General features: G+C 40.0%; 1 pseudogene; it reads left to right on the top strand.

Moving 5' to 3' along the window:
• The first annotated feature begins 55,993 nt into the window (after nt 1-55,993).
• Nucleotides 55,994-139,618, top strand: LOC137501296 (ATP-dependent RNA helicase p62-like; annotated as a pseudogene).
• Nucleotides 139,619-144,179: the final 4,561 nt, after the last annotated feature.

The raw sequence follows: 144,179 nt of genomic DNA, 5'->3' as shown, positions 1-144,179 counted from the left end.
CAAATCTTGATTAGATATCCTGAAACAATTTTAAAATACTGATACACGTGTTGGATATTGTATGCCATCCACTGGCACGCTACTTAACTTACCAATTTGTCCATTGAAGTGAGCGGTAAGTGTCAATACGGCACTGAATTTTATTCAAGCATGAAAATGTAAGAGATAACGTGATATTATTATCAACTTTTCATGAGATTCATTTAATTTTGCAGTTACACCAAAAATATGGCAATGATAATTGTTACGGGGGTACCCGTGGAGCAGATTGAGGTTAAAGAAGGTGCCGGGGTGAAAGGGTCTATCTACAATATCAAAATTAATTTAAAACTTGAACTGAAGGTTATATTTCTTTTAAAACAACAACTCAACAAATAACAACATGTCAGGTACAAATGCAATCTTGAAACAAGACTAAGGTAGTCCAAGATTAGTGAATTTTACAGATTCTGGGCTTCAAGCACCTAGTTTTACAATTTTACAAATGGAAGAGGTATTACTTAGTTAAGGGCAGAAATCCCCTAGTTCAAGAACACGTGTTTCCACAATAGAATATCTAGCCTTCCAGAGGCACTCGTTACCATTACAAAACTTAGCTAACAGGCTCTCAGTTTCTTACTGCCCACTCAAGGCAACGTTACACACAACTCTTACACTCCCTGGCCTCTCTAGGCACAATTTAAAATTGACATTACTTTTACAGGGGTATTCATAACCCAACCTACTGGGCCTTCATGGAAAAAGAACAGGTTAGATAACTGGCCCAAACACAAAATGAATGGAGGCACTTGGCCCAGAGATACAGGGGCTCATCCCAAGCTACTGAGGTGACACGAATAAAGATTGAATAAATGCATTGCGGAAAGGGAGAAAACAGTTACAAAACGTAGTCACCCCAAACCAAGATGAAGGGGAGCTCTAGAGGGTGGCTCACTCTCTAACACCGATTTACTGTTAAAGCTTTATGAAGTTTTACATTAGCCAAAAGAAAATTTACATTTTAGAATAGTAGGTTACATAGTTAAGGACTCGGATCTTTCACCTCGGATTAAGCTGCGGAGGTAGCTACAACAAGAAAGATGCAATTTATGTGGCCATTACCTTACAGATGTTCTGCTGCCGACGAAAGAGGCCGACCGCCTCCTGCTTAAACACACACACTCAGAAAGACGACGATCGATTGGCCAGGAAACGTGAAAAGCCGCAGTTTATAAACCCTCGGGGAAGGTTCGAGAGCATTCAAGATTAATCAGGACACACCCTCTTAAATTTTATTGGTTAACACAAAGTGAACAAGAAATGTGGAATTGGTTGAAAATTAAATACAAAAATTAGTGATTGGATAGATTGAAAACTGGCGGAAAGAAAATGAAGTATTGTCAAACCCAAAAGTAAATGAACATAGATCAGTTACAAAAACCTAGAATTACAAAACTTCTTTAAATTATAAGTTCTTCCACCTTGAACCAGTGTGCATGATCATAGTTTTTAGTAGTGTCATCTGTAGAAAAATGTCCAAACTTCTTGATGAAGGGCGATCAAAACCGGGAGAAATTCAGTCAGTTTTTTTGTGGGTTACTGTAATCGCGTCGTAGTTCGTGAACCATGGGCAACGGCTGAGTGGCCTAGTAGGTGGTCCTGAGAGTCGGGATACCAGTTGCTATGCAATGGGAGTGAGCATCTCGGACATATTCTGAGTCATGGCCCTCCTTGTGCTCAGGCGGCTAGGACTATACAATACACCATTGGTCCATAACCGTAAGAGGAGAGATCCTCACTTGGACTATGTGCAAGTAGGGTAGCATCCTGCTTCATGAAGTTACCGAGCTCAGAACATTTTAAGCAGGCCTCGGACTTATGGGAGTAAAGGAGTCCCACTCCCATTTGACAGGCGAGGAACTCCTTGAAAACAACTTGGCGAACGAAATGGAATTCCATGGGGAGCTATGAATATTAATGGAGCTTATGGAAGAAAGAAAGTAGAACTGGCTGAGTCAGCAAAGAAGATGCATCTGGATATGCTAGGAGTAAGTGATATTCGGGTAAGGGGAGATAACGAGGAAGAGATATGAGATTATAAAATGTACTTGACGGGTGTTAGAAAGGGAAGGGCAGAGTCTGGGGTAGGGCTCTTTATCAGGAATACTATTGCATGCAACATAGTTTCTGTTAGGCACGTAAATGAGCGAATGATGTGAGTAGATTTGTCAGTTGGAGGAATTAGGACTAGAACTGTATCCGTGTATTCACCACGTGAGGGTGCAGATGAGGATAAAGTTGACAAGTTTTATGAAGTATTGAGTGACATCGTGGTCAGGATAAACAGCAAGGATAGAATAGTGCTAATGGGCGATTTCAATGCGAGAGTTGGAAATAGAACTGAAGGATACGAAAGGGTGATCGGTAAATGTGGGGAAGATATGGAAGCTAATGGGAATGGGAATGGGAAGCGTTTGCTGGACTTCTGTGCTAGTAAGGGTTTAGCAGTTACGAATACACTCTTCAAGCATAAGGCTGTACACCGCTACACATGGGAGGCTACGGGTACCAGATCCATAATAGACTATATCTTAACCGACTTCGAATTCAGCAAAACTGTTAGGAATGTACGAGTTTTCCGGAGATTTTTCGATGATACAGACCACTATCTGATCTGTAGTAAACTAAGTATCTCTAGGTCTAGGGTAGAGAAAGTGAAATCTGTCTGCAACGAATAAGGGTAGAAAATCTCCAGGACGAGGAAATTAGACAGAAACACATGGATATGATTAGTGAGAAGTTTCGAACAGTAGACAGTAAGCGGGTTCAGGATATAGAAAGTGAATGGGTGGCATACAGGGATGCTGTAGTAGAAACAGCAAGGGAATGCCTAGGAACAACTGTGTGTAAAGATGGGAAAAGGCGAACATCTTGGTGGAATGATGAAGTGAGAGCAGCTTGTAAACGTAAAAATAAGACTTATCACAAATGGCTCCAAACGAGGGCAAAGGCAGACAGGGATTTGTACGCAGCTGAAAGAAACAGAGCGAAACAAATAGTTGTTGAATCCTACAAGAAGTCGTGGGAAGATTTTGGTAATAATCTGGAAAGGCTAGGTCAAGCGGCAGGGAAACCTTTCTGGACAGTAATAAAGAATCTTAGGAAGGGAGGGAAAATGGGAATGAACAGTGTTTTGAGTAATTCAGGTGAAGTCATAATAGATAACAGGGAATCACTGAAGAAGTGGAGAAAATATTTTGAACATCTTCTCAACGTAAAAGGAAATCTTCCCGATGGTGTTGCGAACAGCCAAGCTCATTGAGAGGAGGAAAATGATGTTGGTGAAATTGCGCTTGAGGAAGTGGAAAGGATGGTAAATAAACTCCATTGTCATAAAGCAGCAGGCATAGATGAAATTAAACCTGAAATGGTGAAGTATAGCGGGAAGGCAGGGACGAAATTGCTTCATAGAGTAGTAAAATTAGCATGGAGTGTTGGGAAGGTACCTTCAGATTGGAGAAAAGCAGTAATTGCACCTATCTATAAGCAAGGGAACAGGAAGTATTGCAACAACCATCGAGGTATCTCATTGATTAATATACCAGACAAAGTATTCACTGGTATGTTGGAAGGGAGGGTGCGATCAGTCGTTGAGAGGAAGTTGGATGAAAATCAGTGTGGTTTCAGACCACAAAGAGGCTGTCAGGATCATATTTTCTGTATGCGCCAGGTAATTCAAAAATGCTACGAGAGGATTAGGCAGTTGTGTTTATGTTTAGTAGATGCAGAGAAAGCATATGACAGGGTACCGTGGGAAAAGATGTTCGCTATACTGGGGGACTGTGGAATTAAAGGTAGATTATTAAAAGCAATCAAAGGCATTTATGTTGACAATTGGGCTTCAGTGAGAATTGATGGTAGAATGAGTTCTTGGTTCAGGGTACTTACAGGGGTTAGACAAGGCTGTAATCTTTCACCTTTGTTGTTCGTAATTTACATGGATCATCTGCTGAAGGGTATACAATGGCAGGGAGGGATTCAGTTAGGTGGAAATGTAGTTAGCAGTCTGGCCTATGCTGACGACTTGGTCTTAATGGTAGATAGTGCCGAAAGCCTGCAGTGTAATATCTTGGAACTTGAAAATAGGTGCAATGAGTATGGTATGAAAATTAGACCCTCGAAGACTAAATTGATGTCAGTAGGTAAGAAATTCAACAGAATTGAATGTCAGATTGGTGATACAAAGCTAGAACAGGTCGATAATTTCAAGTATTTAGGGTGTGTGTTCTCCCAGGATGGTAATATAGTAAGTGAGATTGAATCAAAGCTAATGCAGCGAGCTCGCAGTTGCGATCAACAGTATTCTGTAAGAAGGAAGTGAGCTCCCAGACGAAACTATCCTTACATCGGTTTGTTTTCAGACCAACTTTGCTTTACGAGAGCGAAAGCTGGGTGGACTCTGGATATCTTATTCATAAGTTAGAAGTAACAGACATGAAAGTAGCAAGAATGATTGCTGGTACAAACAGGTGGTAACAATGACAGGAGGGTACTCGGAATGCGGAGATAAAGGCTAATTTAGTAACGAACTTGATGGATGAAGCTGTACGCATAAACCGGCTTCGGTGGTGGGGTCATGTGAGGCGAATGGAGGAGGATAGGTTACCTAGGATAATAATGGACTCTGCTATGGGGGGTAAGAGAAGTAGAGGTAGACCAAGACGGTGATGGTTAGACTCGGTTTCTAACGGTTTAAAGATAAGAGGTGTAGAACTAAATGAGGCCACAACACTAGTTGCAAATCGAGGATTGTGGTGACGTTTGGTAAATTCACAGAGGCTTGCAGACTGAACGCTGAAAGGCATAACAGTCTATAATGATAATGTATATATGTATGTACGTAGGAAACTTCACAACAAAACAATTACTTAGTATTTCAGTGGTGACATCTTCTGAGTAAAGTTCCAACTTGTTGTGTTATCAGTTTCACTGTTTGACCAATAGAGGAGTTCATTTAGGCGCTAATCTTGAATGCCCAGCGTTGAAGTGTACCTTCCGGTACAATAATAATAATAATAATAATAATAATAATAATAATAATAATAATAATAATAATACATGTTCGTTATTAGAGCACTGTACTATTCCCGAAGCACACGAAATATTAATCCCTAGGCTGTTTCATAATATTCAGGCGCACTATTTTACTAAATGCTGGTATATTATTTTTATTATTATTATTATTATTATTATTATGATTAAAATTCACTGATTGACCCACTAACATGAAAGTACCTTGGACGTACGCATTAAGTACCATTCAAGTAGAGAGCACTGTTTTATTAACTATTACTTGAAAGGGTTTATATCTCGCTACTAGTTCCGCTGTGTTTATTAGTACTGGCGGATAAAAATATTCTGGTAGCGAGAGAAAAGGGTCTGTCGATCAGGTGATAGACTGGTCTTCACAAATTTAAATCGTGAGTTCGCTGCTACTAAAGCAATATCTGACAATCGTCCCGTGTCGATGCAACTGTCTCCGCTCTTTATTAAACGTATTTGCATATGGGCGTAGAGTATACTTATGTATAACAATACAAATAGCAATAACTAAGCGAGTTGGCTGTGCGGTTAGGGGCACGCAGTTGTGAGCTTGCATTCGGGAGATACTGGGTTCGAATCCCACTGTCGACAGCCTTGAAGATAGTTTTCCTTGATTTCCAGTTTTCACACCAGACAAATGCTGAGATTGTATCTTAATTAAGGCCACGGCCACCTTCTTCCCATTCTTATCCCTTTCCTATCCCATCGTCGCCATAAGACCTATCTGTGTCTGTGCGACATAAAGGAACTGGTAAAACAAATATAATTGTGAACTATTTTGTTTCGAGTTAAGTCAATGGCTGCAGGGTTTGGGTTACATAGCTGTTAGCTTTCATTCGGGAGATAGTGGGTTCGAGCCCCACTGTCGGCCGACCTGAAGATGGTTTTTTGTGGCATCTCATTTTCACACCAGGAGCTGGAGCTGTATTTTAATTAAGGCCACGGATGTTTCCTTTCCACTTCTAGCTATTTCCTCTCCCATCGTCGCCATAAGACTTATCTTTGTCTGTGCAACATAAAGCATATTGTAAAAAAGGAATAGATATCTTTATACTCCCTGTTAAACACACAAACACCTTCAAAACACACCATAGAATATACCGTAGGAAACAAAGGATTTTATGGTTCCGTGATTTGGGAGCTACACGTCTATCAGTGCATTGGACGTTTTAGTGGAATTGTCTGACAAAAAACAAGGAATTCGGATTCAAATACCAAGGTAGATCCCATTTTCAACTAAGAATCGCGACTGTAATTAAATAATCTATTCCCCAAATGCCGTTCTAAGTTTGTAAAACATGTTATTTTGTGTATGTTATACTCATGAAGACTCAACACTTACCAAGTGTATAAAGGAAATGATCAACGCTTGTAACAGCCTTTAATCAAGCACATTTCGATACCGTGTTGTTTGACAAGGGGATGAATGGTTTCCTGCTGGTTCTAATTGTGTTGGAATACCATTTTGTAAACGAACAGTTTGTTTGATTACCGCTTAGTGGAACGAGAACGTGGGCTTACTGCAGTGTCACGCAATCAATTATACTGGCTAGTGACCACTGTTACGCACTGTATGTGAAACAGGAACACATGCGTGATGTTTATTGTGACCAAAAGGTGCGTTTCCGCTATCAGGGCGTTGAATAGCGTTAAACAAACTTTGTTTATATTTATTCCCTGCCACATTCGTACTCGAGTGCATTAACTCAATCTCTATGGAAGGTAACTCTAATGATAACCAGTGTTCTGTCTCGTTTTAATACGCACTGCAAAAAATGCCTCATGTTTCAGTACTGGAGCTAGTGGGTTTTGATACCGGTAGCATGTAAATGAGGTAGACTATCTTGATGTCTGTGAATTCTGACCCTTTTTAAGAGATCCTGCAATAAAAGTATTCGAAAATCTGGCATCTCTTTGGACAAAATGAACGATAACCTTTTGTGGAGCAAAGATAGGCATTAGATTACGAAATTCTCAAAGTAATTTTGTTGAATTTGCCCATAATGCCCAATAAATAATATGAATATCGTCTATCTTGATTTGCGAGGTGATAAAATTATATTGCTTGGTCCAGAAATTGTTATTATTAAATGGACCTTATTATCGGAAGTTACTGACATCCTAGCCAGCAACTAATTAATTAAATTCTCTTAACTATTGGTATAACATCTATATATATATGTATACAATAGATTCTTGTTTCACCGCAGTAATAGGGAGTATAGAAACCATGGACAATACGCAAATGAGGTGGAACAGATATTGAAGAAGCAATTGGCTACATGAAAATGCTATAGAGTTAAATGTAGCTAAATGAGTTTGTATACAGAATCTAAAGGTCTTTTTTAAATGTGGTTAAGGAACCAAACGATGCATTATATTTGTCTTCAATCTGCAAGACTTTGAAAACGTATAGATTCATTTTGATGCATATTATTCCAGGCAATTGGATGCCTTCTGTTCGTTTAAACTGGAACAGAATGGCTTTATCCAATTCTGTGTAAGTGGATACGTTCATTGTGTTCCGCTTTGACAAACATCTGGATGAGTGACAGCTGCACACAAAAGTTATTCTTTCTTGATTTTCCGGATACCGAGAATAATCGTTGTGTAATCTACGTCGTAAGTCAAAGAGTGGTCCTGTGTTCGTGCATTATTTCCAGTTTCCGCTGTATCATTAACACTGCACATTTATGTTTCCGGGACATTGTTCGGAACCTACAGAAACAAATGAATAGTACTGTGTACTCTAGACACTCACATATTAAACTGAACTGAAATCCAACTGGTTAATGCCATTTCTCTGTACGTCAACTGTTCGAGAGGTAAGAGGCTTTGAGTTAGTGTTATGCAATACGTTTTAGTGCTTGGAACTTGTCTTGATTAGTGTTTACAGTTCTTTAGGCTATAACGGTTAATCCGCCCGCAGATAATTGAGTATCTGACGTATATAGAAGTAAAATAACCTCTGTCTCCATGTTTACTAGTGTCGTGCATTGTTCGAACTTGAGACGGGTAACCAAGGCAGAACATTATGTGCCTTGCTGCATATGCAACCAGTACCACACATGACAGGAGCGTGTAATCTAAAATGTCCGAGTATGCTCCGATTCGTTCGACACGTCATGCTCGAAGCGAAGCTTGCTGACTAGAGAGGATGGCCTTGCTTGCTCTACTGACGTTGCAAGCAATGTGATTTTTCCAGATATAGGGAATCCCTTGTTTACATAGAGCAAAGCCCGGGAATTCGGAGGTATAAAAGGGTGAAGGAATGTTTGAGTTACCCGTTAGTTTTGAGCTGCAGTTCACCATATCACGCGAATGGACGGACAGCGTTGTAACTAAAATTCAAAGCAGTGAATATAAACTAATCAAGAGAGATGTGCTCAACTCTGATGTTTGGAAGAGGTTCCTGCTTGTGGTCACTGCAGATAGTCAGTAGACAGGGTATGCTTTCAGTGAAATGTGCAATGCACTGTTAACATATAAATCAGGTACAACTCATTTTAAAAGAACACGTTTGCAAATTTAATGCTTGATTTTCTCGACAAATATTTCCCGGCATTTCAAAGAAAAAAACATAACTAACGCGTGTGTTTTCATGTGTGCCAAAGATTTCCGACAGTAGAACACACTGTTGCCGGAGAAGGCTTTAAAGAATTAGGGCAAGAACTGACTAATATCGGTGCTAATGCAGATGAAATACGAAGCGAAATAATGACGCTGATTATTTCTGGCATGCACGACAAATGTTGCTCGGCTACTGTTGATATGTGAATTGACCAATGCAACCGAACCCATTATCTGACGCTGACTACGCAGCATATAGACATACATTGGAAGCTGATCAGTAATGTGCATTTTACTACAAAATTTCCAAATACAAAGGAAACAAGTACAAGTACAATTGAGGAAGTTTACGAAAGAATGTCCGAGTTAAACATTTCTCAATGTGATTATCAAGACATGATTTTTGTAACAGATCAGGGTTCAAACATAAAGCAAGCTTTCGAAGAACATAGACGTCTGCCTTGTGCTGCTGACAGCATAAATACAGCAATTGCGCACGTATTCGATGAAACGAGATTTCTTGTGGAAGATGCTCCAGTATCTGCAAACACAGTAAATGCCGCAAAGGCAGTAATGAGGTATCTGAAAAAAAAGTGGTCTTGCTGCCCAGCTTCAAACAACGGTACAGCAAGAAGTAATGACGAGGTGGCATAGCCTCTAGACGATGTTACAGTCTGTTTTTAAGCAGTATGATCAAATTGTTGCGCTGTTGCGAAATCATAATGCCTTCCAAAAGGTAGATGGCTTCAGTTATGAGGTTGCAGAAGAGATGGTAGCCTTTCTTGAACCATTCAAAGAAGCTATTTGCTTTACGTCGCACCGACACAGATATGTCTTACGGTGACGATGGGAGAGGAAAGGCCTATGAATTGGAAGGAAGCGGCCGTGGCCTTAATTAAGGTAGAGCCCCGGCATTTGCTTGGTGTGAAAATGGGAAACCACGGAAAACCATCTTCAGGGCTGCCGACAGTGGGGCTCGAACCCGCTATCTCCCGATTACTGGATCCTGGCCGCACTTAAGCGACTGCAGCTATCGAGCTCGGTATTCAAAGAAGCAACCGATGATCTGGAACATGACACAACACCAACAATTCACTTAGTACCCTTGTGGTTTTATAAACTGCGGCAGCACTGCTCATTCAGTGAATCAGACAGTGAGGTACTTGCTAATGATTGACTTCTTCATTTTCTGTCACTTAAATAATATGCATATAGTCATTACATTAATATTATGTTGAACCTTGATTTTACTTTCAGGAAATCCGTAAAATAAACATCGGAGCTCACAAGCTATTCCTAGTTCGGAGCTAGAGTTTGTGCACTAGCCATAGAAAACCTTGAACAAAGAGGACTGTTTAAATTACTTTTGAGGTTTATATTGCACCCATAAGCGAATTTACGTAATTAATTTATGAATTAAAAATTGAATAATTCGCATATCGAATACTACAGTAGGCTGTGAGAGCTAGCAGTCACAAAGGAACATTCTGGCGCCAGTCAGTCGGCAAGGAAATCCTCGAAACTCTTCTTAGAGCACGAGCAACTTGTAAACCGCCCTGAGTACTGCATCCAATAAATTTTATGGTACCGCCTAGGAGTGGCAACTTTCTACTTGGTTCTCACGAGAAAATCACGCGTTGAGGCTTGACCTACTTAGCAGGACAAGGGAGACAACGATAACACCCACCAACCCTTGGGAGAAAATGGAAGCGTCCATGCTGCGAAGAGCGCGAAAGTCTCAGCCAATCACAAAATTCCAAATTTGAATGTCCTGTCATAGCGGGAATCTACAGTCAGTATTTCGCTATTTGAAGCCCGGTGTAGTGGTGAAAAACAGTGTCCTGACTTCCTAATAATATTTGAAAATTTATCGGTGCGAAGGTGTGTTTAATTATTGGCTAATTAATAAAATTTTAACTTCACACGGAAGAGTAGTATCGCCCAGGAAATGAACTGTCATGGCGGGAAGAAGCCATTCGCAGAAAGAAAATAACGCCGGTGACGCGCGCCGTCATGTGGATTATCCTGTGATCGTTTCCCACGGCGCAATATAACAAGTAAGTCAGACCGAAATTAGGAAGATTTTGTACATAATTTTTGAAGTTTTAACCTACGGATGTATGATAAAGCGCTCCTAAGTGCTAGATCACTACGCCACATCCCTTCCACAGAACTATTTTCAAGGTGGGGGGAGAACTCATTACAAAACCAGCGAGCAGGGTGGTGAATCTTCAGTGACTGTGTGTTCAGTGAGTGTTCGTGGGTTAGTTGAATCTTCAGTGTGTTTAGAGTGTGTCAGCTAATTCAGTTAGTCAGCTTTGAACTTTACTTTTGTCTGGTAAGAAAGCGATCAGAGACACTTGTTGGCATTGCGACTGAGCCATGAATTTTACTTGGGAGAGTAATATTTCATGAGAAATGAACACTTTAACAAACTTTTACTTTACTTTGAATTTATGCAGAGATAACAGGCAATAGCTACACTTTCCAACACTTGCCTTAAATGAACTCACATTACCAACAGAGAGGGACAATGGAACATGTTGCGACACGTAACTACATAAAACCTTTCTAATCCACGTGTAGTTTGACATTTGTTGGAAAGCTATTTTATTCTTCATTTTTTTGGAGGACGATCAGCATAAATTTCTCCACATCATTGGAGACTGTACTTTAGCTTGCTTTTACCACTTACAATAAACTGTTTTGGCAAGCGAGATGTTTTCGGGGAGAAACTAGTTAAAGCAGACAGGGAGGAGAATGTCTTTTCATTAATGGAAGGCCGCAATGTTAAAGACCTTGAGTAAACTGTTATGTTCCGAAGAGGTGAACAACCGGTAAGCTGTAAGTAAACAAAACTGAAAGAGCGGTGTGCAGACCAGCAGGTGTCTTCAGGCAGGTAGCGGAGAGGAAACTTTCGACTTCACATCAGGAGTCTATGCAGTGCGATTGTATAATCTTCACTGGAGTGCGAGAAAATGCGAGTGTTTATGTTAATGTAAACGTGTGTAACGCCATGATAAAAATGTATCAAGTTCGCGTGTGTGAAAATTCGGAATACCACATCAGCTTCAAGATGGAATTCTAATTCACCATGACGGAGCCCGGAGGGTGATCCAACATGCCTCCAGCACCCAGGTATGAGCATCAACAAAAATAATATGTAAATAAATATGTAGGACTGTGAACTAATCAATGATCAAATGTAGCTTAGACTGTTAGGTAGGATTGTAAATAATTCACATTTAATAATAATAATAATAATAATAATAATAATAATCATAATTTTTGCACTTTTAGCTAGGGTTATTTGCGCATTTCCTTTATGTAGATGTGTTGTACATAATTACTATGGATCATTTGTTGTATGTCACTTTGACAGTTTAGGATGCTATATTACGAGATCTCAATGAGTGTAATGCCGATTTTTATAATAATAATAATAATAATAATAATAATAATAATAATAATAATAATCACTTTGTGATAACGTTGGTTTTTGAGCGATATTTCTGTTGGAGTTATAATTTTGTAGACGCCGCCTTGTTGTTATTTTAATGCTTATTTTGCTATTTTGCGCATTTAGCTTGTCTTATGTTGTGGAATCATCATTCAGAGGACCGTTTCCGGTAGTCCTTATACCGTGTATTTTTGCGACGATTTGGTGGACGCGAGTATTTTATTTCTATGTGTAGTTGCGGTTACACATTTTCAATAGCCGTGTTTTTGAGAGGCAATCTCGTCATTTTAAGAAACAGTTAGTGCCAGGAAGCCATTGATGAGTCAGCTCAGATATTTTGTGATATGTGAAGCAGAGAATGATCTAGAGATCGAGCTAAGTGAATGATATCCCTGATGATCTACGTTGATAATGGAAATGTGATATTTGGACCATGTCATGAACTGTCGTAAGAAATAGTGATGTGCACGACAGATATTTCGCCCGCCGGATACGAGCGAGGCCGTATTATGAGGTACTACGTCGAGATTAATGATGAGTAAATAGAATTGAGAGATGAATAATTTAACCAAGAGTGTTAAATATGTTACGACATGGGTTAAGATTGTAGGCAGAAGCCTGTATTTTGTTTTAAATAATTCCAGGGAGTAGATGCTCGGCAAATATGCTAGCCGTAGTACATGTGAGCAGAGCGACGAATCAATGTGCATTTTGATAGTCATGTAGAATCATGGATGACATGGCATAACAGTAATTATTGTCCATAAAGGTTAAATAGTGTCATGGCCAGACATTTGTCGTCTGAGGTTAGAGATTGCCGTCAAATTCACAATATTTTTGCTACTCGTAGCGGGGATAATTTCTTTAAGCTCAGATATTTTGCGCATTTCATTCTTATTATTTTCAGCAGGCAGCGATTTTAGGATCTAGATTTGTTTGTTTATTATTCTTTCCTTGTGTACCTGTTATTACCTTTTATTTGTAGGATCATACGTGAATTATTTGCATTTGATTTGATGTAAATAGATAGGTGTAGTTAGGCTAGTTTTGATTTCTGTATTTCTTTTGTTGGAGCAGTGTTTCTCCATTAACAAGTTTAATTATGTAAATAAGATTTCATGTGTTAGGATAAGAGATCATCGATTAGTTCATAGTAGTAGTGGTATGCTCATACCAGGCATTCAGTAATTACCAAACCTTTTAAAATCCACTACATTTTAAATTAGGAAATGAAGCGATCTTTAATGAACCAGTTGTATAATAACTGCCGCAATGAATGAGGTAAATAAGATGGGGTCTGCCTCCATCTAGTGGTGGTACCACAAATTGTGAGTTCGTAATGAAATACAGTCAGCGGCAAATTAAGTAAATTTTAATGTACAAGGATCGCTTTCATTTGAAATGTAAAAATGAGGCACTTGGCCTAATCATTATTTATATTTTAAAGAGGTCCAGGCTATCACAGTCATGCAGGTGAAGTTTAAATAATTAAATGAGTGATTGTAACACTCAGGTTCATGTGTCAGTAATTTCCTTTTCAACCACGAGTAGTTTTGAATGTGGCAGTGGTTACGTGGTAAATGAAGTACGATGTCCATGGCTGTTTCTTTAAATTATTCTTTATTTGTTACACATGGTTAGTGCAGCCCATGATTATTTTTAAAGTTGGGTGTTTCCCAACTGAGTCACACATGTTAAAGATTTGATAAACACCTCTGAGTTAGTGTTGATTTGATGACGTAATTAATTAATTAATTAATTATTCAACTACATTAATTTATTTTGAGTGACATTTCTACGTAATACAATTCAGTACTTCAAATGAGGTGGTATTTCTGACCAGAGTTTTGAATTTATTCACGTCATCGTCTTGAGACAGTGTCAACATAACCTGGAATATTATTAATTTGATTGAAATTCAGTCAGTTTTATTAGGCAGATATTTGAGTTGTTGTAAGGCAGATCTTCAATCTTTTTTTTAAATTTCTATTTCATTACACTTTGTTTACATTTTTTTTCACCAGTTTAGTTTACTTTCATTTTTGGCACTTTGCACTTTATTCAATAAATCAGTTTGTTATTTAAATTTTAATTCAGTCTTTGGGTACCGTCATTTATAGTTAGTTTACCCCAACTTTTCATTTCCTCACTCCCTGATCGACGTGTGGCCTATCTTCGGGGATATACGGACGCACCGCGCCTGAGGAAGAAGAGTCTACATGCAGCGGTGAGTATCATTTAAATGTCATTTATTACAGGAGCAGCCGGCGCACAGAAGAAGGAAGAAGTTCACCGCAGTTGTTGCCTTGAAAAGGGCACAATATTTAACTTTATATGTTATAATGACTTAACTTGAACAGTTGATATAAAATGTCTTTGGTATAGTTAGTAGTGAAATATATAGCTTATGTATTAATAATGTGTGTTTAGTTTCCGTATAAAAGCAGTAATGTATGCTAGCCAGGAGGAATACACCTGGCAGCACGTGAATTAACCATTCCTCCGAAAGGAGCGATATTTACTACAGTATTTTCCAGTATTGCTTACCTATATATACGAGGCCGCCCGAGTTCAGTACAATGTAGAATCACAGTCTAAAAATACGAGTTTTAACTATTGCCAGTTACATGCCCAGTCATAAGTCCACCATGGAGGGAAAAGCGAATGTTTCGATAGATAGAGGTGCGCGAGACAAACAGCAGAGTACGGCTAACAAGAACGAGGGGAAGCGAGCTCGTCTACCTGTGCCTGAGACAGCGCGTGAAGGAGCGAGTATGAGGGGGCAAGTTCGAACGAACATAGCTCGCCTCGCCTGTGAGAAGCGATGTTCGATCATAGCCATACTCGCCAAATATGAACCGAGCATACAGCGTGTTTTGCACGACACTAATGTTTACCCTCCGAAACGGCATCATGTGTAAACTACTGAATGGAATTTCATGATATTTTGGATAAATATTCTAAATGGGACTATCAGGTGGCTATGATTTATCTCAAACATCGAAATGACAATACAAAATTAATCGCTAAAAGCGAGATAGTTACTGTTTATTTCTCAATCAAACACGCATAAAGTACTGGATCAACTGAACTAAAATTTGGTATGGATATACCATATGTGATTCAAATAAAAACCTATTCTAATTTTTTAATAATTAAACTTTTCAGAATGGTACTATTAATATGCGGACATTTACTAAACTTGCCCACGTTTTATTCGCAAAGTACAAATTAAAGTACAAATTGCCAGTCGTAGCACAAAAATGAATGCCAGCATGTGCACCAAAAAATCATTTTTCTAGAGGAAGGTTCATGTAATTTTCTTTTTAACTCCAATTATTGCCCAACAAATTATACTTTCATGTGTTAAAGCACGCCTTCTAGTGCCTCTAAAACTAATACGAAAACAACACATTTTCACGGAGTGACTATTGTTTTTTTAAATATGAGAGTACTGTTGCAATATTGTTCTAAACGTCAAAGTCGGTTACAACAGCCAGCTTGAAATAAAGTAGTAAGTTAGTACTGAAATCAATGGACACATTTCCAAAGTTCTTCCATCAGATTGTCATAAACAATAAATTATATCTACGTAGATATAGACCATATACGTAGTATGTTTTGAATACATATTATTTGAATTTACTCTATCATCATTGATGGGAAGTTCTGTCTATTTTTGTAGGACTCGTCGTCTTTAATTGGTACAATGTCTTATTTTGATTTTGAATTCGTCTGAGTCGTAATCATGTTAAACAATTAAGGGTTTAGAGGGTAATAAATTATTGAACCAGTAATTTATACAGGGTTGAAAGTAATATTTTGAAATGTCATAGTTTGAGGATCAGCTACGTCAAATTCTTCAAAACCATAGAAAACACATTTATAGAACTGTAAGTTAACTGAAACTATATAGCCAAGGATCATATAAGAATCAGTTACTAAATTCATCTCTACCATTTATTGTGGAGAAAATGGAGTTATGTTATTTAAGTGTTATTTGTATAGATGATGTTTCAAACGCTTGAAAACTGATTACATTTATTCGGAAATGTTTCCACATGGCATAAAATTTTCAATGTCTGGCGAGCAGTGTTGAAATGGTTTACTTACCTTGAGTTCAGTACTGGCACATGTTGACTGTGTTCATATATGAAGCGGAACGATGAATTAACATTATTGATGTTTGAAGTTACGAAATATGTTCACTGAAGTACGATAATTGTTGCAATTGAGGCTTTTGTTGCTGAATATGTGAGAACTTGTACCCTCTTACCAACTTAACAGTTCTTACCAAGAAATAGGGTGACAATCCTTATCAACCACCAATGTTTGTTTTATCTGCCCCTACATAAGTTTTTTAAATTTCGCTGCTTAAACATAGCATGCAACGTAAATAATTTCACAGTGAGCTCTGTATTAAACTGCTTATTATAAAGAAAGACAAGAATCACACTTACGTCACTGGAAAGCAGTTTCATACCTGATTAAGTTCACTTCAACAGCGCTGAAATGGGTGCTTGTCAATTTTGCCTAATTATTGAACACGTAGTTATGTAAGTATATACGTGGCATTCTTTCTTGCCGTTTGTAATTTCTTTACGCACTTTACCCTCTTTCTGGTCAGGTCACGGATACGATATGTACCTGGTCTAGTTTTCTACCGGATGCTCTTCCTGACTCCAACTCTGTGTGGAGGGATATATTCACTATGGAATGAGTCGATGACCTAGATGTTAGGTCCCCTTAAAAACAAGGAACAAGCACCGTGGCATTATTCTATTGTGTTTGACAGTTTTATGTGAATGGGGAAGTCGATAACGAAATCCTTATCAGAGCCAAAATGTTACCCAGACGCGGCTATAGTTTATACCGCGAAAAGTAAAGCATTTTTCTATGAATTTCTATTTTATGACACTGTACGATATGGTTGTAAATAGGCATGTCTGTAATTGGTCATAATCAGTCACGTGTTCTGTGACAACACTCCACCCTTTTATCTCAGATTAATAATTTGGCACAATCAGATACGCAGTTCTCCAGTGTTGGCTAAGGGTGTGGCTACCATGTTTACAGTACAGTAATATTTCATAAACGTAGTTGAAATGGACTCCTCACTGCATAAAGCTGGGTGAGTGGCTCAAAGGGTTAAGCCGTTGGCTTTCTGAGCCCAGAATGACAGGTTCGATACTGTATCAGTTCGGTGGTATTTGAAGGTGCTCAGATACGTCAGCCCTGTGCCAGTTGATTTACAGGGATACAACTGAATTCTTATGGGACAAAATTACGGCACTTCGGCATCTACAAGAAACCGTAAATGTAGTTAGTGGAACGTAAAACCAATAACAAAGTTTTAGCACTGCATACAAGGGCACAGTGTTTTCAAGATAGGTCTCATTCACTGCCTATTGTACGATTTTTGCATTGTCGGCTTGATGTAGGAGGTGGTTCAGATACACACTCCGTACAAGCTCGTTGTGTGAGATTTCTTGTCACGCACGAAACGGCTACATACAATGACGTAATATTGGAAAAGTTGCCGAGCTGCAGGAGCAGCGGAATGAAGGAAAGCTCAAATTACAATGATAAGGGTATGAATGAAGAACTTGTGGATACGATGCTGATATTTGGACAACGTTAACCTAATAAACGAAAATCAGCTCGTTGCTTATCCAACATCCTGGTGAGGTCTTGGTTTTGGCCCTATTTTAGGCCAGATGCCTTCCTTGCACAAGCCTATGTGGAGGGGTGTATTCACTATTGCGTGTGGTAGTGTGGTGTGTTTTGTGTATAGGAGGAGGAGTGTATTGGCACAAGCACAAACACCTAGTCCTCGAGTTAGAAGAATTAACCAAAAACGGTTTAAATATAGACGCGGCGAGGAATCGAACCCGAGAACTTCAGATCCGAAAGCCTCGATTCTGCCCATTCACCAAGGCGCTGTATTTTTAGAAGAATGTGATTATTCATCGTTAAATGGACTTTCAGCAGCTCGGTCTTTGCATTGGATGATCGCTCAAACAGTCGTAGTTTAATTTTCTGTTGTGTTCACCCTGAAAAAATAATAGGTTTCGGAAAGTTAGCGGTTATATGGTTTTTGTTGCTCATTTTGAATTTGTTTCCATAAAATGAGTTTACTTCAAGTTGTTTTGAATACATGTGCCTTCCTGGATTTATAGTATATTATACCGGACTTCTTTTGGACCATATGGGATATTTCTTAAGGTACAGTCAGCTTTAAGATAAGTACACAACACATTCTCAAATTTACTAATCAATTACGGACTTCTAATTTCATATATTTGTCTCACTTGTTCATAATATCACCACTTCACAATCATTGACAGGTTAACGCAACATAAAGAGTATTGTACATATATATTGTGGTCCCTCCTACCACTACTGTTACTATAAATTATATTCACACAATTACTCTTTAAATTAGTTGAGCACCAGTCACTGTAATAAGTGACGAATTCGGAGAGAATATCTCTTATATTTATTGTTCTCAAGGTGCGGGGTGATAAACTCATACACCTGGTAATGTACAGGAATATGGATCAGGACAGATGCAGATTGTGGTTGTATTTCCACAATTGAGGATTGCACTTTGAAATTGAATCAGTTACTATTATTACAAGAAAACTAAACTCATAACTAGAGTCCGGATTGTTAGATACTCATAGGTTAGAATGCAAACTTACTTAAGCCTGTAATAAGTGTACCCTACACTGTACAACGGTTATGCTATGAGATTTGCATAGATATTATGGGTGCAGCCTATAGAATTCCATGAATGTATTCTACTCTTCCTACACTATGGTACAGCGGATTGCATGACACTTCCTACAAACCAAGTTACTTTGCAGTCTAACCTATTACCACCTACAAATCCGAGGTATACTCATGACTATACTTTACATCACACTTAACTTGCATTACTTCAATTGAATAATATAAAAATACCCTGTGAGATTTGTTGTCACATACAAGGAAATATGATACACGGTAAATTTAAGAAGCTATTTGTATTAAATATGATATCGCCGCTGATTAATTTATTCTTCATGTTATTTACGCATAAAATGTCTGATCCTGTAATTACCTTATTTCTGCAACCACCGCTGTTGAACTTCGTACTCTTGGAACTACCCCGTCCGGTTTGTAGTTGGAAGCTGTAGCCCGTTATCTCATCTTCTTACGTACCTGGAGTTGACCTACTTCCCCTGTCCGAGTTTAATGACCTCCATATTGTCACATCCACTCATATTCATTGTCAGAAATTGGAAGACTTTACTGGAGAACCTGTAGTATTCAGGCATGCTATCTACTCTACTTTCACACGTCCTGATAGCTACTATAGAGACTGTTGATATATTTACAACAGTTTTATGTGATGTTAGATGTATCTACGTATGATTCAATTCTCGAACAAAGTTCACGAATTACGTAATAGAATTCAGTAAAAATTTCGAAGTACACTGACGACTGTTAACTGCATATATTTATTAAGTTCGATATATACTGCCTATACATCTACAGATAACGGCACCAAGCTTCAGGTGAATATACTGAAGTAAACTTGCTTTCAGAGGTTCCACCTCGCAATTGGATGATGCTGGTTCTCCATCAGATCAGTACAATTTACCACTCACATTAGACGACTCTACTATCCCTACATTAACTTTAATAAACTCGTCTAGTCCACGTGTCTCCCTTCCACAGCGTCATCCCTTCCACACCGATACACGGTAGCTAGCGAATATATATAGTGTGAAGGAAGATACAAAATGAAGCAAAGGGGACATAATCTACTCTGTGCCAAAATTTAATGTCAAGTTAAAGTCGATCGTGATCATGCTTTTGTAAGGAATAAGTTGCTCTCATAGTGAGCTGCTATTACAGTTCAGCCCTTCTGCTTTTATCCCCCTCCTACGCAATGTTCGCAATATTTACCACAGCTTTCTTTCGGTTTATGATCCGCCAGTTTCATCAACGCTGGTTGTACAACGCGAAAGGACACGTTCAGGCGATTTCATTGTTAGCACACTATTTCATAAATCTAACAACATTCTGTTATCCTGATCAATGTTTAACTCTGATGTTACGCCTCGGAAAGGCAATTGAGGGCGAGAACATAAACAAAGCCACTTTATATCAAACTTTTTGTTTGAGTCTAATGATTTTTACACCTCTGTAGGCCTTCTGGCTTATACTTAAACACTTGGTAGTTTCACAAGGAAAAGGCTTGCTTTTATTAGATTTGATGTAGCTGCAAAGAGATCGATGAGGCGATGGATGGTGAGTGTTTATACTATTGGAAGCCGAGGAGAGTAATCGCAACACATCAGCTCCATAAAACCCCAGAGCAAAAACAAGGAACAAAGTGAAAGAAAGAAAATGAGGGGATAGGAAAGCAAGAGTGAAAAAGAAAGACGAAAAGAATCATTACTTCGGCTGAGTGAGTAGACGCAAGGGAACCAAGAAGTGAAGTAATGCCATTCGTAACATCAAGCGTAATTCTTTTCAACATTTGAGAGCAATTATCAGAAGTGGTATTATTTAAAGAATTCAATTACCCTATCTCGTCAATGTTGTTTTTTCTCAAATTAATGCTCCAGTATCTCTAAGACTTCTGCAGCTAGAACTCCTAAATATGCCAAGCTATTTATGTTGTAGAATGAAAGTTTGAACCTAAATCAGGTACATGACTCTTCATATTTCTTTTATAATAATAATAATAATAATAATAATAATAATAATAATAATAATAATAATAATAATAATAATAATAATAATAATAATAATAATGACGATAAAAATATATATTAGATTTCCTCCTTAAGCTGACCCCAAAGTCTAGGGGTAGCGAGATTGCTTCTTACCTCGACGCATCGTGTTCAATTACCGTCGAGGGCAGGGATTTTTACCAGGATCTGAGGGCTAGTTCAAGGTTCATTCAGCCTACGTGAGAAAAATTGAGGAGCTTTCTGACGGTGAGATAGCTGTCTTGGTCTAGAAAGTAAAGAATAACGGTGGGAGGATTTATAGCGCTGATCGTATTATACAGTCCCCGTCTGAAATACAGTCTACCGGCGTCAATCGGAGAGCTGCGTGTTCGGTTCTTAAAAATTTGATCGGGCTAAAATAAATTAAAAATCTCAGGATAAAATAAATACCATGGGTATATGAACGGGAAACAGTATAAATTTCCGAAATAAAATTCAAAATAAGGGGTAAGATGGATTTATTGACTAATAAACATTATTGAAATTCAAAATAAACAAAAATGTGAAAAAACGATTAGAATCTGGCTCAAATAAATGCCAAAAATTTAATATGCGCCGAGCACATGAATATCATTAATTATTAGAAGTCACAAAAGACGAGCAATGTCCCGTTTCAAAATGAAAATATTAACAAAATAAACACAACGACCTGGGGAAGAAATTCACACTTCGCTTCGACTTACGCAGTTAAATTCATTTTAACGCATCCTGACGGATATCATTCAAATTATAATTACAGGACATACCGCGACAGAATAAAATTATGCTAAATCCGATCCATAATAAAACTATATGTACATCACTTATCATCAAATCAATATTTAAGGGACCTTAGCTTACATCTACACTGAATTTACTTAACAGACTGTTCTGTTATAAATTGGATGGCTTAAAAGCCTACTTCCCAATAACATGAGTTCCGGATTCATATTTTAAAGCAAGTATATATCAACGCTGGCAATGACATAATCAACAACAATCCAAGTAACACAAATTAATACAAAATACACTCTCGGAGAAACCTGTAAAGACATGCAATAAAAAATATCATCTGTGTATTCAATATCTGAAATATAAACAATAAGATACTAGACTCCTTCATATAAAAAGAACACCGAACTCCAGGCTCAGCTATCCGTCTGTTGATCTTTCACTTCGCACGCTGTAATATAAATCACGGAACACTTCTAATGCTCCAGCTATGAAACATCTTACTTCGCCAGAGAAGACTCTAAAGTAATTGGTTTGGTAATTCTTGCCTGAGAAATTCTAATATATTTGGGAACATAAATTACGCTGCCATTCACTTCTCTGTTCATTTAATTAACACAAGGCCTCGAACTCAAACTAAGGCACCAATACACATTCCTATGGCCTTAACTACATATTCCAATATAACACGGCTTGCAGATATGATACTCAACACATCTGGCCTAACACTTTGGGGTCTGTGAGTTCGATTCTCACAATCATAATGAACACTTGAGGCAAATCAAATCTCTCTCTTTTCATGCAGCTAACACCATTGTGTCTTTCCCAATATTCATTTTTAGGCACTTCCGTCCTGTGTAACACACATTGCAATCTCAGTGTCAGGCTAATCTTGCCTTTTTCTCGTAAATACATAACTCAATACCAATTAGCTAGTTCTATCTGCGGATCTAGAAGATATTAGTTCGACGGTGCACTTTTACGTTGGTCATCACTGCCATGCACTCCTATAAACGTGCTACATGCAGGAAAAAATACCTTGCTAAATTTTATTCCCAGACCAAACTTTAGGCTGTGTAGCCTTCATACTAAAAGAGTCTACATCTTGTACCAAAATGGAATACCCAGTTACCTTTAGACATACATATCCTCATCTACACCTAATCATTTCCTTCTTTCCCATCTTATAAAAAGGAAATAAAATAATATATAAAATCAGGGTTCCAAACATGCATTTCCCTGAAACATGATATTAATCTAGAAAAATACAACATAGCTCAGTCACAACAAGACAGACATTTACATTACACTGGGATCGAATTAGCCTAATTCCTTCTATCTAAGCATGCCTATAATTAAAATGAACTCAACTGGTAGCGTCTCAGCTTCTTCATGATTCCAGGCCACAGCGTCCAGCAAATTACGCCATTAATGCACCAAACTGCATGGCGTTATCACATACTCTGCAAGTCTTTTCTTCTCTCTTCATCATGTAGTAATAGTGCTTCGCACTCACCATTTAATTGTACCGATACGATGACGTCGGTTCGCAGAAGTTCTTCGCGAAACCGAACGCGTACCGAACACGGTATTTGCACAAACCGTATGCAAATTACGTATACACGGGTACGGAAATATCGACAGTAACTATCGTTTTTATTGTTATTATCCCGTGTCACCACCGCACTTTGACATACGTGATAAGTGATATTATTTATATAGCAAAGGTAATTGCTCTGTTAATATACTATGCACACTCGTAACTACAATCTATCACTTGCATTCATGTAATGCATGTTTTCATAAAAGAAACGTTTCAGTTTCACAAATTGACTACTTATATGTTCAAAACTGGTCACTAAAAAAAAGTCACTTTCCTATACCACTGGCTTAATATCAAAAACGCCGACCCGCGCCGTTTGACACTTCAAAGAAGAGTGACTTTCCATTTCCAGAGGCTGCTATATACACCAAACTTCCGGTATTAGTCATATCTTAGGGGATTCCACTGGTACGATGACGCTATTGCTCACCCACTACTCTGCAAAAGCGCTGATTCAATAGAAATATGTTAATTACTTTATTAATTCAAATTAAGTATTGCAACTGTCTACAGGTAGTTCTTTTAATGCTGGCATCTATTTCATATTAAAACCGTGGAGTATAGCTTTATAACAAATTGCCTAATTAAATAAAGAGTAGTGCAGCACTGTATATTTAGAAGTTGGTAAGACTGAATTAATTTGTTTTGTAAATCCCTTCATTCTGCCATATCGCTTCCAGGGCTGTGATTGGTCCTTTTATAATCGGCCGCTCTCAAACACTCTCGTACATTCCCGATTGACTCATACGGAGTACCCGAGATATACGCTGTCACTATGAAAGATAAGAAGTTATTACTGATGTCACGCGATGACGGAATACTGCATTACGCAACTTCTAGGTTGCATCTTGACTCCTGCTTGTATTAGATGCACAATGTTACACCATATTATATAATTAATATTTGGGGCATATATGATATGGCACAGTATATCCCCCTGTAATCTGCAGAAATTCGGGCTCAAGACCCAGCGGAAGGTTTTGTTTCTTTCTTCATGTTTAGGTGAACCGTATTTGAAGGAAAATTTTTACTGTTAAGGCTGAGTAAGTTTGGAAATGATTTGCCTTCAGGATTAACTTGTAATTCCTACGTAGCATTCGTGGCCTAGGGAGTCTTTTATATAGAGGCTGGTTACCTAGTTGTACTTCTTCTTAAAACAATAATTACTACCAACACCTCCTACAGATAAATATCGTATATATTACAGAATATCATACACTTTGTTTTACATTCATTAATCCAGGATCAGGCTCAGAGGACCCTGTTTACGACTCTGGTAGCTTAGTGGACTGTTCAGTGCTTCAAGTATATTTCTTAATGATTTTTTACCATACAACTCCGTGTACACACCTGTCATATCATTATTAGCAATATAATTACAACAAAGCAATTGAACGTCATTGTATGAGTCAAACGTTAAAATTTTAAAAAACTTCAAAATCCTGACGAACATGTATTTAACTTGATGCCGGTATCTGATCTGACAGAATATGAGCTTGAAGCAGAAATAAAGACAAGAGGTGATTATACTCCAGGTATTTTAAGGTTAATATTTCATTTAAGAAGGTGAGTTAAAGCATATGACGTACCGTGTGAAAATATCAATCGGAAAAGGAAATTTAAGGTTCTGAAGATTGAGTTTAAGGAATTATGGAGAAAATACTCGGAATTGAAAACTTATAATAGCAGATTATGCACGAAAAAAATATAGTATCGAGCCACCCCTCTTGCGAACAGCACGACTCCAGCTGTTCGAAATCTGCGAATAAAATTAGATGTGTTATTCACGAAGAAGACCCCATCGATCGTACCGAGTAGTTAGGTATTTGAGTGTGGGAGATCGCATCCAAGCTAGGTGGTGAACGCGCAACAAGAACACCTGGAAATTTGGTGTGGTTGGGAGGAAGTTTGGACAACTGCTTTACGAAGTTAAACTGGACGACGGGTACGTTCTGAAGAAGCACATTGAGCTACTGCCGTCTCAAGGCCTAACGAGGACTTGAACCCTCAAGATTTTCAAAGTATCGAGGTACCTTACGAATCTTCAGACTCCGAGAGAGCCAAGACTCAAACCTTTCTACCTACGGAAGTCCGAAAAGAACTTCAACCTTGCGGGCCCTCTGCTGAAGTACAGTAAGAATATCCAGCCAATGCTTATGGTGGTCAGGAGGAACCTGGCGGACCTTTGCGTGTTCGAAGACCACCGCGCTACCTCGAAGATTATGACTGTACTTCATGAGTGGGGGAGGTTTTAATGACGACATGAACTATTTTCTTTTAATATTCGATCTCTTTGCACCTATACTATCGATATATTATTCTTACTTTACGCCTAATCTATACAAAATCCAAAATCAAAACACATCTAATACGGCAGTATAACTACCTCTGGACATTAAGTACAAAAGCGTCTGTCACAAGAGAATTTTTCTTTCCTGATAAATACGGTATCCATTGCAAATCATTAGTAGCCGAATTCATTCTCACTCAGTTTCTCTACGGCTATAAAAAGTTTAAGTGCTACTTTTAATGCTTTAAAGTTATCATTGCGAGCGATTACTTGTGCTTTTGTGGATCTTCTCAAACAGTGGACCATTTACTGTCCGAACTTGAGTGTCACGTAAACAACTGAAATGTGGAACTTTCAAAGCCATTATACCATCTGTTTAGGAAATCGTGCTGCTACACATAGTTCCTCAAGTTCATTCACTATAACTTCAATATTTTAGTTTCCAAATTTTGTGTCAAGGGCCAGTTATTAACTGATTAAAACTATAACCCTAATATACTCATGCACAATACGGTTCAAACTGTTAGGATATTCAATAAATAAATACAATTCTAATTACTTTCTTTGTGTAAAAGTTATTATATTACAAGTCCTACATTCTATATATTAAAAGAGTTTGCTAAAAACAGCTTGGGCAAATCCGTCCACCCGTTTTACTGGACAGATTTACTTTATTTTTGTTTTATTATCCCCGGAATTACCTGCCGGTGAATCAGGAGACATTGACAGGTCTCTAAGTTCAGCCAACGTTGAGAAATCTTGAAATCAAATCATAAAATGATCACTCCAATATTTTCAGGCGAAGGCTTGCCCTAACCCGCAATACATTCTGCACTTAGCTGGTTGCTAAGCGAAAAAGACTTTCATTAATATTCTGATTTATGTGATTTTTATCCTTACTAATATCATTGCATGCAGCCATGTTTGATTACTACTTGTCAAGCCAGAGAGTATACACTTCCTCTGATCACGGAAGAATACTTTTCCCTGCTAGATACTCTTTGATTCGCTAACCTTTCCCAGTTTCCTAATATATTCAACAGATGGCAGAGCGTTCTTAATATCTTACATGCTGCTAAGAGAAAAACGACCGAGCTCGACAGCTGCAGTCGCGTAAGTGCGACCAGTATCCAGTATTCGGGAGATAGTGAGTTAGAACCCCACTGTCAGCATCTCTGAAGATGGTTTTCCGTGGTTTCCCATTTTCACACCAGGCAAATGCTGGGGATGTACCTTAATTAAGGCCATGGACGCTTCCTTCCCACTTGTAGCCCTTTCCTGTCCCATCGTCGCGATAAGACCTATCTGTGTCGGTGCGACGTAAAGCAACTAGCAAAAAAATAGAAAGAAAAAAAAGAGAAAAGCGTCTACGTACAAACACACCCCATCATGACATACACCTTAGACATTATCTGGGAACACTTGTCGAAGGATATCTTAGCTACTCTAGAAAGAGTGAAGGCCCTGCATCTAAATAAAGTTCTCTATCCGGCAAAAAACCCTCCTTCGAGACTAACCTATGAGTTTACAAGACAACCGTTCTATATAGAAAAAAGCAAAGTCTTCTCCGTACAGGCCATGAAGGCCCTTGGAGGGGTGGAATGTAAAGGCGTCCACTATCCGTAACCTCGGCACTTGCTAGGGTAGAGTGGTTAGCTCTACGCCAGGCCGCCTTTGCCCCCAGGATTTAACCCGGTACTCATTTTTGGTGTAAGCTGAATGATCCTCAGGGCCATATGCACCTCCGGAAGTGGAAACCTAATTTCCTAATTTTTACCACTTCCTGACGGGGATTCTAACCCACGTCCTTCCGGGCGAACCGAGCACGTCTTTACCGCCTCGGCCAGGCAGCCCCTTCTATATAGAATAAGTCCGATTAAAAATGCCATTGCCTCCCAAGCTTTACATGAATAACTGTTGAATGAAGAATTAGAGAAAGGCGAATATACAGGTAGATTTTTACCTTAGGCATGAGGACGTCAGAATGGTTGAATTCTGACTACGAACTGCGCATATTACAACGCGCTTCTTATTAAATGTTCATGAAATCAATGAAAAGGGCAGAGAAAGCAATATGACTAGGACAGGCATATCAAAACGAGTTATCTGAACTTTTTATATCGAATGTTGCAGAGCAGCATGGGTCCTCTAGTTATATTATTAATTGAGTAACTCAGTAACTCTACAGTGATCATCTGACATTATATACTGACTGAGGATATTAACATACCCCACGTGGGTATGCGCATGGTTCATAATGGTTTCAGAATTTCACGTCAACGGTGAAATGTATGTGCTTCTATATATCACATATTTTCTCGACATAGCCCCATGCGACATTTACCTCTATACAAGGATTAAAAGACATCTGAAAGGATGCCATTTCGCATCTACGTACGAATGAATTAAAAGCAGCAATTCAGGAGACATTGCGTGAGGTTACGAAATACGGCTTCAAGCAGTGCTTCAAGAAGATTTACCGGTGATGGCAGAGGTGTATAGTCGCCAATGGTGGTTTAATTGTTTCGACTGATGATTGCAAACCATGGAATAATATACGCATGGTATCGTTTCTGTTTTAGCCTAGTGAAAGAGACAACTCCAAGGAACTTGTACGGCACAGTCCGTACGTCTTGGAAGATGATATCATGACACGACGTGCTCTGCTACTGCCAGTTTTCCTTGTTGAGAGGGACATTTCTTTTGAATTCCTTACGTTGGACTCGATGGACCGGAATATTTGGCCTTTATACACCTTGCCATGAGTACAATGGACGTAGAGAAAAGATTCGTTTATAAGAAAAGGAACTAGGGATTGGAATAATATACCAAAAGAAATGTTTGATAAATTTCCAACGTGTTTGAAATCATTTGAGAAAAAGCAATTGACGGAGAATTTGCCATCTTTGTGGCAGCGCTAAGTTCATATCAGTGGTAAATGAACGAATAATATCATACACTTATATAAAGGAGAACTTCATACATTCGAGAATATGTCCAACATCATGAGAGACGCTGTGGAAATAGGAAAATATCAGTCATTCAAATAAGCTCACTGCTATCAATTAAGCAATACCTACTTACCAGCCACTTCAGGAACTCGGTAGATGATTCACTTCCAGGCCTTACTTCTCTCTTTTTCAATTTCCATAATTCGTACTTTCTTTATTACCAGGTGATTGACTCAATGTTTCGGCATATACCTTGCTATATGAAAGAGAACCGAATATCATATATAATTCAAGCAATCAGATGCATTTGTATGTACCCTAGTAGTTTCTCTCACTCTCACTTTTCCTATCATCTCTTTAAATTCTATCTCCCCAGATGCCCTGCTTTATTCGTCCTCTCTTCATTATCACCTTGATTATATTCTTGTCTGCTTTCCTAACCTGTATTCCATTGATCATGATTATATTTTTCATCAATACTCCACGTTTTATTGGTCTGATGACCTTATTTTATGTTTACTAGCTCACTGCCAAGGAATCAACAGACGCGGAGCAATATAATAGCGCACAGTGAGAGGTATCTGGTCGTGAGGGAGAGTACCGTTTCTTCAACAGAATAATTGTGGTTGTTTGAAGTTTATTTCTGAGGAAGCATAGAAAAGTCGTCGCGAATCGTAACGTTTCCTCTCCGCTTTGTCCCTTTTCCACGATATAAATGCACGAGATATCATGCCTATTTCAAAAGTGATGTGAAGTCTTCATAGTATGAAACTATACTTCCAGATGTTGGAATCTCGTCTCCAGCCAGTGTTAAAAAGGGTGCATTGTTTCTCCTAGAACCACAATAATTTAATTACTCTTCAATCAATCAATCAATCAATCAATCAATCAATCAATCAATCAATCAATCAATCAATCAATCAATCAATCAATCAATCAATCAATCAATCAATCAATCAATCAATCAATCAATCAATCAATCAATCAATCAATCAATCAATCAATCAATCAATCAATCAATCAATCAATCAATCAATCAATCAATCAATCAATCAATCAATCAATCAATCAATCAATCAATCAATCAATCAATCAATCAATCAATCAATCAATCAATCAATACTGATCTGCATTTAGGGCAGTCACCCAGGTGGCAAATTCCCTATGTGTTGTTTTCCTAGCCTTGCAGCCGCTCACAATCTTGTAAATTATTGAACATTTCGCTTGGTAAGTTATTCCAATCCTAACTCCCCTTCCTATAAAAGAATATTTGCCCCAATTTGTCCTCTTGAATTCCAACTTTATCTTCATATTGTGATCTTTCCTACTTTTAAAGACACCACTCAAACTTATTCGTCTACTGATGTCCTCCCATGCCATCTCTCCACTGACAGCTCGGAACATACCACTTCATCGAGCAGCTCGTTTCCTTTCTCCCAAGTCTTCCCAGCCCAATCTGTGCAACATTTTTGTAACGCTACTCTTTTGTCGGAAATCACCCAGAACAAATCGAGCTGCTTTTCTTTGGATTTTTTCCAGTTCTTGAATCAAGTAATCCTGGTGAGGGTCCCATACACTGGAACCATACTCTAGTTGGGTTCTTACCAGATACTTATATGCCCTCTCATTTACATCCTTACTACAACCCCTAAATACCCTCATAACCATGTGCAGAGATCTGTGCCCTTTATTAACAATCATATTTATGTGATTACCCCAATGAAGGTTTTTTCTTATATTAACACCTAGGTACTTACAATGATTCCCAAAGGGAACTTTCACCCCATCAACGCAGTAATTAAAACTGAGAGGACTTTTCCTATTTGTGAAACTCACAACCTGACTTCTAAACCCGTTTATCATCATACCATTGCCCACCGTCCATCTCACAACACTATCGAGGTCACCCTGCAGCCGCTCACAATCTTGTAACTTATTTATTACTCTGTACAGAACAACATCATCTGCAAACAGCCTTATCTCTGATTCCACTTCTTTACACATATTATTGATATATATATATATAAGAAAACATAAAGGTCTAATAATACTGCCTTGAGGAATTCCCCTCTTAAATATCACAGGGTCAGATAAAGCTTCGCCTACTCTAATTCTCTGAGTTCTATTTTCTAGAAATATAGCCACCCATTCAGTCACTCTTTGCTAGTCGAATAGCACTCATTTTTGCCAGTAGTCTTCCATGATCTACTCCAACAAACGCCTTAGATAAGTCAATCGCAATGCAGTCACTTTGGCCTCCTGAATCCAGGATATCTGCTGTATCTTGCTGAAATCCTACAAGCTGAGCTTGAGTGGAATAACCTTTCCTAAAAGCGAACTGCCTTGTATCGAACCACTTTTTAATTTCGCAAACATGTCTAATATAATCAGAAAGAATGCTTTCCCAAAGCTTACATGGAATGCATGTCAAACTGACTGGCCTGTAATATTCAGCTTTATTTCTGTCACCCTTTCCTTTATGCACAGGGGCTACTACATAAACTCTCCATTCATTTGGAATAGCTCCTTCAACCAAACAATAATCAAATAAATGTTTCAGATATGGTACTATATCCCAACCCATTGCCTTTAGTATATCACCAGAAATCTTACGAATTCCAGCTGCTTTTCTAGTTTTCAACTTTTGTATCTTACTGTAAATGTCATTGTCATCATTGTTAAATTTTAATACTTCTTTAGTATTACTCATCTCCCCTATCTGGACATTGTCCTTGTAACCAACAATCTTTACATACTGCTGACTGAACACTTCTGCCTTTTGAAGATCCTCGCATACACACTCCCCTTGTTTATTAATGATTCCTGGAATGTCCTTCCTTGAACCTGTTTCTGCCTTAAAATTCCTATACATACCCTTCCATTTTTCACTAAAATTTGTATGACCACCAACACAAGCTCATCATTCTGTCGGAACGTTACGACAATTAAAAATAGTTGTCTTAAGACAACACTATAAAATAATTGAATAAATGCCTGTAAACGTCACACATATTCCAGCTTGTTATGGTGAGCTGTTGATGAAGATACCTCTAAGTAGTTATCGTAGTATCCACCCGTAGCAGCACAGTGCCATACGCATGGAGCTTATAGGCTACCCATTCTTAACAGCAATAACTGCAAAATTAAGGCATAATGAAACAGACATTGTCACAAACAGCTGTGGATTAGGTATACAAAAATCCTCATCAGTACTGTACTAAAATTACTGAACACAATTACAACACTGTAGGCATCCACTAACGGTTTAAATGTGGAATACTGGTATGTGTATTTATTTGTGAGGAACATTTCTACAGCAATTTTCATTCTTAGTTTGCTTTACAGTACATACCAATAATCTTCTCCAAATTCTTCACAGCCAGGCTGCGTCTTTTGCCTGTTAAAATAATTTTGAAAGCAGATGTTGGAGGGCATAGCAAAATTTACCTACATTTTTCAGTTCAATTACACTAGGTAGGTCTACTTTTTTTCCCCATCCATTACCTTTTCTACCCTAATTACATGGATGCTTCTGCAGTACACTGGCCAACCTGTATTTTATTTTATCCCCTAATTTACTCCTAGTACTTTGTATATTACTCTCAGCTTCCAATTTCACTAGGTAGGTCTACTTTTTCCCCATCCATTACCTGATGCACCCTAATTACATAGATTCTTCTGCAGTACACTAGCCCACCTGTCTTTTATTTTATCCCCTGCTTTACCCCTAGTATTTTGTATATTATTCTCAGCTTCCTCAATTACAAAAAAAATAGCTGTTTGAGACTGGTCAATATTTTTCTATTTTTTTTTAATGGTTACTGGAAGAAGTGAAAAATTTGCCTGAATATATGCAATGTCTCTCTGTACACTGGAATAATCATTTAGCAGATCTTTGCCCATACGACACACATGCAGAGTTGTCTGTTAAAGGCATATTGTCTATCATAGATGTTCCATATAATACAGGACAGCTTCCATTGAGGAGTCCCAACGGCTGATGATTGGCTGTGGTGGAAAGGGAATAGAGGGGAATGTGTCTCGGAAGACGGCTATTCTTGATGGAGCATAACAGAACACTTTCTTCAGATTACTTACTTCTGTAAGCTTGGCCCTAACTGTTTCTGTGAGTCTATGCAAGGCATGGGCCATGCAAGTAACATGAATATTAAAGAAGTGTAGAAAGTTTTGAGGAGTGGTGGAGTAGCAGTCATGTAGGAAGCAGCATCGGAGACAAAGGGAAGGACTTTATAATCATCAACACTCCCAGGATACAACAATTGCAACCCCTTATTGATGATGAACACAATCCTTTGCTCTACTTTCTGAAGCTGCTTAGAGCAAAGAAAGAGAGCAGTAGATGCCAATTGGGTTCCACGTTTCCTACTATAAGATTAGCACTGTACCTGCCCACAGAGTTGGTGGTTTTGTCTACACACAACCAAATGCAAGACTCCCAAATATCCTCCCTGACTGACAAAATTACCTCTTTGTAACAAATATCTAAGTAGTTTTTCTTTAATGTAGATGTTGACGATATGTGCTGTTGGTGTATTTCTGTAAACAAATCTCTGAAAACAGGACTATGCACAGCATTCAGGGGATATTTTCAGCAAGTACGGTTCTGCACATATCAGCATAGAAACCACTATGTGTTGTAGGGGTATACATTGTGTGAGCTGAGTCCGTCCAATGTTATTTTTCATGGCTGACTTTGCTTTGTGACTGGCACTATCAGCATGCTGCCGAAGGTGGGATTTTTTCTCTTGTGAAATCTAAAACACAATATTGTGATGAAAATTACAGACTAAGATAAGGAATAGTTAATGAATAAAATTTGTAATTTTGAATTATTTCATTGAAACCCCTATTACTCTAAAGTTAGTTAAGAACAAGAACACTCCAGGCCTCGAAAGGCCTTGGCTTTCAATAACAGCTGCTGCCCAGCTCTAGACTTGCAAATATTGGATAGGCATGTGGTCAGCACGCTACATCCCTCAATTGTATTGCCTTGCCTCTGTGACCGCTGCTCACTGTAGCTTCCCAATTGCCCTCACGCAGCTGGTTCAACCCCTTTCCAGACCTCACATCTTTCCGAATTACTGCCGGTACTGGTATCTAGGGAAAGGTGCAGTGGTATCCTTAACCTTACATTTAGGTGGCTGAAAATAGTCATTCATCATTATATTTTTCACTTGTGCCAGATAAATGTGTAGAATTTCTCTTCCTAGCACATACCAAATAAATGGTTACGGTATAAAACACACCTGTTGCCAATATTTATCCTATTTTTTCTTGACATATTGGTTGAACTTCAGCATGTCCACAAAAAACTGTAAATAATAAAATGATTACCGGTATGTTTGCACGCCTAGAAGTAAATTGGCAACGGTCGTGTCCGTAATGCAACCAAAATGTAGACTGTTTATTAAATACTAGCAGAAGTACCCGTTCTTCGTACGGGTTATCAGAAACTGGCTTCTGTTACTCATACTATCGGTGTGACTGACTTCATTAGATATTTATATCACTGGTGTATTTACTTAAGTACGTAGAAATTATTTGTCATGTTCGGAATTATAGTGTAAGTATCTTCTCCTTTTCTTCAAGGGGACCTCTAAATATTAGTTCCTAATTAGCGTCGACCTCTAAGATCTTTTGCTACCATGTTTTTCCTTCATTCCACCTAGATATACCTGCTCCCTTCACAAAGCTGCAGGTTTAGTGTAGGTATACTTTCGCCAGATAGCACCACAAATATAAATATTATTGAATGTATTTGTTTGATCCGCCATTTCATAACTATTACAAATGATAAAGGAAATACGCGATGCATAAAAGAAACTACTATAATTATCGAGAATTATAATTCTCAGGGCTTGTCACTCATGTCGCACATCATATAATGAATGTGAGTATAAATGTTGAGAATTTTTTCAAGTCATCGGCGCACCATCTTGACAATTGTGTACAGTATACAGGTTTCATGGTTACAATGTCCGACTCGTTGGCTGAATGGTCAGCGTACTGGCCTTCGGTTCAGAGGGTCCCGGGTTCGATTCCCGGCTGGGTCGGGGATTTTAACCTTCATTGGTTAATTCCAATGGCCCGGGGGCTGGGTGTTTGTGCTGTCCCCAACATCCCTGCAACTCACACACCACACATAACACTATCCTCCACCACAATAAAACGCAGTTACCTACACATGGCAGATGCCGCCCACCCTCATCGGAGGGTCTGCCTTACAAGGGTTGCATCCTGACTGTATGTTTGCTTCCGGTGCCGCAGAAGTTCGAGATATCTCTAAAGCATTTGCTTTAACGATTATAGTTTCAAGAAGACTTAGCTTAATTAACTCCAAATTTGGAACACAACTAAGCTGGTGTGGGAGACAAAGTAAACTTTGTTCTTGATCTAATGAGTAGACCGTTGAGGGGTACACATTAAGGAGGAAGTATCATATTGTACGGTACCACTGACCGCGGTTGTGAGAAATAGAATAGCGCAGGATCGCAGGATCGGAGCCTTCGCCCTAGCCGTGGGTCCAGGATTTGTGAAGAGAGCAGCAATAATAATAATAATAATAATAATAATAATAATAATAATAATAATAATAATAATAATAATAATAATAATACGTGTGAAGATTGGACCAATCCATACTTTTGGGGACTACTGGAGCATTGCCAACCAAACTTGATATTACTTACTATAATGAGATAAGTCGTGAGGGGGTATGACAATCCTAGCACCCATGGGGGTAGGGGTGGGTGTTGGGAGGGGGTGAGATATAAAAGAATTGAAAATCGTGTTGATCCATACTTTCCGGCGTAGCTTAGGTGAATAGTGACACTCTACGTATTATTTAAGTCCAAGTTGAGCCCCAGGGGTTGGGTGGGGTTGGTTGGGGTGAAATGAAATGGCGTGTGGCTTTTAGTGCCGGGAGTGTCCGAGGATAAGTTCGGCTCGCTAGATGCAGGTCTTTCGATTTGACTCCCGTAGGCGACCTGTGCGTCATGATGAGGATGAAATGATGATGAAGACGGCACATACACCCAGCCCTCGTGCCAGAGAAATTAACCAATTAAGGTTAAAATTCCCGACCCTGCCGGGAATCGAACCCGGGACCCCTGTGGACAAAGGCTAGCATGCTAACCATTTAGCCATGGAGCCGGACGTTGGTTGGGGTAAGAAGGTTTGAAGGAAAGAAAATGCCCAAAGTGACCGAGATTGTGGATGTATGTATGTATGTTTCAGCATAGCTGTCTACTAAACTTGTTACCAATCTTACTTACTGTCCGGAAAAAATACTGAGGGGACAAGGCACACCTAGAAACCCTAGGGGAATGGGAGAAATATGAGTATGACTAAAATGTCCGATATTAGTGTCGAATCCATAGTTCCTGGAGCGCTGAGGTGAACTGTGACACTATGGATGTATTTCATGTCCCCAATCGGAATGGGATTAGTAGAATTGAAAAAGAATGTCCAAATTATCGAGATTTTCGACGTATGTGTGTATGTTTTAACATACCTCTGAACCAAACTTGGTAAACATATGGATTATTATCTGGAAAGAAATTACTATGGGGTTAAGACACCCTGGAATCCCTAGGCGTGGTAATGAATTATACCAATTACAAAAAAGGGTTGAAATATTCAAATAATGGACAAAGACAAATATTAATGTAGAATCCATAGTTTTCGGAGTCACTGAGATGAATAGCGGCAATCCGGTTGTCGCTTAAGTCCATATTCAGTCCCCATCGTCATGAGAGTTGAGAAGGATGAAAGAGAAAATGTCCAAAATTACCAAAATTACGAATGTATGTGTGTATATTCCAGAATAGCTCTCATCTATCATGGTACACATATGACTTTATGGCGAAAAGACTGTGGGGTTAAAACACACGTAGCACTCCTAGGGGAGGGCGTTAAACATAAAAAAATATAATGGTACACGACTGATATGAATATCGAATCCATTGTTTAGGAGGTCGCTAAGTTGAACTGTGACACTCTGGATGCCGATTAAGTCATACTTCAGCCGCGGTCAGAATGGAGGCTGAAAAGGGGGGTGAAAATGTATGTAAAAATAACCGAGATTATGTATGTATGTATGTATGTATGTATGTATATATGTATGTATGTATGTATGTATGTGTGTATGTATGTATGTATGTATGTATGTATGTATGTATGTATGTATGTATGTATGTATGTATGTATGTATGTATGTATGTATGTATGTGGGTATGCTTCAGAACAAGGCCCCACACCGCTGGTTGCGCAGAAGCGTGTGACTGGGGAAGATATGTCCATGCGCGTACCGCCATGTTGCGGGCACTCCACAGCTCGCCGAGGAGACCGTAGTATGGAATTCATGCATTAACTTACATTTCGCACATATGAAAACACCTGCTCAGGTAAGTTAATGACAGCCTACACAGACTACCATGCACACACGCAATAAATATACATAATATCAAGACTGTGGTAAAATTAAAAAATACTTGTGTATAAAAACTAAACACATTTTGCATTGTAGTGAACAATCTACACAAATCCTTTTGATAGCGTATAGGTGGCGCACATTAAAGAACATTAGAAAATAAGAAATCCTTTAGCAGACTGAATAAGAAAACTGAAAAATACACTACTAACAAAAATAAATATACATACGTCCTATTTGAAATCCAGTCCCCGAAAACAGAAAAAAACAGTAGATAGGCCTAGCTGTACTTAATTATGTCGCTCATTTTAATATAAAGGTCAGGACGGTAACTGATATGTTTGAACATTCTGAACAGATACATGTAATTGAAACCTGGGCTCTACACTTAAGCTTTATTGAAAATACGAAGACATGTTCAAATGACAGCGGTCTACAACTTAAGTACAATTACATATCGCGAGAGAAAAATTGTTCGTCTCTCAGCAGACTGGAGAACACATTAGTTAAATATTTACAAACTCTTGTATCGATAACAATAATCTTCAGTATTAACAAAAAGGAAGCCTGTGAAATAAAATATTTCTATGAACGGTACATAGCTTATCATTCCTCTCTGATAGGCCATTACAGCAAATTTTACTCGTCTCTGAACAGTTTGTTTAAAAATGACATAACTGCGAAAATCTTTCCAAAATATCAGATACATTTATCATTTTCTGAATATGAAATACCGGTTCCGCAGTGTAGGTGTATCGTGCTTACTACTTACCCGGAAGGCCCGGGTTCAGTCCCCGCCAAGGTTAGGGAGTTTTACCTGGATCTTGGGGCTAGTTCGAGGTCCACTTAGCCTACGTGATTACAATTGTGGAGCTATCTGCGAGTGAGATAGCGGCCCCGGTCTAGAAAGCCAAGAATAACGGCCGAGAGGATTCGTCTTGTTGACCACATGACACCTCGTAATCTGCAGGCCTTCAGGCTGAGCAGCTCTCGCTTGATAGGCCATGGCCTTTCGGTTTGATTAGGTTTGGTTTATATATGACATAACGTAATAGTATGAGTAGAACTTAAATGATCATTTCTGTGTGATTTGGATTTAGGAGAACTTAAGACGAAAGTTACGATACAAATAAATCATTTTTCAGATAAATGGTAATAATTTGATGCAATACCTTACCCTAATATTAAAAGGGTTTCATCAAGATTTATCGATTTTAGGCCCAAGTTTATCAAATTTGTAATACCGGTACACAGTCTGTACGAAAAATATGTATGCTTTTTCAGAACTGCTGTTTAGTTCTAAAAAATTATCCTCGATGTATTGGAAAGAGGCAAAGGGAGAATAGAAGAATTTTAAATTTAATGTCCATACGTTGTCTGAATCAACCACCTTGTAACCTCTTTAGTTTAAGATTATGGTCATTAAAAGTTATTTTATAACAGTTCAATTTCTATGTTAAAAGAAATACCAGATCCCATCTGATAGCGATCTGTAGAAATAAAGGTTGCACATGAATTCACCCTGGTGAATATGGCACCTTTCCATTCCACACGTAAGGCCTAACTTACTTCCCTTTAATATTGACGAAAAATTTAACTAGCGTAACGTACAAGCTCTCACATTCATTGAAGATATTTGACAAATATAGTATCACTCCGTCACATATAATACTACAACAGATCCACTAACAGACATGATTCAAATCGAAAACATGCAAGGGACTGTAAACATAACCACGTGCTAATTACGCATTCGAAGCTGAAGCACCCGCAACATGGCGATGCGCGAAAGTGTTCAACATTCCGCATAGCATCAGCGCGCTCTGTGAGTCTAGATAAGTAATATCTTCAGAATAGCTCTCAACGGAAATTGTGCACGCACGACTTACCGTCTGAAAAAACAACCACTATGAAAATGAAATATCCCAACCCCCTCTAAGTTAGGTATGGAAAGGGGTGACGAAAAATAACCTATATTAATGTCGAATCCATTGTTTATATGTCGCTGAAGTGTATTGTGATGCTCTGGATACCGTTTAAGTACACGTTCAGCCTCCATATGGACGGGGGTTGAGATAGGGTTAAAACTAAATTGTCTAAAATGACCGAGATTAGCGTTGAATCCACCGCTTTTTTGGTCACAAGGCTGATTGGTGACAGTCTCAATGACAGTTGGAATCGTGCACATCATAGCTATAGCGCTACGAGTAAATACATACAGTTAACACTCATCAAATACTTCTCAGGCAATTCGAATTTCCACAAAGACATAGTTACACTCGAAAATGAAATAATCAGAAACTTGAAATCAAGCACATCTTAATAAATATAAAACTACATCAATCAAAATCCCAGTAAGGGATTATTTAAAATTCAGTTTATACCTAATTAATCGGCAATGCAAATTGTTAAAAGTAAACTTTCAAAAGACATCCCGTCAACGCTGGGTACTGCAGCTAGTATCTACATTACCTATATATAAAAGTGATGTTAGTATATTTGAGATTAATAGACTCAAAAACTACTGGACCGATTTCGCTAAAAACTTCACAGTTTTTTCTTATTACTTCTGAGAGGGATTATAAAGTTGTTTGAACGAGATCCGATGGGTAGTTTTGTTATGATAAGTAATTTTATGTAATTTCACATAACTGCAAAGCCGCACCAAGATTGGACAGATTGTCGCTAGACGACAGCAGCTTACGCTATATCATGATAGTGCGGTAATAAATGCTGTGTATAGCAGGATGGGAAACGTTGCCATGTTTTATAAAGTACCTTTCTTGATAGAAGGTTCATTCTTATTCCTGTTACTTGGAAATAACAATCCAACATGCCGTGATCGAGATGTACTTTCATGCCATAGGACCAACTTTGGTAGGTTTTCCCAGTTTAAGGAATGTAGCTGTGTATTAGATGTGTAAAATATTTAAGAAACTGTGAAAAATATAGAATATCAACAGTAGAATTACACTCCTAACGAAGAGAAACTGGGGGTCCCCAACGAGCAAAGGCAAGTCTATGTAATTTACCACTATAGGTCAATATATAAATGTCATTGTATGGGTATGTATTACATCTTCTCCTAAACCACTGGAGCGATTTCAACCAAACTTGGTACACTTATGACTTAGTATCAGGAGACAAACCGCGGGGAGTAAGACACCACAAGCACGCTTAAAGTCGTGGGACGAGGGGTTGAGGTATAAGTATAAAAATAATCTGTCGAATCCGTACTTTTCGGGGTCGCTGAGAACAATATTGACATTTCGCACGTCGTTGAAGTCCATGTTCAACCCCCATCGGCGTGGAGATGAGAAGGGTGGAAGAGAAAATGTCAAAAATGACCAAAATTACCGATGTATCTGTGTTTCTTCCAGTAGAGCCTACATACACAATTGGTACACATTTGACTTACTATCTGAAAAAAATACTGTTGGGGTAGAACACCCCTAGCACTCCCAGCGGAGGTTGTGGAATTGAAAGAATAAACAAAAATTACTAATGTCGAATGCATCATTTACGAGGTTACAGAGTTGAACTGTGACACTCTGGATGGTTAAGTCATACTTCATCGCAATCAGTGAGGAGGTTGAGGAGGGGTGAAAATGAATGTGAACATAACCGAGATTGTGGATGTATGTGGGTATGTTCCAAAATAGCTCTCAACGAAACCTGGTATACATATGACTTATCATCTGAAAAAAAAGTACTATGGAGATGGGCCATCCCTTCCCCCGGTGGGGGTGGGGAATGGGAGGGGATGACATGTAAAAATAATGGAAAATAACCTATATTAATATTGAATCCGTTATTTATGTGTCTCTGAGACTAATTGTGGCTATCTGGATACCTTTTAAGCTCACGTTCAGCCGTCATTGAGACGGGATTAATAGTAAATATCTTAAAATGACCGGGATTAGTGCTGAATCCATTGTTCTTGGGGTAGCAGAGCTGATAGTGGACTGTCTCAATGAGAGTTGAAATCGTGTACATCATATCTATAGCGCGACTGTCAAATACATGCAGTTATCACCATTTTTTTTGAAATGATCAGATACTTCCCAGTCAATTCGAGCTTCCACGAGGAAAACATTTTACTCGAAAATTAAATAATCTGAAGCTTGAAATCAGACACATTTAAAAAACTATAAAACTACATAATAGATGGTAAAATCAACATCCTAAAAAGGCATTCTATAACATTTCACTTCACACATAACTAACGGGTAATACAAATCTCAAGGGTAAACATCAAAAACCATCCAGGCACCGCCGGTTACTACAGCTAGAATTATATTCGTATTTTTGTCTTAAATATTAGTCTTATTTGTAGTTCTTAGTATTTTAAGTTTGTCAGACTCATAGTATTAATAAGTAATATATATGTCCACCTCTGTGATGTAGTGGTTAGTGTAATTAGCTGCCACTTCCTGAAGCCCTGGTTCGATTCTCGGCTCTACCACGAAATTTGAGAAGTGGTGCGAGGGTTGGCACCGGGTCCACTCAGCCTCGGGAGGTCAACTGAGTAGAGGATGTTTCGATTCCCACCTCAGCCACCCTCGAAGTGGTTTTCCGTGGTTTACCTCTTCTCCTCTTGAGGTCACGGCCGCTTTCTTCCTTCTTCCTTACCAATATAAATGGTCCGTTATTGGACATAATAAATTTTCCAGCTAACTAATTCTTGGTTGCCAGCGTTTCGCCCTCGTGTGCTAGGGTGGGGACAAACATTTTAGATTCCGTATGGGAATCAACATCTATATCATCTGATGGCCAAGCAGGCATCAATTTTTGGTAATGAGACAAAGTCTCTTAGTGCATTAGCACTGCCGGTGGCTCCAAGTAGACTACGCAGTGGCCTCCACGCTATGCACTAGCCAGCGTATTGGTAGGTGTGCTAGGTACCAACTGATGAGTCCACCCTAGCACACGAGGGCGAAACGCTGGCAACCAAGAATGAGTTAGCTGGAAAATGTATTATGTCCAATAACGGACCATTTATATTGGTATTATAAATTTACTCATTCGGGACAAACATTTTAGATTCCGTATGGGAATCAACATCTATATTCTTCTTCCTTGCCTATCCCTTCCAATCTTCCCAACCCCCCAGAAGGCCCCTGTTCAGCATAGCAGGTGAGGCCTCCTGGACGAGGTACTGGTCCTGTTCTTCAGTTGAATCCCCCGAGCGAAAGTATCACACTCCAGGATACTGCCCTTTGAGGCGATATATGTGGGATCCCTCGCTGAGTCCAAGGGAAAAACCAACCCCGGAGGGTAAACGGATTTGGAAATAAAGAAAGAGAGAAAGAAGGAAAGAATGAATGAATGAGTGAAATAATAGTGTTAAGTGTATGTGAGGGGCAAGAGTCCTAACTTCGCCACGGAAAATAAAGGTTTTTATCTATATATTTAATTCAGTTCAATGTGGCATACGAACCAAAGGGTCGTGATATTAAAATCTACGCGCATGAGAAGGATTCGAAGAACAGTCGCCTTGGTAAGAAGCTGACGATGAAGTCACTAACTCATACAGTTAGCTAATGAAACTCAACGCTGTTCGCTACGAAAAAGGAAAACTGAACTGAATATTTAAACAACCAAAAGAAACGGAACTAACTCTAATGAGAAATTACAGATGACTCGGAATTAAAGTACCTGAAAAAATATGTACGCAGAAAAGATTTACTTGAATTCATTCTGGGCAGTAGATTTTTATTTAATTAAAGGAACGTTTCTCTACCCGCCGAGGAGCATATCGATTTTAGTTTGCTACGCGTGACACGTTACTGCGAACAACGACACTTGGCCCAATCTGAGGTGTAACTTCGTCCTCGTATTCCTGGAGAAAAATCTTACGGTTTTCGTAATGGTGCTTATCACGATAGCGATTTCAGACTGGCAATTTAGCGTGGAAGACGGACTGCAAATAGAAATTTAGGTCGAGAGCTGGTAACTACCTAACATTGTGGCTTCTCGCTTACCTTGCTCTCATCGTCATTTGCACCTCTGCTTCACATATCCTCTTTAATCCGGCACTCCGTTTAAGATACTAAGCTTCTCTTACGTGACCGTAGGGCAAATGGAAGTACAACTACATTTATTCTTCACGTTTTGTCTGTGGAAATACTATTTTTAATATATTCGATTTTTGATGGAAAATTATCAATATAAAAATACGAAAATGCACAAGATTTTGTAAAATGAAGTAAGTAGTTTGCACGTTACGTTTCTTGCCTAAATAATCAGCATAGTGGCACTTGTTTCATAGGATCCGTGTTCGATTCCTGATATAGTTAATTCCTCTGACACAAAGAATGGATGTTTGCCTTTATATCCATACAACTCAGTACCAATCACTGCTTATCTGCACTTATGGCAGTCGCCCAGGTAGCAGATTCTCTATCTGTTTTTTAACAAGCCTTATCTAAAATAATTGCCAATTCAACATTTCCGTTGGTAAATGATCCCAATCATCCCTAACTCCCCTTTCTATAAATTAATATTTCCCCCAAATTTTCCTCTTGAATTTCAACTTTATCTTCAAATTGTGATCTTTCCTACTTTTAAAAACACCATTCCAATTTATTCACCTACTAATGTCATTCTACACCATTTCTCCTCTGACAGCTCGGAACATACCACTTAGCCGAGCAGCTCGTCCCCTTTCTCCCAAGTCTTCCCAGTCCAAATTTTGTAATGTTTTCGTAACGCTACTATTTTGTCGCAAAAAACACAAAACAAATCGAGTTGCTTTCCTTTGGATTTTTCCAGTTCTCGAAACAAATAATCACGGTGACGCTCACATACACTGGAACTATACTCTAGTTGGTGTCTTACCAGAGGCTTATATACCCTCTCCTTTACATCCTTACTACAAACCCTAAATGTTCTTTTCACGTTGTGGAGAGATCTGTAACTTTTTTTACAATCACGTTTATGTAATTATCCCAACGAAAATAATTCCTTGTATTAACACCTAGGTACTCACAGTGATCCTCACAAGCAACTTTCACCCTATCAACGCAGTAATTAAAACTGAGAGGACTTTTCCTATTAGTGAAACTCACAACCTGACTTTTAACCCTGTTTGTCATCATACCAGTGCCTACTGTCCATCTCACAACATTGTCAAGGTCTTTTTGCAGTTGCTCACAATCTTGTAACTTATCTAAACAACAAACCACTACAGAAATACGTAAGGAGGAATGCATCCCTCCGCACAGAGTTGGCGTTATCATCAGTCTCAACATTATAATCTCGACATTTAACTACTACATCGAGCGTATGGAGAATGTAAATAAAAGTAGCCTCATGGCTGATACTGATGAAGTTTGATCGGCATCAACAAACGAATATTCAGGCAGAGGGGAATTGAGTACTCGTACTCACACTCAGCATGTAAAAATAGAAGAAAGGGTAGTTCAAGTGGGTACAGAGTATGCTTATTAATAAGAGTTGATAGTTAAAGAGTGAGTAATGAGATATCTAGAGTAAATAGTGAATTGAATTCCGTGAGTAATGAATTAAAGGGCGAGTAAAGAAGAGTAAAGAGTTGTAGTGTGAATTCAGCCTTGTAAATAATCGAATTGGCAGTTCAAATAGTGAAGTTAGTAGTAAAATAAATGGGTTAAACCAGAATGTTGATAGAATAAAGAGTTTAGGAACGTTTACCGTAGAATAGAAGCTGAAAAATAGGAGCTGACTGATCAGATTGAAGGTAAATTTAGTCTTGTTTGGAAGGAATTCGTAGAAAATTGTAAGGAGTATGACAAAATAAGGTACCAAAGTAGTTGAGGAGAGAATTGAAGAAATGTGTGTAATTAAAGTCAACCAGATTGATGATGAGGGTGGTAAGTTAGAAAGGAGGACATTATACAGTATATGTGAAAGCGAATGTTATTGGGGTAGTGGAAGGGAAGTTAAGGCAGGAAATCAGTCAGTTTCAGTTACTGCAGGCAGTGGCAAATGTAGCACGAACTTTCTCTTGAGTGAGAACTCTGTGTTACCTAAATTAAACGGTCGGCAATTTAACCCGACGAAATTTCCTAAAACTCTGGAAACGAGGTTTTCTAAGAATTTAAAAAATGAACTGATTGAATGGAGTGTAGTTGACGATATATTGGCTATTGCATTTATCGGAGAGGATACATCTTTGCTCCAGTTATATAGTCAGAGTATTTTAATCTTCGAATAATGCAGGGAAAAATTAAGGGGGACATTTTGGAGTGAAGATACAGGATTATGTGTTATTTGTGAAATATTGATCTCACGGAGGCATCTCAGTGACTGGATATTTCTTCGCTCATGTTTTGATCAATAAGAACATTGAAGACCTAGCATCCGGGAAATATGCCGTTAGGCAGATGTAGAAGGTGTTTTCCTGAGAGAGTCCGGTTAGCTGAAAATAATTACCATCTAGGAGTTAGAGAAATTGTTAGACAGGTTTGATGTTTTTCAAGGAAAACTAAAGAATAGGCAGGGTGAAATTCGCAATTTTGGGGGTTATGTGAGGTAAGGGAATAATCAGCGCTACTTTTTTGCTATTTGTTTTACGTCGCACCCACACATATAGGTCTAATGGCGACGGTGCGATAGAAAAGGTCTAGGAGTGCGAAGGAAGCGGCCGTGGCCTTAATTAAGATACAGCCCCAACATTTTCTTGGTGTAAAATGGGAAATCACGGGAAACCATCTTCAGGGCTGACGACGGTGTGATTCGAACCCACTACCTCCCGGATGAAAGCTCACAGCTGCACGCCCCTAACCACACTGCCAACTCGCCTGGCAATGGTCAGTTTTAACAGGCTATGCAAGGGAATGAGGGTGGCAAGTAGAGAAAAGTAAACTGATATTTTAATTAGGTGAAAGATGCCCCGTAGCATTTAAAAAGACCTCATAGCACACAAAAGAGATCCTATAGCGCCCAAAAGATGCCCGAAAGGTGCTTTGTAGCACTCCAAAAGATGTCTTTATAGTAAACAAAGGATGCTCCGTAGCACTTCCAATAAGCCCCTTACAGTGTCCCATAAGAGCCACATAGCAACCAAAAGAGGTGCTATAATACCCAAAAGAAGCCCTATAGCACATAAAAGAGGTCTATAGCATCCGAAAGAGGTCTTATAATGTCCAAAAGAGCCCCTTTGCACCTATAGCCCTGCGTCAGATCTTGGACCTTGAGGTAAATCCCAGTAATAGTAATGTATAGCAGCCATCTTGCCCAGTAGGACAGTTAGGTTACGCCTGTTGTCGAATCCAAACCGGCAAGGTTAAGCTTACACCATTTTCAGATAACCTGCGCACCAAAGTTAGATTGTTAAGGTTGGCATCCTTGTGAGTCTAAGCCAGGAGTCGAATCTAAGCCTGTAAGATTAAACTTGCACATGTAGCCAGCCACCCTACTTTTCAAATCGCCTACCATGTAACGACCGACAAAATGGCGCTGCACACTTTTCTAATCCCCCACGCTGTGACGTCACAAGCGCAACAGCCAATCAGTGCTTGATCTATAGTCGGTACTGTCCTCCTACTGTCCTAGCATTTGCGAGGATGTTAAAAATGGGAAACCACAGAAAACATTTCTCAGGACAGGACCCACTGGTGTTCCGAATGCAAAGGTTGGCTCAATAGCCGCGCGGTCACTCCACTGGGTACTATTACTACTACTACTACTACTACTACTACTACTACTACTACTACTATCACAGTTAAAACATCAGTGGAAATTTTAACCACGGCGTACTAAATGTCGTTCTTGTTTTTGATTAACCTTCTATAATCCAAAACATCATTGAGACAATATTATGTACAACATTATAGGACGTATACGTTTTTCCGGAAGAATTTTGTTATTTTATGGTTTAAGTTGCTTTGGGTATAGCCTATACACGTACATTTTGAAATTTTACTTTACGTCGCACCAACAAATATATGTCTTCTGGCGACGATGGGATAGGAAAGGGCTCGGAGTGGGAGGGAATCGACCGTGGCCTTAATTAAGGTACAGCCTCAGAATTTTCTTGGTGTAAAATGGGAAACCACGGAAAACCATCTTCAGGGCTGACGACGGTGGAGTTTGAACCCGCTATCCCCCGAAAGCACTTCAGCAATATTATGAACAGTGAGTTCCAGTCGTCCGAGAATATGTGAAAGAAAATTGTTGTTGTCCTCAATATCTCGTTAAAATGAGTCGAAGTAGATAAGTGAATAAAGCTTTCAGCGACCAATGTTCATTACTTCATAGTAAGGTCAAGGGCAGAATAGCCATTCAAATTATTTACCCAGCTGCGCCCATTAATTACATTATTTTTTGCTTTGTACATAGTGTACCACTGAAGGCGTCGCATCTCTTTAACTGAATAGCCTGTCACCCGATTGTGTTTTGAGAATACATCATTATAAGTACGTAGATTGAAGTCTTGATAACATAATAAAAGCGAACATTTCATTCTTGGCGCCAAACGTTAGAATACATTCACGTTATCAAAACTTTCAAGACTCTATATGTGGAAACATTTTAGGTCACATTTTGATTATTTTTCTATTACGTACATTCCTCTTATCTCAAAAGCAGTTCAGAATGATGTATATGTTCTAAAAGCTTATATTGTATAGACGCACAACAACAAAGTACAATATTTAGAAATTCTTGAGAGATTAAAATATGTTTTATACATCCTAGGCGTAGTTGTGCTGAGTGCCATGCAGTACACATGGTGGTCGAAAACATCGTGAACTGGATACATGAGCGTTAGAGGGTTGCTGATAAACAATTTGAAAGAAGTAATTCGATATCTCGCAACGTTGCCATTTTATCAGCTGCTGAAGTTAGCCAATCAGATCGCTTCGCGGGCGAATTCAAATGAGCTTTGGGCGGCAGTGTTGCTAAATCTATACGTGACTTAGAAACGGCTTGAAAGCTATGCCGAGGAATCAGCATCGAATACAAACACACCGTTGGTTTCAGTCAGTGTCGCCGTAGCGATCCTGTCAGCTTGGAGCTCCGTATTCAAGTTCCTCGACTGGTGCTCCCATGCCGCTCTTAAGCCACGTACAAGGTTAGCAACAGCGCCTCGCGAAGCTCATTTGAATTTGCCCGCGAAGTGATCTGATTGACTGGATTCAGCAGCTGATAAAATGACAATGGTGAGAGATATGGAATTATTTCTTTCAAATTACTTATCAGTATGACTCACCCTCTAACGTTCACGTTGTCTCCGACCACTTCGTATACAGCACCGGACCTGACATGGCTGTAGTTAAATCAAGGCATGTTTGTTTGTTTAATTTAATTATTTTACGTATCTGATCATTGTCGTGTGACGACCCCATGTAGTTGCCAGTGTACATCCATAATTTGTAGTTAGAGGTCCCAGGTTAAATTCCTGCCTGTACAAGGTTTTCTATCTCGATTTTAGGTTCGTTACAGGGTCATTCATCCTGGTGAATACAGTGTTGATGAGCAGTATGGTAATAAATTCTAAGCAATACGGTTCTGAGGTTTTCGTCACGTAAATTAACAATATCAACGCTCAATTTGACTGGGAAGCGGTTAATTTGACAGACCGAGATTTTTATAAGCTGCACGGAATGTGGGCAGAATTTTAAACAGGGAAAGCAAGATAGTAAGAATATCCATTTCTACTGCTCACCCATGAATTAATATTTTGCTGAATTTGATGAGAGTGTAGCCATAGTGGTTTCTCGAAATTAAACATTTCACCTCTATGGTTTATATTTGAATTATACAAGTCTTAGGCTTATGGTCAGAGTATAAACATTCACGTAAAATCAAACTTGCTTGCTTACATATCGGTTAGAATGTAGCTTTAACCAAGGCCGACTACAATATATCAGACCTTAATGCTTCTATCGATTGGGAGGAAAATGGCGCCTTCGTGGGCGAGCGTTTGAGACATGTGGTTGGTTCATGGCTTTGTTTACATTCTGTTAAATAGTGTTATTTTGATCGAGTTATATAAAGTATATGTTTGGTAAAACAGTAATCTATAACGGTTTATTTGTATAGTGTTTTGTTAGGAGTGTATGCGATGATATTTTAAATGTATAATAGTGCTTATATTGCCGTGCTGTAACATTTCACAAAATGGGTCGTTCCTGCTGCGTTTGTGGTTGTAGATCTAATGATACCGTTGCTGAAGCTTTTAAATTCCCTGAAGATAGATCTCTACAAGAGAAATGGATAAGGAATATTCACCGGGAAAATTTGGATGTCAAAGACCAAACTACCGTAGGCTATGTGTGTAACCAAAATTTGTGGTTAGGGAAGAACTCTTTCCAACCGAAAATGGCGGATTGAACCAGATATTGTGTAGCTCTTTCAGTGGTATCAACACAAGTAATTTAATGTGACGCCGGGCTGTGTGGCTCAGACGGTTGAAGCTCTGGCCTTCTGACCCCAACTTGGCGGGGTTTGATCCCGGCTCAATACGGTAGTTTTTGGAGGAGCTCAAATACGTCAGGCTCGTGTCAGTAAATTTACTGGCAGGTAAAACAACCCTGCGGGACTAAATTCCGTCATCTCCGAAAATCGTGAATTGGTTTATCGTCGAAATGAAGTTATTGCGTGCTACCCTAACCTTCATCAGTCGGCAGCTACTGCGCTCACGACGTCCACCATCTTGGTTTTAAAATTACGGTCTGATATACTGAAGTCGGTCTTGCTTTAACCATTGTCATGGAATATTTGCCTATGGAGTTGAACTAGATTTTGAGGAGCCAGAAAAGGCAAAACATTATGTTAGGAATAGGAATTGCAACATGTACACAATACGACCCGAAGTACGCGCATTTATGAAGGCGGCGTGTGAACAGTTTAAAAAGTTATTTAAAATGTTTCGTTATGTAACGCCTTCTTGTGTTAACATTTTAAGTTTCCAATGAACTCATGAAAATGCAGGACTCTAATTCAATATTCAAAATTTACGAAATCATTACAGAACGATGGAGTATATAATATAATAAAACTAGTCGTCTTGTTCTTACTGAACTTTCAAGTACTTCGAATGCGTGAGGTGCATTCACAACTTTGAGGGAATTAAGTGTCCACTCTAGAGAATACGTAATAATGACAACTGAACCGAACTTGTGGTTAAAATAACATTATTTTCCTCTTTCTTCGAGTTCTTAGAGAACATAGTTGAGTTTTTATTTAATGGTGCTATTTTCAAGAATACTTAGATATAGGTCGGCCCTGCAGTATACGGGTAGCGGGCCTGTCTACCTCCTGGATGTCTCGGGTTTGATCCCGACCATGTCAGATCTATGAAGTCCAGAATAATGATGAATAAGAATATGTTCTATATACATTATATTCTCGAAATTACCATAAACGTATGTAACGACTAACTCGTAACGGAGTTTATACTTAGTTTATTTTGAAGAAGAAAGTTCTTTCTTTCTTTCTTTCTTTCTTTCTTTCTTTCTTTCTTTCTTTCTTAATACATTCACCCTCCAGGGTTTGTTTTTGCTTCGGACTCAGCGAGGGATCCCACCTCTACTGCCTAAGGGAAGAGTCCTGGAGCTTGAGACTTTGGGTTGAGAGGGTACAAGTGGGAAGAAGGACCAGTGACTCGCCCAGACAGCCTCACCTGCTATGCTGAACAGGGGCCTTGTTGGGGGATGGGAAGATTGGAAGGGATAGACAAGAAAGAGAGAAGGAAGCGACCGTGGCCTTAACTTAAGTACCATCCCGGCAATTGCCTGTAGAAGAAGTGATAAACCACGGAAAACCACTTCGAGGAAGGATGAGGTGGGAATCGAAACCCCTCTACTCAGTTGACCCCCGAGGCTGAGTGAACCCCGTTTCAGCCCTCGTACCAATTTTTCAAATTTCGTAGTAGAGCCGAGAATCGAACCCTGGCCTCCAGGGGTGGCAGTTAATCACACTATCCACTATACCACAGAGACAAGCGAAGAAGAATTCGCTTTGTTTGGGGAACTGAAGCAATACCGCTGGATTTGCTGTCATGCTAATCTCGTGACGATTATCAGGCCATCTGACTGGAAGCAGGTGAATTTTCTCTGTGAGGTGATGTGCAACGTGTTTGTTTTGTTCTGTTTCCTAACATTTGCCGAATTAGAAGTTAGAAGTTAAAGTATCAATATGGTTGAGGTGATTCAATGATAGAAATGTTAATCGTCATAACAAACCTTCAATAATGGTAAACAAGATTTACAAATCAAACTGAGGATGGGCACTTGTCAGCACGTTGCATTGCCAGTAGATCTTGATGGTTGGGAAGGCCTCGTCACTGAAATTCTTCACCGATTCACCGTGTGAACAAATTTACAAGTACATATATATGAATAGATGACAATAAATTCAAGACCGTCATATACGTCTGTACAGTCGGTTGTTGAAACACAATTGAAGAGCTTATTGGTTGAGTATTTTAAGTGACTGTGTTAGTTTTTCATGTGGAGGAATTTGCTATGTTTTCATTTAACCATAGTATGATCCCAGACTTTGTTAAGCCTTCCAGGATGACTGCTTAAAGTGGATGGATGATATGTACACTGCTTGGTGTTGTTCTGCTAACATATAAACGTACCTAGAGCATGTACTGTAGTATCTTCATCACCGAGCGAGTTGGCCGTGCGGTTAGGAGCGCGCATCTGTGAGCTCGCATCCGGGAGATAGTTGGTTCGAACCCCACTGTCGCCAGCCCTGAAGATAGATTTCCGTGGTTTCCCATTTCATCACCAGTCAAATGCTGGGGCTGTACCTTAATTAAGGCCACGGCCGCTTCCTTCCCATTCCTAGGCCTTTCCTGTCCCATCGTCGCCATAAGACCTATCTGTGCCGATGCACGTAAAGCAAAATAACAAAAAAAAAAAGAAAAAGAAGAAAAGGTATTTTCATCCACTTGAAATGTGTCGGCATTCAGTTCAATATTAAGTGTGTATTTCGAAGTGATCGGGCATGAATTTCGGGAGATGGGGCATTCTGCTCTAGGTAGTGATTGAGATTTCGGAATGATTGAAAATTATTTTAGAAAATATGAAGTCACAATCCTTGGGGATCAGTATCTTGAAGTAACACTGAACAGAAGACTTTTTCCTCAATTTTTATTGGATTTGGCATTTCTTTTTAATTTTGACCAGTTTTACGGCTGGATGCCCTTCATAACATCAACTATTTTTGGAGAGATATTTTCATCATTGCTTGTTCCTGCGGTGGCTGTGCGGTGTGTTATAAGTGAATGGAAAATAACGCTACATAATATTAGTCTGGTAAGGCAAACCCACCGGCAATGGTAGGTGGCGGCTACCGAGTGTGAAAATCTGCGTGTTAATGTGATGGAGATGTGGTGTACAAGTTATAAGAATTTTGAAGACATACCTAATTTACCCCAAGGGAATTAACTGTTTAGGTTTAAAATCCCTAGACCCTGCCGGAAATGAAAACCGAAGCTCAGGATGCTGATCACAGGAGGAATCGGGTTACAAAACTAACGAAAACAAAAGAGCATAGTTATGTACTCGTCTTATTTTGAGATAGCTCTTTTGTAAGTCTTCTCTATACGTGAATTTGGATGGAAGATTTTTAAGAATTCCCGATAACTTACAAGGTTCGTTGTTCTTGCTGAAAATAGAAAGCACCATTGTGAAAGTATTGCTAACTTACCTCTAAAAGAACATAAGTTGGAACCCAGATCAAAGTTCTCGTAGAAATCATTTAACTTAAATCTATAGGTCCTAGTGCTTAAGATGGTCAGATTATTACTAACAACAGAAACAAAACAGGCTTATAAGCCATACTAAATACATGTGCTCACACTGCTGCCGTAACAACAATGGTACCGGTCCGAGCATGGGTATAGATTAATAATTTTTGCAGCTGCCTGTGCAAAGGACAATAGAAACTTGCTCACAATGCGCCCAAATAGACAATTACATTTTAGAAAAACCTAATAAACGTTGTAGCGTGAGCACTTTAGGTGTTTGGCTATACGCATGTAGGAATAGTTATTAAAGTGCCCTACATGGCGTTCCATTTGACCTTTTTGTGATTTATTATTATTATTATTATTATTATTATTATTATTATTATTATTATTATTATTATTATTGTCCGACTTCTTGGCCGAAAGGTCACTGCTGAGGCCTTCGGTCCAAAGAGACCCGGCTTATATTCCCAGCCGGATTGGGGATTTTAGTCACATATGATTAATTCTTCTGGCTCAGGGACTGTTTGTGATTGTCCCAACACTCTTATCTTCATACTCAGACAACACATCACACTACCAACCACCACGGAAACACGTAATATTAAAACATCCCTCTACATAGGGTTGGTGTCAATAAGGTCATCCCGTCGTAAAACAGGGCCAAATCCACTTTTGGAACATAGTTTGTACCTGCACCCCTACAGTGTGGGAAAGCAGTAGAAGATTATTATTATTATTATTATTATTATTATTATTATTATTATTATTATTATTATTATTATTATTATTATTATTATTATTATTATTATTGTACCAGATACAATCCTTTCCCGCCTATTTAAACTGCACGCCTTCTCTACGGCCATCTATGCCAACGGACCTGAACGTTTTAACTTCCAAAAACTTACTTCTTCGATGGTGAGAAGGCTCTGCCATCAATTTACTAATGAGATCTGATGGACTAAAAACAAACTAATCACCGCAGGAATTGTTATTTTGGGAGTTGGTAAATCTTTTCTTTTGAGGATTGTTTCGTTAATGTAACTACTGACGTAAAGTCTCTGGGACCGCCCAGCCCCGAATTTTCCGCACTTCACTTGCATCAGTGGTCTTAAAAATCTCATTCTCTGTCTAGGTTCCTAACTTCCAGCCTTCTTCGTGTTCCTATCGTGATAAAAGCTGCCAATGCTTTCTGCTTGCTGCTGATGATGATGATTGATGTTTAAACCGGCCTAACATCGAAGGCCAACGGCCCAGTGCTTTCTGAAAGTGACTCTTGTAACAGCTCGGTCTCCGAGACCTCACATCCGTAGTTATGTCATACAGTGCGATTCGTTATATTCCTCATTTGTGAAATGTTTATTTATTTACTTATTTATTTGTGTCTTTATTAAGTGGCGAAGTTAGGGCTCATGGCCGTCTCTTACACTTAACCACATATTTTAATTTTTATTTTTACAGTATTAATCTAATATATCATTGTAATCAATTACTGTTATTGCGATATGTGAGTCAGATAAGGAATTACAATAATACAATTAATTAAGGTTACTACTGATGAAAAATTATTTGATAAACAGTGTGGATAATAACAAAAAACTATCAACTTACATGCCATTCTCAGAGGACCAGGTTCAATTCCCAGTACTGCCAAAAATTTAAAAAAATGACAGGCGTACTGGCATAGGGTCAAAATTGTACATACCGAGCTCCATAGCTGCAGTCGCTTAAGTGCGGCCAGTATCCAGTATTCGGGAGATAGTGGGTTCGAACCTCACTGTCGGCAGCCCTGAAGATGGTTTTCCGTAGTTTCCCATTTTCACACTAGGCAAATGCTGGGGCTGTACCTTAATTAAGGCCACGGCCGCTTCCTTCCCACTCCTAGCCCTTTTCTGCCCCATCGTCGCCATAAGACCTATCTGTGTCGGTGCGACGTAAAGCAAATAGCAAAAAAAAAAAAAAAAAAAAAAAAAAAATTGTACATGCAGCTCACCTCTATGAGTGTACCAGAAAGGAACTGCACCATTTTGGGACAAGGACATGAGTTTACTTTTACTTTGATATTTAAAGTACAGACATTCACTTTGAATTGAAATATTGGTGATTATGTTTTACTATCAAGAATGATACTGATGGACCTATGTTTTCCAAGCGAAAATCTCGGGAGAGGAGTTTGATTTATAAAATGGTGAAAGGAAGTGTTGCACATGTTTTCCTATTGCGGCTGATAATTATTCTAAGCACCTTTTAATATGCTCAGTCGTGTGAACAATGCGTTTAGGATGCAGTTATGCAAATGTGTGTTACAGACTGCGAATACTCGGACCTTTCCGAAGTCTCTTGTTTCGTACCATAGGAACTGCAACCTTGCAAGCAATATTACTTTTAATGGTTTAATATTGCCGTTATGCTATTATGTTTTATGAATCTTAATTCAGTAATGTGTGTTTTATTAGAATGCATAGTTAATATTCAAAATTTTTGGCATTTTCTAACGTATATTTTTAATAGTTGTCCGTGGGACCTCACGTCAGTAACCCAAACTATTATTTAAAGATCTTTTTCATATAACGCAGAGTGGTTTGACAACATTTGGTGAAACAGTGATTTAGTATTGTTCAAGAACAAGAAAATGCTTCCCCTGAGAACTTCAATATTTTGATTCATCTTATTATTCCCTGGGATGAGTGAAATGTAATATATACCTACATTTATTCAGAGAGAATAAACACTTCCACCATAAGGAGGTTGCCCATGAGGACAAAGTATACTACAGGGCGCCAGGAAATGTTCTCCTCAGCACCCACGTATTGCTGCGCGAGGTGGCATCAGCAGTTAAGTTGGCAGCACGGCTGCTGCCGCTTGTATCAAAACAAAACAAACAACAAATATTAAACTTTGTACTCACCACATCAGTTCATAACAGATGCTGGAAGTCCTGTCCTTGTGTTCGAAGACAGACTTCAAGACGTCTATACATATTGTCGAAGACTTTCACTAAAGTGTCTTGCGTAATGGACTGCACATAATTAATGATATTCACTTTAAGTTCATCAATCCTTTTTCGACTGTTAAAACCGTAAGCCTACCTGTTCCCAGTACATCGTGAACTGAGGCGGTCACATGAAATTTACTTATCAAATCCCGAACGGGCACTTTGAATGAGGAAACCGCACCTGAAATTTTAGTTTCACATTTTCTGTAAACCGATCGCTTTCGCGAAAAGCGTATTCCACCAAAAAAGCTCTCTCTTCAGTAGTAAACATTACCGCCTGTATCATGTTGCACTTTTCCAATAATCTACCTGAATGCTTGCTTAATGCAATATACACTGACGATTTCGACAGCCCATAGCTAACACGTGTGGCCCCTCTGTACTCTTATCCTGTTGACTATGGCCTCTCGGCGAGCGAGGGTGACAGATAACACCGTGCTGCCGACTAAATTGCTGATGCTCCCTCACGCAGCAGCAGGTAGGGACTACGCAGATCTTTTCCTGGCGCCCGTTATATACATTTATGACTATAGAAATGATTACTCAGCATGGATCAAGAACCTCTCAAGGCTTTGAGGACCGCATTTTCCGTTAACGACTCTGATAGATTAAATCTTGAGCGGAATTCTTCGAAAAACTTAGAAATTTTTCCCTTACACCGATCATGAGGCCTATAACCTCGATGTTATCCAGTCCGTGTTCTCGTCGGTAGAAGGGGATAGTTGGTTCGTAGACATTTGTTTTCCTCGTGTACTTCACTGGGATGATTAGCATGGGATTCAAACCGAAGCGTAGGATCAATAATATATGTATCCATTGTTATTTTTGAAGGCTATCATCTCGATCCTAAGAGTACCGCCGTTCTCCGACAATCCATGGACCTCTTCGTGCACCAGCATCTCGCAATGACTGAGCGGTGGAGCTTCGTATGGCATGGCGTCTAGTAAGTTGCAAGGTTTCGCCATAGGAACAGTATCCTAGGACATGAGAAAGGGTTTCTATCTTGTTGTGGCAATGCCGACAACGGTTATTATCCTGGGACCTGCCTGGCACGACTCGAACGGCTGCGACGTTAGCGGTCATCTTTAGAGCATCACGCCAGTCATTGCAAGACAGGCCATCATGGTGTATTATCAAACTGTTCGCTGAAAGGTTTTCTTTAAATAAGATGATATCTTTGCCCTTTTGAGGAAGCTGACAACATTTTTAGAATTCCTTATCTCTCAGTAATTGTATTATTTTTTTGGAATCCAGAAAGACCATTTTTGGAATTTACTAAGCTGACGCAAGGTGGTAGGAACTTGTTACTTTCCTCAGAGAGATGCCTACTTCTCAAAATGTAAGAGATGCCATTTATTTGTAGTGTAACAAGGATGCTGACCTGTTGCAAGACAGCTTCCCACTGTGACCGGAAAAGTCCTAGACCTTTGAACTTCCTGTGTGTGTATCATACTGTCAGGTGTGTCGGCAGTAAGCTGAAGGATTTCTTTCAGTGTGCAACTGTCTGAAATGGATAAATAAATGTTAGGCATATGGAAGAATTATGACGGTGAACGTTTGTTCTTCTCCTAGGAGAGAAACAGATGACTGTGACTCCAATCCTGCATGGTTCTGTGTGTGTCAAAGGTAATTCCATTCAGAATTTTCTGGAGCTCTTCTCAGATGATCATGGCCAACGTTATCAAATGTCTCTTGGATGTCTGTTTCAAGGAAAATATTTAAATATACTGCCGGATGATGGTAACTAGTAGATTCAAACACATAAATTCTTCGTTTCTTGAAATGTTTTGCTGTATTATACGCTTAATCCATTATTTCGCATGAATTATCCAATGAGGTGATAATTTATTTATATTGTTGAAGTACGTTATCAATGTAGTGATACAAAGACTTCTTGCCATACTTTATTAAATGAAGTTAATATGAAGACTATTATAGCTGTAGTATTTTAAGATCAAATGTCTGACTTCGTTACACACCTACAACCAGTCCTGGGTTGAAGCTCTTCACTATCTATTTCTAGGCTCCATTATCGCACATTCTCTTTACATTGCTCTGGTGACTTCTAACGTATTCTACTGTCAGCCACAAATTAAAATCCCGACAGGGTATGTCGAAGGTAATGTAGATGTAGGCCTACGGTACTTGTCTGAGTGGTGGCTTAGTTAGAGCATTGACCTGCAGAACCGAAGATGGTGGGTTCGAACCTAGATCCAATTGCATTTAAAGGTGCTCAAATACGCCATCCCCATACTGATGAATTTATTGGCCAGTAGAAGAACTCCTGTAGGACAACATTTCGGACACTTTAGAGTCACTGGAAACCATAAAAGCAGATAGAGAATATCACAGATATTTTCATGTATTCAAGAAATTGTGTTACGAGAAACTTCTATTACGCTCTCAGACTCAAAAGACTCTTACAGACACTTGAAGTGCGCCTGCGCTATGAGTTGAGTGTATTGTTTCTACATTGGTTGTTCCCCCTCCTGTCCCTTCCCCTTCCCTTCTCAATCGTAGACTTGGTGGCTGGTTGTATCCAGCGTTTGGTTCTCATTATATATTTGTCGCTCTCTAGAGCATCTACTTGGAGATTCCTTTCGAACCCAAGGCTTCTGGGCTGCGAACATCGGAGCGTAAGTCGTGAGTGAATGTTACATGTGTATATTGAGTGAAAGGTTAATGCTTGTGGCCGCGAATGGGTGTGTAATTAGGTTTGAGTTGTACTTCTGTGTGTGCTGTGCTGTGTAGATGTGCGGGGTTCGTAGCCCAGGGGCCTATGGCCAGTTGAAGGCTGTTTATTTTTCTTTAATATTAACGTTTAATATTACATTCTATTACTACTTGTTTTTTCTTTATATTTCCTGGGGTAATAGATCTTTTGTTCTCTCTTGTATGTGCGAGCCCAATAGTAGTTTATTGGTTTACTTTTGAAAGAGTGCTTCGGTTATAATGTTGTAAATATGTTACCAGTGAATAAAAGACGGATGAATTTACAGATGAAACGCTCCCTAACCTCGGTCCAATTAGTTTCCTCTCTAGGCATGTTCCTATTTTCCTAAGTCCTAATGCTAGCACCTTCTCAAGAAACACACTGCAAAATTAATGCAGATTATATTAATTTGCATTAGTTATAATTAACTATTTTCATTGCAGCAAAATGTTATTGTCATTTAAGGATGAGGAAATGTTTGCAGTCTTTCAGGTATATAAAGGATACGGCACGTTTACAATTTTCCATGTATTGGTACACGTATATACATATAACTCCACATAAATTACTTCCCGGTCTTCTAGGTCTTGCAGGAAAGGTCGTCTCAGACACCTGAATGATATTGATCTGGCCTCTTTGTTGCTACTGCTCCTCGTGTGTTGTTTCAACCATTACTTTCAGAGCAGGACAGAGTTAAATTGATCCCAGCTGCTGCTACAGTTACAGCAGCTCGTTCGTGTCTACCCATTCTACAACCTGATAACAGAAAGTAAGAGATATACAGCGACAATGTTTCTATAGTATCTAACTTCAATCCATGATGCTCAGATATATTCATATTCGTACCTAAAATTATATTTACCAGATATTGTAAATCTGATGTATACAAGTCTACAATCTCATGAACATATTACACGAAAGGTGAAAAAGAAATCTTGATATCATGTCTTGCAACTTTAATTTCCTCAACGACACCAAGTTACGTTTTACAAATACCACTGTACAAAATGTAAATAGCATGAGCCTTAACTAACTGTGATTTGCTCTCATCTCTCACATTCTGATGATGAAATATTTGTCCGCGAACAGGAATCGAACCGGCTAGCCATGGTTTCAGGTCATAGAGACACACCTTAACGATCATGATTACCAGGAAGGGTGCTATTAATGCCGATCCATTGAGACATATAGCGTTCAATGCTGCCATTACAATTATTCCAGTCTCGATTAATTGTTGGTACATGAACCAGTACAGACCTTGCAATCACACAGATTTCTGATATACGTAGTTATATTCTGAATAAAAGTGTCAACGATAATGCCAAAGTTCTCGTGAAATATAAACTGAAAACAAAAGCTTCAATGAAGATTTCTTTCAGCCACCTTCTCAGTCTCACTCATTAGTTGTTAGAACTCTTTTCTATTTTTAGTTCGTGCCCCAGTGTTATTCACTGGCTTATTTGCATTTGATATGGACAAGTTCCCTTACCACTTTTCGATCTTCCTTTAGAACAGTTGGTAATTTCCCTATCCTCCAGTTATTTCAGCTCTTGTTTCAACAGTAAAGGGAATATTGCTCAATTCAAGATTAAAATAAGATCTGACGTAGTGTTGAAAGGGGATAAAATAGACTGCACATGGAAGAGGTTCCTTCCTCCTGCTTAATTCTTGTTTGAGATCTCATTGTGTACCAACCAAAGAGAGATTCCAATTAATAGTATTCAAATTAACAGGGCTAGGGAAAGCAAAATGCAGATGAAGTATATTTAATTGTTTTGGAGAAGTGGAAGAAGCATTCGAAGCTCTGCTGACAGCTGCGCAAAGAATGGGAGTAGTTATACACTAGATGGGTAAAGACCTAATTACATGGACACAGTGAAAAACTTACAAACCAGGTCATCATAAATATTGGTAAGTAACGATAAAATTGACGTTATGGAAGAATTCAAGTATTTCAGTTCGCAAATAATATTGAATAACAACATAAGTAAAGAAATTATATGACGAAAAATGTTATTGTGGACTATAGATATTGAAAACAAACCTCCTTAAAAATCCAACCGAATGCAGACTATTATAAGACACTAGCTGCCCGGGTACATTGATGAATGTGTAATTTTAAGGTACTGGGAGGAGTGAGAACGACACAATTCGGATCATTATACGAACTATTGAGAGAAGCGTCGTATATAGAAGACTTGCGGCTTATATTACCCCTATCATATATCAAGCAGTGATCACAATTACTAGAGATAAAGGAAACGGAAATGACAAGAAATTCATCAAGGCTTCTGTGCCACCGGACGCCACGATAGACAGGAGAGTCAAGATTTGAGTCGGTAGTAACGAGACTTGCAATTCATGGATACCACCACAATATTTGCAATAATAAAAATTTCCACGAGCTGTGATATGCTGTGTAACAAATCCTGTGATAGATACAATATAACTCGCTGCCAAAAGAGGGCAAAATCGTTTGTGGACTACAACAAAGTTTACTTTTAGACAGGTATTAATTTATAAGTTCAACGTTATATAAAACTTTCATGGCTTTTACATTGTATTGCTAAGGTTATAATTTAAGGACCTGTTTGTAATGCGTAAGGTTAGGTGTTAAGCAATGTGTAGCATTTGTGTTCATTTGGCTGGAATAAATTCTTATTCTTTTAGAATTTGTACTTTCTGTTAATTACCGTATGTATGAATTGATATTTTTTTAGATTTGTTTATACCGAGCTCGATAGCTGCAGTCGCTTAAGTGCGGCCAGTATCCAGCAATCGGGAGGTAGTGGATTCGAGCCCCACTGTCGGCAGCCCTGAAGATCGTTTTCCGGTTTCCCATTTTCACACCAGGCAAATGCCAGTGTTGAATTTTAAGTTTTAGTTTAGTATCATTTTGTTTCGCGTTATACTTAGTCTATATGGCAGCCAGGATTGTCTGGAAAGTAGTACATTCTTTCTTAATCGGTTTACCCTTCAGGGTCGGATTTCCCTCGGAATCAGCGAGGGATCCCACCCCTACCGCCTCAAGGGCATTGTCCTGGAGCTTCAGACTTTGGGTCGGGGGAATACAACTGGGAAGGATGGCCATTACCTCGCCCAGGCGGCCTCACTTGCTATGCTGAACAGGGGCCTTGTGGAGGGATTGGAAGTGTGGAAGGGATAGACAAGGAAGAGGGAAGGAAGTGGCCGTGGCCTTAAGTTAGGTACCATCCCGGCATTTGCTTGGAGGAGAAATGGGAAACCACGGAAAACCACTTCCAGGATGGCTGAGGTGGGAATCGAACCCATATCTACTCATTTCACTCCCGAGGCTGAGTGAACCCCGTTCCAGACCTCGTACCACTTTTCAAATTTCGTGGCAAAGCCGGGAATCGAAGCCGGACCTCCGGGGGTTGCAGCTAATCACACTAACCACTACTCCACAGAGACGGACAGTAGTAGATCCTTTCAAATAAATAATAAATATAAGCGATAACTCTTTGTCTTTACGCGTCGCGCAGTAGATATGCTGTAAAAGATTCAAACTGTCACTGGGACTGTCACCAATCAGCCCCGCGATCCCAAAAACTGTGGATTCGACACTAATATCTATCATTCTGGACATTTAATTTTTCTCTCTTTCTCACCCACCCCCCAGCAAATGGAGGCTAACATTGAACTTAAACGGCATCCAGAGTGTCACATTTCATCTTTGCGACCCCAAAAACTATAGTTTAGACTCTAATATCAATCGTATCCGATTATTTTTACATGCCAACCCAACCCCTAGGGGTATCTTACCCGAACATTATTTTTTTCCTGATAACAAATCATATGTGTACCGAGTTTGGTTGAGAGCTGTGCTGGAACATATATATAATCTCCGTTATTTTGGATATTTTCTCTTTCCCCTCTGCTCACCCCTATACCGTCCGACTCGTTGGCTGAATGGTCAGCGTACTGGACTTCAGTTCAGGGGGTCCCGGGTACGATTCCCGACCGGGTCGGGGATTTTAACCTTCTTTGGTTAATTCCAGTGACCTGGGGCTGTGTGTTTGTGCTGTCTCCAACATCCCTGCAACTCACACACCACACCTTACACTATCCTCCAGCACAATAACACGCAGTTACCTAAACATGGCAGATGCCGCCCACCCTCATTCGAGGGTCTGCCTTACAAGGGCTGTACTCGGCTAGAAATAGCCACACGAGGTTAATTAATGGGGGATGAACTTGGGAGTCACGGGTGTCACTGTTTATCTCAGTGACGCCATAACTATGGATTCGACAATATTTCTTTGTTTTTACATGTCATCCCCTCCCCATCCCCACCGCTCGGCTACAGGTGTATTACCCTAATTGCATTTGTTTCCAGATTGTAAGTCATATGTGTTCTATGTTTGGTTGTAATTGCTCCATATATTCCTAAGCTATGTGTATAAGAACCAGTATTAACGCTGAGAATTCGGTACATTTTCAGGGTCCGAAACCGATGACCAGGGTTGTCTGAAGCCCCTAAGTCGGAAACTAAATATTGACAACAAAGAAACCAGTCTGACGAGAATGTAACGTAATATGGCATACACTACTGTAGTAGCCACCTTCAGCTGTTATCGTAACTCAGTTGCTCTTAAACATAAAACCAGTTTGACAAGTATGTTACGTAACATCTCGTGCATTACATAGGTAGCGTTCAGCTGTTACAGTGGCACGTTTGCACGTAAACATAAACAGAAACCAGTTTGGCACGAATGGTGCGTGACTCGCCTGTTCTCAAAGGGAAGCTATTCATTCGGAAGAACTAGGCATACTACCTATTCTATAAACATCGTATCTCTTTGCTCTCGAAAATAACTTCCGAGGATTACTAAACGTTTGATATATAGTGGTTCGTCACATCGTTCTCTATTGCTAGAAGAAATATCTGCAGGTATACACCTAACACCCTGCATATACAGTACACACGTGAGTTGTTGAGACTAGTTCCAGTTAATGTTACTTCAACGTGAGATTGAACATTGGGGCCCCATTATATACAGTATCTGTGAAAAAGAACAATTACGGTACTTGAAGAAACTGACGTGGAATTTTTTTAAAGATCCATAGACGAAGATGGGTTGGGCACGTTTTTAGGACGGAGGACGATAATTATTTGAAAAGCTAATCTTTCGGAAATCCTATGTATGTGGAAGTAAAGATAAACCAACAATACGCTGGTTCGATGACGAAGAGGCAGAACTGAAGGTTCTGTGAGTGAAGAAGATGGAATGGAAAGACGTGGAGAGAGTGGAGGAATGTCAATAAGACTGAAGTCTTTTTCCATGATTTCCCGTTTTCATCAGGCAACTGTCGGTGCTGTACCTTACTTGAGGCCACGGTCACTTTCTTCACACTCCTAGCCCTTTTCTATCCAGCCGTTACCATAAACCTATCTGTGTTGGTGCGACGTAAAAACCAAATTGTTAAAAACTGAAGGGTAGAAGAAAAAAAAACAGTCCTTGACTTTTCTAAGAGTGACTGTTATGTTACAATTTTAATAAATTACCTTCCAGAAAAAATAATTAGTCACAGAAAAGAGTTCGCCGTGCGGTTAGTGGCGCGCAGCTGTGATCTCGCATCCGGGAGATAGTGGGCTCGAATCCCACTGTCGGCAGCCCTGAAGATGGTTTTCCGTGGTTTCCCATTTTCACACCAATGAAATGCTGGGGCTGTACCTTAATTAAGGCCACGGCCGCTTCCTTCCCATTCCTAGGCCTCTCCTGTCCCATCGTCGCTATAAGACCTATCTGTGTCGGTGTGACGTAAAACAAACAGCAAGAAAAAACGCACATTTTCTCACCTTTAACGCAAAGTACTACATTGTCGATCTGACAGTCCAAAGTTCCAGAGCTGGAATTACCCGGCCGCAGACAGCCGTGAACACTCCTCTGCCATTATTCTGTTAAGTGTTCACACTGCATATGTCAATCAGTGCCTCAGAGTAGGGATCGGATAGCTGTAATTCTATGATGAACCAGTATGTTACGTGCCAGTAGTTATCAGCAAATTTATGAACCAGTGGAATGGCATGCTAAAAAAGAGTATTATCTAACTTCCCTGCTTCTTCCCGCCAACAGCCAGGATACTGTTATACTCAGTACGCAATAATATCCCCATCTATCGGAGATGAGTGGCAGCAGAAGAGAGAAATCAGAACGAACAATGGTTAGTTTAATGTTATTGTTGATCACGATATTTCATATGTGATTCGTCTGAGGGAATGTTTTCTAACAGTCGAAGAAAATGTATCAGAAATTATAGGCTTAATTTTCCTCAATTTGTCACTAGCATCTACTGAAACGTCATGAGTGAAGTGTAGGAAACGAGAAACTTGAAACAAGGGACAGTCCGGTAACTGTCAACTTGACTTCAATAATTCTTGGCAACCGATACATTGGGATAATTTCCCTGGAATTATAGGTCACTTCGACTACATCCATATTACAATAACTTGTCCTGGTCGTCAGACGGCTGTCACATACATCATCTGTTAGGGATTCATTTGTTACATTTAATGCCAAGCAAGCACACATAATAGTGACACTAAAAAGTGGGTTGAGTGTGCGATTTTTTTTTCTTCGGATAATCGTCACAATAATTCAGGTAAGTTTTTTCGGAAAGTGGGAGATAGGACTAAGAGAGAAGAACTGTGGCCATAATAACGGACTCCACTCTTTGCCTGACGTAAAAATGGGGAGATCCAGTATTCGGGAGATAGTAGGTTCGAACCCCACTTTCGGCAGCCCTGAAAATGGTTTTCCGTGGTTTCCCATTTTCACACCAGGCAAATGCTGGGGCTGTACCTTAATTAAGGCCACGGCCGCTTCCTTCACACTCCTAGCCCTTCCCTGTCCCATCGTCGCCATAAGACCTACCTGTGTCGGTGCGACGTAAAGCAACTAGCAAAAAAAAAAAATAAAAAAAAAAATAAATAAAAAATGGGGAGACTACGGAAATCAATTTTCAGGGCTGCCGATGGTCGCTTCGAACGTATGATCTCTAGAATGCAAGCTACATCTATATATCCCGTACATCTCATTCATTTACACAGTAAAGTAGATTCATCTTCCTCTCCCAGAAGCTATTTCGATTACACTCGTCGTAACAGTACTGTAAACAAAGCTACACTTCCTCTTACGGACGCGTGTAGCTTTAGTGTTGATAATATGAGATTTTATTTCCATCGAAGGCAATATTCTTATCTGTGGACAAGCGATGCTTATGCTTGGCCATATTTGAGTAATGTTTAGGAAGACGACAGTTGACTTACGTTGACGCACGTACCGACGAATTCCATTGGTTACGACAAGCAAAGAGTTGCAAGGAAGATACTTCCATTTCCATTTTCGAACCAGAATTGAAACTTTAAACGACGTCTAGCTGAACACCGGCTGATCCTTGTTTATGCAGTGGAAGATCGTGATCGATTTAGATGTTGTTTAGGTAGACGTTGTCTAAGGCTTAAAACTAGTCATCGTTTCTGCAGTCGGCCCTAAACCTCTAGCAAGGATAGATAAGAGAAATTAAGAGAATAAAGCAAGAAAGAGTGAAATAAAAGAAATAATGTTTTAATATTACTCCATGAGCATCAGTTTATCACCATCTCAGAACCTTGCAATATCCATGACTGCATAACGAATGTCAAAGACTAGGAGCGTTTTATCATTTGAAACGATCCATCCCTAGAAATATATTTCAATTACATTTAGAAGTATAGAAATATCTACAGAATCAGAGTCTTGAATACGACAGAATAAAGTGCATTTATTGCGCTATGGCTACCTCGACACAAACACTTGATGCGTTATGAATATCGTAAGGCATCTTTATTTAAAGAAATCCTCTTACGACTTGCCATAAAAGAAGTCTAAGATTAACCACTTGCTTCTCCACAAAATATGTTTTAATAGAAAAGACTTGAAGAATTCCGGAAATGAACTGCATACTGAATTGATTTCCATTCGCGTGTTCTCAATACGGCACGTGCCATCAGCAACATCAGTAATAAATGCAGAATAAAATAGCATATCGTGTTCATCAGAAATATCCAGTTAATAGCGCCAGTTACGCACTTACTTCTTTCTAGAGGACTCTCTCTCTCTCTTTGGTCGGTTAAAGAAATACACAATTTTTTAGTATAATCCCCCAGGCTAGCATATCATACCTAACAAGAATGTTCAATTCGTGGCAAGTCGTCTGTGTGTTTTCCCAGTTTGATGGTACAAAAGGATACTATTCCGCGTTGCTCGAGGATAAAGAAATGGAAGAAAGTTGGCTTCTGTACTATACATAAATTTCAATTCATTATAATTACAGGCACTTTGAAGACATTATAAAAGTATAGGTTATCAGAAAATGAACGGTAGAGATTTAACGTATTAGTTCATGTTCAGTACATATAGAATATAATGAAGAGATGTTAAGCACTAAACAGAAATGGCCAATTGGACCCCATTGGGGTATGAACCCACTGTTTTACAATTTTGCGTCTGTTGCTTTTACTAATTGAGCTGTAGTAATCTAGCTGAGTCTATATTTGTTCTGTCGGAAAGGATCTAATCTATAGGTCTGTCACTACTGCCATCACAACCGTACAGTGCCCGCAAGTCGCCCGTTGTTGGCCAATTCAACGGATATTTCATTTTCACGACCACATTGTACTCACAATGAATTTTCAACGTACGCTATCAGTGGTGTTCAGTACCTACACTGAGTGGCCAAAAGTCACAGGAAGCGGTGTCCTATTAGAAAATGTGCCGTGCCTGACCCCTGAGCGTTGCGGCTAGCTGCGGCGTAGCTGAACAGTCTGTTACAGACACCACTGTCATCAAGATGGCAACATGTCCCGAGTAAACCGACTTCCAGCGTGGGATGATCATTGGCGCACGGCGCATGGGTCATATCATTTGCGGAGATTACACGCGAATTCGGGTTTCCGAGGTCAACAGCTTCGAGGGTGGATCTTCACTATCGCAGAGAGAATGTTACCGCCACGTAAACCACCGCACGGGAAGACGACATGTGTTTAACGAACGGACATCACGTCACCTCCGCAGAACCATACTGGGCGCTCGACGGACTATTGTGAGTCAGACCACCGCTCTGTTGAATGCTGGGAGTTAGGAATCCATTTCTGCCAGGACTGTAAGGAGGCAAATTCACCGCATAGGCTTCACCAAGCGACGCCCAACTTGTGTCCCTTTGCTGACACCTCAAAACAGAGCTCAACGACGAGCATGGGCCCGAGAACATCGTCCATGGACCATGTAACAGTGACGACGTGTGGTATGGTCGGATGAATCCCGGTTCCAGTTGTATTGAGCTTATGGGCGCGTGAGAGTGTGGTGTATACCCCATGAATCTGTGGATCGTGCTTGTCAACAAGGTTGTGTCCAGGCGGGAGGTGGCTCAGTTCTGGTCTGGACGGTGTTCTCATGGTCGCAATTAGACCCCGCTTCCGGCTGCAGGGAGCACTGACAGGTGCACGTTATGTGGACGTTCTTTCAGACCATCTGCATCCCTTTCTGGCCCTAGAGTACCCTGATGGAGATGCCATGTTTCAACAGGACAGTGGCCATGTCACCGCTCTGTGGTGGCACGCAGGTTGTTGAAGGCGCACTCCAATGAAGTTACGACCACGGATGGGCCCTCCAGATCCCCCATCTTAATGCAATCGAACATCTATGGGATGGTGCTGATGCTGGTGTACGATTCATAAACTCCGCACCAACTATACAAGACCGACTGCGGCTAGCAGGGCATGATGTTTGAGTCCAGATCCCTCTAGAACGATTCCAACACCTTGTAGAGTCGGCGCCTCGCCATATTGCTGCCCGTTTGAGGTCTCGCGGAGGAGCAAGTCGTTATTAATATCACATTCAGTGCCTTCCTATGATTTTTGGCCACTTGGTTTATAGTACATATCGAAGACTTTCTTTGTTGTTTAGAACGGGGACGCTGAGGAAGCAATACCCCTATAGTTCGTGAAGTGAATGATAATCGTTCCCGTGACCTATTATTACTAACTAGCAAATGTACCTGTGCTTCGCCACGGTATTCTACAATGTATACGGATTTTTACATAAATTACTGTACTCGCAGTGATTAAGATTATATTACTCTGCATGTCTCCTAACGTTATACGAGAAACACCACGGGGTGGTCCCCATACGTTGCTCCAGTTGTAAGATACCCGCTGGAGAGTTTTGATGATAATGGCTGGCCACGTTTCCTGCTGCCATTCAAAATCGAGTTTGGGAGTTTCTACTATGACGGCAATCTCACTTGCTACTGTCGTTCAAAATCGAGTTGGGGAGTTTTCCTTATAATGACAGGCCCCTTTACCTAATGCTGTCACAATTGAGTTGGGGAGTTTTGATTATAATCAAGAAATGCAGCTCTATCTAGCGTATAAGTGATCGAGGCACGACAAAATGTCATTGCTCCAAAGTTGTACATCTCAACAAATTAAGCAGAGATTGAGCTATCTGTTTCGTGATACGACTTACCGATTAGCCACAAATTACCCGAAACTAATGTCTGCAATGTCATTACAATTGACTCCATATTTCGAAACTTTTGGGGGAAATAAATTACACTTTTGAACAGCTTGGAATTTTTCATCAAAGGAAAGGGTGTCCAAGTTTCGGGATTAGCAATCGCATACACGTGGAAATTAAGAATATAACACAATTAAGAAAGGCGAAATTAATTGAAAGTAGGATAATAACTTAGGACAGCTAAGTAGGACAAATACGTAAATACCAATTGGATATATTGGAAAAAATGAAATGTCCCTCACTAAATTGTGATGATATGAGTTACTGTTTTAAGATGCGGTAACAGATAAAAAATTTAGGCTCAGGAATACTCAGGTAATCAGATAAGAAGATGACTTATTGTGTTATTACTTAAGCCTAAAGAGGCAAGGCGGAGGCAATAAATTAAAGCAGAAAACGTAATTCCAGAAAACACCTTACGGTGTGAAATAATGGGCTAGATTCCGCGGTACTGTTCAAATATTGACAGCCACCCTTAGTGCTATTCGAAAACGATTGTTACCTCCAACAGTATTCCGCAAATATCCTGCAGAAGGCAGTTTGACGTCTCTCTCGCCTTCTACCCAACGAAAATCTACGAGTTTACAAGAATGATGACGAAAAAGGCAGTACATTACTTCTCTGCTGGCAAGCAGCCAGAGACGTTGCCATAGTAACCAGTAGAATCTTTGTCGGTCTGAGAGGGTGTTCGTCACTCGACGCAGAGCATGAAACCCATACAAAATATCATTTCTTTTCGTGAAATAAATTATGAAGTTAACAAAACTATTTTAAATGATGGGACGTTTCACATGTAGTCGACATATCAATAGTGTATGAGAAAATGTCAAATAACACGTTTGATACTCCGATAAACGCATAGTTTCTTCGTGATTTTTAAATAATATTCATATCAAACCTTAACCCTGGATGAGTATACTCTAAATGTGAAGTTTGGCCGAAATCTACCCAGCCGTTTCACCGTGATTGCGGAACAAACAGACAGAAAGACACGAAAGCTAAAACCAACTGATTCGGTCTTGAGTTGATTTAATATATCTGAAAAATTGTCAAAATAAACGAATCACAGTCAGCGGACCCCCTACAACATTATTTATATATTGTAGATATTGTTATTATTGTGAAATTACTAGCGTTTCGCAAAACTCTGTGACGCCTAGGCTATAAGTCATATAATGGAGTCTTTGCCCAAACGCGGGCTATGCGTAGTGTTCTGGGTTTACTTGGTATGTTAGTTGTTATCTAGGGTCGGAGGCTAGAGTTGTTGGGAATAGGTGGTAGTGGTGAGTGTTGGTTGCGCTAGGAATGGGGCGAGCGAGCTGGGATAGGTTGATGACTTTGACTGGTTGCGGAAGATTGCGAGAAAGAGCGTTATAATGAAGTGGAATAGAAGGGAGGTGTGATAGAATTATTGTGAAATATTATAGGTCCAATCCAATCCATGTTGCAACTCCCTGCCAGCGAGGGGCACCAGTAGATGATTGAAAGGTGGGACCTCCGACCTTGACGGTCCTATGTCCCATATCAATTGGTTGAACCGTCTTGGTTTCAAAAATTTTGTTGTTGTGCTACGTTGTTTCTACTGTAGCTGCAATGATTCCAGTATTTCAAAGAAGATTGGAATGATTTCAAATGTGGAGTTGTTGAAATGTGGTGGTGGCGATTCGTTGGACCAGAATTTGCGGGCAAGGGTTGTGAGACTACTAGCATTTTTGGAGGCGTTTGCCATCTGTCTAGCTAGCTTGAGGTCTACAGGAGGGTAATTAGGGGTGCGGTTTACTATTAAGGCATACAGTGTTTCTGGGCTGAGATAGATCTTGGGTTTAGGGGATACTTGACTTAATTTGTACTTGTTAGAAGAGAGAGGAGGCATTTGAGGAGCTCTCTCATGATAAGAGTTTTCGGGTGTATTAAATGGCTATTGTTTTGTTTGAGGTTTAGGTCTAACAGTGACGGTATTTTTGAGTGTGGTGCCTTAGGGTGAAGGTGCTTGATACCAAGGTAGTGGGCCTTGAATGCTTTTTTGAAGAAGGAGCAGTCTGGGTAGGAAGCAGCTTGTTTTCCTTGATAGCTGGCACATTATGGTTGATCTCGTGGGACTGGACAGACGGAATGGTGATGATGATCCCCGCATCTGTTACAGCGGGTCTCTTTAGAGAGTTTTGCGGCAGAATTATTTAACTATAGGCAGTTGTAGCACACGAAGATTAAGGAAGTTTGCGGAGAAGGTTTGCTTAAGGTGGTATGAGTTCGATTCTTAGTAGGTGCAATTTTAGGGCTATAAGAGGGAGAGATTTGCGATTTGGGTATGGATAACGGCTGTTGATGAGTTTCTGGTGACAGAGTAACAGCTTGGATGTTTTGAGAGGTTGTTGGTTGGGCAATTTGAATGTTTGAGCGTTCTTTTGTTTAGTGTTGATTGGTTTTCCTTTGGATTCTTTGGTTTTGTGGAGCCAGGAAGGGTGAAAATTTGCAATTCATTTGCAGATAACGTTTGTTGTGGAGTTTCTGCTGAGGAAGTATCAGTTTGAGTAGTTTCAGAGGTTGTAGATTGGGTAATTTTGATATTCACTTGGACTTCCTTTTGTTTGGTTTTGATAGGCTTTCCTTCGGTGATTTCTCTGGTTTGAGTGAAGACTGTGCGATTAGGTAGGGGTGAGGTTTGAGTGCTCGTGTTCTCTAGGGACGGTGGTGATATAGTTTGAGCGCCACAGTCACGTAGTTCCGGAGTATACTGCGATAGTTCTTCTTCTTCTTCTTCTGCATCTTCGAAATCTCCATTTTATTTTTCCTCTTCTGGCGTTTTGTGATCGGGGTGAGATTCAAGAGGGTCCTTGAGTGCAATCAGTATTTTTAGGAGGTCTGTCAAGTGATTTTCTCGGATAGGGGTTGTTGTGTGTCCTTCGCGATCTCAGCTCTGCGCCTGATAGCTCCGCAACACGTCGCAGCCCGGATCTTTCCAGACTCTACGAGGTGACTGCAGTGCGCTTGCTTATGACGTCAGACAGCGCTATAAAAGGATCAGCATTCCGCTACTTCCCAGGACTCCCCAGTGTCCAACACCAGATTACACTGAAAGTCGAACACGGAGACTATCCCTCTTAAACATGTGTATCGAACAGGTGGACTGAATTCTGGTTGTGAGGTTTCACCTCTGGCACTGCCTCACCTCCCGCTTCCTGTTGTCACGTCGAGCCCCGATGCCAGTATTCTACTCATCCGTCAGTCCTCACTTACGCTCCGACATCAACATTAGTATTCTACTAATTGTGAATATTTATGTCAGGTCCTGACAAGCCTACGGCAATTACTAGCATTCTGTTAGTACGAACTTTCATTGCAAGTTACACTAATAATTCTACAAGGCAGATAGTTTTCGACTATCTTGAACTCTCCTTTATTTGACAGACTATCTCCTCAAGATAGATTCGTGTGTATAAAGAAGTCTCATGTGTATAAGTGTATATTTCAACAGACCCTCAGTCTACTGTTAATATCATCGCTAATTGCGTACAAGTTCATCCAGCTTCAAGAGACGTTTAGTTATATTTATGTACATATTGTGTAAAAAACTTATTGAAGCAATACATTTATGTTGTGTTTCAGTATACCGAATCCTTATATACAACAGGGGTGATCATTAGAATGTTGTTAAGTGTTTCTTCTATGTAGGCAACGTGGGTAGGGATGAGATCCCTGCTGGCGTTGAGTACTGTGAACCGATTCTGAGGCATAGATCCTGCGGCGCCGAGAGGATGTGCAGCTATTTTGCATTTAGGTGAGATTGGAAAATTTGAATTATTGCAGACATATTCAGATGAGTACTCAAAGTTTTGGTCGGCTAATTCTGTGATGACGCTAAGTACTGAGTCGGATTTATGAGAAATTGCTTCCGACGGGGACCTACTGGAGTATTGAGAAGAGAAACTTTTGGGGAGGAGTGGGATTTTTGGTGTAGGCAGTGTAACTTCTGGTAGAGTAAATTCTGGTTGTGGCTGGAACAGGAGCCCCGCTACTCAATCCACAGGCCTTGTTGCTATATCTTAGACTTTTTAGGCATTGTAGGAATTATCTTGGAGGCGTTGGTTAGGGAAGAGTTGGGAGGAGTGGCAATGAAATACTGGAAGGTCAAACGCTTTATAGCTGACCGGGTTAGGTGTGCTCAACTTGTTGCCGAAGTCGTGTCAGGCTAGTTACATGTACGTAGATTACTCCATGGGCAAGGCACGAACTCAGGACACTAAGTTGACGTGACAAATTGCTCTTGTGCCACCAGGATAGCCTGTACCTGTAGAAGTCTCCGTTAACTATATAGGCTAGCGGCTGCTAGCGTCGAAGCGGTGCCCTTGGCGGGCGTCTCCGTCGACTAAGTAGGCTAGCGGCTGTTAGCGGCGAAGCGATGATCTTGGCGGGCGGTAGGCCGGAGTCTTGCTTTTGTGTAACCTATCTTCAAAAGATAGGTGATGTGAGTAGTACCGATACCGGTGCTCTCTTGGCGCTCCCCTGTCGGTCTTATATGTGTGTGTTTGTTGTGGTTGTTTTAATGTGAGGTTCGGTTTGAAAAATGAAAATCCACAGCCGATTTCCAGTCATTCGACCGGGTCAGGAATGAATCTAACGGCGAGGATACAAACTGTGCGGGCTGCCGAAGCCTGTCGCACTCCTCTGGGGCAATGATTAGTGAATGGCAGATGAAATGAAATGCTATTGTAGAGTGTTGCTGGAATGAAATATGACAGGGAAAACCGGAGTACCCGGAAAAAACCTGTCCCGCCTCCGCTATGTTCAGCATGAAGTGACCGGGATTTTAACCACGGAACCCAGCGGTGAGAGGGCAGCGCGTTGCTGCCTGAGCCACGCAGGCTCTCTGAGGTTAAGTTTGAGGTAGTTTAAATATGTTTGTGGTGTGTGTATGTTTAGGTGAGACGTCTCGGCGGTGTGGGGGTAGCGTGCCTGCGTTTTTACCCTGAGGCCACGGGTTTGATTCCTGGCCAGGTCAGGGATTTTTACCTTGGTCTGAGGGCTGGTTTGAGGTTCACACGGCCTACGTGATTACAATTGAATATCTATCTGACTGTGATATGGCGGCCCTCGTCTAGAAAGCTAAGAATAACGGCCGAGGCTATTCGTCGTGTTGACCACACGACACCTCATAATCAGGTCTTCGGGATGAGTAGTGGTCATCATAGACCTTCGGGGCCGTTGCGCCGTGGGGTTTAGTTTTGGTATGTTTATATGGATGTTAAGTGGACGTGTCGGCCTGATTCGCACGTTACATGGTGGCACAACATTTTCTGGAAATACGGGACGTGGTAGACCTGAGAGGCTGCCCATCTGCGCACAAACTACGCTCGATGTTGCTTTAGGTTTGCAACTGAACGATCTCACATTATTTAGCGCATAATTTTGTTGAATAAATTTAACGAAGATATTGATGGAAAGCAGTGAAATTGTCGGCGGTTAGCGGTGTACCTCACCTCGGCGATCTCCTACCTTTCTAATGCTTCGAAGGTTTGAGGAAGGGTGTTTACAGTTGCATTAGAAGGCTGCGTATTGGTGAGGGAATTCTTGTCTACTACTGCAAGACATTTATGTGGGACAATCTCGTCACGCAGCACTAGCGGAGGTGTATACCACCACATGTATCAATTCCTGTCTTTGGTTTTTATATAAATTACTAAGTTTCATATCGAAACTATAGTTAAATTCCATCGATGGTGAATATTAAAATATTTAAGTTCGTATGCTTTAGTGAGAATCACTGAAATAAAATATCGAATTACTGTACTTGACGAACTATTGAAAATCATAAATCGTGAATATTTGCAGCTCACTCTTAGTGTTCAAATGCCAATTCTTCTAAATTATCTGTATAGACCTATGAGTAAAGTAGTTATTATTGCAACACACAGAAAACCTCACAATTCTCATAGTGTACTGTATGTTGGATGACTTCAAGAGATTGGCAGGAATTACCCAAAGAAGAATGTTTAGAAAAATGTCATATTAAGAGCCAGGGGAAAAAACCAGAACTGAGTAAAACGACATTTAAATTTCAAAACGTAGATAGACACACAAATAAAAAGTTACAAAATTATAAGTGTGAAATACAGTAAACTGAATTATTCAGTATATCAACGCTCACTCGATTACAACAAAAATTTCACTTACCTGTGTTTTACCCCGGACCCTTCTATGTTTACGATTTTCTGACAAGTATAACTCAATGAATATTAACAGGAAAGTTCATATCTCGGGTCCTCTGTTGCTTCTAATTAATAATAATATTATTCGCTTTACATCCCACTAACTATTCTTTCGGTTTTAGAGGTCCATGAAATTTTTCCTTCAGGAGTTTTATGTTCCAGTGAATCTGCCAACACGAGGTTGACGAATGGTGTGCCATAATCGAACCTGCCAAGATGGGGTCGGAAGGCTGGCGCCTCAACCGTCTGAACAACTCAGCCCGGTCAAATCCTAATTTATCGTCCATTAATTTATGTGTGTCACATGAAAGATCGCACTGTTGACAGAGTATAAATTGAACTTAAGAGATTAAACTGAGGTTATAATAGTATAAAGAAGAGCATCCCTACAACACAGTGCAATTAATCTGAGCATTACGGGGTTAATATAGAAAACCTCATAAATATACACATTTCAACGCGGCTGGTTGACCGTCTTTAGAGTTTGTAATCTGCGACTATTTGTCAAAGGTGATTAAGATGAAGTCCCATCCGTTCGTTAACTCTATTTTCTATTCGAGCTCAGCTTATAGCTAGTGCATCTTTTTGTCTGCTGTCTTCGCAATGTCTAACGACAAAAGAGTCGTCTGTCTGGAGGAGATAAGATAAAGTCTGCTAATGGGAAGCAAAAGAAAGCTCAGAAGATGAAAGAAAGGCAGATCTTCCTGAAAGAGTTAAGAACTTCTTTCCTTGCTCAGTGTTTTTTGTGTTTCTTCTCGTTACGACTACAAAACTAAAGATTTCTTTAAGGGGTTGACATGTCAAAGATGTCAGTACTTAACCTTGTTGATGTTAATGGACTTGCGATCTGAGGGCATGTCTGAGTATCCGTCACGTGTGCTTGTCGTTGTAATAACTGGCTGAAATCATGAGCAGATAAGAAATTTATCGCTAGAAGTATAAATCTAGTTTGTGAGCCTAGAATTAGAGTAGTCTTATGCTGAACACTAAAATGACTGGATTTAGTTTTATCCTTGAAAGGACAAACAGGATTAACATGTCCTTCTATACAAAACTGTCATGTACTACAATTCTGGATTTCAATTCTTTGCATAAATTTTAGTTCATTACTTAGGTTGGTAGTACTGATTTCCGTTGTTATTCGGTGTTTTTCCAAGTCCATTCATGAAGTAATTGGAGACTTTAAAAAATGTATTAATCGTGAAGTGTTACTTGCATAAGTGTTCAGGATTTTCATGGGCTCTTCAACTCCATATTTAAAAAAGAACTGTAAATCATACACTGACTGACAGAGCAAATGCAACACCAAGAAGGAGTGGTTCGAAAGGGATGAAAGTTGGGGAAAAAACAGAGACGGCACGGACGAATAATTGATGTTTATTTCAAACCGATATGCAGGTTACACAATGCGCACGGCATCGACTCAGTAGGATGTAGGACCACCGCGAGCGGCGATGCACGCAGAAACACGTCGAGGTACAGAGTCAATAAGAGTGCGGATGGTGTCCTGGGGGATGGTTCTCCATTCTCTGTCAACCATTTGCCACAGTTGGTCGTCCGTACGAGGCTGGGGCAGAGTTTGCAAACGGCGTCCAATGAGATCCCACACGTGTTCGATTGGTGAGAGATCCGGAGAGTACGCTGGCCACGGAAGCATCTGTACACCTCGTAGAGCCTGTTGGGAGATGCGAGCAGTGTGTGGGCGGGCATTATCCTGCTGAAACAGAGCATTGGGCAGCTCCTGAAGGTACGGGAGTGCCACCGGCCGCAGCACATGCTGCACGTAGCGGTGGGCATTTAACGTGCCTTGAATACGCACTAGAGGTGACGTGGAATCATACGCAATAGCGCCCCAAACCATGATGCCGCGTTGTCTAGCGGTAGGGCGCTCCACAGTTACTGCCGGATTTGACCTTTCTCCACGCCGACGCCACACTCGTCTGCGGTGACTATCACTGACAGAACAGAAGCGTGACTCATCGGAGAATACGACGTTCCGCCATTCCCTCATCCAAGTCGCTCTAGCCCGGCACCATGCCAGGCGTGCACGTCTATGCTGTGGAGTCAATGGTAGTCTTCTGAGCGGACGCCGGGAGTGCAGGCCTCCTTCAACCAATCGACGGGAAATTGTTCTGATCGATATTGGAACAGCCAGGGTGTCCTGCACATGCTGAAGAATGGCGGTTGACGTGGCGTGCGGGGCTGCCACCGCTTGGCGGCGGATGCGCTGATCCTCGCGTGCTGACGTCACTCGGGCTGCGCCTGGACCCCTCGCACGTGCCACATGTCCCTGCGCCAACCATCTTCGCCACAGGCGCTGCACCGTGGACACATCCCTATGGGTATCGCCTGCGATTTGACGAAGCGACCAACCTGCCCTTCTCAGCCCGATCACGATACCCCTCGTAAAGTCGTCTGTCTGCTGGAAATGCCTCCGTTGACGGCGGCCTGGCATTCTTAGCTATACACGTGTCCTGTGGCACACGACAACACATTCTACAATGACTGTCGGCTGAGAAATCACGGTACGAAGTGGGCCATTCGCCAACGCCGTGTCCCATTTATCGTTCGCTACGTGCGCAGCACAGAGGCGCATTTCACATCATGAGCATACCTCAGTGACGTCAGTCTACCCTGCAATTGGCATAAAGTTCTGACCACTCCTTCTTGGTGTTGCATTTGCTCTGTCAGTCAGTGTATCATTGTATTAGTAGAACATACTTTTCATTGACGGACCAATAGTTGGTGCGGTCACTGACTCCTTCCTTAATCCTTCCTTGACGTGTAATTTTAATCAGGAATCCTTGCATATTCTGCTGTCAAGTCTAAGTTAATAAGTTCTGCCTAGAACCGACCAAAATATCAAGCTGAACAGCAATTGGCCGGCAGGTGCTGTGAACCGCATGCTACAGCAAAAAATACACATGCGCTTTTCTGTACAAAACTCGGTGATCTGCTAATCCTATCATGTGCCCATACCATTTCACCTTGTTCTATTGCAGGGGTGGCGAACCTATGACACGCGAACGTGACTGCTATGGCACGTCAGATATCATACTCATATATTTGAATGCTTTGAATAGGTCGGAAATCTATTAACACGGCATATTTTATTATTACACTTCAGTAACTAAAGAAGTATGTCTCAATAAATTCTATTTCCGTATACATACATTCATTATAGACTGTTATGCCTTTCAGCGTTCAGTCTGCAAGCCTCTGTGAATGTACTAAACGTCGCAACAGTACTCTATTTGCGACTAGTGCTGTGGCCTCATTTAGTTCTATACCTCTTATCTTTAAATCGTTAAAAACTGAGTCTTATCATCGTCGTCTTGGTCTATCTCTACTTCTCTTACCCGCCATAACAGAGTCCATTATTCTCCTAGGTAACCTATCTTCCTCCATTCGCCTCACATGACCTCACCACCGAAGCCGGTTTATGCGTTCTATATATATGGCTATATGCATATATAGTCATATATATTGCAAATTTTATTACGTTAAAGCAAAAATATATCTTATTCATAAAATTTCCCGGTTTTCAAAAATGTAATAATCAGTGATGTTTGCAAAATAAAATCATTGAACACTCAGTCGAATGGATTTGTATGTAATGCAATTCAATACCTAAATGGTCAGATGATGAGTTTCGTGATGTTTTTAAAGGAAAACAATCGACGGAACACGAAGCAGTGAAGAGTAATAAACAAGACTTTAATTGACACGCTAATCGGCAAAGGCTTTGCCATCAGTGTTTTATCGCATAGCCTACTGTAGTTTTAAAACGGCAATCCTCTTTCTAATCTCTTCATTTCTCACTATCTTGTATTGTTTTCTGTAGGATTTCATCTCAGAATCCTGAACTCTACTCAGATCTCGTTTAGTTGATGTCCATGAACCTGTCAATGAAAATGAAAACCTACAACCTGTTTTCCAGTCTTTGATCCGGGTCAGGGATGTGATGAATGAATCGTATATAGGCTGTTATTACGATGGGGTCGCCACTCCCAAAGTGATTTATATTAATGAGAGATAGATGCTATGAAATGAGAATGGAGAGTGTTGCTGGAATGAAAGATGACAGGGAAAACCGGAGTACCCGGAGAGGATCCAGGAGATAGTAGGTTCGAATCCCACTATCGGCAGTCCTGAAGATGGTTTTCCGTGGTTTCCCATTTTCACACCAGGCAAATGCTGGGGCTGTACCTTAATTAAGGCCACGGCCGCTTACTTCCAAATCCTAGGCCTTTCCTATCCCATCGTCGCCATAAGACCTATCTGTGTCGGTGCGACGTAAAGCCCCTAGCAAAAAAAAAAAGTACCCGGAGGAAAACCTGCCCCGCCTCCGCTTTGTCCAGCAAAAATCTCACTTGGAGTGACCGGGATTTGAACCACGGTATCCAGCAGTGAGAGGCCGACGCGCTGCCGTCTGAGCCATGGTGGCTCTGTATATGTCAACATCAGTACATAATAGGTCGAATATAGAAACTTTTTGCATTTCTTTGGAACTCCTTGTTTTCCCAGTATACCTCCCATACTATGGTAAAAGCTACTTGCTTGTTGTGCTCTCTCTCCAATCTCCTCAGTTATCTTCCCACATTCTGTGATTACATTTCTCATGTAAATTTGAAACTTTTCAAAATTATTAATTTTTCGTTTATTGTTCCTTCCTTCCTACCTCTTCCATTAACTACGTTTTTTACTCTCCTATGCGGGTAGACTCTACTTATTACTCGCTTCAGTAAGTTTGCATTCTAACCTATTACTGCATAAACATCCGGGGCCTAATTATTATTAATTGATTAGGCTTTTGATGTAAATTAAGTCCTAGAAATTATGATTTTCAACTCATATTCGTCTATTTTTTTCTATTTAAAGACATTAGATTGCAACATATATTTATGTTTAATAAACGTGATCAACTATTAAAATATTACATTAGGTTGTGTTTTGGGTAGGGATAATAAATGGTGTTATTATTTGTCATGGATTCATTTCAGGGGAGTGGTATGTTTGGAGGGCGGAAAAAAAGCCCATTCAATACTCTATGCCGTGCGATGTGAGCATATAAAAGATCTCTGGTAGAACATTTGGTGTTCAACCGAAAAATTAAATAAAATGCGCAAGAGAGATTCGGACAGATGGCATCAAATTAAAAAGCTTGCACATGTTAGCTGAGGACATACGATTATTATTATTTCAGAGATAAATTTACCGCGTGAGTGTTATAATACTTTAGTGTGAAAGTATCTCACGCAGCCTAGGATAGATACAAATGCTCTGCTTTCATCCAGCAACAACCTGCAATGTGAGCAGTAAAAATCAGGGAATCGACCGGAGATTACCATGGCATGTTATCAAACTATAGAATCTAACCCTCCGGTGCTATCACAGAACGCGTTTTAACACGCTCTCTCATGAAACGTGATATGGAGTTATAATGGAAGGCTGCGGAATACTGCCGCTGTTGGGGCACACAGTTTACATACCAGTACTGGCAAAGCATTAGCAACTGTTTATGGTGAAGTGTTGGTGCGGATTACTCATCTCACAATACTTACTACGGCATGTGGTCATCGTCGTCGTTGTATCCACTGTTGTTGTTTTTAGGATCAACAGAACACATAGTAGTTTCTTGTAACTGTTCGCACTACTCTGTCCTGTGTGAAACCTAATTAACGTAATTTCAAATTCTAAATCTACCGAAATTTGTTTGCCATATTCAATCCTTTGTCAACTCTTACCATTCTTAATCCATGCGCTTTCTTCAAAAACTGCTGAACGAGTCCTGGGAGTCTCGAAACGTGTACCAACAAGCTATGACTTCTTCTGAAAATTATTTGTTGAATCTTTCTCCTCTCAAAAATGTAAATTATTACTATTTCACTTGTGATTCGATCTGTCCGTCTCATCTTCAGCATTAGTCTGTAACACCACATTTCAAACGCTTCTAATCTCTTTATAACAGCGTTAATGTTATTGTCATATTTCACTTCCATTCAATGTCATGCTTCACACACCAGTCCTCAAAAATATCTTCCTAACATGCATATTTATGTTTGAACGGAGTCCTTAAGAAATGCCTTTTCACCATTCTCTTCTAACACCATCATGGACACTACGACGCGACGAATCCAGGGTCAAGCTCCAGCAAGTTTACTCATCAGAGATGACATCGTGCTGATCTCAAAGACCAGAAGAGAAGCACAGGAAGAGTAGAAGAAATGGATGGAAGCAATGGAATGTGAAGGTCTGAAAGTTAAGGAAGGGAGTACATGGAATGCAACAGGCAGGAGGATGGCACAGTTTACGAAGGTGGCGCTAAGATGAAGAGGAAATTTTAAATCATTCTATACATATTCTATGTAAGGAGACGACTGTACAATGTAGAATCTGAATAATCCGTTCAGAAAAGTAGAGATATGTTGGAAGTTCAGTGACTTGTATCATTTATAGTATTCTCGAGTGCACCTATGCACAGACAAAAGTATTCCCTACATCGACGTGAATCTTGAACGTTTCTCTTTAAAGAAACACGGATTATTAACTACTGAAACTTTCCTCATTTTACAGTAACACACCTATTAAGTTTAGTTTTCTCTTTAGCCTGCGTTAGTATTGTTATAACAAATTTGGCAACAAATTTGGACGTATCTTGATTGTATATTTAACTTTGAAAACCTTCATTACGGAACTCGAAATTTCATATCGGACTTTAGATTAAAAACATGAAAGCCTTACTGTTTACTATACAAGAAGAAAATTCTATTTGAACTTGTGCTTTCTGTGCTGTTCTTGTAGGAAAGTTGACTGTTCGAAACTGTTGTTCAGCAAACTCTGGCTCATGGACACATTTTCTTCCCATAATGGAGTCCGGCTACAAGAAAATGAAGACGTACTTTTGTATTATCTCTACAAGCACATAAGATTCTTTTTTTTTTTTTTTTTTTTTGCTATTTGCTTTACGTCGCACCGACACAGATAGATCTTATGGCGACGATGGGATAGGAAAGGCCTAGGAGTTGGAAGGAAGCGGCCGTGGCCTTAATTAAGGTACAGCCCCAGCATTTGCCTGGTGTGAAAATGGGAAACCACGGAAAACCATCTTCAGGGCTGCCGATAGTGGGATTCGAACCTACTATCTCCCGGATGCAAGCTCACAGCCGCGCGCCTCTACGAGCACGGCCAACTCGCCCGGTCATAAGATTCTTAAACAATGTCAAAAAATTCAGTTGGTCATGACTTGTGGAGTTTCATGTGCTAGAAGGCGTGGTATTAATACAATGACAGTGCAAGGTCAGTGTTGATATCTTCGACATTATTGCATTATTAAATCTCACTCTTTCCCACTCTCGACGGGATAATAACTTAAAAGATCCATATCACAACAACAAAGACCATACGATACTATCAATATTAAAATGGATATGTTTTTGAGATAAGGGGCTGCCTGGCCGAGGTTGTAAAGGCGTGCTCGGTTCGCCCGGAAGGACGTGGGTTCGAATTCCCGTCAGGAAATCGAAACATTTAAAAAACGAGATTTCCACTTCCGGAGGTGCATATGGCCCTGAGGTTCACTCAGCCTACACCAAAAATGAGTACCAGGTTAATTCCTGGGGGCAAAGGCGGCCGGGCGTAGAGCTAACCACTCTACCTCATTAAGTGCCGAGGTTAAGAATTGTGGAAGCCTTTACCTTCCACCCCTCTAAGGGCCTTCACGGCCTGTACGGAGAAGATTTTGCTTTGCTTTTGAGATAGCGTTCTATCTGGAAATAGAGTTAACAATATTTCCCAAAACCATTGTAATTATGGAAACCAGTGTTCGCCTATGTATACCAGGTCAGAAATGTCATCTTCTCATTGTGCGCTTCCTTCCTGTAACCAAGAGCTTTAGAAAATCTCGTGTCAGCTGAACCCCGTTCTAGTCCTCAGTCAGGAATTAAAATAATTGAACTGGCTGGAAAACTAATCCAGGGCCTTGGAATAAGAGACAGGCACCCTACTTCTACATCACAGGGCTTGCTAATAATAATAATAATAATAATAATAATAATAATAATAATAATAATAATAATAATAATAATAATAATAATAATAATAATAATAACAATAATAATAAACCGCCTCTGTGGTGTAGTGGTTAGCGTGATTAGCTGCCACCCCCGGAGGCCCGGGTTCGATTCCCGGCTCTGCCACGAAGTTTGAAAAGTGGTACGAGGGCTGGAACGGGGTCCACTCAGCCTCGTGAGGTTAACTGAGTAGAGGTGGGTTCGATTCCCACCTCAGCCATCCTGGAAGTGGTTTTCCGTGGTTTTCCACTTCTCCTCCAGGCGAATGCCGGTATGGTACCTAACTTAAGGCCACGGCCACTTCCTTCCCTCTTCCTTGCCTATCCCTTCCAATCTTCCCATCCTTCCACAAGGCCCCTGTTCAGCATAGCAGGTGAGGCCGCCTGGGCGAGGTACTGGTCATACTCCCCAGTTTCATCCCCCGACCAAAAGTCTGAAGCTCCAGGACACTGCCCTTGAGGCGGTAGAGGTGGGATCCCTCGCTAAGTCTGAGGGAAAAACCGAACCTGGAGGGTGAACAGATTATGATGATGATGATGATGATGATAATAATAATAATAATAATAATAATAATAATAATAATAATAATAATAAATATATAGGTAAGGTAAGGGTTATTCTGCCCGAAGGCAGGTCCGAACCTCCGCAGAGGTGTTCCTGAGCCGGAGTTTACGTGCGGTAGGGTGGCCAGTTCCTTTCCGCTGCTCCATTCCCTTACCCCCACCAACAGCGCGTGGCAACCCATCCAACTCCTGACCACGCCCAATGTTGCTTAACTTCGGAGATCTCACGGGATCCGGTGCTTCAACATGGCTACGGCCGTTGGCAATAAATATATAAATATAAATAAATCGCTAAAATTGTTGCTAAGCGCAAAACTCGAGAACGACTGGACCATTTCGGCTAATCTTTTTTGAAATATTCGTTGAAGTCCGAGTAAGGTTCTTATGAAGAGAAAAAATGGGAAAATTGCCCGGAAAAATGTAAAAAAACTGTTTTTCTTTTTCCCATTCAAACTGTTCCTAGCTGCCAGGTCAAACATTTCAATCAAGGAGAACGGCTGGACCAATTCGGGTAATTTTGGTTAGATATTTGTTGAAGTCCGAGTAAGGTTCTTCTGAACAGAAAAAATGGAAAAATTATAAACCCAATTTTTCTTTTTCCCATTCAAACTGTTCCTAGCCGCTAATTCAAACATTTAATTGCCCGGCAATTGTTATATTTGGAGATCTTCACCTACTCTAATTTTTCAAAGGTGTCTTTTTCATTTACAGATACAAGACCAGATATATGACCGAGCAGGTTGAAAACAAGCGTGTTCGAGGATATAATGTACACTGATAGAAGAATTTATACAGGAACGGGTGGACCAATATGCAAGACGTTTCAAAGCACCAACAATTGATGAATTTACTGTTGTTATAGTTGGAGACATTTCCCTACCCTGATTGTTTATAAATCTTCGCTTCTCAACCGACAAACAATTTCATTGATTTATCTTTGGTTGATTGCTATATTTTGTGTGTATTTCCATATATACTCATTTCAAGATTCATGCCGCCTACAAGACACGGGCGGAGCAATTTTGGTCGAAGAACTCGAAATGCTAAAAACCAAGCTAATTTTCAGTCTAATCTGACAGTACAGCAACGTCAAGAGCGTAATGAAACTGAAAAGATTCGTATATCACAACGTGCAGCGCGTCATTCAAGTTTCAATTGACTACAGTGCCTACCAATGCGTTGCTATTGGATCTATGACCTCAGATTGCCCACATTGTAAGACATTGAAATACAAAAATGAAGCCACTGGTTTGTGTTGCGCAAATGGCAAAGCGAAATTTGTGCCATTGGTTCGACCACCAGATCCATTGCACTAATTCGTTTCAGAAACAGGAACGGATACCATACATTTCCTTACAAATATCCAACAATATAACAAGTGCTTCAAAACGATTTAATTTGGGGCAACAAATGTAGTTCGGGACAATTTCATGCCAACTTTCAAGGTAATATATAATAAACAGACTTATCCCCGATATCGCTTTGTTTATTTTATTGTATAGTTTTTGTGACAAAAGTATTAAACCTGATTTTTTTCAAATTTAAAGATACAAGGGCAAATACATCACCAAGAAGGTCCACTGTTGCCGGTGTCAGACGGCGACTACAAATTTATGCACGATTTATTTCATGGGCAATTCAACGCAAGACATTGATCTGAGTTGTGGACATAAGTTCAGTGAAGAGGTCTATTGTAGAACAATTACAAACTTTCTTTCATCAATCACAAAATTGTAATCAGAGCTGATAAAACTCCTGTGGGCCAACATGCAAGACGTTTCAATGCGCCAACAATGGATGAAGTTGCCATTGTTATAGTAGAAGAAAATTTGGAAGCCCATGATATTGTTTTATATCGCCGGAATAATCAGTTACAGCGGTGTGTATATAACACACCGCTCATATGATGCGCTGCAATATCCCATCATATTTTAGCAAGGTGAATATCGTTATCACAATCAATCAATCAATCAATCAATCAATCAATCAATCAATCAATCAATCAATCAATCAATCAATCAATCAATCAATCAATCAATCAATCAATCAATCAATCAATCAATCAATCAATCAATCAATCAATCAATCAATCAATCAATCAATCAATCAATCAATCAATCAATCAATCAATCAATCAATCAATCAATCAATACTGATCTGCATTTAGGGCAGTCGCCCAGGTGGCAGATCCCCTGTCTCTTGTTTTCCTAGCCATTTTTTCAATGATTTCAAAGAAAATTAAAATGTGTTGAACATTTCCCTTGGTAAGTTATTCCAATCCCTAATTCACCTTTTTATAAACGAATATTTGCACCAATTTGTCTTCTTGAATTCCAACTTTATCTTCATATTGTGATATTTCCTACTTTTAAAGACACCACTCAAACTTATTCGTCTACTAATGTCATTCTACTCCATCTCTCCGCTGGCAGCTCGAAACATACCACTTAACCGAATAGCTCGTCTTCTTTCTCCCAAGTCTTCCCAGCCCAAACTTTGCAACATATTTGTAACGCTACTCTTTTATCCGAAATCACTCAGAACAAATCGAGCGGCTTTTCTTTGGATTTTTCCAGTCCTTGAATCAAGTAATCCTGGTGAGGGTCCCACACGCTGTAACCATACTATAGTTGGGGTCTTACGAGAGACTTATATGCCCTCTCTTTTACATCCCTACCACACTCCCTAAACACCCTCATAACCATGTGCAGTGATCTTTGCCCTTTAATTACAATCCCATGTATGTGATTACCCCAATGAATATCTTTCCACCAGGCGAGTTAGCCATGTGGTTAGGAGCACGCGGCTGTGAGCTTGCATCCGGGAGATAGTGGGTTCGAACCCCACTGTCGGCAACCCTGAAAATGGTTTTCCGTGGTTTCCCATTTTCAAACTAGGAAAATGCTGGGGCTGTACCTTAATGAAGGCCACAGCCGCTTCCTTTCCATTCCTAGGCCTTTCCTATTCCATTGTAGCCGTAAGACCTATCTGTATCGGTGCGACGTAAACAAATAGCAAAAAAAAAAAAAACTTCCCTTCGCTACGACCAAACTGACACTCTCCTCCGGGGCGCGGTTGATTTTATAGATTAGACCAACGCGTGTAAAAAAGATAGCACTGCTCGGGAGGGGGTGTCAGCCAGGTTCGCAGCAGAAGGCACCCACAGCCCCTCCGTACTGCTTTATTAATCAATCTTATATACAATGGCAAAATTGCCGAATATATACACAATAATGGCCCTCGGCCAGTCTTGGTAGTATAATAAGACCCAGTGGAATCAACATATATGTACATAAATTGGTACATAAGAGGTTGCGATCTATTATGATATCTAACACTCTAGTAGCACCATGAAGGGCTGCCACCACTTCTGAAGCATTTATTCTGAGCCTGAGCCCAGGCTGTCTCAAGTTCCGCTGAATAATAAGCGATGCTAGGTGGGGTGGCATCGGCATATACTGTCACAACATGTTCACTCGAAAATGCACTCCGTACACTATCGAGATTCTGGGGGTTTAACACCTGTCGCGGCCAGCACCACTCCCAACTAAGCACATAGCGTACCGGGAACATGAGGAGTGCCATAGCATAGCATATTCAGGCGATGTAACCTGCTATCCTGGCTAGATCCTCTTCACACACTCGGGGCAAGATGGTCAAGTATCCTTGCACTCTCTGCTGCACTTCCGGTGTTAGCTGTAGCGTCTGATGCTCGGTATCAATTTCGATACCGAGGAATGTAAGCGTCGTTGTTGGGGTAAGGACGGACTTATCCCTGTTGATCGTGATTCCCATAACCAGTTCGAGATACAACAATATACCTTCGACCGGTATTGAAGCACCATATAACAACCAATCGTCGAGATAGCGGACTACTTTGACGTTAAATTGTTCTTCTGTAATGTCAGTTACCGCAGTCGCCCATCGTTGCATTGTCGATGCGGATAATGGATGTCCCATTGGCAGACGGGTAAACGTGTACGATTTTCGCCTATAATATACGCCGTAGAATTGTTGATGGCGATAACGTATAGGAATTTAGTAGAACCCAGATTTCAAGGGAAGCGAATTGGGGTATCTTGAAGAGTGTCCACGCTGGGCCCATTAAAGAGAATTTTGGAGTCTGATAATATGGGGTCCAGCGACTTAGGTCATGAATGACCCGTGCTGCGCCTGTAAGCTTCGCCACCAGAAACAATGGATGTGCACTAGTAATATCCAGACGAACGATAATACCCTGGTCCCGTAGATCGGCTATCACAGTGTCTATTAATGGTGAAGGCGAGGTTGGTATGAACACTTGCAGTGCTTCTGTAGGCTTGGGAATGCTTACTCCCTTTCTGATGAGTTGCTCGGCGAATCGCCCCAAAGGCGTGTCTTGGTATGTACTGCTGACGCCAACGGAACTGCTACTCATATGCAGGATGTAGGATTTCTCGTTGTCTTCTTAAAGTTGCCCCTCAGGAGCTGGGATGAGGCAAATCGGTATCCAAAAACTTGGTGTATCGTCCCAGGTTTCGTAGTCATCATTTGCGTAGTGATGAGAATCCTCCGAATCTGTCTGTGAATGTGTATCTTCTTTCCCGTCCGAGGGAGACTGGGCCGGGCTGGAGTCCCGTGGGATATCCCAGTCATTGTGTATGACTGTGGCTGCGGCAGATGTTGGAGGTAATCGTGTGGCATGTCTTCGTCTTCTTGGTTGAATGTAGTACATAGCTGTTGTAGAGTTGTTGCCACACTATACTGTGGATAGCTGGTGACTCCTTGCAGGGAACGTGTAGCACCGCTCTTCCCTGGTAACTACTGCTGTGTCAGAGTTTTCACTACCATCCTCCTCCGTCGGTGAGTTGGTCTGAACATTTTGTTCACTTGTTGTTGTGCCTGCGGGTCCCATCGCTACGACCAAACTGACGCTCTCTTCCCGAGCGCGGTTGGTTTTATAGATTAGTACAACGCGCGTGCAAGGATACTTGACCATCTTGCCCATATCTTCCTGACACATAGATACTTACAGTGATTCCCGCGAGGTACTTACGCCCTGTCAAGATAGTAATTAATACTGAGAGGACTTTCCTTCTTGGAAAACTTACACTCTGACTTCCCATTTATCAGACCATTATCCGCTTTCCATTCCATAAATTCGCCGAGGTCTTCTTTGCAGTAACTCATTTACTGCTTCATTCAATACAATATAATCTGCAAAAAGTATTGTCCTTATAAGAAAACATCAAGGTCTAGTAATACAGCCTTGAGGAGCTCTCCCTTAATCGTTACTGGATCAGATAATGCTTCACCTACTCTAAATCTCTGAGTTCTATTTTCAAGAAATTTAGATAGACCACGCATCTTGGCGGATTTGTGGGCGGAAGCCACATCCATTGAGCAATTTTAGCCCTTCGACCTTGAGGGCCTTGGGTGCAACTTTCGACATATCTTTAGCTAGGCTGCATAGATGTTGAAGTGGTGATACTTAGTGAACGGAATCGAGGTGGTCCTTGTATGACTTGCACCCCGAAGAGTGGCTAGTTTAGAAGATACTTGGGTCTTTTGTAGCAAAGACCTTCAGTGTCATATTTACCAAAGTTTGAAATGAGGGGGTTGGTGTTGGTGTCTATACCAGAGTAGAATTTCCCGGCGGATCTCAGTATTCTGGTATAGATTTCATCAATGTGAACGTCGTTATGGATTTCCCGATTCCTCTCATACCATTGCGTATCTGTAATCATGCCGAAGGCATGACTACGAAAACGCTCAACTTGATTCAGGTGCATTTTGGCTGCGTTCCCTCAGACGGGACTGGCATATTCGGGGATTGGCTGAACGGAGGTTTTGTACAACAGGAGGCTGTTTTCTAAGTTAAGCCCATTGTCGACTTTCAAAATGGGAATGATTTCATAAAGGCGTTTGTACGCCTGGACCGAAATTCTGGATACATGATGTTTGAACGTCAATCCTCCGTTGAGGGAAACATCCAGGTATTTATTTACATCCGACCACTGCATCACTTCGCCGAAAAAGATCAGTGGTAGAGGGTCAGATCTTGTACGTTTGGAGAAGAGTGTAGCACTGTTCTTCGTGACATTAATTTTGATTCTCCACTGTGGAGAGGGCTACATGAAGATAATTTGGAACACTGGGTGGTTGCCAAGAGACAGCAGATATGGCGGTGCCATCTGCGTACAGGTAGACATTCACGCGCGGTGGGCGGAGTATGTCAGACATGTATAAATTAAATAGCACAGGAGAGATAACCCCATCCTGTGAGACCTCCGCACCAATAGGGCAAGGATCCGACAGGGATTTGTTAACCTGAACCTGGAATTTCCTATCTGAAAGATAACTATGGAGGAGGTGGACCAAGTAGTTGGGGAGATGAAGCCAACAAGTTTGAGTTTATTGACGAGACCTAGGTGCCACACCCTGTCAAACGCGCGTGAAATTTAGCCACATATTCAATCACGTTTTTTATCTAGCCCAATATCCCTCTTCCTTGATTTACCCTATCGAAAGCCTCGAATATGTCAATAACGATAGAGTCCATTTGATCTCTTGAATCTAAAATATTGGCTCTATATTCTTGAGATAAGAACCAATCTATTTATATACCTAAATGCGCTTTACAGGCAAATAAAGGAAATACTAATTGAGAATGCTCCATTACTATTTCTGCAGAAAGAATACATGTTACTCACTTTTTGTGTCTCGAGAGGTTATTACTTAGAATTGTCAAACCAAGCAGCTGCTTCGTTGTCGTGTTTCCTTACCTACTCAATACGCTGCTTTCCGCAGAAAATTTATCTTCTTTCATCATCATTGGAGCCGGTCCAAAAGAGTTTTACTTCATAAAAGGAACCACAACTTAAACAGCTCCACTCGACACAAACAATAAAACTTCAACAAAGACTATTATCCTGAATAATATATTTCAGTCGTGAAAAGTTGTAGGATAAAATTCCTTTACAAGGGATTTGTGCGTACCCTACTTCGTTATTTTTGTGAGCCTACATTATTATTATTATTATTATTATTATTATTATTATTATTATTATTATTATTATTATTATTATTATTATTATTATTATTATACTTTACAGACTGGAAGAACAATGAGTGCCACGAATACATGGATTTTAGTTCATTTTTTCCGTTGTACAATGAATTGTTACCTGACAAGCAATATCCGGAAAATCTTACCTCTTTCAGTATTTTTATTTAGAGTATTGGCTATCATGTTATAGGCTACGTGTTTTACTTTAAATCGCATCCGGTTTTTTACTGCTTTTGGTACTTTTCCAAATTAACGTGGAGTTTAAACGAATTTAAATTTCAGTTATACGTTGTTCATAATAATAATAATAATAATAATAATAATAATAATAATAATAATAATAATAATAATAATAATAATAATAATAATAATTTCTATGGTTTTAGGAGGCGTCAAGGAGTCGGAATTTTGTCTCGCGGGAGTTGTTTTACCGGCAAGGGGCTGACGTAACTAAGTACTTTCAAATACCACCGGACTGAGCCACGATTGAACCAGTTGTACGCTATCCTTCATCCTATTAACCTTCCTCTTATTGAAATTCATATTACAGTGATGGATAATGTTTTTATTGTAAGTTAATTTACGTCGCACCGACACAGATAGGTCTTATGGCGACGATGGGATGGGAAAGGTCTAGGAGTTGGAAGGAAGCGGCCGTGGCCTCAATTAGAGTGCAGCCTGGTGCCTGGTGTGAAAATGGGAAACCCCGGAAAACCATCTTCAGGGCGGCCGACTGTGGGGTTCGAACCCACTATCTGCCGAATACTGGATACTGGCCGCACTTAAGGGGACCCGGTAGGCTCTATATCTATAATGTTAAATTTACTGTTTTAGGTACGTTTATCTCAGAAACGTTTCATACTAAAGGCTTCCTTTTTTCCTCATGCTTTCCTTAAACCTTCTTGCGTGTTTTAACATAGGGGTTTATTCATTAGAGATATTCGTCCATTTTTAATTGTTTTATTCAGTGCAACAGTTTTTGGAAAAAGCCCCTTGTTTCTGTACTAAACACTTCTCTCCAAAAACGTTGTGTTAAAGTGTGTACATTATGACTATGTAATATCTGAAACTAAATAGTTTTTGAGAAAATTTTCCTTTTGTTCTGAAAAAGTGAACTTGCAGAAACAAGCCTTCAAAGTTTTTCAGTGTAATTCTGCTCCATATGATGGATCATCTGGGTTGTCTTGCATCTCATCTACTAGTCTTCTTCTCAAAGCTCTCTTAGTTTGTCTTGACAGTTTTTTAAAGTCCTATTCTGCACCTTCAGCCCTCCTTTTCCGTTCACAATCGATTTTCTTCATATTTGTTATCATGTGATAGCCTGGAGAGATTCCCAATTTTTCTAAGGTTTTACAGTTTATGAGGTTACCTTCATTATACGTAGCCACAGCATCGTACACTCCAAAATGCAAGGTATTGACCTCTACAAAAACTCTCTTGGGAATTCGGGTCCAAATCAAATTATTATCACTCTCGTTGGGGTTCTGGGTTCGTCCATGAAGGCACTTTTCAAGAAGTTGTGGCTTTGCTATATCTTTAAACACTGGTCTTATTGCTTACATTACAGCATAGGCTAGCAAATGTCACAAAAACCCATTATGTTACATCTACACATATTGAAACGGTAACACCCTACGAGCATTCACGTTTCATTCTTTTAAGAGAAGCTCGCTAACACCCGGCCGTAAGCCTTTAAAACTTGCGCCGAGCGCACAGGCATAATGGGAACTGCGAGCAAGTTCGCGACGTTCCAGAACACCGGCCAAGGACAAGCGACGTCACGCAGAAGGTTCCTTCGTGTTCCATTGCTGCATGAACGAAATATAAGCGAGTCGCCAGCCTGGGGTAAGGCAGAATGTAAGCAGAAAGCCTGCAGTAAAGCAGAGGGAGTGCGCGGTATGCGACGGCAGTGTGCTGAAGGCAGAGAGTGGAGTGAGTCGGCAGTAAGCCGTGAGTCAGCGAGTGTGTGCAAGTAAGTCGTCGCGACATAATTCGTCTCTCGGTCCGGCTGTATATTTGAATTCGTTTAAAGACTGTGTTCTCGCCAGCTTGAATTCATTTAAAGACTGTGTTCTCACATAAACTGTGCCCGCTTTGAATTCGTTTAAAAACTGTGTTCCTGCATTAATTGTGTCAGCTTTGAATTCGTTTAAAAACTGTGTTCTCGCATTAATTGTGTCAGCTTTATTTCATTTAAAGACTGTGTTCTTGCATTAACTGTGCCAGCATTGATTTCGTTCAAAGACTGTGTGAAAGCAGCGGTAGTATTTCTAGCCAGCCCCAATTTCCTTTAAAGACTATGTCTAACCGTTGAACTGTGTTGCATTATGATCTTAAGTGCCAGTGTTAATCTGAAAATCACGACGTACGGGAATTTGGACTGTCATTTATTTCAATAAATGTATTATGCTGGTGGAGTACAGTGCAGAGACTGTACTCGATAAATTTAATTTTCTTTATGAAGTGCTTGATCACCGCACCTCGGAAGGTTCTAGATTGTTTCATTTGCGTATTATTCCAAATACGAACTGTGACTCTAACTTTATCCTTGCTACTGTGGGAACTATTTCGGCGTGCTTCGCCATAGGGAAGTGTCACACCAGTACCCCACGACGTCAAATGTGGAAGCTCCACATTTCCCCGTTCCTGCCTCTGGTTCGAGTCATCGACGGAAGACAACGCCGACGCCGACCGCAAGACGACGCAGCCGCCGCGGGACAACGTCCTCTTCACGCCCTCAGGGACAAATCTACAATTCAGCTATAAAAGGTGACGTAATTATTTGCCTGTTTATTGAATAAACTGAAGGATCCACTTAATCATGAATTTTTCTTTCACTACCCTTCTCTCTTACTCTCTTAGCATGGGCCGTACACGCCTTGTCGTTCCTCATGCTCTCCGATAAACTGAAGTACGGGCGTTCCTGTTACAGAGAGAAGGTAGTGAATAGTGGCACCCGTGACGTTGGGGCCAGATTAAAGAGAGTAAAGTGATAAAAATTAACTTTGAAATCAGTGATATCTTAACTTACCAATTCAAATAAAAGTGCATAGTACGTACGTTAATTCCAGTTCAGTGAATGTGTTAAAATTTTACGAAGTTCAATTCAATGACTTTGACGAAATTTTAAACTTTTGGCACAGAACTCTGATCAAGTTTATGGCACAAGTGATTATTTTTTTCTTTCTCTTGCTATGTAAAACATTTCAGGCATAATGTTCATGCACAGGCTTATATAAATTTTGATATTTACGTTGGTGAAATTTTGAACTTTACCATTGGACAATAATGGTGATATTTAATTTTATGCACATGTGTTTGATATTTTGTGTTGGTGAAATTTTGAACTTTACCATTGGACAATAATGGTGATATTTAATTTTATGCACAAGTGTTTGATATTTTGTGTTGGTGAAATTTTGAACTTTACCATTGGACAATAATGGTGATATTTAATTTTATGCACAAGTGTTTGATATTTTGTGTTGGTGTAAATTTTGAACTTTACCATTGGACAATAATGGTGATTTTACGTATGAGGTGAATGATTGTATTTTCTGCATTTTGTGAAAATAACGACATTAATATGGAAAATATACTAGCTGCCATCGAGGCTTTGAAACTCAGTCTAAATGACAGGATTACGGAAAGTAACACTAATCTCGGGCGTAGAATTGCTGAATCTAATAACACTTTAGGAGCTCAACTTAAAGAATCTAACGCGACCCTGGAAGCCACTAAGGCTAGTATAGGTCAACTTAAGGAGGCTAATGAAGCAACTAATCGTAGTATCACTCAACTAAGGGAGGCTAATGAAGCCAACATTGTAAAATTGACAGAATCTGTTGATCAAAAATTTGCAGAAGTTAATAATAATTTGGAACGTAGGCTCAATAGTGCAGGTGCCGAAATTGAAAAAAGATTTAAAGAATCTAACAAAAGAATGGATTCTAAGTTTACGGAAATAAATGAAAGATTAACACGTGACTTAGAAACCATTAAGCAAGATATAAAATCACAAGTGGCGGAGGACTTAAAACTTGCTTTCCCGTCTTCTTCTCAGGAGGTCCTTAAAGAAGTAGAAAGCTTAAAGGAAGAATTTCAAGAGTCCCATGCTCAATTATCTCTTGCGCAAACTAAAATCGCGTCTATTCAAGACAAACTTCATGAATCTGTTAAAAATAATTTCATGAAGTTGGGAAACGAAATTACTCTTCTGAAAAGTCAGCAAGAGGAGGCCGATAAACGTGTCAAGACTCAGTTAGATAATGCTCACACGCACATTACTCGTATCTGTCGCGATGTAGCAGAAGTCAAGACCGACATAGAGAAGGAGGTCAAGGAAATTGAGAATTCCGTACAGGGGAAAATTAAAACCCTAAAACTTGAACTCCAAGGGGGTATAGAAGCTCTCAACAGCAAAGTATCGCAAATCGAACAGGATGTTTCATCATCTAGCCTTCACAACACTAGTGGAGAATCCATGAATGTTTCCACAATTTTTAAAATAACTGAGGAAAAACCAGCCAAATTTTCGGGGAAAGAGGAGTATACTGCTAAGGAGTTTATCCTCAACCTCGAAGAATTCTTTCAAGAAAATCACGTTAAGACCGACCGTCGTTTACGAATAGCATCTCGATTGTTAGAAGGCAAGGCGTTAATGTGGTTTACCGCTTTTAAATTCAGTATTAACACTTACGAAGAATTTAAGGAAGCCTTACTTAGACGATTTTGGAGTGCTGAGGCTCAGCACCTGATAAAACTTCAATTATACTCCAGAAAGTATAACACGTCCGTCAATTCCTCGCGATATTCAGATTATCTCATATCTCAGCTTAAAAAGATGCAGTTTTTCGACCCTCCTTTACCGGAGCAAGAACTTATTCAGGTCATAACGCTGCAATTTCCACCAAATGTTCAGGAAATATTGGTGGCAGCAAACGTCCAGGACTTGGAGCAGCTCGATGAGGTCCTGAGGAAACTCGATACTGCGCACACTCAGAGCGCAGCAAAAGCAGGTCGAACCAAAGAAACTACAACCAACTTTACGGAAATGAAAACTCCGGTTCAAGTAAATCCAGAACCGCGAGAAGAAAGAGAAACTCGCCGAGATATTCCGTTTCGGTATAGAGGGTCTAGGAATCGCCCCTACGAAGGGAGGGCTAAGTTTCAACCTGGACCTTCATGGAGGCAGGCAGCTAATCAACCCAATGATAATAGGAACTCCCAGCGGGAAAAATTAGAGAAACGTTGGAGAGAGACTACGGAGTATGTAAGGAATAAGAACAGGGAAGAGGGTTTACCTGGAGCAGCTTCTTTGGAATACCAGGCAGAGATACAGAGAAGAAATGAGAGAACGGAAATGGACCCAAGAGCTACGGGTACAAAAAAAAACTTTGTCGAAGCAATAAAGAGACTGCCTGAAAACCCGGAGGGAGGAGAAGTAGTATGTAGCGCACTCATTAACCATTGGTATTTAGAGGATGCAGATTTACTATATGAGGATTCAACACCACGACAGCCTCAGATACAACGCGGCTTACCGATCATTATCACTAAGTTAGGCAATATGATTGTCCACTCTCTAGTAGACTCGGGATCGCAAGCCTCACTAATTTCGCAGAAATTAATAGATGCGGCGCAGGAGACGACCTACATCTCCATCTTGCCGGTTGCTCAAGTTAAGGTTAAAGGCATAGTTCCTGACAAAGCTATTAAATGCAAATTCCAGGCGTTTCTTGAGTTAGAAATTGGTGGTGTTAAGTTCCAACATCTATTTTTGATTTTGACGCAAATGAAATTTGACTTAATTCTTGGATCAGACTTTCTCATTCAACATGGGGGAATCATTGATTATCCCGCTAATGTGATTAAATTTTTCCACGTCGAATCTGTAGGGCTACAGTTGGTTACTTATAATGACGTGAAGAATCCGGAATGTGAGACCCCGGTGGGCATAGTAGAAGGCAAGATGAGCGAGGCTCCGCCTGTCGAAGAAAGCGTCCACGAAGAGGGGCGACCCGAGGAAGTGGGACCCGTAGAGGACCAGATGGCGTCCATTATCGATGATGAGTTTAACGAGGACCACTACAACTTCACGCTTTTCGCCAATGTAGCTGAAAGCCCAGATTACGATGATGATAAAGTAATAAAGGCAATCCAAGAGCTTTTTAAGAAGTTTCCAGATGTATTTTCTGAGAAACCTGGAGTCATTAAGGGTTTCAAGCACCACTTAGATGTTACTGACACATCACCTTATAAGAAACGGCCTTATCCGATACCCATGAAGTACTTGGAAGAAGCACGGGTCATCATTAAACAGATGGAGAATGATGGAATCATATCAAAATGCGTCACACCTTACATTAATCCTCTGGCTATAGTAAGAAAACCAAATGGTAATCTGCGCATATGCCTCGATGCGAGGGCTTTGAACGATAGCCTTGTGTTAGAATATGACCACCCTCCCCTACTCCGGGATGTAATTAGGAGATTTCATAACATGAAAGTATTTTCTGCTATGGACATGGCTTCTTCATATTTTCACATTTTATTGGATGAAGATAGTCGGAAATTTACCGGATTCATCTTTGATAATGTCACTTATGCCTTTAATAGACTCCCTTTTGGCATTAAGAACTCTGGTGCAGTTCTTATCAGAGCCTTAGAGGAACAACTTTCCGATGAAGTAAAGGCAATCACCACCATTTATGTGGACGATATCATCATCGCGTCCGAGTCCCTGGAACAACATGTACGAGATGTTCATAAGGTGTTGGAGGAATTACAGACCAAGAACTTTAAAATTAACGCCAAGAAAAGCCAGTTTTTCAAAACTGAAGTTTTGTTTTTAGGCCATCTTATTGGAGGGAATGGGATCAAGCCCAATCCGGCTAAGATTCAATGTATTCTAGAATTTCCTAAACCCACAAGAATGAAACACATCAGGCAATTCTTAGGCCTCTGCCAGTTCTTCGCACAGCATTGCCCTAATTTTACTGAAACGGTAGCACCCCTGCAGCAGTTGTTGAGGAAGAACAACAGGTGGAAGTGGACTGATGTCTGCGATAAAGCATTTGTGGCGACAAAACAGATGTTGAAAGACAATGTTCAACTCGCCTATCCTAATTACGAGCTACCCTTTTATATTGAATGTGACGCCAGCCACGTAGGGATCGGTGCAGCTCTTTTCCAAATTGATCCAAGGGAACCTGAAGTTCGCATCTTTCTCTCGTTCATGAGCCGCAAGTTGAGACCCCATGAAAAGACTTATACGATAACAGAGTTAGAAGCCCTTGCCGTAGTACATTCTCTCGTTTACTGGAAGAAAATAATCTTTGGATATCCGGTGATTATTTGCACAGATCATCAAGCTCTGACGTTTATTCTCAAGTCAGACATTACAAGCGAACGGATAACCCGATGGGCGCTGTTTGTACAGCAATTTGATATCACTGTTGTTCACAGGCCCGGAAGGAAAAATATCCTAGCCGACGCATTAAGTCGGAATCCGACAGATGAGGTTTCGATCCATGCGATTGAAGTCATGAATGAGGAAGACGAAGAGTTCTTGCGAAGACTAAAGTATCTAGCGCAAGCTCAAGGAAGAGATCCTCTAAGCCATAAGCTGATTCGTTTTTTAAAAGGATTTATCCCTCAAGACGACGACGAGTATCCTCGTATATCTAGGATAGCTCAAAATTTTTGCTACCATGATGGCCTACTTCACAAGTACGTCGACCTCGCTAGAACAACAGATCGTATTTATGCCCCTCCTCAAATAAGGACTGCTATTATATGGCATTGCCATTCCATTTCTGGACACGCCGGTACGGACAAGGTCCTAAACCTGATTAGAGAAAGGTTTACCTGGGAATACTTACGCCGTGACATCCGTAACACCATTAGGACTTGTGATATTTGTCAAAGGATCAAGCCCAATAACAGGCTCCTCCGGGAATATCCACGACCTCTAATACCTGAAAAACCTGGCCAGATCTTCGCAATGGACCTATATGGACCTTTGCCCAAGGCGTTACGTGCCAACAGATACATTGTTGTCACCATAGATGCATTTTCTAAATACACTATGTTGCTTCCAATTCAGAAGGCAAATACCGGGAACATTCTCCGCAGGATTCGTCGAAACATCATTCCCGAGATGGGCAAGCCGGAATTTCTCTTAACAGACCATGGAAGTCAGTTTACCTCCATGGAATTCCAAGTTGCACTGGAAGAACTTGGGATAAGGCATATCATGAACTCCATCCGACACCCGGAAGCCAACCCAGCCGAACGGGTTATGCGCGAAATTGCCAGATTCTGTAGATTGTATTGTGGACAACAGCATTGGAAGTGGGTTGAAGTTCTGCCCATTATGCAAAGGATCGTCAATACCACCATGCATGAGTCTATTCAGGACATCCCTTTGAGTGTACATAAAGGCCTCACCCCTGACAGACCTTGGGATCGAGTTTTGCCTGATCAACCTGACGCAGCAGTGAGCCAACAAGCTCGCATTACCAAGGCACTTCGGCAATTACGACATGCTGCTCAAATCCGAGAAAAAAAGTTACGACATCACAAGTTTCGACAACCCTTACAGGTGGATGACCTAGTATTAATACGCAAGCCTGCAGTTTCACACCCTGACCAGAGAATTTACGCCAAATTTTGTCCCTTGTTCATAGGACCCTTCAGGATACTTACCGCACTAGATAATGGTGCCTACGAAGTAGGAAGGGCAGATAGCGACGTTGAGGGGATCTTCAACTCGGCCAATCTCAAGAAATACTTTACTAGGAGATGAGCGAAAAGAAAATCGCCCAGCAATTTTCTTTTTCCCGAGCAGGGGGGGAGATGAAACGGTAACACCCTACGAGCATTCACGTTTCATTCTTTTAAGAGAAGCTCGCTAACACCCGGCCGTAAGCCTTTAAAACTTGCGCCGAGCGCACAGGCATAATGGGAACTGCGAGCAAGTTCGCGACGTTCCAGAACACCGGCCAAGGACAAGCGACGTCACGCAGAAGGTTCCTTCGTGTTCCATTGCTGCATGAACGAAATATAAGCGAGTCGCCAGCCTGGGGTAAGGCAGAATGTAAGCAGAAAGCCTGCAGTAAAGCAGAGGGAGTGCGCGGTATGCGACGGCAGTGTGCTGAAGGCAGAGAGTGGAGTGAGTCGGCAGTAAGCCGTGAGTCAGCGAGTGTGTGCAAGTAAGTCGTCGCGACATAATTCGTCTCTCGGTCCGGCTGTATATTTGAATTCGTTTAAAGACTGTGTTCTCGCCAGCTTGAATTCATTTAAAGACTGTGTTCTCACATAAACTGTGCCCGCTTTGAATTCGTTTAAAAACTGTGTTCCTGCATTAATTGTGTCAGCTTTGAATTCGTTTAAAAACTGTGTTCTCGCATTAATTGTGTCAGCTTTATTTCATTTAAAGACTGTGTTCTTGCATTAACTGTGCCAGCATTGATTTCGTTCAAAGACTGTGTGAAAGCAGCGGTAGTATTTCTAGCCAGCCTCAATTTCCTTTAAAGACTATGTCTAACCGTTGAACTGTGTTGCATTATGATCTTAAGTGCCAGTGTTAATCTGAAAATCACGACGTACGGGAATTTGGACTGTCATTTATTTCAATAAATGTATTATGCTGGTGGAGTACAGTGCAGAGACTGTACTCGATAAATTTAATTTTCTTTATGAAGTGCTTGATCACCGCACCTCGGAAGGTTCTAGATTGTTTCATTTGCGTATTATTCCAAATACGAACTGTGACTCTAACTTTATCCTTGCTACTGTGGGAACTATTTCGGCGTGCTTCGCCATAGGGAAGTGTCACACCAGTACCCCACGACGTCAAATGTGGAAGCTCCACATTTCCCCGTTCCTGCCTCTGGTTCGAGTCATCGACGGAAGACAACGCCGACGCCGACCGCAAGACGACGCAGCCGCCGCGGGACAACGTCCTCTTCACGCCCTCAGGGACAAATCTACAATTCAGCTATAAAAGGTGACGTAATTATTTGCCTGTTTATTGAATAAACTGAAGGATCCACTTAATCATGAATTTTTCTTTCACTACCCTTCTCTCTTACTCTCTTAGCATGGGCCGTACACGCCTTGTCGTTCCTCATGCTCTCCGATAAACTGAAGTACGGGCGTTCCTGTTACAATATATACCATCACTGGGCGGGAATATGAGGAGGGAGCCAAGGAAACGTGTATTGTCGATGTCAACAACGAGGTATCCTGGCAGATAAAGTTACCGCGCCCATGCAGTGTTGTCCTGGAAACGCAATACAAAGCACTTATAATTAAGACTAGCAGAAGTACCCGTTCTTCGTACGGGTTATCAAAAACTGGCTTTAGTTACTCATACTATCGGGGTGACTGACTTCATTAGATATTTATATAACTGGTGTATTTACTTAAGTACGTAGAAATTATTTGTCACATTTGGAATTATAGTGTATCTTCTTCTTCTTTTCTTCATAGGGCCTCTAAATATTAGTTCCTAATTAGCGTCGACCTCTAAGATCTTTTGCTACCATGTTTTCCTTCATTCCCACCTAGATATACCTGCTCCCTTCACAAAGCTGCAGGTTTAGTGTAAGTATACTTCCGTTAGATTGTACCACAAATATAAATATTATTGAATGTATTTGTTTGATCCGACATTTCGTAACTATTACAAATGATCAAGGACATACCCGATGCATAAAAGAAACTACTATAATTATCGAGAACTATAATTCTCATGTCGCACATCATATAATGTATCTGAGTATAAATATTGAGAAATTTTTTCAAGTCATGGGCACACCATCTTGACAATTGTGTACAGTATATAGGTTTTCATGGTTACAATGATCGTAAAAGTGTACCAAAATATCGGCACTAATAACATCAGTGATCCTACTGTTCCTTTATTTGATAGAAAATATTTTAAACTATAGGTAACAGACTCCGCAAAATGCTGAAACCTAAGCCAATACATAAAAACGGAGGTCCTTCGGCAACCGCTGGTCGCTGTACTAAGGAGTTCTCCGGGGCTATTCTTTTTATACTTCACTCCCTTTCCATCCACGCCCAAAGGAGTGCTATGAGCGTCTTACACAACAGTTTATTTTTTCCAGATAGTAAGTCATACGTGTATCAAGTTTGGTTGGCTGCTATGCCTAAACTTACATGCATAATCTAGCTGGTGTAGAATCCTGGAGCTGACGTTGCCATGGTTCCGGCCGTTCGTTTCTTTATCCGATTCCTAGAGCAGGGTCTTCGGGCCCGAAGGTTTTACCGAGTTTTGTTCTTTGCGTCAAGGGGCTTATAATGAGCTTTGTCTCGTCCTTGTACGACAAATTCGATTTCGCTTATATTAGCCTATTATTTCAATATTTTTATATCTCCCGTCGTCACCCCCCCCACCCTCGAATTGTTTTGAAAATAAAATACAGCCCATGTTACTCATTGGCAATGTAGCTCTTATAGGTGAAGTAATTTTTAAAATCGATTCTGTAGTTTTTGAGTCTATCCGTTACAAACAAAATATGCACATTTTTCCTCTTTATAATATTAGTATAGAAGTATAGATTACATCCCTACACATACGGTTGCCGTCAGGGAGGGCATCCAGCCGTAAATCAGGGTCAAATCCTCATGTGCGACACAGTTCGTAGCCGCAACCTCACAGGTGTGGGTAAAGCGATCGAAGAAGATACTCATTTTTAAAAATTCACACGCTTTTTTATTCTTTTCACCCCCTTAAGTGGATTTTCCAAAAAGAGTGTGTTCATTTTTAAAGAGATTCCAAGTACCAATTTTAAAGTCTGTAACATCTTCATTTTTTGAGATATATATATCCTCATATAAATAATTTAACTCCTTCCTCACTTCTTTCGCCCCCCCCCCCTTAAGTGGATTTTGTGAAAACGAATATTTGTGTTCTTTTATTTTTAAAGGGGATTCCAAATATCAATTTTCATGTCTGTAACATGTTAAGTTTTCGTGATTTATTTTAGAGAATTTCGCTGCTGTAGAATCCTGGAGCTGATGTTGCAATGGTTACGGCAGTTCATTACTTTATCGGATTCCTAGAGGATGGGTAGTGTGGTGCCAATATCTCCATAACGGTTGGTTTTAGGGCCTTATAGCATGGTTTTCCGGCCCGTAGGGCTTACCGAGTTTTGTTGTTTGCGTCAAGAGGATTAAATGGAGCTTTGTCTCGTCCTTATACGACAAATTCGATATTTTGCCTATATTAGCCTATTATTTTTATATCTCCCCCCGTGCCCCCCACCTCGAATTGTTTTGAAAATAAAACACAGCCCATGTTACTCACTCGCAATGTAGCTTTCACCAGGTGAAGTAATTTTCAAAATCGGTTCAGTAGTTCTTGAGCCTATTCGTTACAAACAAATATTTTTCCTCTTTATAATATTAGTATAGATATGACCATGAATGATAGCTCTAATGGAAGAAGAAAGTCTCTAGGTTTTTTGGAATGAAAAGGTAAAAATTCCATTTTTTGCCGAATTTCACCCTACCGGGTTCCCTTAAGCTACTGCAGCTACCGACCTTGGTTAATAATAAACGACTATACTTCTTATACCCGAATTAATGGAAGAGGTTGTCGTTTGAGCGTCTTCGAACACATTATCGACATCGGAATTTGAATCCTGCATCTCCATATCTGTAGAGCCTCCGTGGCTCAGGTGGCAGTGCGCCGGCCTTTCACCGCTGGGTTCCGTGGTTGAAATCTCGGTGCTCCATGTGTGATTTGTGCTGGACAAATCGGAGGCGGGAGAGGTTTCCTTCCGGGCACTCCAGTTTTCCCTGTCAACACTGTCCAGTATCTTTTCATTTCATCCGTCAGTAATTAATCATTGTCCCAGAGGAGTGCGACAGGCTTCGGCAGGTGGCACAATTCCTATCCTCGCCGCTAGATGGGAGCTTCATTCATTTCATTCCTGACCCGGTCAAATGACAGGAAACAGGCTGTGGATTTTCATTTCAGTTCATCTTCGCATCACCGTACTAAGTATCTTTTCACTGCACTCGTGTAGCTTGAATCATCGCGCTCGGGTACGAAAATTTACAAGAAACCAGTATTTCAGCTTTAAAATATTGAACATTTTATGGTAATCAGGATATGCCTGCTGCAATGCTGGCCGATCGTAACCGTTTTCATGTGTGATTACTCACTAATTTAAAGTGAAAATGTATTAATATTATTCATGAAATATATTCAATCGTCGAACTATGTACTCTCGCTTAGTACTTACATGAGTATTTACACTTGCAATTGTTGATGGGCGCCAGGTACAAATAAATGTAACGATAATAAAATGAGAATCTTGAATATCTCTAGGGTGTGAGGTAATAAGCTTACACTTTGGCAGCATAGCATACAGGGTCTGGGAAAGGACACTGAAGTATGGTTTCCCCATTAAAATTTGAGGTTATCTAATGCAACCATTGAAATAAAATCACAAATTGCATTTGATACTAAACAAAATACATTCTTTAAATGGATAATTGAAATTGCAAGACTTGTTGCGATAATATAGATATGATATAAAACTCTGAAATTATAACTGAAAGAAACTCTAGGCATTAAACTTGAAATTTAAAAGTTATACAAGAAATGTATCCCTCACTGGTTCACGTAACAGTACCTTCACCCACCTACCCTACACACATCTACACACTCAACCCGTTCACACACACGCACCCTGCTACCGTAGACACACACACATGCATACGCGCACACACACACGCACACTAACTTACACACAGCCTGATACACCAACATGTCCGTGGATACTTACCTATTTAATACGCCGTAGACGGGCTGGAACAGACTAAACCAGCCTGTAGGTGAACTCGTGCACAATCAGACCAATGAGGGAACAGGGAGAGAATGAGCGCAGAACCCTTCCCAGGAAATGAAAGAACGGGGTCGAAATATGTGGGTTTATTAACAAACACAAAGCAAGGTAAGACAAATGAAATGAATAGCTTGAATTATTACTCACAGCGATATGCGTCGGATACTTAACACGTAGGCTTAACATCCAATGATATTGAGAGGCTCATCGAACACACATCAAGCATGGCCACACTCGCCTCTTACAGTCCCAAATCTCGTAACGTATGGTTGGCTTGCCTCATATAATTTCATATACGTGACGTATGGCGCATCAATCCACGTAGTATAATAATAAAATGGACATACTTCGAAAGAACTACACACAATATCAAAGCAGTATGTACATCCTGGCCGCAACTCAATATGCTCCGCGTATCAGAACGAGCATCACCAGAGACGCGGCTCTACAACAATCCCCCATCTAGAATACACAGCTTCCCAAGGAACAAAAGGTAGATAAAGATGGTTGCAATAGTTACGAGTTGGAGTAAACAAAGCTAACAATGAAACATATGCACACAAAGGAACACAACAATCGTAACTAAATAAATAGGCCTACAAATAGCCCAAAGAATGAAAATAAAGAAAAATACAGGTAAAATGAAAAGAACACTGTGAGATGCGAAGAATATTATTAATCAGGCAGACAGACAGACAGCACAACCACACAGACGTACATACCATAGAGCAAGGAGAAATGTATGTGAGTCAGAATTAACCAGTATGTCAAGGCACATTACGAATATAATCCGTATAGCATAACGTGTGTTTTCATGGACTCATGAGCTCATACCAGATGCGTAAGAATATAAAGGATTGTCGCATCGAGGCAAGGCATATCCCAACTTAAATCGAAGCAACAGTAATCATAACCAGCATGCCCAGAACATATCCATATCGCCTCATCATGACGAATATGAATACCAGTCATAGCGTCAAAAACACAGCATCACGCATCAAGAGCTCGGCCATGAAAGAAACGACGAGAAACCAAAAATGGCAGGTCTCAAAGCAGATCACAGGTACACAAACCAATCACCCAATAGACCAATATCATTCTCCGTCCTCACAGGTTCATATGACAAGAAAAATAGAGCACACAGAAAAATAAATGGAAACCTACAGTAAATAGAAACGTAAAGTTAGCAGAATGAAATAATAATAATGATGCCCACGCAACTGTAGAACCTAAGAAATTAATATTACCTGCATAGCCGGATAGAGTTCGGAGACTCTAAGTAATCACAAAACAGCGACTCAAAGGGAGAGTCGGATAATGGAGTGGATAAATCCACTGTAGGAACAGGAAACGACACAAGAAAAATATTTCGCATCTCAGTATGCTCATTGTTCCACGAACCGCCATGTTGGCTTCACCGTATAATGATCTTACTTCAAAGAAGACAAGCACGGGACTGGAGACACTTCGGCTGATGGCCGGAAGCGCTCTCTGTCAAAGACAACATAAGTCATGTGTCACGTCCGGGAATTATCGACAAAGATGTCGATGGCAGTCAAAGAGTATGGTATATTCCAAGAAGTATGCCACCAAGGCAAGCTTGGTGCGGCACAACCTTCAACACTTTGTGTTATTACGACGTATTCCTTTGAATTGGTATCAGCTGTAGGTATCTCAAACCTAATTTCGTGATGTATCCATTTAGTTTCACAAACGAGATATAGCATGACTTGAAATTGTATTCACACTTCACAATCAACTTTACAAGTAATTCACTGACAACTGTTTGTCTGCATTACGACGACTCAATATTCGGCTGTCACCGAACTGGCACAAGAACTCTACCAAACAGATACAGGAAACACACTCCGAACATATAATCCATTTGGTCACTGACGATTACGTATCCATATAACTGTTCGCCATCCGTCTCCTTCCAGTTGACTCCAATTGACTTCATGGCAAGTCTCTCCATTCAACTCCTTCCAACCAACTGAACCATCCAACTGAACTTCCGCTGCAGGATACAGCCCTATATATAGACACAAGTTGTCACACACACATCATTTCTAAAAGAGTACACGATGTTAACTCCCAATAAGCTCCAAAGTATTACATATAGTGATTAAACAACATCAGGCAAAGTAGAATCTCTCAGAAAGCAACTCATAGTCCAAATGCATACAATGACAGAACGATGAATCGAAAGTTACTGTAACTGTATCACACCATATGTCGCAATGTCAAAAGGTTTCACAAAACATATCCATATCTGATATTAGGCAGCAACTCTCACTCTACGTGGTTTCAATGACAACATATACACACAAGAAATTAACTACAATGAAGCAAGGGACAACCAATCAATACACAGCGAAATCAGACCATAGAACTGAATCAAACAAGAAAAATAGTCACAATAATTATAATAATAATAATAATAATAATAATAATAATAATAATAATAATAATAATAATAATAATAATAATAATAATACAAATTAAATATTGATAATACAGACGAATGCCCGTAACGGGATTTGAACCGTTACACATGCTCGTTAAGTAAATCCCTTTATGTCAACAGACCCCAAAAGAAGCAGGTCCTTTTACTTTATGTTATTTGAATTTATTACTTTTCTTATTCACCAAATTAGTGATAGTAATTCGTTATTTTCTAAGTCCAGTTTTTCAAACTCATCAGTAAACAAAGCTTTTAATTATCAAACGCTCACCCGTTTTGAGTACGATATTTCACAATCGTTAGTTTCTCCTTTTGTCGAGTGGATTACTCCTTTGTCACGTTGTCCATTCTTATTGTTACCCTTCACCATGGCTGTGTTACGATTTCTTGCAGAATAAAAATACTGCAGGCGGCTGTATTCCCTTATGTACTGTTTCACTCATATTGGGAGAAACCAATCATGTCTACCAACGCCTTGGGATGTCTTCGCTTGCTCATCGAAATTGGAAGCCCATATATTTTCTCTCGATCTTGGGATGGGGCAGATGAACATGATCGAATCACAAATCAAAAATAAATAAAGCTATCTCCGAGAATTTCATGTGCTACAAAGAATAATATATCTCACCTGGTACAGTGTAGAGTTCCGAGGGGAGATGCGAAGTATTCCAACTGGGCTTGCTACTTTCTGGAGATTTGTCACTATCTCACAAACAAAGCAGTCTCCGATGTCTTGTCATGGAATTTCGATTCTTGGATTGATTGTTAGCTCAAGACGAACTACAATATCTCAGACTTTAATGCTGCTATCAAATGGAAGAAAAATATCGCGTTTCATAGGAGAAGTATGGTTCACACAAGGTGACGTATGTTAATTCGCACTCTTTAATGGTTTGTTAGTATGGTGTAGTACTGACCGAATTGGCCGTGCTGTTAGGGTGGTATAGCTGTGAACTTTAATTTGGGAGATATTGGGTTTGAATCCCACTATCAGTAGCTCTGAAGATGGTTTTCCGTGCCCATTTTCACACCTGGCAAATGCAGGGACTGTACCTTAGCTAAGACCACAATCGCTACCTTTGCCGCATACTTTCGATGTGTTAGTGTGACGTTAAACCACAACGAAAGCAGAAAAGTGTGATGTAGTGTTTGAAGTGTATATGTAGATTATAATTATAGTAAAATATGTAAATGAAATGAAGTGGCGTATGGCTTTTAGTGCTGGGAGTGTCCGAGTACCTGTTCGGCTCACCAAATGCAGGTCTTTTGATTTGACACCCGCAGGCGACCTGCGCGTCGTGGTAAGGATGAAATGATGATGAAGACAACACATACACCCAGCCCCCTGATAGCAAAATAGATCAATGAGTTTAAAATTCCCGACCATGCCGGGAATCGAACCCGGGGTCCCTGTGACCAAAGTCCAGCACGCTAACAATTTAGCCATGGAGACGGACTAAGATATTTAGAGTATAATATAATGTGTATGTAATAGTGTACGGTATATTGTTGAGCAGTAACGACTGAATATTTCCTTTAGTGTGACGTTTTTTACTGCTTGGTGGGTTGTAGATTAAATTCACACTTCATCCATACTTCAACTTTTAAATGTCCTGAATATAAATCTATAAGGGAGGAATAGGTATAGGGATATCTTCTTCTGGAAGTGCCATATCCTCAGGGGATGTTGGCAGTCAATCTGCTCCGGGCCTCCCTTCTACCAACTGCTCTAAATAAGCCAGCCGATGATGAACTAGACCACCGGCCGAGGTTTCCCAACCTGGAAATGCATCATCGCCCAGGGCCTCTTCTTCCTTATTTCTCGTTATGCATAATGTGGCCAAGGTATGCTATCTTAATTAAGGAATATACAACGGAAAAATTTGAAATCAAAGACCGAACCTCTAGGCATTTCGAACCAAACATTATGGTTAGGGGAGATCTCTTTTCAACCGAGACGAGTTCTAGGGAGACAAATTGAAATTTTTAAGTGCTGTGAACGAGATTTTATATCTACTTTTGATAACTTCAGAACAAACAGCTGCTTCCATTAACCGTAGTAAGGAAGGATGATCTATATTTTAAAGATAGATGATGAGGTGCAGGATTTTATGATTACGGCATCGGCTGCATGTTTTAAAGAGTCGAGTTCGCTGGATGTGGAAGGGATCTATAAAAAAATATATGCATACGCCTTCCCAAACGCTGAAGTGAATACGCTGGGCTGAGTGGCTCAGACAGTCGAGGTACTGACGTTATGACCCCAACTTGGCAGGTTCGATCCTGCCTCAGTCCGGTGGTATTTGAAGGTGCTCAACCTCGTGTCGATAGATTTACCGGCACGTAAAAGAACTCCTGCGGGACAAAATTCCTTCTCCCTTAAAGAGTAGTTACTGAGACGTAAAGATAATATTTTTTTCTTTTTGCTTTACGTCGCACCGACACAATTAGGTCTTATGGCGACGATGGGAAAAACAGGGCTAGGAGTGGGAAGGAAGCAGCCGTGGCCTTAATTAAGGCACAGCCCCATAATTTGCCTGGTCCGACCGTGGGGTTCGAATCCACTATCTCCCGAATACTGGATACTGGCTGCACATAAGCGACTGCAGCTATCTAGCTCGGTTTTATACTTATTATTGTTATCAAGTGGAAACTGTGGCGTGAACAGTGCGAAGAAACTGGTATGTAACATATTCCCACCTCGGATAGCATTTATATCCAAGAATAAGAGGACAATAAGATTTTCTTTGAAATATTATTGAAATTGTCAGTTTCATCTTATGTACATTATTCACCAACGCTTCTGATATGGACTGCAACAATTTCGTACTCATATTCATAAGTCTAATCAGTCAATATGCAGAACTAACATCACGACTTAACCTCATTATGCATATCCTTGGTACTTTTTATGGAGAAAATATTCTTATCTTCTCAAAAATACTTTTGAAGAAAAGTCTAAACTTTGGATTTTGAATTATGAAGCTAAGTTCGTTAGAATCGTATGGATGAAATTTATGTTAATGTCATGCTGACATATAAGACGATAACAATAATAGGGATTGCTGAAAAAGGATTGGAATTCGAAACAGCTACCTAATGCAGGTTTCCATGCTTCCATCCGCACATTCAATTTACAATTTATCATAGATCTCTTTCCAGTGGAAAGCATGAATATTGAAACACTACTGAATTTAACAGTAGGCATTTTCGAAATAATGAATGAATTTTACTTTCACCTAAACAATAGGAAAATTTGTGTGTTAAGCGGGGACAACCTAAATACTTTTTATCCCTAATCCAGCTGATCCTGAGAAGTCTCCCTTTCTTCTGTTTGACAATGTGAATTTATTAGAATGTGTTCGAAATAATTAGTAAAATTGATCTGATAATTTGCTATACTGGATCACTGAGAACGTCTTGAATATTTCTGAAGGTGACAACATCCCAATTCACTACCGTTCAGACAAAATTTTCATATCTAAGAGACCTTTTCCATTCTGAAAAGAGAATATCATTAAAGTTACCTCTAGATTTGACCATATAAGCCTTGAATCATACAGCTATCGAGGGCCAGGAAGTTGTTCTAGCTGTGAGCGTTTTGGATCATGAAATTATTGTGGCATTGGGGACGTTGCATAATGCGGGTAGTTATTTCCAGGGGCACTATCCAATTTCTGACTTTAACCTCTAAGTATCGGATAGAGATGTGCCTACATACTCGCATTACTTTGTATTTTGAAGCATTAAACTAGGGAGGGACAAGCAGACTACAGTGGCCACCAGAGAATCGACTTTACTTGCACAGCTTTCGACAGGTCCAGTTACTTACCATGAAACGCACAGATGCGGAAGAACCTCAAGACAAGAGGTTACGACACATGCATTCTGCCAGTCGTGATGCATGGACTTGAAACAGTTATTTTAACTGTAAACAGTGCGAAAATCCTCAGAGTTCATCAGAGAGCGAGACGTGCTTGCTGAGGGGAATCAACCTGAGATAGAGTGTCCGAAGCCAGGAGATCAAGAAGACGGCTCGAGTCAACAGCGTGAAGGAGCAAGTGGCAAGATGGAAGTGGAGCTAGACAGAACACATAGCAAGCAGCATCTCAAACTGGACCGAGGCTCTGATAGAGTACTATAGAGGCCATGAGAGTCAAGAAGGTCTGTCGGCAGGCCGCCCGTTAAATGGAGGGATGACATCCATCACCACGCAATAAGCAAACTGATTCTCACAATACAGCAGAAGATATATTGACAACAAAGGAAGAAGCTTATGTTCAGAAGTTGATATCATCAAGATAGAGAAGATGATAAAGAAGAAAGAAAATCACAGGATACACCTACAGGAAAGAGAGAAGCTCGTACGTGGGAGCTCCCTAACAATAAAGTAGGTATTCAGGAAATGGGTCATTTGAGGTTCTGCACGAGTGGATGTGTGAATGTTGCTACAGAACTGTGCAGAATTTTTGGAATACATGAAACATGATAGAACTATTGCAAATACGGTTAAATAGTAAAATTTTCACTAGCATTGCACTCTTATTGTGAGGTCAACGGCAGTTACGGATGTTTCTAGTGATGATAACTTGAGTAGTGCATAATTCAAATCAGAATCAGAAACCGCGTCATGGAATTTTGAAATCTTCTTTCAAGTCTGTAAGAACTCGCGCAGAATTGTAATCCGGTGGAGCAAAACCTCTTACTCCTCCTGATCTTGGAAGTGTAAGGCCTATAATAGCTTGTTGTTTTGCGTTGTTTCTATGTTATCCTGTGTAAGAAAGACTGGTTTTGTTGTCTGTATCTACTGAAGTTACTCCAAATGAATATGAGAGGAAGGGCACGGCGTAACTGCCACGATAAGAGGATTAACTGTGACATGTCCAACTCGATAAGTAGTTCCGGCCTTCAGCACTAAACAGTTCACAGGAATGAAGTCACAGTTTTAGTGTTTCGATGTTTTCATTGTAGTTTGGTAGCGCGTTGTTTTCTAAAAACATCATTAAAACATTATTAAAGGTGTTCATTGGTTTCTTCAAGTGATGACTGTACAAAAAAAGCATCAGTAAATCATGTATTTTTAGCATTAATATGTGTTTTTCTGCTATAACATTGCGGTTTGAGCAGCCTGATGTATTGCTAGGTTATATGTTACGGTATGCGAACCCACTCATCTATTATGAACTGTCCAACGTGCTTAAAATTATTATTTAATTATGCATATTTTTAGTAATTGGCTTATTGCGACAATGGGACAGGAATGGACTGTGAGAAGGGTCCGAACCAACTATTTCCCTAATGCAAGCTCTCAGCTGCGCGCCCCTAACCGGACGGCATATAAAAAGTAAACAATTAAGCAAGAATAAAACTTTCTAAACCCATTATTAAACAATGGATCAAATAATAATACCACTAATGATAAAATAACATCACATAAGCATTAATATATAATATAATGAACCCGTTTTGAGTATTTCCTGGCGTTGATAGTACTAATTAATATTATAATAAAAGAATCCTTACCGAAATCCAATTAATATACATAATTCCAACTCAAGAATGGTTAATAATAGTAGGATGGCTACTATAATGATAAAACCAAAAATGTCCTTGAAGGTGAAATAAGGGTGGAATGGAATTTTATCTGAGTTTCTATTTAGACTCGCTCGGTTTTTTATAATTATAATCTGTTAGTGTAGCGCAGGAAGGGACGAACGTGCAGTAAACTAGATTTGTACGTCTAATTACCCTCAAGTAATGAAAGGGGTATATCACACTACTAGAACGGGGAAAATCCAGAGGACTGAAAAATTTAAGTATCTCGGCGAATGGATTGAACTCAACTTATCAGAAAGAGCGTCAATACCCATGAGAATCAATGAGTTGGAACTGGCATCTCGACTGACAAGGAACACTTATAACGAAAAATACCTGTCACGTAACCTGAAACTGAAGAACTACACGTCAATCATAGACCAGAAATTCTGTGTGCCATGAAGTGTCCTTCATTGAGCCGAATAGGTCTGACGGAGAAACTGGAAGTCAGAGAGTGGAGAATTGTTAGGAAAATCTTACGCCAGGTAAAGGAATGTGAGAAATTCCGTAAATGGCACAATTCCGAGATCTAGAACATATAGAGAGGCTCTGTGATTGTGCTAGGAAAAGGAGAGTAGCCTTCTATGGCCATATAGTAAGACTGTCTCCCAAAAGACTGACAAATCGCCTGTTCATCCTCTGACAGAAGAAGATCCGTATCACCTAGCTGACAGAAACTGAGAACGACGTTAAAGAACTGGAAATATCAGATCTTCAAGGTAGATGGTCTGTACGACTTACCCTGAAAGACGCCCATAGATTTCAGGAAAAACCCCCGAAGGAAGATACCCCTGGACAGGTGAAAGAAATGAGTTGCATCGGTAGAAATTGCAACAATACCGGGCAAATATCGACGTTCAAGAGTTGAACAAGAGTGGTTCAAAGTAGATCCATTAGATCCAAGGAGAAGAAGGACAAGAAGAACGGACTGTTTCAATATTTGCACATCCTAGTGATAAGGAGAAGGGATGTAAATGAATGCATTCTATACACCTAGCTAATTTTGAATCCAATAAATTTGACTGTGTTTGTATTAGATATTTTTCTGAAAATCATATTAATCGGGTAGACACTGTAGAAAGACCAGACGGTTCCATTTTAACTGTGCCCAGGGGAAATCCGAAATGAACTCACGATTTTGTATCAACAATATTTCCTGGGCAGACGGCATATATGTCACAACCAACCTCTGCCATACGAAAATCGGCAGAAGAAAGTCGAGATGATGTATTGCACAATGATTACCTAACCCTCAAGACATGGTGTGAAGGAGAGAAGATAACGAGTTATGACGACTTGTCGGGTAAGTTAACAAAGCTATATGCATTTTAATATTAAAGCACAATTGATGTCGATAAACTTTTTTTTACAAACTTCAAGCCAGAGACATTCCAACTCTCAAGGCATAGATAATCATTTTCAATGTCTTATGTGTGTAATTATGCTTAAAAGGTCGAAAGATATCTTCTAAAAATATAGCTGGATTTTAGGCTATAGTCTACTATGTACCACATGTTCACCACTTCAGTGTTTTCTAAGTCATTTGGAAGATTTCAGTAACTTTTATATACCACTGGACACAGTAAACGAGTTAAATAATAAGTGCTTAACTCTAAATGACTCTGTCCATTATCTGTCATGTTTTGGTGAAAAAGTTTGATAACAATTATTCAAAAGTAATTAACCACACCGTGTCATTAAATAAGCAAAAAATTATGACTGTTTACAGAAAACCCTTCACCTAGTGACCATCGTACTATTTTTTAAACTTTTGTGGAGAGCTACACGCTAATTCAGAACTTGATATCTGATTCAACGTATATTGTGCACGATCTTTGCCCTGATTTGTGGCAGTTACAGCACTGGTTCTTGCAGCACGAAAATGCCAGACCTCAGGCTGCTGGTGCACCGTGCAAATCATGGGGATGTTTCCTTTTAATGTTTTGAAAATGAAAGTTGAAGAACTCGGCAATTTCTGTGACAAGTTGTGGGTTGTGTGGTGTAAAGTTAATGAATGTTATGTCCAAGATCTGTCATGTTACTATGTCGTAAGATCGTAAAAAATAGAAAAGTTGCACTTACCAAGTAATGATCTTATCTCCTGTCGACATAGTCCCCTTGGCTATCTATACACAATTGGCAGCATTTCTGGAGGTCTTGGAAGCAAGCAGCGAAATTGTCAACTGTGATGCTTGTAAACTTATGTTTCACAGCCCATTGGATGTTTGCGTGAAGTTTTCCTTTCAGTCGCAATTTCACTCGCGTAAACAAGAAAAATTGCAGGGCAAGAGGTCTGGCGAATATCGTGCATGTGAGACGACAGTGACAGAATGTCTGGCCAGATACTGAGTAACGGATAAAGCAGCCTGAGGTCTGGCATTTTAGTGCTGCAAGAACCAGTGCTGCAACTGCCACAAATCAGGGCGAAGAGTTTGGTTCACTGTTTCCCCTGGTGGAACATACTAACGGTGAACTAACCCTTTTCTGTCAAAGAATGCGGTCAACATTGTCTTTGTTCCCGAAGGTTGAAGTTTGGCTGTTTTTGAGGCTGGTGATCCAGGACCCCGCCATTCTGCATTTTGATGCTTCGTGTGGGGGTCATACCAGTAACACCAACTTTCATCCCCAACAATAATCTTTGTTGGAAACGTGGTCTCACGTCTGGCTCTATCCAGTAGTTCCACACAAATTCATCGCCTTTCCTCTTTTTGGTCGTCTGTTAGAGTGTGCGGGACGAGTTTTGCATTCAAATTCCGTTTCCATAAATCTTCGTGTAAAATATTAAGACGTATACACGTCACGATTCAAATCAAGCTCTTGTGATATCGCTCGCACAGTTACACGACCATCTTCTTGCACCTCTCTTCCTACCAAACATTCGCGCCCATTTCCAGTCTGTTCCAGATATTCCAGATATAACATTTGCTTCGTAATGTGCTGTAGATGGACGGCCAGTTCTGGGATCGTCTTGCACTGAATTTATGCCTTCCCAAAACATTATGTGACGCTCGAACACACGACGTCTTGACAGTGCATCACCTCCATATGCTTGTGCTATCATTGTCCACGTTTCACTAGGGATTTTACCAATCATAATGCAAAACTTATGGCCAAGTGCACCAATCTTGTTTAAGATTCGGCTAACCAGTGCGTACGTAAACATGATTTAAATTTAAAGCCTAGTCAGAAGGAAGCGTGGAGTACCATTCTTAATCAATGTTTATTTGAGCATGTTTAGCTGGCACTGGAAATGAGCACTAGCGTAACGTTTAAATTGCTAGCGAAGAATAGTGAACGCGCTTCAGTGATTTCATGTTTCTTCTGGTAGGAGGTGGAATACTGATTTCTTTTGTTAGGAGGAGGAATATTGATTTCTTTTGTTAGGAGGAGGAATATTGATTTCTTTTGTTAGGAGGAATATTGATTTCTTTTTAGGAGGAGAAATATTGATTTCTTTTGTTAGGAGGAGGGATATTGATTTCTTTTGTTAGGAGGAGGATTATTGATTTCTTTTGTTAGGAGGAGGGATATTGATTTCTTTTGTTAGGAGGAGGGATATTGATTTCTTTTGTTAGGAGGAGGATTATTGATTTTTTGTTAGGAGGAGGGATATTGATTTCTTGTGTTAGGAGGAGGAATATTGATTTTTGTTAAGAGGAGGAATATTGATTTTTTGTTAAGAGGAGGGATATTGATTTCTTTTGTTAGGAGGAGGAATATTGATTTCTTTTGTTAGGAGGAGGAATATTGATTTCTTTTGTTAGGAGGAGGGATATTGATTTATTTTGTTAGGAGGAGGAATATTGATTTATTTTGTTAGGAGGAGGAATATTGATTTCTTTTGTTAGGAGGAGGAATATTGACTTCTTCTTTGCTGACAATACTTGCTAGAAACATGGAAGAAGAAAAAAAGAGGAAACGGTCGTCCAATTTTTCTGACTTTGTGACTGATATTGTGGCAAAATTGCAGAAGTTGTAATATTACTCACGTCGTGTTTAATCAGAGCTGCTGCTGTTGCTGCTGTTCTGTGAAAATCAATAGTATCACCTACAATTATGTTCAAGGAACCAGTGGCGTAATACCACAATGAAGTGAGCAGTCTGTTGATACCAGAAACAGGTTAATTTCCCTGCGTTGGAAATTGTAGATTATTTAGCACTTTTCCCGAAAGAAATGGAACTTTTTCATATAAGCAAACCGTTTCCACACATTTCCTACCACTAAGTTCTTCAAAAGGATCACCTCTCTTCCTACCAAACATTCGCGCCAATTTCCAGTCTGTTCCAGATTTTCCAGATATAACAGTTCATATTGAAAACCATCTCCAAATCTGGAAGCCATTTTACCTTCACTGCTAATCGCTGTTTATGTTTGGTAACCGCTCGAACTTGACTGTTTAACTTTAACCCACAATCATCAGGGATTTAATTAATAATCAGGAATGATGCTCCGTAGTTTCATTTAAACAAGGTTTCGGAAGAATATTAAACGCTGATTACGGTAAACAAGGTTCGTGCACTTGGCCTTTATTGTTCACTATTTGTTCACAATCAGCGTCCATTGCGTTACCGTCACTAAACCAAACAGAGTGTTGCTAAACACAGACCTACCACCTAGTGCGTGTGCGTGGAAAGATGGCCAAGGCCATCTCAGAATGTACACATACCAGGTAGCATAAAACCAACATTTGTTCCTTTGTTCGCATTGCAACCTCAGAAATACAACACTTGTCCTGGAACATTTCTGACAAAAGGGTATATTGGCAAATATGTTTGGTAAGAGCTATTCAAAGAATTAACAACCTCATGTGTTCCAGAAAGCGTAAAATAATGACATTATTTAGAGAGAGAAAAATTTGCCTAGTGAACATCATCATACAGTCTAGGTGAGTAGACTTCATTCGGATAATATTTATTTTACAATATATAATACACCTCGAGTACGGTAATACACCTCGAGTGCATATATTTGTGTATTTGTATTGTGACCTTTCACGTACATCTCAATTCAGGGTTCTTAATGTTGGGTCGCGCCTCGGCTGGTAATCATGCGGAGATACATGAAACTCCACTCACGGGACGTGCAAGTTCGACGAGTTGGGTCACAGATCTTACGGTGGACTAATATTGGTAAGGTCGATGTGAAGAGATGATTACCACTTACTATCCTAAATTAGATAATTATCCTAACATTCCTTATACTACAACAAATGAGAACGCTGAGAATGTTTCTTTTATGGAAGGATTTTCCGTTCATTGTCTAAGAAAATGACTTTAAATGACAACTACATAACTTAATGAACAAATTGAAAGCAACACAAACGGACATAAGTAAAAAAAAATGAATATTACGTTAATTAGGAAATAAAATGCCTAACTTTCAACTCTGGTTAACAACTGTTAGTAATATCACCAATTAAAATCAAAAATAAAAGAAACAAGTATCTCAGTGCTGAAGGCTTAAAGTGGATAAAATTTATCGTCCATCACACATATCCTTAAACAGGTAACTGGGAACTGCTAACTCGTCCGCATCGTAGAACTATCCTTACTTAAATACGTTTCAACATTCCGTTATTTCTTACTCAAATCATTGCGTTAAATGTTGAGAAAAAAATCTATTTGACAACTTGAAAACACCGGTAAGTTATGTTCATGATCATCGCACAGGCAAGAAAATGTTTGAATGACATGAGATTGCACCATAATACATCATTCACCAACATTATACAAGTGAAAAATAGCTCGGTCCCTCTTGGACATTTCCAACATCTGCACCTAGATAATGGACATCAAAGAAATATTGCAACATCTACTATGATTTTCTAACTACGTTGATTCTGCATCTCTGGAGTCCACTGCGAAGTTCAGCCTGGAAATCTACGTCAGCTCTAGGCACCAAGTCAAATGATCTACAAAATATACGACTAGCAAAAGAATTGACTTACTCACCCTCGAAGATCACATCCTTTATATCGTGATCCGATATCGTACAACATTAATTACTTCGTGAAGATCCCAAATGTTTCCATTAATGCTGTGCGCTCTTGCCTACATTGTATTTAATTGGAATAATCTGACGATCATACTAAGAGTGTTCTCGAAACGAAACCCTAAGAATATCATTCCAACCTATGGCCTCATGCCCATGTAATTATCAATCACTATGACAATATTAAAATTCACACGCATGACCGAATCAATTCTTATCATAATAACTTTCATCAGGACCTTCATATCATATCATCCTAAGAATGCATAATCCTAATGACACATCTATAACAATTCATATTATATTAAACATTTACATATTTTCAACGACCCTATTATATTAAACACTTCATCACATCACTCAAACGGCATGCACAGCGAATTCACATTACTTTAAAGAAAATCTATTCAAGCATTTCACGCTGAAGACTACTAATCTTATCGCCGTATTAGCACAATATTACCGTGACAACATCGCGATTGCATTTCCCGAACACTGTATTTAGTACATGAACATGATTTTTGATGACTCAAAATTGCGCACATCACGATTACTGAAATCCTCCGAAGTATTTCCAACCACAAATTAAATTAACAATCTTCACGATGACACTATTTCGGCACGAGCACCATCGATGCCTAAATCATCCCGTGTAACCTTGCTAGAGATCGTTAAGAATTCACACGACTCATCGTATATTATATAACGACATAGACTGAATTATCACACAGACGCAACGATCTTGCTCAAAGCGAAGCAAATGATAAATAAATGAAACGGTCCCCTTCAAGTTGTAAGACTACATGTCATAAATCGACATAAAGAATACGCTACTCTACATTTAAAAGAAAGCAACTACATAGCGGAATGGTGAATCATTATTTAAGTACTCATCCTTGGTTGAGCTCCGTGACGACACCTCTCGTCTTCCAGTTTTATCTTTAGCCATTGGAATCCATCATATTTCTCATCAGATCCTTTGAGGTCCCTCTATTGCTTAACTACTCATGTTGGGATTTGCTGTTATTTCATAATCACATCCGATATTCATTAGCCCCATGTCACCTGAAACTTAAAACACCTATTAGAACAGGGTTACATGCATTAGTATAATCACAAAGTTCGAGTACCACACTTGCCTGAATGTTCTGACAGAACAAAATATATATTTTGTTTTACAATAGGTTATTACTGAATAATATGCTAATATTGCGCTATGCTTAGCTTTACAATCTCTCTGTGCGTATTTAATAGTTCTAATCCTTCCAAGACATAACAAGATTAAGATCCACCTTCATCAGAAAAACAAATTCCATACTACTATATAATAATAACAGACGGTTTGTTTTTTAGGATTTCTTCTTGCTTCTAGCTCCCATATGTTTTTGACAATTACAACACATGACACATAATGCGTAGTGATCCCGTACGAATCATTTATATCAGCAAAGGAACTCGTTTAACAATTTACTGCATCGTATTTTAGGTTATTAATCGACAATTTCGTCATCAATATCAATCATCGATTCGTACCAGACTAGATGAGCAAGGTATGGCCACCACATATAAACACAGTTTATTCCGATTAATTCAACCGTTCCATGGCCTTCGGTACCTTTCTTCCATTTATGTTTTCCGCCATTTATACACATTTTAGCAAACTTTACTTGAGGAACGTGGAATATTCATTTAATTCTACGTTATGTACCACGACGTCTTATTATTTACCGACATTTTGTGAGGCACCACGGGGTTTAGAGCTTATCATCATTCCGCCGGCACCTTCAATCCGCCGTCTGTCGTTCACATAATTAGACGAATCACCTGAGTTCAGACACTCCTGGACGTATGATGATCGGACATATGATTTCATTGACGTTATTTTCATCATAAACTTCCAATGTATTTACCAAATTCATCCTGACATACATTGTAAGGTTATAGTATGTGATTTCTCCTGATACAGTTTCTTTTGTCTTGTGTGTTTATAAGTTTATTATTGCATTTATTTTGTCATATAATGATAAAAAGTATCGAATCAGTAGTATAGAAATTATACGCGAAGATGTAGATTTAGCACTATGCTTGTGACGTCAAAACACTTGGTAGTTTAGTTTGGCTGTATTGCATAGATCATTTCCCATTGGCTTATGGTATTCATTATCCCTACGGATAAAGTGAAGAAATATGGAAAAATCTTGAAATAATTTCGTTCTCTTAGAAACAGAGTATTTTGTGTTTTCCTCTCTTGGCATTTCGCATCTCTTGAGATGTATCTCCCTGTTTCAAAATAATCCTACACGTGGTGCTCCCAGAATATCTAGCTTGCAAGGAATTCTATTACTGAGGTGTTTCCAGTTACCCCCGTGTCTGGTTCCTTGACTTAATTGTCAGTATGTGACCTTGAGTTCAGAGGGCAGGCGCTTGATTACCGACCGGGTGTGGGATTTTTATCTTAAATTGTCAAATCCCTTGGCTCTGGGACTGGGTATTTGTATTGTCTCCAAAATCTCTACAACTTGTATGCCATACAAATTATTCTCCACCACAATAACGAACAATTTCCCTTACATGGCAGTTGCCAGCTACTCTCGTCAGAGGAGCTGCCTTACAAGGGTCACACCAAATTATTGTTATTTTTATTATTATAACTTTGTACTGATGTAATTAATTGACTTTCGGAAGGATTTTATTATTAATTTAATGCGGTTTGTTTTCATGCACTATTGTTCAAGTACGTACAAGAAAAACTCATGCGCTTAAATGTAGAAATATTGTATTTGTTAATCTGATTCGATTGAAGAGAAGGCTAAAGGGATTACGGGCGTATCATCATCATCATCATCATCACGGAAACACTCTGTATACTCCCAACGAATTACCCCATAAAGCAACGGTAACTGTAAACTTTCTCTTATAAATGACATGAGTAAAGAACCGGAATCACAGATAAGGCCGTATGCGGATACGTATAGAGTAGTAATAAAGTTGCAGGGTTGTGAGCGACTGCAGGGGGACCTACACAATGTTGTGAGATGGACAGCGTACAATGGCGTGGTAGTAAACGAGATGATAAGTCAGGCTGTAAGTTTCAACGAGTGGAAAATAACCCTCAGCCTTAATTACTGTGTTGATGGGGTGATAATACTTCAGGGCCGGGATGAGTGGCTCAGGCGGTTGAGGCGCTAGCCTTCTGACCCCCAACTTGGCAGGTTCAATCCTGGCTCAGTCTGGTGGTATTTGAAGGTGCTCAAATACGTCAGCCTCATGTTGGTAGATTGGTAGATTTACTGGCACGTAAAAGAACTCCTGAGGGATTAAATCCCGGCATCTCGGCGTCTCTGAAAAACCGTAAAAATAGTTAGTTGAACGTAAAGAAAATAACATTACTGTTACTTCATGGGGATGACTGTAAGTACCTAGGTGTTATTATGAGGAATGATCTTATTAGGGGTAATCATATTAACATGGTTGCTAAGAAAGTGTACAGATCTTCTCACATGGTTATGAGGGATTTTAGGGGTTGTAGTAAGGATGTAAAAGAGAGGGTATGTAAGTCTCTGGTAAGACACCAGTTCGAGTATAGTTCCCGCGTATGGGACGCATACCACGACTACTTCATACGGGAACTGGGAAAGAACCCAAACAAAGCGGCACGATTTGTTCTTGGTGATTTCCGACAAACGAGTAGTCTTAGGAAAATGTTGCAAACTTTTGTTGGGAAGACTTTAGAGTAAGGAGACGAGATGCTCGACTAAGGAGTATGTTCCTAGCTGTCAATGGACAGAAGGCGTGGAATGATATTATTTAGCGAATATACTTGTGCGGAGTTTTTAAAAGTAGGAACTCATCCCCAGAAATGTTCATTTATAAGACGACGAATGAGGTATTGGAAAAATGTTCAATAAATTCCCATGGCTACGTAAGCAAGTGATAGGGAACGTGTCACCTGGATGACCGCCCTAAATGCAGAATGGTGAATGGTGAATGATTGATTGGAGTCCAACCGACTTAGCAAGTGACATAATCACTGTATTCATCATGGGAACTAGTTGCATAACGAATACTAGGACTGAGTGAGTTGGCCGTGGCGTTAGGGGCATGCAGTTGTGAGCTTGCATTCCTGAGATACAGTAGTGATTTCCAACCCCACTGCCGGCAGGAAAATTAACACGCCATTCATTATCAGGGAGTATATTCGGCTTAATAATTAATTAGGGATAGAACAGTAAGATGAAATTTTTAAGGATTATGATAGTGAAGAAAGGAAAGGACAGAGTAAGAACTGAACATGTCAGGAAGGAAATCAGAGTAGAAAAACTTCCCCTTAGAATGGAGAGAAGAATACTGAAATTGTTTGGGCATGTTAAAGGAGGGTGGGGGGTGGGCGGGGGAAGAGGGAAGAGGGAAAAAGAATAATAGGGCGACCCAGACTAGTGTACTTGGACTGGATCAAGACCAGCATAATGAGAAGGAACCTTGATACGAACACAGTTGTAAAGCATCAATAGTGATAGGATAGAGGATGATGGAAAGGTGCCATTAAAATTCCCACATGACTGGAGCTGGGAAAGAGTAATTGATGATGATTATGATGACGATTAGTATGATGAGGATAATGCAATAAATGTCTTACCATTGCCCAGGGATGATTCAGGTTAAATTCATATTATACCAAAAAATAGGGGCCATAGCCTACCAAGCGCCGCTATTCAGCCCGAAGTCCTACATTTTTTGAGGTGTTGTGTGGTCAGCACAACAAATCCTCACAGCCGTCATTCTTGGCTTCCTAGATCGGGCCGCCATCTCACCGTCAGATGGCTCCTCAATTGTAATCACGTAGATTGAGTGGACCTCAAGCCAGCCCTCAGATACAGCTGAAAGTCCCTGACATGGCCGGAGATCGAACTCAGGGCTCCCAGATAAGAGGCAGACACTTTACCCCTACACAGCGGGGCCGGCTACATTAATATTATACAGAATATGTAATATCATACAGTACTCGGCAACCGCCATCCACCTAGTTACATATTTATTACCCTAATTATAACAACGAGGTTTTCGATGGTTTGCTGGGTGTATGCACAATAGAGAAAACCTACAAATGAAAACAGGATTAATTAATTTAATAGCCCTTAGGGCAGATTATTTGCAAACGTATGCTATAAAATAATGTGGGCGTAATATTTTAAAAGTCAGTTTCAAATGAAACAGTTATTTCCTTTTCGGGACCATAATAAACAAATGCGGATAATTAACTCTACAGGAGGGATGTATTGGACTTCGCCTTAGTTAGGAACTAGATGATGTACCCGTGCTTTGCTACGGAATTCTCAGAAAGACTGTCTTTTTGGTTTTCCCTACTGAAGTCAACATACGTCATTACAAAGTTGTCAGGGGGAATGTCGCGATTAAAAGCAATATCCGAAGTTCCAGAACTGGAATGCCCAGACCGCAGACAGCCGCGAAAACTCCTCTGTCATTATTCCGTTAAATGTGCACACTACTCATTCCAATCAGTGCCTCAAAGTAGGGATTGAATAGCTGGAATGCTATGTTGAACCAGTGTTTTACGTACCAGTAGTATCAGAAAATGTATGAACCAGAGGAATGGCATGCTGAAGAGGAGATAGATCTAACTCCCCAGCTACATCCAGCCAATATTCAGGCAGGCTGTTGTATTCGGTACGCAGCAGTAATCCCATCTATCGGAGATGAGTGGCAGCAGAAGACACATTGCACATCACAACAAACATTGGCCAATGTAATGTTATTTTGATCACTTTTATGAGCTTTCTATATTGTAGGCCTTCACATTTTATTTTCTTCCGACTCTCTAATATTAGGGCATCACCATCACCACCAATCTAAACATAGTAGGTACGGTAAAACTGATAAGATATAAAGGATCGGAAATTGTATTCTCTATTTGTTTAGTAGTACTTTTCGATAGGACCAATAACATAGGTAATTAAAAATTACATTTTTGGCATCATCCTCTAAACTACCATTTCAACCTGGGTGAATAAAATTATTTATAGCGTAGACTGTAGTTCTCCGACATTACATACCGGTTTTCAATAAATTATGTATACCCCATTTTCTTTTGACTCGGCATTGATATGGACTTAACAACAAAAATCCAAATTCATGAATATCTCTGTTATCATAGCCGGTACGGTAAAAATGTATTAGACATAAATGATCGGAAATTTAATACTATATAACTATTGTTACGCAGTATCTATTGATAGGAACACTAATATCATATATATTTGAGAATTAAATTTTGGCCCGTCCCTTAAACTGCAATTTCACTCAGCGTGAATAAAATTATTTACAGCCTAGATTGTAGCGACTTATTCTCCGACTTAACATACCGATTTTGATTAAATTCTCTTCAGCCCTTTTCTCGTGATGCGCGTACATACATACATACATACATACATGTAAACAGACAGACTGACACCGAACGAGTTGGTCGTGCGGTTAGGGGCGCACAGCTGTAAGCTCGCATTCGGGAGATAGAGGGTTCGAATTCCACCGACGGCAGCCCTGAAGATGGTTTTCCGTGGTTTCCCATTTGCACACCAGGCAAATGCTGGGGCTGTACCTTAATTAAGGCCACGACCGATTCTTCTCATTCCTATGCCTTTCCTGTCCCATCGTCGCCATAAGACGTACTTTTGTCGGTACGACGTAAAGCAAATAGCGACAGACTGACAGACAGGCAGACGGTCAGAAATTATGGAAAATTAAAAAAATGCACTTCCTTTTTTTCTGCGGACACGAGCGATAAGGAAATACCACTCTTTCTAAATTCTGCGCAATGTACAGACAAAACTCTTATTTTATGTATATAGATGATACGTTGAAGATATACATAATATGAAAACTATCTAGAGAATTAAGGTAATCCCTCTTTTGCAAGCCATTCAACATAAAGTGTATAACTAATATAATATATTTTCATACAACGTACAACTTTATTATAATCATAATCTTGTCTAGATGCGTAAAAGGACATATTTAGAGATATTCTATTGAATTTACCGTTGTATTATGTAGGGATCGATTGCCTGATTTTACTTTGCATGGCTTCTAGTGCTGGGAGTGTGCGAGGACTTTGTATTTGACACCCAAGAATGTGAGATGAAGATAACGGGGGAGGGACAAGGTGAAACTGGGTGTCGGCACATAGCCTACTCCTGTCGAGTAACACGAAGCAGTGCTGAATTTTAAATTTATGAAGATTAACAATAGATGTTATAAGTCGTTGTAAATTGAGACGATTGAGGCCTGCGCGTCTTTGACAATAGTGCTCTCCCTGGTGATGAATTCTAATGCTTGAAGAATTCAATAAACCCAGTCCCAGAGCCATGGGAACTGACCGTTTTTGAGGTTAGAATTCCCGACCCAACCGGGAATCAATTCTGGGCCCTTTGGACTGAAGGTCAGAATGCTAACCATTTAGCCATAGAGCCGGACATGCCGTGCGGTTAGAAGCGGGCAGCTGTGAGCTCGCATCCCGGAGATAGTGGGTTCGAACCCCACCGTCGGCAGCCCTGAAAATGGTATTCCGTGGTTTCCCATTTTCACACCAGGCAAATACTGGGGCTGTACCTTAATTAAGGCCACGGCTGATTCCTTTCCATCCCTAGATCTTTTCTGTCCCATCGTCGCCATAAGACCTATCGGTGCGACGTAAAGCAACTAGCAAAAAAAAAAAAAACAAAGGTAAAATAGAGCCGGACATTCTTCTGTTAATACAAAATGACAGAAATATACTTGTTTATACAGCGTGGTCGGAAACAACGTGGTCATACTAATAAGTAACTTGAAAAGAAATCGTCGATATGTCTCGCAGTTGTCATTTTATCAGCTGCTGAAGTTAGCCAATCAGAGCGCTTCGTGGACAAATTCAAATCCGCTTCACTAGGCGGTGTTGCTAAATCTGTTCGTGGCTTGGCCGCGCTAAAGAGCCATGCCGAGAAATGAGCATCAAATACTATCACACCGCGGGTTTCAGGCACTGCCATCGTAGCGTACTTGCTAAGGGCCCAGCCTATCAGCAGAGAGGTCCTTGTTCAAGCGCCTTCCCTGGAAAAGCTTATTCCTTCAAATGGTGCTCTCAAGCAGGTCATAAGCAACGCACAGATTCAGCAACACCGTCGCACAAAGCCCACCTGAAGTCACCCGCGAAACGATCTGATTGGCTAACTTCAGAAGCTCATAAAATGTCAACTGCGAGAGATTTCTAATATATTTTCCAATTATTTATCAATATAGCCAACCCTCTAACGTTCATATACCCGGTTCATGTTGTTTTCGACCACTCTGTATATATTTTTAGGTTATTGGTTTTTATCGCACCGACAAAGACAGGTGTCTTGGGGATGATGGATAGCACAGACTAGGACTGGAAAAGGTAAGGTAAGGGTGTATTCTGCCCGAAGGCAGGTCCAAACCTCCGCAGAGGTGTGCCTGAGCAGGAGTTTACGTACGGTAGGGTGGCCAGCTCCTTTACGCTTCTCCGTTCCGTTACCCCCCACTAACAGCGCGTGGCAACACATCCAAATCTTGACCACGCCCAATGTTGCTTAACTTCGGAGATCTCACGGCATCCGGTGTTTCGACACGGTTACGGCCGTTGGCGACTGGAAAAGAACCGAACATAATCTCGATTACAGTACAGATCAAGCATTTGGCGGTGTGAAAATGGGAAACCACGAGAAAGACATCTTCAGGTCCGCCAACATTGAGTTTCGAACTTCCACCTTCCAAATGCAAACTAACAGCTATCCGCTTCGAACTCCGCAGTCAGCTCGGTCAGATATGTGTTCATAGAGAAGTTCAAAACTCCTATTATGTGACCGATGTATGTCGTTATTTCTTGATGGATGCACATTTTTTGCCAAGTCATCTAAGGTTCATTATTGCATGAACTAACTTATATCAAAGAATTTCCGATCTAATCGATACATGTGCTGCTGGTCAGTATCTCTTCCCTTAACATTCTCACATAGCTCCATTTCGAGGCCCAATGGCGACACATAATGCTATAATACCCATAGGTCGTGTTCAGTAGTTCACTGTCGGGCTCCTTGGCTGAATGATTAGAGTAGTACTGTTCGGTTCTGAGGGCGCTGGGTTCGATTTCCGACCGGGTCGAAGATTTTAATTCCCTTTGCTCAGAGACTGTGATTTGTACTACCCCGAACATCCCTCCAACACATACACCACAAACAATACTCTCCTCCAATACAGGCAGATGCCTCCCACTCTCATCGCAGGATCTGACTTACAAGGGCTACACCAGGCCAGAGAAAGCCACATTAAATTTTAAAATCCCACGTTCTGAGACTTGTAAATTTATTTCTTTTGCAATTAGTGACATGCATTTATTTATATCTAATAACCTGTTTGTAAGATTTTCTAATTGTTAATATAGTTCAAAGATTTTATGATAGATATATTGCTATAAGTCCACCTGTGTGGTGTAGTGGTTAGTGTGATTAGCTGCCACCACTCGGAGGCGTCCCAGATTCGATTACTGGCAGTGCCACGAAATTTGAAAAGTGGTACGAGTACTGGAACGGGGTTCACTCAGCTTTGGGAGGTCAACTGAGTAGAGGGATGTTCAATTACCACCTCAGTCATCCTCGAAGTGGCTTTCTCTTGCCTCCACTATATGCGCTAGCCATGCGTCTCGGTAGGTGCACTAGTTACTAAATGAGCCCAAATCGGCACACTGGGGTGAATCGCTGGCAACCAAGAATGAGTTAGCTGGAAAATTTACAATTTCCAATTACAGGTCATGTAGGGATATAACAATAATTACGGATTTTATATGACATGAAGTAAACGACTCTTTTCTAACAATTCTAAACAATATACTAACTAATTCTGACTCTTCTGTAACATTGAATTTAGAACAGCTTCATGTACACACTTAGCTTACAGAGTTAATAATCACTAACTCCCTGGTCTCTAGAACAAAATGTAATATCAAATAAGCAAAAAACAAGCAGCAAAGATGTACACTATCTTAGAATTAAAGTTCCTACGGTCTGTTTTTTTAAAAATGCTATTTATTTAGGGCGTCGGCCTAAGAAGATTTTTGGCCCTACTTTGCATCATATGTTGTGAACCTGCGTTTATTTGGAAATAGCGGAAGTGTAAAGTGTTGAATGTGAGAAAGGAACAGTCCCCAGGCCAAGGATATTAATCATTTACAATAAAAAAACCCTGACCCGGGCGGGAATCGAACCCGGGGCCGCCGGATGACAGGCGGACGCTTTGCCCCTATATCGAGGGGCCGGACTACGGTCTGTTAGATTAATATCAAAGGGGCCATAGGGCTCTCAACTTGGGAGCGTAGGTTGACGACCACAGGGCCCTTTGTTGAGTCCTGGCATTGCTTCCCCTTACTAGTGCCAGGCTCCTCACTTTCATCTATTCTATCCGACCTCACTTGGTCAACTCTTGTTCTTTCTGACCCCGGAGGTATTAGATTTGCGAGTCATACTGAGTCTTTCATTTTCACGCTCTTCGTGGCCTTTGTATTCCTTGACCGATATCTTATTTTCCGAATAATCGAATCCCTTCCATTTTTTATCTCCGGTTAGTGTTAATAGAGGATGGTTACCCAGTTGTGCATCCACTTTAAACAAAAATCACCACCCCAACTGTTATACTAATATTACAGTACATTCTTCGTCAAAACTCCTATTATGTGACTGATGCATGCTGTCATTTCTTGAGGGATACAGAGTTTTTGCCAAGAGTGGATGTAGATTCTTAGCTGTTACAGCCAGCTCTATCTTCATGTTGATGTTTATAATACAATACAGTATTATTTATCACATCCAGTCTAAATATCCAAGAAAAATGGCCGAGGGGATTCGTCACGTGTCGCCACGTGTCGCCACGTGGTATGCAGGCTTGCAGGCTGAGGAGTGTTCGCTTGGGAAACCAAGGCCCATCAAGGCTACACTGTAGTTTTGTTTTACAATTTGATTTACATATTATGGCGTCGATGGGGCAGGAGAGGGCTAGGATTGGGAAGGAAACATTCGTGTCCTTAATTAATGTACAGACCCAGCATTTGCCTGGTGTGAAAATGGAAAACGACAGAAAACCATCTTCAGGGCTGCTGACAGTGCAGTCCGAACCCACTATCTCCCGAGAGCTGACAGCTTCTCGACCCTAACCGCACGGCCAACTCGTTCGGTGGTAATTCTTTATAAAGGCAATTGAGATACTGTACCCATGGAAATCAGTCACCCCAGCCAGCTAAAATAGATGTACTGTCCAACCAGGACCAAAACGTAATAGAAGTAATTATCATTTTAAAGTTTCTCCACATAGTACTTTACGCTCGCCGTGTTTGAAAACAACCCTATATGACAGCAGATATCATAGTTACCACATGAACAAAATCAGTGCAATTTTGCGATTATTCGGATAACTAACATAACATTTCTAGTGCACTAATATTAAATGGAAACCTGTTTGTATCTTTGTAGCTGTGTGCCTTCCTTACCGTAAAATGCGTGTGAGAAAAAAAAAGAGAGCAAATGGGGAAGAAGGGGTCTCTCGAATTAGTTTCTCATTTGCAGTTCCGCATTTCCATCTCCCAATTCCCTGACTGAAACCATTACCGAGAGAGGCGCACGGGTGCAAAACAATTAAACTTTGTCGCTAACAATGTGATTGAGCTGGTTTGAACTATGTACAAGGCGGTCATTGATCGTGAGCCTGGGAGAGGCAAAAGTTCTCTACATGTTTGCGTGAAGTTCATACATGTGCCAACTTTCGCAAAGTTTAAATTCATCACTTTGGAAATTCTTCATACAGTGCTTCCTGACTCGCTGTGTACACAAACATCCATACATCTAAACGAAGCGTCCATAAATTAACTGCATGGCGGGGAGATAATCTAATTGAATAAGTCTTTAGATACTGAGGTTATCGACATTGAACTGAAACATGATTTGTTCATATCCTTGCCCAACATTTATCACATTTTATCCTCGACAATAACACTCAGAAATGAACTCAGAGCAGTTGTTCTCAAGCGTTTGACACCTGCTGCACCTTTTCGCTGTTAATCATGCCATCATGGCATATTCGAATCAAGAACTCGATAATAAACTGACGCTTGTATTCCTTTTTATGGTGAGAATTGGAATTTAGTAGCAATAGAAACAAAGTGTAATTTGGTACACAAAAATCATACAGTATGTTTATTTCTATTTAATTCCTTTACCCTCCAGAGTTGGTTTCCTCCCCAGACTCAGCATTGGATCCCATCTGTACGACCTCAATGGCAGTGTCCTGGAGCGTGAGACATTTTGCCGAGGATGAATCTGGGAAGGAGGGCCAGCACCTCGCCCAGGCGGCTTCACCACCTAAGCTGAACAGGGGGTCTTGTGATTGATAGAAAGATTGGAAAGGATAAACAAGGAGATCGAAGTTAATAACACTAACCACTACAACACAGAGGCGAACTGCAGTATATATTGAAGTTTATAAAATTCATCTCGGCCTACATTGATCTTCATTTAGCCTATACAGTTCTTCACGAGCAAACGACTTTTTATTTCACCGACTCAAAAAGTACGCAATGTTCGTTATAAAATTTTATCTAATGTTTTTCACAAAGATCAGTTGTTCACTTCCATAGTTTAACGGTTAACGCTATTAGCTGCGGTCTTTATAGGTCTGAGTTCGATTCCTCAGAAAGTCAGAAATTTAAGATTGGCAGAAGGGCTGGAATGCGGTTCAAAATAGTACGTGCAGCTTACCTCCACTCAGATTGTTTTTGACAAGAGACGTACCACCTCGAGATGAGGACATTAATTTTTGTAAACAATGATCCGTTTTCTTAGTATTGAAATCCCGCCATGCATGCGTTCAATTTCACTGTCCTAATGAAAAGGATCAATCGGTTTATCGTTAATTAGTTCATGGTACCTTGGAATTATTTTACATATTGGTGCACGTACTGAACTTTTCTTTCGATGTTGGTTTTAGCTCTATAATGTCACATTTTAACACCTATTGCAGAAAAATTACATCGACAGAGGTGAGAGTTAGCAAACAGAATCAAGGCACCTGGTGTTTTCTTGCTGGTCTTCTCTACTGCACCAAATTTCGACTAATGTGTTGTTAATTGATAACAAAATTAACGATGTATTTTATAAAAAATATATTAAGCCTATGCGGATGTTGACATTTTATTATTTTTCACTACCGATTAGGTGCATGACAACATCCTCGGCGCAGTGTTCTTGCCAAATTTTGGTGGCTTCCCAGGCAGCCATGCTACACATTTTGAGAATCTCTGGATACAGAAGGTAGCTTGTCGTAAAGCGATTGTTACTCTCAAGACAAGAGAGCTGAAATATGACCACCTTCAGGATTCCAGTCCTAAACTCCTTATCTCCGGATGGATGCTTCAATTGCATCCACTAGAACAGCCAAGATTTGAGAGAAAAATTCTCGGTTCCCTAATGCTGAGGTAGCTGTCTTTCAAGGCTTTTGCTGGACAAAGACTGGATTGCTATGAAACTACTAGTCCAGCGCTTCTCAAACTTCTTGTAGAGATGACCCCTTTTTCCGAAACGAATTATGGGTGATCACCACCATTCACTTTGCTATTTCCTTTGAGAGAATAGGTTCCCTTAAAAATCGAAAATCTGTGGTATTTACAGCCCATGAACTCCCTTGGCCTACGAGCATGGCTGGCATCCGCCCAAATGGCCAGCTTGCGGTCAACGTTAGGATCCCCGCAGTCATACAGCATGGATTTCTTGACCGAGTCTACTGTCTATTGTATTAGGTACCACCTAACTTACACTTATGAGGCAGATATAAACTTATCCTCCTTCACGGGTGAAGTCCTTGGACAACCTAGGAATCAAACCTAGTGCTTTCTGCACTAGGAGGCTAAATACATTTAAAACGGCAGTTAGTCTAAGACAGCGGTTCAACATGCTCCGCAAAAATATTTCAGTGTTTAGTGAAGATAATATGGGAATAAAGGAACAAATCTAACCGGAATACTGAGAATTTTATTATTGCAGCACAATTAGACATTTATTTTCAGTAAAAGTTATCATACTGTGAATTAATTTATATTTCTTTCAACGCTTTGGATTATTTGGAATTTTTCTCTAATCTATCAGTGTTTAGTCGTTATTTTAGAAGTAATGTTTTAATTTAAGACATATTTTAGGTTAAGAAGGAAGTGATATATTATTTCAATTTTTATAATCCTTAGTTGCCTTTCATTTTTTGGATTTAAAATAAATGTTATGTTTGTAGAATTGAGCAAGTTTAGAATAAAATAAGTTATCTTACCGCTCACTGATGGTCCCAGTTTACTATCAAATTATACCTTCCTGTCAAGGATAGGAAGTGGTGACAATAATTCTGAAAGCAAATCTGGAGCAAGTACTCAGAATGGTAGAAAACACATTTATTGAACATTGAACATTACAGGCTGTTCGCCCCGATACATGTTCACAGTGCTAGAATACAAGAAACAGAAAGAACCATAAAATAAACTAAATTAAACAATTATAAACAGTTCTATAAGCACACCAACTAGTCTACTGAGCTGTCCCTTACATGGGCGGATGACCAGTCCACATGTAAGGGTCAACCCTGCAATCCTGTCAACTAACTTGGTGGTCCCTCACACGAGCGGTATACCAGTCTCCATGTAAGGCACCACTCTAGACTAATTCTACTAAGTTGCCACTACTAATAACAAAAGGAACCAATAAAATAAACCAAAAGAAAAAACAGTATAAGCATAACTATACCAACTAAATCTACTGACGGCCTCTTACAAGGGTGGATGACCATACCACATGAAAGTGCCAACCCTATAACCCTAAAATCAATCTAAAGTAAAACAAGAGCCAAAATTAAGTATCTACCCCTACTGCCCGGCTGTGTCATCACCCCTGATGAGAAGGAGCCGCCCTCCCGCTGATGACACGACCGGCCCTATCTACTAGGCTCTAATAAGGACTCCCACAACTTACCAGATGATCGTGTGTCCCTCTCACCATTCCATTGCGGCCTGGAGCAAGTACTCAGAATGGTAAACAACAACCCATCCTTACACTACCAAAATTACTTTTTCAAGTAGAGGCTAGGTTTGTGGAAAATATTTGAGATCTGGCGATTGGTTTCGAAATGAAAATGCTAGTAAATAATGATAGGAGGTCGAGAGACTATTCCTCGATTCACTGTGAATTTTTGGAAGGAGTTTAATTTAGATGTTCCGGAACTACAAACGTTGTCTTTGTTAGCTTCTTTTTGCTAGTTGCTTTACGTCGCACCAACACAGATAGGTCTTATGGGGACGATGGGACAGGAATGGCCTAGGAATGTGAAGGAAGCGGCCGTGGTCATAATTGAGGTACAGCCCCAGCATTTGCCTGGTGTAAAAGTGGGAAACCACGGAAAACTATCTTCAGGGTTGCTGACAGTGGGGTTCAAACCCACTATGTCCCGGATGCGAGCTCACAGCTGCGCGCTCCTAACCGCACGGCCAACTCGTTCGGTTTTGTTAGCTTTACGAGGTTCTATTTCATTACTGAGAAATCATTGTTACTTGTTGTAACTCTTATAGTTTAAAAACATTATGAGAATAATGTAATCTTCAAAATTATTGTAAACCAAAATTATAATTTCATTTTCTTCGTTATGCTTTGTACATTGGGACAACCTTCAACTATTTAAAGTTAAAAACTTTATCACTGATCCGTATTGAAATAATAATTGCAATGCTAAAAAGAGAAAGATGTTCCACCTATTCAATACAATAATATTGTTGCACAAATTATTGCAACATGTTTAATATATTATGGGACCAGTTTCGACATATGTCCGTGTCACCATCAGCCGATACAAAAATGGCAAGAAGTCAACACAATTGTAACACTTATGACACTTTTCTTGAAGAATTACAAATAGAAGTTCATGCAGCACTTTTAAGTGAAGATAATTGTTTTTGTAGATATCTTAGGTTTTTGAGCACTCTTGCTGTAGATCTTGAGGTTAAAAAAATGATGCAGTATAATTCACAATTGTTGTTATTCAAGGAATAAAATTTGTTACTAGGTAACAAATATGATTTTGTTTTAGTACTTCACAAGGTGGATAGTGGTATATATAAAAACTCTTAGAGTATGAGACTATTAGTACTCATATGGATTTTATGAGATCTAAGGAAAATAAAATAAATTAAAAATAAGAAATAGAAAAGTGAAAATGGTAAGGTAAGTAATATCATGAAGTACAAGAGGAAGTAAGAATCGATATCACTGAAAGTTGTTTAATACACGTTGATCAATATCTTAATCCTAACCAAAACCTTAACGATTTGTCTGAAAAACCGAACATTCTTTTTGACTTCCTTATCTTAGTTTTAAAAAGCTTCAAGTTGACAAGTAGTCGGTCAATCTTCCATGTAATACACAACACCTTCTCGCGCTACTTGCCCTTACCACAACACCCCCCTGACCCACCTTAAACTACTCCCCTTACTCCCTTACCCCCTCCTAGGTTCAATTTTCGATTCTTACTTCCTCTTGTACTTCATGACAAGGCTAAATTAAAGTGAGCCTCATAATATTACTTACCTTACCATTTACACTTCTCTGTTTCTTATTTTTAATTTAATTTCTTTTCCTTCGATATCATAAAATCAATATCAGTACTAATAGTCTCATACTCTAAGAGTTTTTATATATACCACTATCCACCTTTTGAAGTACTAAAACAAAATCATATCATTTGTTACCTAGCAACACATTTTATTCCTTGAATAACAACAATTTTGAATTATACAGCATCATTTTCTAACCTCAAGATCTACAGCAAGAGTGCTCAAGAACCTAAGATATCTACAAAAAAATGATCTTCACTTAAAAGTGCTACATGAACTTCTAATTTTAATTCTTCAAGAAAAGTGTCATAAGTGTTACAATTATGTTGACTTCTTGCCATTTTTGTATCGGCTGATGATGACATGGACATATGTCCAAACCGATCTCATAGCATATTAAACATGTTGCTACATTAATTTGTGCAGCAATATTATTGTATTGAATAGGTGGAACATCTTTCTCTTTTTAGCATTGTAATCTTCAACTATGGGAAGCTTTGTAAGTAATAAACATCTACAGAAATTTACGAACGACGGGTTAAGAAGTTTATCAGTGAAATAAAGTTACTTTTGGTGATTTTTATAGGTTTTACTTTGGCAGCAAGGTTGCGTCATACTTAGGTATGTTATATTGCCATTTTTTCCCAATTTTTACATTGTTTCAACTGTAATGGAGCAAATTTGTTACTATTTTAAAATAATTTCAAGGGTTGGTTTCGAAGCATTGACTAAAGTTGAATAAAGTGTGGTATACTCCAACATATGTATCGCTCCGTTTGTCGTTGAAGGCATTTTATACCTTCTGCCAAGTGCTATTAAGAGTCCGATCATTGCAGAAGAGACGTCTTTTTCAACCGCTTCACTGAAGTACAGACGGTGCTAAGTGAAGATAATTCCCAGTCTTTATCTGCGATGGGATATGTTACCTCCTTCCGCCTTCAAACGGTTGACCATTTTCATTCGTGTACCTTGCAAAGGGCAAGATGAACCAAGGTATTCTGAAGAATTGCTACTCCTCTAAGACCCACCTTCTGTCCTGACTAGTGTCAGGCATCACTTAGCTTTCCAAACATTGGGAGTTGGTTGGCGGGTTTATTGGAGTGGTCCGAATTGTAGCAGTACTATATGGATTAAGGCTTAAATGGTATGGACTCTTCGCAGGAAGAAGAGAGTCCTGTAGTGAGGGTAGCCTGAGGGCCAGCGGTCACGTGAGTGAAATTAAAGATGGTGTGTAGATTGCATCAAAGACATGGAATACATGAACGCCACCCCAGAAGATCACTTTTATCGGTCTAAATGGAGATGAATATGCTGATATGCGAATACTAGAACCTAGGTGTGTAGAGAATATTTGGGATTTGGCGAGTCGTTTCGCGAATAATGCTAGGAAAATTTGGGTTGGAAGCCTTAGTGATAAACATACCTCTGAAGCGGCTCTCTGTCCTTCAATAAGTAACGTAATTACAGCATTGTAATAAAAAAGGGGTAAATTTGACTATTTAAATACATTGTATTGCAGACAAATTCTAAAACTACCTAAATGAAATGAAGGTTTATTTGCTTTCATAAAAGCAAGTCTTAATCAAAGACATGAGTGGTACAAAGGCACAACTTGCTGGATATAGGTACGCCGACCATGTAGCATTCACTTGTGTAAATGACATTTTTATAACATTTTGAAAATAATAGTTCATCGGAAGTTCTGAAGTTCGTGACAGCGGATGTTGAAGACATATCCGTTGCGCTTTTTTCTGTGTATTATCATTTTTAAATTTGCTCGTTGCTTTACTTTGTAAGCTATGAACCTTTTTTGTGTTTCAGAACATTGAGGTGTTAGCTGAGGATTCTGAAGACTGGATATTCTGATCTCTTTGATAACAAACTTTGAAAGTGCTGGTTGCATACTAATTCGATGCGTTTCTCTAAGTGTATCCTGATTTATAAATTTTTCTTGTTGCTTTTCTTAATAAGCGAAATATTTGTTTTCTCTGAAGAAGTGGTAATTTGAATCTCTTGGAGTGTGCATATTAAATACCGACCAGGTGCATTTATGTGACTACTGTACATTCATCACTTTTATGTTTATTCCTTTTGCTTTACTTAATAAGTGACATAATTGTTTGTTTTAGCTGAAGCGCTAACTGTGCATTCTAAACACTGTAAAATTTGTGAAATAAAATCCTTTAATTTTGAAAACAAGACGGATGTTCCGAAGAAATTTTTTTCACAGCCGTATTAACAGTATTTATGTTATTATTGAGAATACGATTCCAGTCACGAAATGTGGAAACAGGGAAGTACTTGCCGTACACAGCTAGCAATCTGCCGGAAAGGATGGAAATGCAGGTAATTGTACAGAAAACAATTAATTCACTTATTGACCAGTCTTCGGTATGTACTATAATTCAAAATTTGAGCCATGTTTCAATTTATCTCTGTGGAGCTTCCCACTTTAGTAATGAGAGAAGTACCACGTAAACTTAAGTGACGAGGAGTATCGAATAAACACTAACCTCTTGTAATTTCGTGACACTATGTGACGTACTTATCTGTGTAATGCCAAAGGGCTTTAAAGTTATTACCCGTTCTACATGGCTGCTGTTGAAGCTTGTGTACTGCTCCACGTTGCAAATTAGCGTTACTGCGCCAGTTCGCTGACGCTTTGTCGTCAATAATCGACAACTAGCGGTTGGCGAGAGGCTTAGAGGAACAGTGATGAGTTAATTTACAAGGTTACAAAATTAAGTTGCTCAGAAATCAGCTCCGCTAAGTACCAATGAAATACAATTATACTGTCACGTTCCTCACATCCTTGTGCGGTCTCAGGAGGGAGCCGTATAGGACATACATATTTAGCCTCGTCTTACGGTCGGATGCCCTTCCTAACACCAACCCTATATTGAGAGATGTATTCACTAATGTCTGTTTCTGTGGTGGTTGGTAGTGAGATATGTTGTGTGTAGAAGAGAAGTGTATGGCGACAAACACAAACACCCAGTCTCCAAGCCAGAATCATTAACCAGACTCAGCTAAAATCGCCGACCTAGCCGGAGAACGAACTCGGGACCGTGACCCTGACCATTTAGCGATGGCTCCTGTCATAAAAATACTGTATATATTTGAGTAATAAAAGCCGGATCCACGGTCTACTGGTAAGGCTCCGGGTTCGATTCACGGCCAGAGTAAGGATTTTTATCTAGACCTGAGGCATGCCTCAAGGTCCACTTAGCCGTACGTGATTAAAATTGAGGGGTTGTCTGGCGGTGAGATGGAGATCTCGGTATAGAAACCCAAGAATAACGGCCTAAATTTATCGCACTGACGATTAGCATCTAGTCCCATTCTTCAGGCTATTTTCCCGTCACCCGTCGCTGTTAGTTATTCGTCTACCTCGACTGCAAAAAAATAACGTACTTCACTAGAAACAGCAGCAACTCTAAACATGGAGCAGGCGACCGTAGAAATGCAGGAGGTGGGGATTTGGTAATCTGGAGTTCAAAGAAGTCAACAGTCTGCGGGTAACAGTCTTCGCAAACCACACTGACTTCCAGCAGCTGACACTGTTTAAGAAGAATTGTTATATAGGCCTACCACATCCAACCACTTCATAAAATTCAAGCCTACCGATCAGAATACCAGAATGCCATTTCTGTCAAAGGTATTCTAGTCCCAAATCGTATTCAGCGCTTTGAGGAGGCAAACCTTCCGGACTACGTTCTGGAGGAAATTAGGAGAAGTGGTTTTTAAGAACCAAAAGTAAACCAAGCGCAGGGTTGGCCAATTGCCTTCAGTGGGAAGGAATGTCGTTGGCATTGTTCAGACAGGACCTGGAAATAATCTAGCTTATATTCAATTGTACATATCAACCATCAAGAAGAATTATCTCGTGGTGATGGCCCCATTGTGCTGGTTATAGCTCCAACAAGTGCGTTGCATAGCAGGTACAAATTACGGGTATTACTAGAGATGGTGGTTCATCATCTTTTGTTCGAGGACACGAATGTGTTTGGTGGGGCTTCTAAAGGACCTCGGGCAAGTGATCTGGAACGCAGAGTAGAAATAGTCATAGCAACTCTTGGCCGCCTTCTAGATTTCCTGGAACGTGGTACAACCAACCTGAGACGTTGCACCTACCTTGTGTTGAATGAAGCTGAGCGAATGCTGGACATGGGCTTTGAACCACTGATAAGGAAAATTGACATCACCTCGTAATCTGCAGGTGTTCGAGCTGAGCAGCGTTCGCTTGGTAGGCCAAGGGAAATATTATCAAGAATACGATTCCAGTCTCGAAATGTGAAAACAGGGAAGTGCTTGCTGTATATAGGTATATTGGAGCCATCTGCTGAATAATATTAAAAAAAGACAAACATGTAATTGGTCGGTCAAACAAACAATTTACCTACCAACCATGTACTATGAACTGGGGTGATTATGGCCTGAGGGGGGTAATGACAGTGAAAAACTAGTACGCATGTACTAGGAACGTATTTAGGACTACCGGTAGGTGAATGTTTATCTTTTCACATAAAGAGAGAGAAGTCGGTCTTGAACTGAGGAAAGACGAAAAGTACTGGTTTCAAAAGTAAGTTGCGTAAATAGGCCTTTTATTACTTTTAACTAATTATTGACCGTATTCACCTAGAAACTGAAAACTTGGTATCAGAGGACATAATACTCCCAAAACCCGTAGGAAAGTCGAAAATTCTCAAACATTACCCAGTGTTCGAGGTAGAGAAGTGTTCGAATTTGGGCTTCAGAGACGAAATAGCGTCAGTACGCAGGCGTAAGCACTTTTCATTTATATGAAGCAGCTTCTAAGTATTGAATATAAATAAAAAATATTGAATATTGTTGATTTTTTACTGCGTTATCTCCGTAAGTGTCCGAAAACATGTTCAGCTTTCCTAGTGCTGATTTTTGTACTTGACAGTCTTTGGCAATCTGCGCGAATCGATTGCTGGATTCAGCAAAGACAAGATTCGTTAAGGAGATAATGCGAAATGCAACGTAAATCATTTCACCCCACTGGTCCAATCAACCCACCTCTCCATCACCAATTCTTACAGAGTAACTGAATCGACCGAGTTGGCCACACCTTCCCGTCGTAGCCCATTCCCATCGTCGCTTTGCAAAAAGATTAAATCACTAGCAATAATTAATTAATTCAATAAATACATAAATAACTAAATAAATAAATTAGAGCTTCATCTCCGTACAGACAATGCAGGCTCTTGGAGGGTTGGAACGTAAAGGCTTTCACTATCCGTAACCTCGGCACTTGATCGGGTAGGGTGGTTAGCTTTCAGCCCGACCATCTTTGCCCCCAGGAATTAAACTGGTACTCATTTTTGGTGTAGCCTGAGTGAACCTCAGGGCCTTGTGCATTTAGTGGAAATCTCGTTTCTTAACTTTTCGAATTCCTGACGGGGAATCGAAGGTCATTGGGGATTTAAATGAGACTATGATTTGGGTATGTGGGAAACTTAGAGTGAGATTTCTAGATCCCAATGGGTGGGTAGGGGATAGGGATCTGCGCTCAGATGGCCTTCACTTAAACCGCAGTGGTACCTATAAGTTAGGAAATTTGTTTAGAAGTTTTACAGGGAGGTACATTCAGGGAAACGGGATGGCCTAGGGAGCGGTGGTAAGGGAACAGGGAACTGGAAGTCAAGTAGGGATGACATCAAAATGTTAGTGCTGAACTGTAGAAGTATTGTAAAGAAAGGAATAGAATTAAGTAATTTAATAGATGCATACTTATCAGATATAGTAACAGGAGATGAATCATGGCTGAGAAATGATATAATGAATGCAGAAATTTTCTTACTGAATTGGAGCGTGTATCGTAGAGATAGGACAGGAGTGGTAGGAGGGGGAATGTTCATTCTGATGAAAGAAGAATTTGTAAGCCACGAAAACGTTAAAGATGACAAACAATGAAATTCTAGGTGTAAGGCTCATCTCTAAAGATAATAGGCAACTTGATGTCTTTGGAGTGTACAGACCGGGAAAGGGTAGCCCTACGCTGATTTAGAATTATTTGATAAGATAATCAGCTATGTAGGAAACGATGAAAATAACGTGATTGTAGCGGGTGATCTCAATTTACCAAATGTCAATTGGGAAGGTAATGCGAACGAAAGGAAGCACGACCAACAAGTGGCAAATAAGTGAATATGGGAAGGGCATCTGATTCAGTAAGTGATGGGAACATTTACAGGGAAGAATATTCTGGGTGTGGTTATGTTAAAACTAGATGAGCTCTATAGAGAAATCGAAGTAATAGATGGTATTAGTGATCACGAAGCTGTTTTAATGGTACTTAAACATAATCATTGAAAGAAATGAAGGTATTAAAATTAGGACTACTATGTAGTACCATATGGCTGATAAAACATGCCTGAGGGAGTCTTTAGAAAGTAACTATGATTGGTGGAAAACAGTAAATAAGAATGTAAACAGCCCTGGGGCGAACTAAAGCAATTGTTGAGGAATGTGAAAATAGGTTTGTACCTTTAAAGATGGTAAGGAATGGTAAAGATCCACTATATTACAACAGGGAAGTAAAGAGTCTAAGAAGGAGATGCAGGTTGTAAAGAAATAGAGTTAGAAATGGCTGTGGAAGTAAAAAAAAATGAAGGAACTTACTAGGAAATTTAATTTAGCAAAGACATCATCTCAGTATAACACGATGACAAGCATAATTGGCGGTCATACAAATTTTATTGAAAATTGTAAGACTATTTATAGGCACTTTATGGCAGTAACTGGTTGCAAGAAGGTCCAGGAATCATTAATGAACAAGGGGAATGTGTATGCGAGAATCTTCAATAGGCCGAGGTATTCAGTCAGCAGTATGTAAAGATTGTTGGTTACAAGGATAATGTCCAGATAGAGGAGGTGACTAATACTAAAGAAGTATTCATATTTACGTATGACAAGAATGACATTTACAGTAACATACAAAAGTTGAAAACTAGAAAAGCAGCTGGAATAGATAAGGTTTCGGTGATATACTAAAGGCAATGGGTTGGGATACAGCACCATACTGAAGTACTCTCTTGATTATTGTTTGAATGATGGAGCTGTACCAAATGAATGGGAGTAGCTATAGTAGCTCCTGTATATAAAGGAAAGGGTGATAGACTTAAAGCTGAAAATAACAGGCCAGTCATTTAGACATGAATTGCATGTAAGCTTTGGGAAAACATTCTTTCTGATTATATTAGATTCATTTGATAGAAGGCAGTTTGGGGTTAGGAAAGGTTATTCCACTGAATCTCAACTTATAGGATTCCAGCAAGATATAGCAGATATCTTGGATTCAGGAGGCCAAATGGACTGTATCGCGATTGACCTATCTATGGCATTTGATAGGGTAGATCATGGGAGACTAATGTAAAAAAATGAGTGCAATTGTACTTGAAAAAGGAGTGACTGACTGGGTGGCTATGTTTCTAGAAAATAGAGCTCAGAGAATTAGAGTAGGCGAAGCTTTATCTGTCGCTGTAATAATTAAGAGGGGAATTCCTCAAGGCAGTATTATTTGACCTTTATGTTTTCTTATATATATCAATGATATGTGTAAAGAAGTGAAACCAGAGATAAGGCTTTTTTCAGATGATGTTATTCTGTGCAGAGTAATATATAAGTTACAAGATTATGAGCAACTGCAAAATGACCTCGATAATGTATTAAGATGGATAGTAGGCAATTATATAATGATAAACGGGATTAATAGTCAGGTTGTGAGTTTCACAAATAGGAAAAGTTCTCTCAGTTTTAATTACTGCGTTGATGTTGTGAACGTTCCTTTTGGGGATCATTGTAAGTACCGAGGTGTTAATATAAGGACAGATCTTCATTGGGGTAATCACATCAATATGATTGTAAATAAGGGGTACAGATCTCTGCACATGGTTATGCGGGTATTTAGGGGTTGTGGTAAGGATGTAAGGGAGTGGGCATATAAGTCCCTGGTAAGATCCCAACTAGAGTATGGTTCCGGTTTATGGGACCCTCACCATGTTTACTTTATTCAAGAACTGGAAAAAATCCAAAGAATGGCAGCTCGATTTGTTCTGGGTGATTCGCTACAAAAGAGTAGCGTTACAAAAATGTTACAATGCTAGTGCTGGGAAGACTTGGAAGAAAAGGGACGAGCTGGTCGAGTAAGTGGTAGATTCCGAGCTGTCAGTGGAGAGATGGCGTGGAATTACATCAGTAGATGAATAAGTTTGAGTGGTGTCTTTGAAGGTAGGAAAGATCACAATATGAAGATAAAGTTGGAATTCAAGAGGACAAATTGGGGCAAATATTCGTTCATAGGAAGGGGAGTTAATGATTGGAATAACTCACTTAGGGAGATGTTCAATAAATTTGCAATTTTTTCCAATCAGTTAAGAGATGGCTAGGATAACAACAGATAGGGAATCTGCCACCTGGGTGTCTGCCCTAAATGCAGAGCAGTAGTGATTGATTGATTTATTGATTGATTGATTGATTATAATAATAATAATTTCGTGTGGCTATTTCTAGCCGAGTGCAGCCCTTGTAAGGCAGACCCTCCGATGAGGGTGGGCGGCATCTGCCATGTGTAGGTAACTGCGTGTTATTGTGATGGAGGATAGTGTTATGCGTGGTGAGTGAGTTGCAGGTATGTTGGGGACAGCACAACAACCCAGTCCCCGGGCCATTGGAATTAACCAATGAAGGTTAAAATCCCCGACCCGGCCGGGAATCGAACCCGGGACCCTCTGAACCGAAGGCCAGT

The sequence above is a fragment of the Anabrus simplex genome, chromosome 6, assembly GCF_040414725.1.
Source record: "Anabrus simplex isolate iqAnaSimp1 chromosome 6, ASM4041472v1, whole genome shotgun sequence".
In the NCBI taxonomy this organism is placed as follows: domain Eukaryota; kingdom Metazoa; phylum Arthropoda; class Insecta; order Orthoptera; family Tettigoniidae; genus Anabrus; species Anabrus simplex.
This window is presented reverse-complemented; position numbering and strand designations above follow the sequence as displayed.